Here is a 141,394-nt window from a genome sequence, read left to right on the forward strand (position 1 = left end):
TAACTAGGAAGAGTTCATCATGTCCTGGTCGCTGCCAGTGCTTGGGTGCGACAGGGAATCCTTCCGTCTTTATACCTCCCCTCCACGAGTCACCACAGGACCGCGTGTTCCCGCATTGTGGGGCTTCCGGTGACCACGCCCCGCCGACAAACCACGCCCCTCGCTTTTCCAGGCTCCCGCGAAAGGCCGCGGTGTTTTGGCCCGCGGGCGGAGCCGTAGGCACAGTCTCCTCGGGCGTCCGCGGTCGGGAAACCCGCAGTTAGGGCTCCCGGGCCGAGGTTCACGATGTCGGAGAAGGAAACGAGGGAGAGCGGAGGCTCCCCGGAGGCCAGCGGGGTGACTGCCAGTTACATACAGGAACTGATACGGCGCAAGGAGGAGATCGAGGCGCAAATCAAAGCCAATTATGACGTGCTGGAGAGCGTGAGTGTGGGCACGGGGCTTCCGGGCGGGCGTGGGAGGCGCCCGGAGGCCTTCCCAACCCGGCCCCCAGACCCGGGGCGGGGACTGAGAGACCAGGGCGGCCTCCGCTTGAGCTCTCAGCTGTGGGTCTCTCCCTCCCTGGGAGGCCCAAGGCGCAGCAGTTGTGGCCTCTGTGGGCAGCAGACAGTGAGGCAAATAACGTGAATAACTAGGAACAGTTAGAATTGATGTTCTAGCAGGTATTTGTGGAATTCTTGTTGGGTGCTGGGCGCAGTTGTTAAGCGCTTGACATTGGTTAACTCGTTTAATCCTCCCAACAACATTTTGAGGTGAGTTCTGTCATTTCCCCCATTTTAGGGATGAGGCAACAGAGGCATTACTTAAACCTGCCTCAAGTCACAGGGCCAATAAGTTTGCAGAGGCAGGGTGATAATCACCTCTATCATCAGTCCTTGTTGAACGGTTACCAGATGTCCTGTGCTTTACTAACCACTTTACCTCAGAGCTTTTTAAGCTTTAGTGTGTATTCGAATCACCTGGAGAGCTTGTTAAAATTCAGATTCTGTTGGCGGACAGATGTGTGGGAGCAGCTACGGCATTTCTAGCAAATTCCCAGCGATGCTGATGGCACTGGTCTAAGAACCCAGCTTTGAATGACAGGAAAGGCTCGTTATCCTTATTGTATAAGGAGGAAACTGAGGCCCAGAGTGGGGAAAATCCTTGCCTAGGGTCAGGTAGGTTGGAAGTGGCAGTGGTGGGGCTAGTTCTTAGCTAGCCACACCCCACTGGCTCCAAAACGGATACAGTTTTTCTTAAGCCACCTAGTATAAAACCACAGATCAATTTACCGGGGAAGAGTAAATGAATTACATTCTATGTAGGGCGGATGGAATGCATTTTAGGTGATGGGAGTAAGATGAAGTATCATATGGAGGTCAGGGTACCATTTTACTGGGCGCTGACTATGTGCCTGAAGTGGGCCGGTTTATGTATGTGTTATATCGTGGAATCCTCTCAACTACTCTGTGAAGTTGGTTTGTTACCCTGAGGTTCAGAAAGGGGAAGTCACTTGTTCAGAGTCACAAAGTGGGATTCAGATCTTATGCCTGTTGAACCCAGAATCTGTGCTTTCAAGTGTTGTGCCAGCAACTTCTCACACCTTAGTTACTTTGCTACTGCAGGCAGGATATGCTCTATCTGTATACGTCCTGTACTGTTGTTACTCCCTTGATATTTTTCTTTAAGTTGCCTCACTTTTTTTACTTAGATAGTTTTATTTTTAAAGGAAATCTTATAACTTCACAGCATATGAAAAAATGAGACTCTCTTTCCTTAAATATAAAAGTGTATGTCAAGGTGATCCCTCCAACTCTCTGTCACCTGATAAATGGATAGCTGAAATGTGGTCTATCCATACAACGGGATATTAGCCAATAAAAAGGAATGAAGTGCTGGCACATGGCTACAGAAGTGCATGAATCTTGAAAACGTTATGCTAAGTGAAAGAAGAGCATCACAAAAAACCACACATTTTATAATTCCATTTATATAAAATATCCAGAATAGGTAAATCCATAGACAGAAGATAGATTAGTAGTTGCCAGGGGCTGAGGGGAGGGGGGAATGGGAGTGACTGCTAGTGGGTCTTGGGTTTCTTTTTGGATGGTGATGGAAATGTTCTAAAATTGATTGTGGTGATGGTTTCATAACTCTGTGAATATTCTAAAAACCATTGAATTGTACACTTTAAATGAGTGGGTTGTATGGTGTGTGAATTATATCTTGATAAAGCTGTTAAAAACAAAATGGAGGGCTTCCCTGGTGGCGCAGTGGTTGAGAGTCCGCCTGCCGATGCAGCGGACGCGGGTTCGTGCCCCGGTCCGGGAGGATCCCACGTGCCGCGGAGCGGCTGGGCCTGTGAGCCATGGCCGCTGAGCCTGCGCGTCCGGAGCCTGTGCTCCGCAACGGGAGAGGCCACAACAGTGAGAGGCCCGCGTACCGCAAAAAAAAAAAAAAAAATGGAGAGGACCAAAGATAACAAGTGATCTGGAGGTGATATAAAGACCAGCACCAAATGGAGACTTTCTCCCTGATTATTGAAGGGTTGAAGATAATTAGAAAGGGAATGGGTTATTTAATGCCCCGTGTGTGAGTTGCCAGTGGTGTGAGTCTCAACTTTGGAAAGCAGTGTCTGATGTGGTATTGACTTGGAGAGGCCAGTCAACTCTTAGTCATCATGGGCAGGCATGAGGCAGATACAGATATTTAGCCCCTGGCACATTTATGCTGTATCTATAGAGAGTCCTGCGCTAAGAGAGTATACGAGACCCCCTTCCCCGTGAACAGGGAACAGTAGGTGTAACCCAGAGGCTTTCAGAGAGAAAGGGACAGACATGAATGGAATCCTTCCCCCGTGTACACTTTCAGAGAGAAAGGTACAGACACGAATGGAATCCCTCCCGCTAGCACGTGTGTACACTAGGCAGCTGGTCTCCGTGCTGATAATTACAGCCATCACCTATTACTTTCTATGTATATTAATTTCCTAGGGCCATCATAACGAATTACCACAGCTTGGTGGCTTAAAACGACAGAAATTTATTCTCTCACAGTTGTGGAGTCCAGAAGTGTGACATCAAGGTGTTGGCAGGTTTGAGTTTTTCTGGGCGCTCTGAGGGAGGATCCGTTGCATGCCTCTCTCCTAGATTCTGGTGGCTGCTGGCCATCCTTGGCTTGTAGCTGCATCACTGCAGTCCCTGCCTCTGTCTTCACGTGGCCTTCTCTCTGTGTCCCTGTGTCCCAAATCTCCCCCTCCTTTCTTTTATCAGGATACCCGTCATTGGACTTAGGGGCAACCTTAAATCTAGGATGATCTCTTCTCGCTGATCCTTCACTTAATTGTATCTGCAAAGATCCTTTTTCCAAATAAGGTCACATTCACAGGTTCTGGGGTTTAGGACTTGGACATATCTTTTGGGGGCCGCTGTTCACCACTCTGTGAATGTGCCTGGCACTGTGCTAAGCACCCTACATAGGTCAGCTCGTTAATTCTCAGAGCAGGTGGGAAGGGAGGTAAGTGCCGTTATTCCCATTTTATAATTGAAGAAGCTGAGGCCCAGAGAGGTGAACCTCTTAACCAAGGTCACCCAGATTGTATGTGGCAGAATTGAGCTTGAAATCAAAGTCTGACTGAAAATCCCTGAAACATGTCATATAACATGTTTCATTGCTTTTGTGCACCATGCTCTGACTTATGTAGGAAAAGACTTTAAAACATTAAAACAAGGGAATTCCCTGGCGGTCCAGTGGTTAGGACTCTGCGCTTTCACTGCCAAGGGCCCAGGTTCAATCTCTGATCAGGGAACTAAGATTCCACAAGCTGCGCGGCACAGCCGAAACAACAAACAAACAAACATTAAAACAAATGTATTGTTTTCCATAGGGAATACATTGCCATGGTCAAAATTCAAAATCTACAAAAGGATACATAATAGAAAGTCTCTCTCCCTCTGCTGTCCCCTAGCCTCCCCGTTCCTCTTCCCAGATGGCAACTGGGGTTCCAGTTCAGTGTTCCTTCCAGGGATGAAAAGCCTGTTTGAAGGCCCCTTTACATCTCTTTTTATTTTCAGAAGAACCAAAGTCCTGCCTCAGCTGGGTGCTCTTTGAGGTTTTTACTCCCCTCCAGCTTCCAAGGCCACCAGCCAGGTGTCAGCTGCCCATAGGAAGGAGGGTTTGGAGGAGTGGAGGAAGAGGCTGGCCTTGGGGGTGATGCTCAAAGGAGTCTTTAGTTTTATCTGCACTGCTCTAACTTCAAAAAAGGAGAATGGATTCGTGCATTACTGGTGTTATTAAAAGTCAGTTAAAAAATGGTGCCCACCACAGAGAGCAGTCATGAGAGGATGTGGGAAAGGACCTGGTCTGTGCCAAGTGATCAATATATGGCCTCTCTCGTTACTGTCACCTTTATTATGACTGCAGAGGACGGGAGTCTGGGGAAAGAGGCCCGAGGACTTCATACCTGTGAAATCTTTTTGACCTCATTTCTTCCCTCCAGCAGAAAGGCATCGGGATGAACGAGCCACTGGTGGACTGCGAGGGCTACCCCCGGGCAGACGTGGACCTGTACCAGGTCCGAACTGCAAGGCACAACATCGTCTGTGAGTGACCCTCTCTGGGGATGTTCCCCCACCTTGCAGCAGGGGATGTTTAAGGCACACAGAGGAATCGCCAGTGTTCCATATTATCTGCTTCCTTGGCTTCTGCCTTGATGGGATCATCTCACTGTCCCCATCGAGGGACTGAGAACTAAGGGGGCAGGTTAGACTCTAGGGGTCTGTCTTTATGGTTTCATTTTTCATTTTGTTTTTAGGGCCTTTGCTTCATTGCGGAAACTTTTATTGCAATAACAACAGAAACCCAAGTCAGATATTGCTTACGATCCCAATCAAATCAATTACGTCTTAGGAAATACGTTTAGCTATTAATGATAGTGACCTAACTATGGTCACTCAAACAGAAAACAGCTCAGTTCCTCAGTAAAGACATTTGGAGGTAGGCAGCGCAGGGCTGGTCATCAGAAACTCAGGCTCTGCCATCCTTAGGCAATTCATCCATCTTCAGGGTCACCATGTCCATGTTCCAGGCAGGAAGAAAGGGAAGGAAGAAGGTAGGAAGGGCACAAGCTCCTATGCCAGCTGCCACCCCTCCTGTAAAGGATCTGTCCTGCAAGTCCCACTCCCACCCCCTGCATCAATTTCTGCTTTCCTCTCATAGGCTCCTCTGCCTGCAAGAAATGTACCCCACAATGGGCATGTTGCTATCCTAAATAAACTCTCTTATTTATGTGTGTGTATATGTATTGTATGTATGTATATACGTATGTATTTATTGTCAAGGAACAGAGAGAGTAGAGATTGGGTAGTTTATTAGTCTTCTGTTTCTGCTGTAACAGATCATCACAGACTTAGTGGTTTAAAACGTCACGAATTTATTATAGTTCTGGAAATGAGACATCCAAGTGGGTCTCACTGGACTAAAATCAAGGTGTCAAGCAGGGCTGTGTTCCTTCTGGAGGCTCTAGGGAGAATCCATTTCCTTGTCTTTTCCAGCTTCTAGAAGCTGCCCACACTCCTTGACCTGCAGCCCCTTCCATCTTCAAAGCCAGCAGTCACATCTCTCCAGCTTCTGGGTTTGGCATCACATCTCTTTCTCTCCCTCTCCTGCCTCCCTCTTTCACTTATAAAGACAGTTGTGATGACGTTGGGCCCACCACCTGGATAATCTCCCCATCTCAGGGCCCTTAACTTAATCACACCTGCAAAGCCCCCTTTGCCATGTAAAGTAGCAAATTCACAGGTTCTGGGGATTTGGATGGGAACCTCTTTGGGGCCACTTTTCACGCTGCCACAGGTAGGCAACCAGCAGTCTCTACCACAAAGTCATATTAGAAGGGAATTTATCATCCACCTTTCTCCCTTAATGACTTCTGTTTTACCTGTGAATCTTGACTCTATATACAGCGTGCTTTGGTCTAAGGCCAGGTTTCTCAGTGAGAGTACAGGTAGCCCTGGGGTGAGACACAGCTGAAGATGCCAAAGTTTCCTCAAAGTCACACTATGATCGTAGGACTTCTTAGAGCGTCACTTTTCCTTGAAGATGTTGGGAAAAGAAGCATGCCATTTTAATATTAAAACAAATAGGAAGATACAGAGTAGGGAAAACCCGTGTTAAGACAGTCAGACTGGAGGGAAATTTGGGGCTTTTGGCTAAACCCTTGGACGCCCCAGGGAAGCAGTCCACTTGCTCCCCAGTTAGGAGGATTCTGGGAGAAATTTGAGAAGCCCTAGCCCACAGTGTGAGGGTGGGCACCGACTTATTTTTTTCCAAATGGTTGGCCTGATGTTACAACACCATTTAGTCTGTTCTTTCTCCGTTAATTTGAAACACTAACAATATTGCGTATTAAATCTTTAGACGTGCTTATGTCTCTTTCTGGGCTTTTTGCTCTGTTCCGTTGATCTCTCTTTTTGGGTGCTAACATCATGCCATCTTAATGACTTTAATATACGTAAGAGTCTGTTTGAGTGATTGCTTATTGGTCTTCTTTTGAAAAACTGTTCTCACAAGTTTATTTTATTTAAAAAATAGACTTTTTAAAAAAAATTATTATTTATTTTTGGCTGCATTGGGTCTTTGTTGCTGCGTGTGGCTTTCTCTAGTTGTGGTGAGCAGGGCCTACTCTTCGTTGTGGTGCGCGGGCTTCCCATTGCGGTGGCTTCTCTTGTTGCGGAGCTTGGGCTCTAGGCGTGCAGGCTACAGTAGTTGTGGCTCTCGGGCTCCAGAGCTCAGGCTCAGTAGTTGTGGTACACAGGCTTAGTTGCTCCACAGCATGTGGGATCTTCCCGGACCAGGGCTCGAATCCCTGTCCCCTGCATTAGCAGGTGGATTCTTTAAACGCTGTGCCACCAGGGAAGCCCTAAAAAATAAACTTTATTTTTTAGAACAGTTTTAGATTTACAGAAAAATTGGGAAAATAACACAGAGAGGTCCGGTATACTCTGTACCTAGTTTTCCCCATTACTAGCATCTTCCCTTAATATGTTGCATTTGTTATAATTGCAAGTTTGTTTTTTGAAATGTACTTTGGAAACATTTTGTTCAAGGAAAAAATTTTTTTTAATTCTGATTAGAATTGCAGTATATGGTGTATGAAGTCATTCATTCCTTTACCCAGCAGCAGTAGCTTGAGACTTACTGTGTGCCAGGCCTCTCTGAAGGCTCTGGGGTCCTCGTGGAGCTTATCACCTGGGGGACCTTTTCCAGTCAGAGTGACCGTGTATTATACACTGACACCATTTTAAGTCTTCCTGCCCAGGTTTATGTCTTCATTTATTCAAGTCTGGGCTCTTTCTCGTGTCTGCACCAGTGGGTTGAGTGCTAGAGGCTCGTAATGCCTGAGGGCCTTACCTGTTCTCCAAAGTGACAGGAGCAGAGGAACAAGGTCAGGTAGCCTTGCGTGCCCACAGTCCAAGGTGCCTGGAAAGTCTGAAAGTCTGTGGCCTATGGATGCTAGATGTGGATTGGCAGGCAGTGCTGGTTTGTTCAGGCCTCTGGAACTCTTCACAGGGAACTGGCTTTTTTTTCTTTTAAGGTTTTTTTTTATTTTTGATGTGGACCATTTTTTAAAAGTCTTTATTTAATTTGTTACAATATTGCTTGTTTTATGTTTTGGTTTTTTGGCCACGAGGCATGTGGGATCTTAACTCCCTGAGCAGGGATCAGACCTGCACCCCCTGCGTTGGAAGGTGAAGTCTTAACCACTGGACCACCAGGGATGTCCTAGGGAACTGGCTTGAATGAGGTGCCAAATCCAGAGCCGTAGAGGAAGTTGTCTTTAGGTTAAAAAACAAGTTAACCCAGCTCCCAGCCACTCTGGTAGCCCGGCCTGCAGAGATGACTTGCTTGGCCCACACAGTCCTTCCCAACATCCTGAGTTGACCGTCAGTACTGAAAAAAATCCGAAGGTTTCATCCCCAAACTCCTAATTTCCAGCTTTGCTCCCTGTTGCCTCTCCCAGACTGAATATCACCAGTCACGTGTTGGTAGACTTGGCATCATTTTTTCTTCTAGAGGCATTACGAGAAAAGCGAAAGCCTTCTTAGCCCAGCCTGCTTTACTCGTGTTTGCCCCTTGTGAGCGTTTGAGTTTGTGGCCATGGATTCACCTGGTCAGTTCCCTCCTTCTGCTCACCTTTCAGGTCTCAGCTGAAACGGTGCTGCCTTTGGGGAGCCTTCCCTGATCTCCTAGTCATTGAAGTCATCAGGTGTCATTGCAATCACTTGTCCCACAGCTGCTCTCCTTGCAGGACTGTAAGCTCCATGAGGGCAGCCCCTCTGTCGTGTTCACAGATAGGTCCTCAGCTTCTAGCACAACGTCTGGCATATAATAAGTGCTCGTTGAATAGTCAGTGAATGAACGTGTGGGTCTTGTGTCCTCAGCTGTCTTCTCGGCCCCTGACACGGTGCTCTCCTCCAGGCTTGCAGAACGATCACAAGGCGGTGATGAAGCAGGTGGAGGAGGCCCTGCACCAGCTGCATGCTCGCGACAAGGAGAAGCAGGCCCGGGACCTGGCCGAGGCCCACAGGGAGGCCATGAGCCATGGCCTGGGCCAGAGCCAGGACCTCAGCCCGGCTCAGGCCTTCGCCATAGTGAACAGCATCAGCCCCGGCTCCCCTGCCAGCATCGCAGTAAGCCAGGGCCTGGCCCCGTAAATCCACACCCCAAGGGTGCCTTGGGGCGGGGGTGGGGGTGGGAGGCTATGGACAGACAGACCCACGCTGTCACCAGTGCAGCAGACGCCGATGAAGGCCCGCTGCAGCCCAGCAGGAGTCAGCCCCTGCTGCCCACTCAACTAGCTGCAGAGAGACCCTGGGACACAGGGTGACCCCGGAGAGGGAAAGAGGCTCTCTTCTCAGGGCCGATTTTAGCTGGGCGTTGAGTAATGGACACGAGAATGACAACAGTAGCTGCCACTTGCTGAGCCCTTGCTTAGCACCACGTATCCTGCCAAGTGAGTTATAGCTTCCCTGGTGTCTTTAGAGAAGTTTTAACAGCTTTATTGGGATATAATTCACATACCATAACTTTAACCCTTTTAAGGTACATATATGATTCAGTAGCTTTTAGTGTATTAACAGTCAATTTTAGAATATTTTCGTTATCCCAAAAAGAAGCCCAGTGTCCATTTGCCATTACGCCTCAACCACCCCATCCCCTCAGCCCCTGGCAACCACCGGTCTGCTTTCTGTCTCTCTGAACTTGCTTATTTTGGACATGTCATATATGTGTAAATGGAATCATATAATATGTGGTCCTCTATGACTGGCTTCTTCCTTTTAGTATCATGTTCTCAAGGTCCAGCCATGTTGGAGCATGTATCTCAACTTCATTCCTTTTTTAATTTTTTAAAAAATTTTTACTTTTTATTTAAAAAATTTTTTTTATTGGAGTATAGTTGATTTACAGTGTTGTGTTAGTTTCAGGTGTACAGCAAAGTGAATCAGTTATACGTATACACACGTACATGTATCCACTCTTATTTTCTTTTTTTTAAGATTCTTTCCCCATGTAGGCCATTACAGAGTATTGAGTACAGTTCCCTGTGCTATATAGAAGTTTATTATTAGTTATCTATTTTATATATAGTAGTGTGTATGTGTCAGTCCCAATGTCCCAATTTATCCCTCCCTCATGTTCATTCCTTTTTACTGCTGAGTTTAATGTGCTGTCTGGATAGACCACGCTTTGTTTATCCATTCCTCAGTTCCCATTTTTTGGCCATTATGAAGAATGCTACCGTGAACATGATGTACAAATTTTTATGTGTACCTGCATTTTGTTGTTGTTCAGCCTTAGTCTAGTCTTTTTTTGAATTTTATTTTGTTTATTTATTATTTATACAGCAGGTTCTTCTTAGTTATCCATTTTATACTTATTAGTGGATACATGTCAATCCCAATCTCCCAATTCATCGCACCATCCCCCACCACTTTCCCCCCTTGGTGTATGTGGGCCTGCATGTAATATTTAATCCCACAGCTGTTCTCTGGGGTAGGTACTAATCTACCCCATTTCACCCATGAGGAAAAGCCTCAAAGACCTGAAGTACCTTGTGCCAGGACGCACAGTTTCTAGAAGGTGGACCTGGGTCCTGCCAGTCGTCTTTAGTGATCACAAGACTGCAGGTTACACACAAGCTCTGTTTTATTCACCACTGTGTGCACAGCATCTGGCACAGAGCTGTCGTCAGCCTGCGACGAGTATTTGTTGAAGGGATGGGTGAATTGTGATCTGTGCTCTTAGAGTGACAGGATCACTCTAGTTCTGGGTCAGTGTTGTGCCCGTGGCTGCTTGCCTGGGGGCTTTTAGGGCCAATGCATCTAAATTCTGACCCCTGAACAAAATAGGCCAGATGGGCCTGCCTCTACTTGCCCCCAAACCTGGGTCAGACCCCAGAGAGCTTTTCCCCATTTTCCTCCAGGCCTATACAACTGCCAGCTTTTCTCAGACACTGGGTAGACCTGGCCACCTTTTATTAGATCTGCCCCTGGAGGAACCCCCGGAGGAGGTGGCCCAGTTATCCACCATCCCTCCCTGCCCGAGGTATCTAAATCCCAGCCTCTTTGCATCGTGCCTGCCGTTCTCCCCTGTAGAAAACACGCTTATTAAATTGGGAACGTATGGGAGGGTAAAGAACACCAGAAGAACATTTAACCTCTAGCCTGATTTTCTGTTTTCCCTTCTCTCTTTAGGGTCTGCAAGTGGATGACAAGATAGTGGAGTTTGGCTCTGTGAACACCCAAAACTTCCAGTCGCTGCAGAACATTGGCACTGTGGTCCAGCACAGTGAGGGGGTGAGTTGGAGGTATTACGTGGCATCTGACCAGTAACCCTGGAATTGCCGGGGCCAGGAAACGTGGCCGGGGCCTCTGACAGCTGCCCTCAGAGTGCCGTTTCTCAGGCACAGTCCCCGCTCGGGGCTTTCGCATTTGCTGTTCCCTCTGCCTAGAATGCTAATCTTCTTCCCTTACCCCCTCACCTTCCTTCCTTCCCTCCCTCCTCTTGTACAAATGCCACCTTCTCAGTGAGACCTTTCCAGCCACCCTGTCTAAAATACCCCTCTCCTGCTTCCTATCCCCGTTTTCATTTAACAAGGTTTCTTAGACATCTTTTCATCTGGGCACACACCTCGCTCTTTTTCACTGCTGCATAGCACTCCATGGTATGAATGGATAGAAGTTTGTCCACCCGCTGCCTTATCAGTGGACGTCTTGTTCATTTCCAGTTTTATGCCGGTGTGAATAGTCGTGCATACTTGTTCACAACTGTGCACACCTGGAAGTAGAATTACAAGCTCTCAGCAAATGCACACTTAAGATTTTAATAGGTAATTTGAAAAAGTTTTATGTATTTGTACCCTGACCAACAGTATGTGAGTCCAGTCGTCCCTCAGTATCCACGGGGGATTGGTTTCAGGACCAGTGCAGATACCAGAGTCTGTAGATGCTCAAGTCCCGTGGTTGGCCCTCCGTATCCACGGATTGTGCAGTACTGTATTTATTGAAAAAAATTCACATGTAAGCGAAACTAAGCAGTTCAAACCCATGTTGTTCAAGGGTCAACTGTGTATCATATCATCAGCAGTACTCTATTATTGATCTTTTAATAACTTTGCCAAAATGCCATCTTGTTTTAATTTGTATTTTCCTGACTACCAGTGAGATTGAGTACCATTTCTATGAATTGTCTGTTAGTCTTTTTTCCCCACTTATTTTCTATTGGGTTATTTGTCCTTTTTAAAAATTGATTTGTAGGAACTCTTTCTATATTCTATATATTAAATCTTTGCCTGTTTATACATTGCACATGTCTCTCCTGATTAGCTCCTTTTCTTTTAACTTTCTTTATGGTAACTTTGATTACTTGAAAGTTTCTTTTTTTAATTCACTTAGATATCCATTTTGTTAAATTTATTAATATTATAGGGCTCTTTGCTGCCAAAACCATCCCTGAGGATTAAAATAAAGAAATACAGTACAGTGCATAATAGTGTAGTGCTGTTCAAACAGTAGTATATTAGAACTTGATTTGTGTGCCTTTTGATAATTTCATTCCTTAAAGATATAATAAAAGTTGAAATTCAAAACAGGCTGCAGCCTTCTAGTTTCTGGCAGAATATGCCATTAAAAAACACTTCCACGTAACCATCTCATCTTGTTTCTCAGTAATGTAACCCCAACCAAACCTTTTTTTGGCAAAGATCCATACTTTGCAGGAGAAATATGGGGCTCAAAGTACAGAGAAATTACTAAAGTTTTTGGTTCCCAAATGAAATCTTCAGTTCAACCGACAATTCTTGGTTTGTCTTGCACCCACACAGCCCCCACTTGGCCACACTGCTCATCCATGTGTAACTCATCAGAAGGCAGGCATCGGGCCAAGAAACAGTTGGCCAGTGTTGGCGCCCTGCTAGAGGTCAGGCCCTCATTTCTGCACTGACTGACACCTTCATCAAGTCTGTACTTATGTGGAAGTTTAGAATTTTGATTTTGTCAAATTCATCAGTTTTTTGCTTTACGGCTTTGGCATTTTGTGTCTTCTTAAAGAAATTCTTCTAGTACTTTTGTCTTTAGCTTTTCTTTAATCCGTCTGGAATGTATCTTTTATTTTTATTATTATTTTTTTGGCCACACCGTGCAGCTTGCAGGATCTTAGTTCCCTGGCCAGGGATCAAGCCTGGGCCCCCCTACAGTGGAAGCTTGGAGTCCTAACAACTGGACTGCCAGGGAATTCCCTATTATTGTTTTTTATAACAGTTTAATTGACGTACAATTCGCATACCTTATAGGTCATCCATTTAAAGTGCATAATCCAGTCGTTTTTAGTCTATTCATGGAGTTGTGCACCCATCACCACAATCAATTTTAGAACATTTTCATCACCTCAAAAAGCCTTGTACCTGTTAGCAGTCACTCCCTATTCCCCCCATATATACCAGCCCCTGGCAACCACTAAACTACTTTCTGCCTCTATGGACTTGCTTATTCTGGACATTTCATATAAATGGGATCATACAATATGTGATATTTTATGACTACTTTCACTTAGCATAGTGTTTTCAGGATTCATCCATGTTGTAGCATGTGTCAGGAACTCATTCCTTTTTTTAAAAAATAAATTTATTTACTTATGTATTTATTTTTGGGTTTGTGTCTTCCTTGCTGCGCGCAGGCTTTCTCTAGTTGCGGTGAGCGAGGGCTGCTCTTCGTTGCGGTGTGCGGGCTTCTCATTGCGGTGGCTTCTCTTGTTGCAGACCATGGGCTCTAGGCATGAAGGCTAAAGTAGTTGCGGCATGCGGGCTCAGTAGTTGTGGCTTGCGGGCTCTAGAACACGGGCTCAGTAGTTGTGGCTCGCGGGCTCTAGAACGCAGGCTCAGTAGTTGGGGCACACAGGCTTAGTTGCTCCGCGGCATGTGCGATCTTCCTGGACCAGGGCTCCATCCCGTGTCCCCTGCATTGGAAGGCGGATTCTTTTTTTTTTTTTTTTAATGGACCGAATTATTTAATTAGGTTCTTTGTAAGAAGTTTAGAACACTACTTTGTGAGGATAAATTCTGTTTGTAAGAGCGAACACAGAGCGGAGGTAGCCCTGGAGTTGAGGAACAGCTTTGATTCTTTGCAGAATTTGTGAGTCCACAGCTTTCTGATCAACCTTCCGCTGCTCTGTAATCTCGTATTTCTCTCTCTCTGTGTAGAAGATCTCACCTTCCTGGTGCCTGGACTTACGCAGTTTCTTCTTCTTGAAGTAAGCATCAGTGAGATGTTCTGGGATTTTCACACCACTGATTTCAATTTTGGTGGAAGTGGCAATGACAAATTTCTGGTGTGTTCTCCACAGAGGAACTCGATTGAAGGACAGAGGCCCAGTCACAAGTAGCAAGCCACTGCTCAGCTGCTTCAGGAAAATGACCCTCTTGCCTTTGTGGCGCCCAGTGAGGATAATCAGAATGGTCCCAGGAGTGATGCTAGCGCGCGGTTTTCTCACGTGCTTACTGAAGGGTTTTTTGCCGTGACTCAACAGCTTTCGAGGCACATCTTCAGTAGGATAATACCTAGGCATTTTGCGAAGTTTAACCACCCGGGTACCACCATTCTTGTCACCACCAACTGGTTTTGTGACAGTAGCAAGAAGCTTCACCTTCTTTTTCTTTTCAACCTTGGATTTAGCTGCTGAATACTTCCTCTTGTACGAGGCCTTTCTGGAATACATAGCCGATAGGGAATATCTGCCAATTCCTCTGACCAGGACAGGGTTTCGGCTGCAGTGGGGCTTCCCCTGCTTCCCCTGCTTCACCTTTTTAACCTTGCCACCAGCATCAGCCTTCTTGGCTTCAGGTTTTTTCTCCTTAGTATCTGGCTTCTCAGCCTTTTCACCCACCATCTTGCAAGATGGGAAAAAAGGGCAGGCAGATTCTTAATCGCTGCGCCACCAGGGGATCCCAGGACTTCGTTCTTTTTTATGACCGAATAATATCCCGTTGTATGGATAGACCATATTTTATTTATCCATTCATCAGTTGATGAATATTTAGGTTGTTGCCACTTTTTCGCTATTGTTATAGGGTCATACTTCTGTGAACATTCTGTGTAAGTTTGTGTGTGGTCATATGTTTTCATTTCTCTTGGGTTTATAGCTTATCTGAAATTAGTTTTTCTGAATGGTGTGAGGCAGGGCACCAAACTTAATTTTTTTCCCCAAATGGACAGTAGTTGTCCCAACACCATTTATTGAAAAGTTAGTACTTTACCCACTCATTTATATTGCCACCTCTGTTCTATAATTCTTATGTGTGCAATTCTTTATTCTGTTTCTTTGATCTGTTTGTTTGGAGCCTTTCTGGGTTCCCCGGAACAAATCCATTTGTTCCTGCTCTGCTTCCCTTTAACCCCTGGCTATAAAGGGTGTATTATTTGTCTATTGGTGAGTGAGAAATCACCCTAGAGCTTTAACAGCTCGAAGCATCAAGCATTTATTATCTTATACAGTTTGGGCGGTCAGGCAGCGTCCAGGAGCCATGTAGCTGGGTGGTTTGGGCTCAGGGTCTCTCATGAGGTTGTGGTCAGGATATAAGCGGAGGCCATAGTCATCTGAGGGCTTGACTGAGGTTAGAGAATCTGTTTCCAAGATCCCTCACTCACATGGCTGTTGGCAGGAGGCTTCAGTTCCTCATCACAAGGGCCTCTCCACAGTGCTGCTTGAATGCCCCACAGCGTGGTGGCTGACCTCCCCAAGAATGGGCGGTCCAAGTGAGAGCAGAGAGGAGTCAGCAGCACCTGCTCTGACTCAGTCTCTGAAGATTCACACTCTCACTTCCACTTTATTCGTTAGAAGCGACGAAGTCCAGCCACCACTCAAAGGGAGGGGAATTAGGCTTTAGCTTTGGAAGGAAGGAATTTCAAAGAGTTTAACCTTGTGGCATGGTACCTTTGTTACCTCTTTACTGTCCAGTCATCATTTTAGTGAGATTTCTAGAGATGATGCAGATGTAGGTTCATTCTGTTATGTTTACCCAAAGTCTCAGTTTTTCTCTCCTTCCTCCCCACCCCACCCCCAGCTTGCTAGTGTGTCATAGTTTACTCACGTCTCTTGGGTACCTTGCTGCACATACTTTTAAACTTTGTAGTTGTCTGGGCTCATTGTTAGTGGTTTGCTTTGTAAATACGTCTTTTTTTTTTTTTCCTGGTAGAGGTAATACAAACACATGGTAAAAACAGAACCAAAGAACATGGAATGAAAAACCTCCCTCTCCTCCAGGTGCATTTCCTGTCCTCCAAAGGCAGCCACTTTCCAACTGTGTGTCCTTCATACATCAGCACACAGAGCTACTGGTTGCTTTCATTAAGGTCTAATTGACCCACAGCAACATTCCCCCTGTTCAGTGTCCAGTACTGTGAATTTTGTCAACTGTATGTAGTTATGTAAATGTCACCACATGAAGATACAGAGCAGTTCTACAGCCCGAAATGATCTCATGCTTTTGTAGGTAAGCCCTCTCTGCACCCCCACCGCCCGGAAATCACTGATCTGTGCTCCATCCCTGTAGCTTTACCTTTTCCAGAATGTCATATAAGTGAAACTGCAGAGTATAAAGCCCTTTAAGTCTGGCTACTTTCACCCAGTGTCATGAATCTGCCGTTCTTCCACATGGTCACGTGCATCTGTAGTTCATCCCTTTTCACTGCTGAGTAGTGCTCCACTGTGTAATGAGCCCCAGACTCTTCATCCATTTCCCAGTGTGGGGCATTTAGGTTGTTTTCCAGTTTTTGGTGATTACTCATAATAGCCACTGGTGATTACTCATAATAGCCACTGGTTTTTAATTTGTCTTTTCCAGTTAAATATATTCTTAGGCTCTTTATAGGCCTACAGATCCTTTTTTTTTTTTTAAAAAAAACTGAGGTATAACTGACAAATAACATGATATTAGTTTCAGGTGTACAACATAGTAATTCAATATTTGCATATATTGGGAAATGATTGCCACAGTAAGGCTAGTTAACATCTGTCACCATACATAGTTACACATTTTTTTCTTGTGATGAAGACTTTGAAGATTTACTCTGTAGCCGCTGTCAGATATGCATAGAGTATTACCGTATACCAGAATGCACAGTGTGGTGACTATAGTTAATAACACTGTATAAGGCCTTCTTTACAAAAGTAGTCATTGAACGTTTTCTTTTTTTTTTGAATGTTTTCTAACAACAGAACCTTTTCTTCAAGTGAAATTTCCTGGGGAATTCCAAAATATCAAACAGATAAAAGCTGAGCTGCTGGGATAAGCTAGAGGGGGTGGGGGGACCTCACGCCCTCAGGGCCCGGGGTGCTCCTGGAACCAGAGCCCAGCTTGAGAATAAGGGGTCTGGGTTTTTATGGTCTCTGCTCTATGAATTAAAAAAAGTTTTTTAAAACCCCACAGCATTCTATTGTTAGACTTTTAGGTACTTTCCAATTTTATGGGAACCTGAAAATTAACACTCTTGTAGACAAAGCTCTGTTTCCTTAGATAATTTTCTAAAGGTGAGTTTCTGGAATGCATATACTTTCAAAGGAAAAAACCCTTAAATTAAAATAATTTTTCTTTATTATAAAAAGAATGTGTATTTCATTCAGCCATAAAAAGGATTGGTGTACCGATATGCTATAACATTAACGAACCTTCAAAGGACTTCTGGTAAGTGAAAGAAGCCGAACAGAAAGGGCCACATATTTAATTAATTAATTTATTTAAATTTATTTATTTAATTTATTTATTTTTGGCTGCGTTGGGTCTTCATTGCTACACGCGGGCTTTCTCTAGTTGTGGCGAGCAGGGGCTACTCTTCGCTGTGGTGCACAGGCTTCTCGTTGCGGTGGCTTCTCGTTGTGGAGCACGTGTGGGCTTCAGTAATGTGGCATGTGGGCTCAGTAGTTGTGGCTCACGGGGTCTAGAGCGCAGGCTCAGTAGTTGTGGCGCACGGGCTTAGTTGCTCCGCGGCATGTGGGATCTTCACTGACCAGGGATTGAACCTGTGGGATTCTTAACCACTGTGCCACCAGGGAAGTCCCAGAAAGGGCCACATATTTTAGAATTCCGAAATGTCCAGAATAGGCAAATGCACAGAAAGCAGAGACAGAAAGCAGACTGGTGGTTGCCAGGGGCTGGGGGAGGAGGGAATGGGGAGTGATTGCTAATGGGTATGGGGTTTCTTTTTGGGTGATGGAAATATGCTCTGAAATTAGTTAGTGGTGATGGTTGGACAAGTCTCTGAATATATACTTTAAAATGGTGAATTTATTGTATATGAATTATATTTCAATAATAAAAATAATGTGTTTTTATTGTGAAAAAAACTCACACAATGCGAACGTATTTCAAGTAAGAATAAAAGTCCTGGATTTCTCCCTCCCTTGTAGTACCTTCCCTGCTCTGAGTCCTGGGCAAGGTGCAGGCGCTACAACAGGGAACAAAACAGGTCAACCAAGGGTCCGTGGGAACATTTTAGTGGGGGAGATGAGCATTAATCAAATAATCACAGATGTGTAATTGTACACTCCAGTGAGTGCTATGAAGGGACAGTTCAAGGGGGCTAGGAGAGCAAATAGTGGGGTTCTGATGTAGTTTGGGGTTGAAGGAGAGTGTTCCTGAAGACGTGGCCTCTAAGTGTATTGAAGTTTATCGAGACTGGCAGGGAGAGGAGCCCACCAGCAGGGTCAAGGCCCTGAGGTGAGAGGATCAGAGAAGGCTGATTGGAACCCAGAGCAAGGAAGAGGGGGAGAGGGGAGGAGGCAGGGCCCTTCTTCAATGTTCCCAAGCAGCAGTAGAGAGCTTCTTCCAAGCTGGAGAATAACAGCTGTAAGCAGCTTCGTGCCTTGAAAAGATTTCTCCAGAGGCCAGGTAGAGAGCTGATTGGAGGGCTGACAGAGTTTTAGCAGCCAGGTCAGGAGATGATGGTGTCTTTGACGAATGGGCTGGAGGTGCAAGTGGGCAAATCAGAAAGACATCTAGGACGTGCCATAGGTAGAAACCCTCTGGATTTCTAGCTCTCCCAGGGCCATCATTTCCAGAACTGGAAGCACATCAGTGAAGCTCTCACACATTTTCTGGGTGTGGATGTGTATGTCTACAGTGATTGCTTTTTGAAAAAGAAGTCACAAAGAAGACCTGCTCTATGTACCGTTCTCGATGTTTCTCCCTTTGAAGGGATTTCCATGTTGGTACACGTGTATCGGTACACAATGTACCACGTTCCCTGGCTTGGTTTCTCTTCGTTCGTTTAACCAGACCCCCAACCTGGACATTTAAGCCATTGCCAATATTTGGCCACCACAAATAGTGGTGTCGTGAATATTCTTATCTTGTGTGAGGGTTTCTGTCAGATTTCTAGAAGTGGAATTACTGGGTTAAAGGCAATGCACATTTACCGATTTGATAGGTGTCGTCACGGTGTCCTCCCAGAAGCTTGCGTTAGTTCATGTTCTCTCCAGTAGTGTATGTGAGTGCTTATTCCTTGACCCTCCCCAACTGTGTTACTGTCAGTCTTTTATCCTGTGACAATTGAGGTGGAAAATGGTGTCTTTTTTTGTTTTTCATCATGCTTTATTTTTTCTGATTCAGAGATCCCATTGATAGATCTGCCTTAATTTTTTAAAATTACGGTAAAATGTACATAACATAGAATTTACCATTTTTAAGTGGCATTAAGTACATTCACATTGTTCGGCAGCCATCTCCACCACTGTCCCTAGAACTTTTTCATCTTCCCAAACTGAAACTCTACCCATTAAACACTAACTAGTCATTCCCATCTCCCCAAGGTTCTGGCAACCACTAATCTACTTTCTGTCTCTGTGAATGTGACTGCTCTATATACAGCCCTCTAAGTGGAATCACACTATATTTGTCCTTTTGTGACTCATGTGTTTCACTTAGCATAACGTCTTCATGGTCCATCCAGGTTGTTACATGTGTCAGAATTTCCTTTTTAAGGCTGAATGATAGGGACTTCCCTGGTGGCGCAGTGGTTGGGCATCCGCCTGCCAATGCAGGGGACATGGGTTTGAGCCCTGGTCCGGGAAGATCCCACATGCCGCAGAGCTACTGAGCCCGCGTGCTACAACTACTGAAGCCCGCACACCTAGAGCCCGTGCTTCGCAACAAGAGAAGCCAACCCAATGAGAAGCCTGCGCACTGCAACAAGGAGTAGCCCCCGCTCACCACAACTGGAGAAAGCCCGCGTGCAGCAACGAAGACCCAATGCAACCAAAAATAAATAAATTTATATTTAAAAAAAAGGCTGAATAATATTCTGCTGTGTGTATATACTACATTTTGTTTATCCTGTAATCCATTGATGGCCACTTGGGTTGCTTCTACCTTTTGGCTATAATGCTATTCACCATTTTGGTGAATAATGCTACTATGAAATGGGCATACAAATTATGTGTTCAAGTCCCTGCTTTCAGTTCTTTGGTTATATACCCATATGTTTAATTGCAGGTTGATACGGTTATTCTATCTTCAATCTCTTAAAAGATTTATTTATTTATTTATTTTGGCTGTGGTGGGTCTTTGTTGCTGTGCGCGGGCTTTCTCTAGTTGCAGCGAGCGGGGGCTACTCTTCATTGCAGCGTGCGGCCTTCTCATTGCGGTGGCTTCTGTTGCGGAGCGCGGGCTCTAGGCTCGCGGGCTTCAGTAGTTGTGGCTCGCAGGCTCTAGAGCGCAGGCTCAGTAGTTGTGGCGCGTGGTCTTAGTTGCTCTGTGGCATGTGGGATCTTCCTGGACCAGGGCTCGAACTCGTGTGCCCTGCATTGGCAGGCAGATTCTTAACCACTGCACCACCAGGGAAGCCCTATTTTCAGTTTTTTGAGGAATAGTCATGCTGTTTTCCATAGTGGCTGCACCATTTTACACTCCCACCAGCGGTGTATAAGGGTTACGATTTCTCTACATCCTCACTGACTCCTATTATTTTCTTTTTTTCTTCTTCTTTTTTTTTTTTTTTTGCGGTACGTGGGCCTCTCACTGCTGTGGCCTCTCCCGTTGCGGAGTACAGGCTCTGGACGCGCAGGCTCAGTGGCCATGGCTCACAGGCCCAGCTGCTCCGCAGCATGTGGGATCTTCCCGGACCAGGGCACGAACCCGTGTCCCCTGCATCGGCAGGTGGACTCTCAACCACTGCGCCACCAGGGAAGCCCCCCTTTGTTTTTTTTGATAATAGCCATCCTAATGGGTATAAGGTGATATCTCATTGTGGTTTTAATTTGCATTTCTCTAATGATGAGTGATGTAGGCCATCTATTCATGTGCTTATTGGCCATTTGTATATCTTTTTTGGAGAAATGTTTAAGTTCTTTGCTCATTTTTTAATTGGGTTGTTTGTTGTTGCTGTTGAATTCTTTATATATTCTGGATATTAATCCCTTATCAGATATATGATTTGCAGATATTTTCTCCCATTCTGTGGGTTGCTTTTTCACTATGTTGACAGTGTCCTTTGATGTACAGAAGTTTTAAAATTTGATGAATCTTGTTTTAACTTGTAATTTTCTTTGGTATATATTGTACCTACTTTAATTTTTTTGTTAAGGTAATACGTACGCATAGTAAAGAAGAAATAATGGTACAGAAAGATAAAAAAGTAAATGTCTTCTTCTCTTACTCCAAACTGCTAGTGCTTCTTTCTGGAAGTAACCACTGTTAACAGTTTATCTTCCAGAAAACTTTGTATGCACCAAGCAACACATATGTCTATTTATTTATTTAGATTAATTAATTAATTAATATTATTTTTGGCTGCATTGGGTCTTTGTTGCTTCGCGCCGGCTTCCTCTAGTTGCGGCGAATGGGGGCTACTCTTTGTTGCGGTGCGCGGGCTTCCCATTGCATTGGCTTCTTTTGTTGCAGAGCACGGGCTCTAGGTGTGCGGGCTTCAGTAGTTTTAGCACGCGGGCTCAGTAGCTCCGCGGCATGTGGGATGTTTCCGGACCAGGGCTCAAACCCATGTCCCCTGCATTGGCAGGAGGATTCTTAACCACTGCGCCACCAGGGAAGTCCTATGTCTATTTATTTATTTATTGAATTTTTAGAGCTTTTATTATTATTTTTATTATTTATTTTTAAATTATTATTTTTAAATTGAAGTATACTTGATTCACAACACATACGACCTTTTAGGACATATATTCAAATGGATTCATACTTTGCTGGTTTTGTTTTGTTTTTACTAAACAAACTGCTATTCACTATACTGTATTTGACCAATACCTTATTGAGGGATATTTTGGGTGTTTTCAGCTTTTGAAATTTATAAACAGTCCTGGGATAAATGCTTTGTTCATATATCATCTTGTACTTTTGCAGAATATATCTTATATGCACCTTCTAAAGATGCTTTGTTGTTGCTGGGGGCAGTTGTGTTCTTCCAGGAAGAAGGTACCAAATCTGTAGCCCCACTGCCTGCCCCCAGAGTGCCACGTCCTCCACATTCTCACCAGTTGTAGGAATTATGCCTAAAATAAGCATCCTTACTACCAGTCTGGTGGGTGGGACTTCCCTGGAGGTCCAGTGGTTAAGAGACTCCACGCCTGCACTGCAGGGGGTGTGGGTTTGATCCCTGGTGGGGCAACTAAGATCCCACATGCTGCGCGGCCAAAAAAAAAAAAAAAAAAAAAAGACAGTATCTCAGCATTCTAGTCTGAATCTCTTTGAGTACTAAGGAGGTTGAACATAAAATGAGCTCATTTTCCTTTCAGAAGCCCCTGAATGTGACAGTGATCCGCAGAGGGGAGAAATACCAGCTTAGACTCGTGCCGACACGCTGGGCGGGAAAAGGACTGCTGGGGTAAAGTATCCGTGTCCGTTCATTCACACTGCAGCGTGCACTGCATGCTTGCTAGACACAAAGCTGCGGGCAGGAGGTGGGGTCGTGGGGAAATGAAGGGAATTTCCAGACTGCCTGTAGCAACTCATGATAAGTCCTTGTGGCGGGAATGAGATTCCAGGTATGGAGGTGGAGGGAGCCCTGGTCGCTCTGGTTCTTTTATTAACTGGACGTTTGCTTTGAAAGAATGAAAGCATGTAGGTGAAAAGCTCAGGACGGCTCACTTCTGATCTTCCTGAATGGAGCCACAAACTTACACTGTTCCTTTTTTTTCCTTCCAGCTGCAACATTATTCCTTTGCAAAGATGATTGTCCCTGGGGAACAGAAACAGGAAAGCATATTCCCTTGCCCCAGACTTGGGTCTAGTGGGCATTTCCTCCTTCTCTTCTCTTCCTGAAGCTCAAGGATCTGGAAGAGGCTGGGAGCCTGAACTTCTAGGTGGTGGAAACGCTGTGGCCTCCCAGTGTGATCTCTTGGGATTAACGCATTGTTAAAAACTAGATTTGTGTTTAGCATCTTTTGCAAATTAGGCCACGGCCCTACATGGGAATCCTCTAGATTGTGAGCAGGTGGGCGGGAGTTATTCTGGTAGGTGCTGATGTGACTTTATGCTTCTAGAAATTTTGTTTTTTTTTCCCCCAAATAAACAGTTTTACAGTGTTGATATGAGCATGTTATCACCCCAGCTGAATTTCCTATGAACTTCTCAAACCAAAGCTCAGGTGGGAGTTAGATCAGCCTCAGGAAAGTTGGGCAGAACAAACTAACAATTGTACCGAAGTCAAGATTTGACCAGCAACATCTCTGGGACGTCATCCTTTAGTGAATGGGGGTCCCAGACGCTCAGGCTGCACCTGCGTTTGCACTGCGGCATTGCTGCTCTGGATACAGGATAATTGAGTCTCCTGGGCCTGCCCTCGGATCAGCACTTTTGTAGACTGCTAAGGTGTGTTGACATTGCTGATGGGAACCAGCAGTGTGTGCAGAGCTGTCTTCTTGCAAATGCTGATTCCTCCTTCCTTCCTTCCTTTTATTTTCTCTCTTTAACATGGCAAAGTGAGTTTCAGTGATTCCTAGTGCCTCCGTGCTTTACTTTTTTTCTCTCTTCACCGTATCACAGTGTTTTATTTCCACAGTTCTTGCAGACCACTTTCTGTTTCAGAGGGCATCTGGCACATTCTCCTGAGGCATGCTTGGGTTCTTCAGGCCTGGATTTGCTTGGCTTAGATGCAGATATCAGCTCGCCCTGACGGGAGTCAGTACTGGGTGTCCTTCCAGCCATGGGTGCTCGTGCTCGGCTGGAAAGCCTTCCTGTTGAGTGTCTGCCCCCAAACACCATGTACTCTAGCCGAATGTCCACGTGGATTTCCCCCTTTGTAGCCACAGACGTGCTGTGTTTACCAGTGTTTAAATTGTTTTTCTAATTCCACGTGTTTTCCAGTCTTTTATAAGCCCTAGACTATAATAAACACAGCTTGCCCCATCCAGGAATCCCTTTTATTTTTTTGAGATGCATGCAAATGCAGCAACCAGCATTGGGGTATGAGGGTGGGGTGGGGATGGAGAGACTCATTCACATCCTCCTAAAATGATAGCAGCAGAGAGTCTTCTGCATCAGTGCCTTTGGCTGGTTTCCTGCAAGCCCCCCCCCCCCCCCCCCCCCGCTTCAGAAACCTCAGGATGGCCACGCAGGTGGGCTGTCTTTTGTGAGGTTCTAGTGGAGAGACACTTGGAGGTGGAATCATCCTAACAGATTTAACAAACTGGTTTGGCAGAAACGTTATGTGATAAGATAACGTAACCTATGAAACATTTAATCCCAGCTGGCTAAAATTTTCTGTACAACATCTAGTGCCCGGGCGAGGAGGTGGGGAGGACAGCTGTGTGCTGCACCAATGAGACCGGGAAATTCAGTTTGCTTTTGACAAAGAGAATTTTATCAAACCGTTCGTACTTCTTCACATAACTTTGTCAAGTCTTCAGAAAGTCAAAGTTGCTAGGATTGGCCGCTGCAGCTTCTCATGGGATGGCACCAAGGGAAAACATGGGAGAGAGTGGGAGGGGAGGAGAGAGGTGAGAGGAAAGCCAATTTCACCTCCCAAGTCGCGGCGGCAGGGGGCGAGCTCGACCAGCTCCCCGCTCCCGCTCCCGCCGCTTTCTGGGCACGTGACCGCTGTCCAGCCTTCGTGCTTTACGGCCCGTCGCCTGCAGGCGGCAGCGATTACCATGGAGACGGGGCTTGGGTGGCGACCGTAACTAGGGAGCCCTTGGAGGAGAAAGCGGCGGCAGCTGGAGGCCGGGAGGTGGACAAGGGGTTCACGCGGCGGGAAGACCCCGGCCTTTGAGGACCAGGGTGGGCGCGCTCTGTGAGTCAGGGGCGGGGGCCCCGGCAAGGAGGGGCCTGGTGCCTCTTGGGGGGCGCTCACCCCACCTGGGCTCGCCCTAGGGCAGCTCCAGGCAGACCTGAGCTGGAGGAAGGGTCTACGCCTGGGCTTTGTGCCCCCACGGACGCACACACCTGCTCCCCGCACCCCCCATGAGGAATTTGGCAAAGTTTGGCAGTCGGAAGAGGCTCTGTACTAAGGGCCCTAGACTTGAAATCTTAGCAATTTTTCAGATGGCGGAACTGAACATTGAGAGGTCTGCTTCTTACTCGCTGTATGATCTTGAATAAGTCACTTCACCTCTCAGAGCTTCAGACTCTTAAGTTTGCTGTAAGAAATAAACGAGAGAACATGCTAGGCTTTTTAACTTTCTAGACTGCTACCATTTCTCAAGCAGTCTGTGATGCAACTGGAGCATTTTACATATGTCATTTCATCTAATCTTCACAACACCCCCAGAATTTAGGGTTATCATTTTAATTTTGCCTGTGAGCAGATTTAGACTCCGAGGGGTAAAGTGACTTGCCCAAGGTCACAGAGCACCTGAGTGGTGGAACTGGGATTCAATGCCAGGAGAGGCTGACTGGAAAGCCAACACTTTTAACCGCTAAGGTACCTACTTCTTCCCCATTCGTATTATTAGAACTGTTGCTAATGCCTGGGTTATCATTTTGCTGCCTGTGGGAATATGAATATATATACACTGAGTTAGAGGGCTCTAAAATTATCCTCAGAAAGATGAGGCCCGGGATCAATATTTTTAAAGATTTGAGACAGGCTTTCCCAGGAGTATGGCATTCTTTTTATTCCCATGGAAAGGAACAGAGCTGGTATTGCACATTTCATTGATGGGTTTGTGGACCAGGAAATCAAAATGGAAAACAGAGGGCCCTGCTGACTTTTATGCTCAAAATTTCTCTAGAGACATCTCCAAAGAGAAGAATGTCAGATGCAGAGGAAAACCCACTGGAAGAAACAGAAGAATATGGAGAAATAGAAATGGAAGAAGGAGGAGAAGAAGAAGAAGAAGAAGAAGAAGAAGAAGAAGAAAAATATCCAAATGATGAAGGGCTAGAAAATATGCAACAGGAATTAAAAGAAGATAACACATTAGCGTGGAGAGGGTCTCAGGAGGAGGGGGAAGCGGAGAGAGAGGGAGCGGAGGGGAAAGAAGAGGGGGAAGAATTTGGGAAGGAGGAGGCAGCAGGAGCACATGAAGAAACCACAGTGAAGCCCCAAGAAATCACCAAGTCCATGATCAGTTTGGAGAGACTTACACCAACTGATTCCCAATCAATCTTGTCAGGAACACTCCCAGTAAGTAGGAATTTTCATTCATTCAATCATTCGTTTGTTCATTCATTCATTCCTAATCATTAATTGAATGCTTGTTACCCACTTACCTGCCAGGCTCTGTGGATATAAAACCAAGTAAGACACAATCCATTCTCTTAAGGAGCTCTAGGGTATGTAGGGAGGCAAACATTATAAAACTAAGTGCAGTGATTGAGAGGTACCTAGGAGATATGTATCTATATAAAGGCCACTTGACCCAGCTTGGAGGATGATCAGGGAAAGCTTCCTGGAGGAGGTGTGTACCAGGGCTGACTTAAAGGACAGGGGTTAGCTGGAGTGTGCTTGTCTAAACAGCCTGTAGAAATCACCTCTGGTCCAAGGAGAAGTGACTCTCTGTGGCTCTGTGGTGCTTTTGGAGGCCACCAGTGCCACTTAGAAGAATAATTCTGCTGTTGTGGGTCTGCTAGTAGGCCAAGGATAAACCTGACACACCCACGATTCATGTTATTTGAGTACAGAATGTCCCAGGCTCTTTTTAAAAAGTGCTTCATAATTCCGATGTGAGGCTAACACTAAGACTGGCTGATTAGGAAGAGAAAGGAAACTAAATGAGGGCACGTAGCAGCGTGTACTGTATTTGGAATCACAATCTCCTTTCTATTTCTTTTTTAAGAAAACCTATAGTGGTAGAGAGTCAAAGCATTCATTACAATCAGAGCTTTTGGAAACATTCGAACTTCCAAGCATGGCCTCGCAATTAGAGTTTCTTGATTTGGATCTAACCACTTCTGCGGAACAACAGCTTAGTTCCCCCGAAAAGCAGCCTTCGGGCGAGCTTGCAGAGAGAACCGACCAGAGGCCCCAAGATGAATTGGGACAAGAAAGGAGACACTTGGAACCAGAAAGGGGAGACTTGGAGCCAGAAAAGAGAGAAGGGAGAAAAGAAACAAGAGTATTATACGTAAATGAGAAAAAAGAAAAAGAATTCCAGCCCAAAGCAAGGATCCCTAAGGGGTCACTGGTCTCCACTGCCACCGAGGACATTTTGTTCCAAAAGGATGACGGTGCCAACGTGTATCCCTTGGTAAGTGCAACATGCTTTTAAATTTCCCCCAGTGTTTTGAGAGTATTGTGAAATAGGGGAATTTTATGCATATGGAAAAAAATACCACCAGAAAGCTCCTTTTTAAGCTAATCACAGACCTGTGTCTTTGTAAAGTTCAGTTTGGAGCTGTGGCTGGACATGTGTGACAGTATGTGGACAGGAACGCTGCATCTGGGTTCAGCAGCGTTGCTCTGCAGGCAGGAAATTCCACACGTGGTTTGTCCGTTGTATAGGACGCTGTTTTCTTGGGGGAGACTCAGAATCGACCTCTCCCCTTTCCCCTCTCTTCTCGCTCCGTCTATCTCTCTCCCTCCCTTTCCCTCTCTCTCTCCCACATCATGATACTCCTCCTCCATACCACCAATTCCTTGCCTTTCCCTCCTCTTCTCGCCTCTTCTGCTGTAACTGGCTTGATCCCTTTACCAGCTCCTAAAACCACCACAGGTTCCTAAAACTATCCATCCCAAGATAGATAAGTAAGTCAAAGGTCTGGAAAAAGTGAAAGCCACCGGGAAAAGCACCAGGCGGTCCAAAGGAGTCTGCCTTTGCTGCCGCTGACAGTGTTCCAGGGAGGCGCCATCTGCGAGGGTAAAAATATTATCATTTGCCAAGAGAAGGAAGAGGAGGGTTTTTTTTTTTCCCTTCTCCTTCTTTCTTCCTCCATCTGCTACTTTCTGAAAATTGTTTCCTAGGATTCATCTTTTTTTCTCCCCCCACCGTAGATTCATGCCTTTGGAAGATTTGTAAGTGATGGACTGTGTGTACTTAATGCAGTTCCTAACACAGAGCGAGCACTTGACAAGTGTTAACAACTAGGTGATGGTGGTGACGGTTGTGCTGGTGGTGGTGACGGAAGGATGCCGAGGGGGAAGTGCAGAGAACTGACAGCCTCCTTTCTGTAGATTTGGCTGACTTTGAGCAATGGAGTTAAAGGTTCAAGCTTGCAGTTGCTCAGTCAGAAAGAAAGAATAATTGAGTTTATTTATTTGGCCACACTGAGCGGCATGTTGGATCTTAGTTCCCCAATCTGAAATTGAACCCTTGCCCTCTGCAGTGGAAGCTCAGAGTCCTAATCACTGGACTGCCAGGGAAGTCCCAAGAATAATTGAGTTTTAGAGCCCATGAAGACATTTGTCTTGTTTAGCCAACTAACCAGAAATCAGGTAACATCACTAATTAGAGCAAGCGATCTTTTTATCCAGGCCCCAGCTACCTGGACTTGACAAAAGCCACTGCACAGGTCTGGGCCCCCGTTAGCCTTGGACTCACCGCAGAACCAAACTTTCCTAGGCCTCTCTTTGCAGGTTTGCTTAGCTCTTTGGGTGCGCCGTCTTTCTTTTTCCTTTCCTTTCACCTTTATTGTTTCTTCTTTTTGTTAAAATGAATTAGTGCTCTTTATAAAAAAAAAATATACAAAGGCAAAGATTCCTCTTCTCGAACACACTCCCATCCCAATCCCATTTTCCTGAGGTGACTACTGTTGCAGTTTGGTATAACTGTATCTCTCCAGACCTTTGTTGGTACATATGTAAACATGTATCTGTGCGCACACACGCACACGATTTGTGTTTTTAGTTGTTCGTTTTTGCAGTGAGATATTCTGCATTTGTGCATAAATGTTTTTGCACTTAACATGTCTTAGAGGATTTTTTGTATCAGTACGTGTATATCCACTTCCTCATTTTAAATTCGGCTGTTTCCTTATTGATGGCCATTCATGCTGTTTCTAATTTCTTGCTCTCACCAAAGGTGCTTCAGTGAGTGTGTGCCCCTCCATCTCTGTGCTCGCAGCATCCTCCTTTTCCTTTGGGCTCCCCCAGCTTATCCCAAAGGCCTGTAATAACTCGCAGTGCTCATGGTAAATAGACCTAACCGTGAATACCACCTCCAGCCAAGTAACAAGGTATCATGTGTTTATGAGAAGGAATCATATAACTATCAAAGACAGTGAAATCTGATTTTGACAATAAAGTTTTGTTTTCCAGATGACCATGTTTTAGAAGAAGATTGATGTAAGAGGTGGCTGTCTCCATCATCATTCGCCATGAGTGCTAAAAGTAGTGGAAAATGCGATGAGTGTTAGTACTGTGTGATTTCGGTTAACGTGAGGGCTGCTCAAGCAGGGAAGTTCTGTTACTACTGAGTGAGGTCAGCCTAGTTTTGACCTTGAAAGAGGTTTACCTGGAGACAGGAGTCTAGTTAAGAGTGTTTTCTTTTTATAACTAATCTGTTAAATCTCAAAATAAATTTCCAGGACGACTATAAGGCCTTTTAGAATTAGCAGGTTTCCAAAAGAACCATCTCACTTGAAGAAATTGGCTCTTAAGAACCAGCCAGATATGAAATAGTTCCGTTCCTAGAAGTTACAGCTTGAGGCAATTATGATTCCGTGATTCTACCACTCACACCCACACAATAAAAGACCTAAATATAAATATAAATTACAGCGAATGAGCAGATGGAATCAGGAGAGAATGGGGAATGAAGGGTGTAGGAGAGAGAAATCGGCCACGTTGCCCACTCTGTCTTGGGAGAAATATACGGTACATCAATTTAACCTTAAGTATCATTAAAGATCAGAAAGGAAACTCACCAGATTTCATTTCTTTATTTTTTTTTCTTTCGGCCGTGAGGCATGCAGGATCTTAGTTCCCCGACCAGGGATGGAACCCGCGCCCCCTGCAGTGGCAGCTCGGGGTCTTAACCATTGGACCGCCAGGGAAATCTCATCACCAGATTTCATTTCTATGCTCCCATATAACCCACTGATTTTTGGTAACTAATCACTTAGCCATCACTTTAAATACTCTACCACATCAGCCTTGGTTAATTTTTTAAATAGACTTTATTATTTGGGGGCAGTTTTGGGTTTATAGAAAAATGGAATGAAAAACACAGAGAATTCCCACATACTCCCTTGTGCCTCCTTCCCCCCTCGTCTCCTCTATTATTACCATCTTGCATTAGTGCAGTACATTTGTCGCAATTGATGAGCCAATATGGATGAATTAGAATTACCTAAAGTCCATAGTTTATACCTTAGGGTTCACTCTGTGATGTACATTCTCTGGGCTTTGACAAATGCATAATGACATGTATCTACCATTGTTGTTTGATACAGAGTAGTTTCACTGCCCTAAAAATGTCCTGTGCCCTACCTGTTCATCTCTCCCTCCCCCTTATCCCCCCCCCCCCACAAGCCCCTGACAACCATTGATTTTTATTGTCTCCATAGTTTTGCCTTTTCCACAGTGTCATGTAGTTGGAATCATACAGTTTGTGGCCTTTTCAGGCTGGTTTCTTTCACTTAGCAACATGCATTTAAGGTTCCTCCACATCTTTTCATGGCCTGCAACCTCATTTCTTTTTATTGCTGAATAATATTCCATTGTATGAATGTACCACAGTTTATCCATAATTTTTGTAAGAGACGTTGAATACAAAAATATACATAAACAAACTACTATTGAATTGGAAGCAGTAGTTGGATTTATAGTACCTATTATTTTTCATTTCATGAAATTTTTATTTTGGACTTGTTCCTGGCAGTGTGGAATTTTTAATCCTCCTGAGGGAATTTTGTCTCTTTTATACTTTATCTTTCCAGGGAAAATCGTGTATAAGGAACAAATACCCAGGCTGAATAATTGCCTTTCTTACGAAGTTACTTAGTGACTTTATTATAACTTGTCCATTCTACGTACTCTCGTTCAGTAAATTGAATTTCACGACATTAAGTGCTCACTGTGTGTCTGGTACTGAGCTGGGTCTAGGTCCTGGGGAGAAGATGAATAGGAAGTTGTTTCTATTTACTGTTGAAGACTTTCTTTTTTTAAAGGAAACGTCTTTATTGAAATATAACGTATAAACAGAAAGAGCACACGCAAGTGTAGAACTCATTGAATTCTTACACAGCAAACACGCCTGTGTAAGCACCACGTAGCTTTTCTTTTCAAATCGAGGTAGAATTCCCATCCATAAAATCCACCCTCTTAACTTTTTCTTAAAAGATTGTGGTAAAAGGCACATAACATAAAATTTACCACCTTAACCATTTTTATGTGTAAAAGCTCAATGGTATTAAACACATTCACATGGTTGTGCAGCCACCATCATCACCCGTCCCCATAACCCTCTTCATCTTGTGAAACACACACTGTACCCACAAACACCAGCTCCCCAACCCCACCCCGGTCCCTGGCTAACTGCCCTTCTACTTTCTGTCTCTATGAATTTGACTACTCTAGGGACCTCATATAAGTGGAACCATTCAGTTCATATTTGTCTTTTTGTGACTGGTGTATTTTACTTATATAATATCCTCAAGGTTCGTCCATGTCGGAGCATGTGTCAGAATCTCCATCCCTTTGGAGGCTGAATAATACTCACCTTTTGTTTATCCATTCATCTGTTGATGGACACTGGCTTCTTTTCCACCTTTTGGTTACTGTGGAATATGCTGCTATGGACGCGGGTGTACACATATCTCTTTGAGACCCTGTTTCCTGTTCTTTGGGGTAGATACCCAGAAGTGTAATTGCTGGAGTATATGGTAATTGTATTTTCAGTTTTTTGAGGAACCTCCATACTGTTTTCCACAGCAGCTGCACCATTTCACACTCCCACCAGTAACGCACAAGGGTCCCAGTTTCTCCACATCCTTGTAAAGTTTACCCTTTAAAATTAAAAAAAGTTTTTAAAATTTATTTTTGTTGAAATATAGTTGATTTACAATGTTGTGTTAGTTTCAGGGGTACAGCAAAGTGATTCATATGTATACGTATATATATATATATATATTCTTTCTCAGATTCTTTTCCCTTATAGGTTATTACAAGATATTGAGTATAGTTCCCTGTGCTATACACAACAAGTAGGTCCTTGTTGGTTATCTATTTTATACATAGTAGTGTGTATCTGTTAATCCCCAACTCCTAATTTATCCCTCCCACCCCCCCTTCCCCCTTTTGTAACCATAAGTTTGTTTTCTATGTCTGAAAATTTCCCTTTTCCAGTATACAGTTGATTGGTTTGTAGCCTGTTCTCAGAACATTTCCGTCGCCCCAGAAAGAAACCCCTACGCAGTAAGCAGTCGCTCCCCATTCCCCCTCCCCTCACCCCCTGGCAACCACTCGTCTGCTTTCTGTCTCTACGGATCTGCCTATTCTGGACATTTTATGTAGATGGAGTCACACAGTGTGTGGTCCTTTGCATCTGGCTCCTTTCACGTAGCATCCCATTTTCAGGCGTCATCCACGGTGTAGCGTGCTCTTGAGGACTTCTCAAGGTGATGTCTCTTCATTGGCTGATGATATGAATCCTTCTCCTCCAGGACTCAGGCCGGGAGTACCCAGCATCACAGCTCTGGGTTCGTGCACCGTAGCGTCTTCCCGGTTTTACCTTTGTCTTCCAGGCCATGACCTGGTCGTTCGGATGGAACAGTTCCCTTCCTGTTTACTACATTCAAGATGAAAACCAGAGAGTTCTTCTGTATGCCAGTGCTAACACTGCGGTCATCTACAATGTCTTCAAGAATAACCAGCACCATCTTCAGGTTTGCAGGTTTTCTTACTTCAAGTGAAAGAGGTTGTTTTTAACCTGAATACAGCACTTTGGTTGTTATTGTTGTTGCTTTTTAATTAATTAATTAATTAATTAATTTTTGGCTGCGTTGGGTCTTTGTTGCTGTGTGCAGGCTTTCTCTAGTTACAGCGAGCAGGGGCTACTTTTTGTTGTGGTGCGCAGGCTTCTCATTGCGGTGGCTTCTCTTGTTGCGGAGCATGGGCTCTAGTTGCGCGGGCTTCAGTAGTTGTGGCACGTGGGCTCAGTAGTTGTGGCTCGCGGGCTCTAGAGCGCAGGCTCAGCAGTTGTGGTGCACGGGCTTAGTTGCTCCGTGGCATGTGGGATCTTCCCGGACCAGGGCTCGAGCCAGTGTCCCCTGCATTGGCAGGTGGATTCTTAACCACTGTGGCACCAGGGAAGTCCAGCACTTTGGTTTTTATATCAGGGGTCAACTTCATTCCATCTCATACACATTTTCCCTCTTCTCTTCTGAACCATAGCAAATTTTTTTTTAGGAACACATTTTATTGTTCGTTTTCTCTCTGATTCTAATCAGAATAGCAGTTGACTTTAATTTTATAGTAGCTAGAATCTAAAGCATCTATTTTTTTACATTTCTGTAAAAACGTGGTCAGGAGAGACCATGTTGTCTCCACAGGACTATGGTGAGATGCAAAGGGATTCGGACCTAATTAACACTCAGACTCCTTTCCAGGGCTCAAAGGGCTTTGATCCTCCTACTCCTGCTGAGAAGTGAGTGTTAATATTCCCATTTCACAGGAGAGGAAACTGAGGCTCAGAGGGATTTAGCTGACTTGCCCAAGGCTGTGCTAGCAGATGCTGAAGCCAGGTCTTACATCCAGGTCTCCTGACTTCAAAGCATTAAGTGGGTCAGTCTTTCCTCCTGTCTCCTCCCTCCAGCACCTGGCTTTATTTACACCCTGCTCTGTGCCTCCCCGAATGCCCCACATGCCTGCCTTCCCCTCAGTGCTCTGCCTCCTCTGTTCCGGATGTTTTTGACCCCTTTTTCATCATTTACCTGTCCAAATGTCACGTTTTCCTGGTGTCCGACTTTCCACTAGTTAACCCGGTAAACAGTTCCATGTTACCCTTTTCAGTTGACATATAAGGACCTTCCTTAGTCAATGCCTAGATCAGAAACTTCACAAAGTATTTTCCAAGAGCTCAGCCAGTATTTAGCATCGTGCCAGGGATCCAAGACACGTGGGTGTAACTTAAGGAATTTGCTTTCTAGAAGTCCTGAAATACACACACAGTCAGCAAGCAGCCCTTCTCAGAGCTTAGTTGAATGTGTAGCACTGAGCACAGAGGTAGCGGCAGGGGGAGAAAGCACAGTGTGGTGGGCAGGCTCAGAGTCAGGGGGGCGGGCGGGGCAGAGGGGCTGAGAAGTAGGAAGGCGTCCAGCCTCCGCAGAGTTGGGTGGCTGGGAGTGGCCTTGGCCATTTGTTCGTTCGTTCATTCATCCCACGTGTATTTATCATAACCACTATGTTTCAGGTGATGGGTCTGTAGTCATGAACAACATAGATCTAGTCCCCCCTCATGGAGAGACAGTCGTTAAACAAGTGAACACAGAAGCATATACCTAAAGATTTTAACAGTTGCTCGAAAGGAAACGTGAAAATGCTCTAAGAGGGAAGCATCAGGGTGAGAGGAGATTCCTCTGGATTGGGTGGGCAGGGAATAAAAAAGTGCTGTTTGTGCCAAGACCTGAAGGCTGAGCATGAGCTAGCCTGGGGCCGTTTTGCCGGGGAACAGCATCCCAGACAGACAGAGCTCCGAGTTTTCAGGCCTCGTGCATGAGGCCCAGACAGAGGCCAGAGTGAGCGAGGGGTGACACGGAAGGAGGGAAACAGGGGTTGTTTCCCGGCTGCCATCTTGTTTGTGTTTCCAGAAGATTCCTCTGTTGTGTGGGGAAGATCGTAGGAGGATACGAGTGAAAGCAGAGGCCCGTGAGGAGGCTTTGGTTCCAGAGCTGCTCAGTGACCTGAGTGAGCAGTTTTGGGGGAGATGAGGCTGGTAGGGAGGTTCGAGGGGGCTGGAGGTGGGGGGACCTGGACATGTATTCTCAACGTGGGCTCAGAGTCGGGTATACGCCTCGACCCCTAGGAAGCCACTGTTCTTGCAGGGAGTGCAGCTTACCCTGAGAGTGTTTTGAGGGGAAGTTTGAAAACCTCTGGCTGTAGAGAAACATCAGGGAAGGCGGGTGGGAGTAGGATTTTCAGCCAGCGGCATCTGGAAAGGGAGCTCAGGTGTGCCTCTGGGGCCCCGCCTTTCCTGCTGGTGCCAGGGCTGGGCCCCCCCCAACCCCTGTCTCAGAGCGACTTCTCTCCACGTCTGCAGGGCCACCCCAACGTCATCTCCTGCCTCTGCATCAGTGAAGACAGGCGCTGGGTCGCCACGGCTGACAAAGGGCCCGAATGCCTGATAATCATATGGGACTGCTTCACGGGGTAGGCATGTCGTAGCCACTTCCCCCCGCGTTTTTGTACAGCGTCTGCCACCGTGACCCGCCAAAAAAGGAGTCATGCCGGTCCAGGGATACAGAAGCTGGTGCTGGGAGGCAGGGCGAGGGGCGAGGTTCTCAGGGGAGGCTGTCTTACTGCCTCAAGGCCTGTTGGGATGACATTACTTTGGTGAATTTCCCATGGGTGATTCTTGGCTCTCTAAGCCCAGAAACTTGGTTTGTCGGTGGCCCCCAGGCAGACAGGGTTGAGGGAGGCTAACTCACACTCACCCAGCTGGGAGACCCGGAGAAATTATGTGACTTTCACCATCTGCCCAAAAAAAAAAAAAAAAAGACTAATCGTACTTACTGTCTTCATTTCCCTGGGCTCTGTAAGAAATTACCTCAATCTGGGTGGCTTAAAATCACAGAAATTTATTTTCTCACTGTTCATGAGGCCAAATGTCTGAAATTGGGGAGTCTGCAGGGAGCTCCTGGGGCCCTGAGAGAGAATCTGTCCCATGCTCCCCTCCTCCTTTGGGTGGTTGCTGGCATCCTTGGTGGTCCTTGACCTGTAGACACGTCACTCCAGCCTCTGCTTCCATCTTCATGTGGCGTTTCCCCCTCTGTGTCTCTCTGTAAGGTCTTCTCTTTTATAAGGACTCCAGTCATTGGGTTTAGGGTCCACCCTAACCAGTATGACCTCATCTTAACTAATTACATCCGCAGAGACTCTTCTTTCTGTATAAGCTCGCTTCTGAGGTTCTGGGTGGAATGAATTTCGAGGGGGCGCTATTTGATCTACTTTACTTACCCTACCGGATTGTTAGGAAGATCAGAGCACAGCACCTGGCCCAGGATAGATGCTCACAGAATTGTGTCCTTTCGTAATTCCTGGTACTAGAGGCAGAGAGTAGTGCTAGATTCACTGACAAGATTGTAAGGCCTTGGTTGGGTGTGTAGGGGGGTGGGATGGGGTGAGGTGGGGGGTGGACGAGTCCAGGTGGAGAAGAAGTTTAGGAAGAAGTTATGTTGAATGTTCTGTGACACAGGAACTGCTCTCTCCCAGGTGACCGGTGGCCTCCATAGGGCCATATTACCTAATCATTTCCCCTGGCCCCTCTGACACCATGTCCCCTGGTCCTCATCCTGCTTGCTGTCTGTTCCCTCTCAGACTCTTTTCAGCCTCATCCTCCTCTGGCCATTCCTTAGCTGTGGCCTCAGGGCGTGAGGATGCTGTTGGTGATGTTCTCCAGCCAGGCAGGAGCAGAGCCAGGGTTTGAAACTGCGCCATCTTACTCTCAACAGCCGTCTCAGTGTTTCCTGTCTGCTGATGGGGAAGCTGCTGGAGGACAGTCCACCTGCATGTCCCGTGGGCATCTCCTGCTAAAATGTCCAAAAGTCCTGCGCCTCCACCTCCAAATAACTTCTGAACCCACATCCACCGCCTCTGCCCACCCTCTCCTGCTTGGGCCATTGCAGTAGCCTCCTGACCGATCTCCCCCACTGCAGTTTCGCTCTTCAAACCAGCCTCCGTGACACTGAACCACTTTTAAATGTATATACAATTCACTGGCATTAATTACATTCACAGTGTTGTGCAGCCATCACCACTATCTCCAGAACACTCACAGCACCCAATCAGAAAATCTGAACTAATGAATTCCTCATTCTCCCCTCCCCTCAACCTCTAATCTACTTTCTAGCTGTAAAGATTTGCCTATTCTGGACATCTCATGTCCGTGGAATCATACAATATGTGGCTTTTGTGTCTGGCTTCTTTTACTTATAATATTTTCAAAACTCTTCCATGTTGTAGCATGAATCAGTACTCCATTCCTTTTTTTAGCTGTTTAAGATTCCATTGCATGGATATAACACATTTTGTTTATCCATTCATCTGTTGATTTTTTTTTTTTTTTTGGCGGTACGCGGGCCTCTCACTGTTGTGGCCTCTCCCGTTGCGGAGCATAGACTCCGGACGCGCAGGCTCAGCGGCCATGGCTCATGGGCCCAGCCGCTCCGCGGCACGCGGGATCCTCACGGACCGGGGCACGAACCCGCATCCCCTGCATTGGCAGGCGGACTCCCAACCACTGCGCCACCAGGGAAGCCCCCTGATGTTGTTTTAAATGCACATGTGTAAGTGGACTTCCCTGGTGGTCCAGTAGTTAAGACTCCGTGTTTCCACTGCAGGGGCCACGGGTTCGATCCCTGGTCAGGGAACTAAGATCCTGCTCTGCCTCGAAGCCAAAAAAAAAATACACATGTATGGCCATCATCATATATCATCATATGGTTTTTCTCTACAACATTTTGAGCGTGATCTTTTCCCATGCGCAAAATCCTAACGGGCTCCCCTGCTGCCCGTTGTCAGCTCAGCCCTTGTTAAAGGGAGTACACGCTCACATCCTAGCCATGCGAACACTTCCCCCACGAAATCAAATTCCCTTCTGCTTGCCTAGCGGTCATCTCTAGCGATTACATGCTTTTCAGCTGCAAGAAATGGCACATCCACCTGACACACACGAGGGAAAGTCATCTCCTGCATCAGGAAGTCCTGAGGCAGGAAGGATGGGCCCCTCTGGTGCCTCTCTTCTCTCAAGCCTTTGCTGACAGCTCCCCTGCCCCAGGCAGAGCTGGCCTCCATTCAAACAGTGTTTATCCTTTGCTTTTTTCTTGTTTATAGAGCTGTCTCCCCCACTAGACCGGAGGTGACTCTGGCAGTCATTTTTTAAAATTACAAAGTGAAGTGTGTCTGTGGTTAACAATTAAAATGATATGTCGATATGAGTTTTATGATATTGCAAATGATGACTCTGGGAACCCAGAAAGGATTCTCTGGTTTTAGAATTAATATTCACCTTATTAAATTGATAAACGGTACTTCTTCCTTGAGATATTAGTTCAACTTAAATCTTACTCCGTAAATCTAGCGTGTTTTTGCAATTGCCTATAACGGGGCTTTGATTAATGTTTGGTCTCACAAATTTTATTAACTCCTTTTAAACATTTTAAACTGCATTTAGAAATTGATATATTCAGTTTCATCTTTAAGTTCTTTAGTAGTCTGATTAACAAATAAATCCTTCACCAGTACTTAAGTAATTCTTGTAAATCTAATAAATTAGACATAAATATGGCAAGTCCTAAGTTCTCTTAAGTGTTCAAGTATTGTTTATAAACCTAATACAATTTGAATTTAAAATCACAAGTCTAAATCAACTACAGACTTTCAATTAGAATCACAAATTAATCTGTTAGAGACTCTAATATGTTAAATTCTCTTAAACATGACCCATTCTTAAAAAAAGGAACAAATTCTCTTATCACAAATATGTTAAGAGTACAGGTCCAACTGACTTATCTTCTCTGCATTTAATTCTACATATCCCTGGCTATGAGATACACCTTCCCACGAAGAACGTCATTATGTCATTCCCAACAACTTTAGGACTCCCTTCCCAAGGCAATTTTTGGGGCCACGTCTCAGTGGGATAAAATATCTCAAGTGACAGAGAACCAGACAGGTCCTCAGCTAGGGCACAGACTTGGTTCCAGCCAATTGGGACACCGATGTGACATACTGAGGCCTGTGTGACATGCTGAGGCCTGTGTATATTTGCTGTAACAAGGTCTCCATAATGAAAAACCAACGGGGGGTCTGCATAGCCCGCGTTCCGGGATTAAGTCTTCCTACCACCCACTCTTCCAGTGGGAGTCAGGGACCCCCACCACATCACAGCTTACTTCCATCATTGCTTCAGCTGTTTCTTGCATTTCTTTGGCTCTCTCAGGTATTCAGATATCATCTAATTAAATTCTGCGTGTGTTAAGGCTTTGTCTGCATCTTACAGTTCTAAAGTCTTGCCAGTGACACAATACAGACGTGTAAGAAAAAAAAAAAGTAAGTCCCCCTTCACCCAATCCTATATCCAGAGTCACCATGTAGTTTGGAGTTCATTCCTCCAGACTTTTTTCTACACACACACACACACACACACACACACAGAGTCTCTCTCTCTCTCTCTCTCTCTCTCTCTCTCTCTCTCTCTCTTTCCTCTCTGTCTCTCAGGATGATGCTACGTCTACTGTTTTGCTATTTGCTTTTTTCCACAAAACTTTGGTCACTTTCCCAAATCTACCTCATTCATTTTGAAGGTGGCATGCTTTTTCATTGTATGGTTTACCATGATATTTTTTAAACAAATCCCGTATTAATGGATATTTATGTTGTTTCCAGATTTTTGCTATTAAAGCAGTGCCACAATAAACATGAACTGGCATTTATCTCTGTTTACTTTTGCTATTATTTCTCTAGGGAAAAAAAAGTTGTAGAAGTGGAATTGGCGAGTCTTAGGGTCTGTGCATTGAGGATTTTGACAGATGCAGGGAAGGTGCTGTCGAGAAAGCCTGTGCTTGTTTACACTCCCCCTTCTGGAGGAGGACGCCGGCTTTCCTGAGAGCTAGGATGGTGTCCTAGACGTCTTGTTTCATGTTCTCATCCTTCACGCCTGGCACAGAATCAGCGCTCGATAATGAAGGAGAGACTAGAGCTCCAGGAGAGAACAAATAGCATGTTTACGTGCTGCCCTGAGTTAGTTTTTGTTTTAAATTTGAGGTAAAATTCACATAACATAAAAGTAACCATTTTAAAGTGAACAACTCAGTGGCATTTAGTATATGCACAGTGTGGTGCAACCACCGCCTCTTATCTGGTTGCAGAACATTTTCTTCACCGCAGAAGGAAACCCTGAAACCATCAGCCTTCACATCCCTCTCCCCTACCCTCTGGAAAACACGCACCTGCTTTCCGCCTCTATGGATTTGCCTATCTTGGAGGTTTGATATAAATGGACTCATACAATCTGTAGCCTTTGGTGTCTGGCTTCTTTCACTCAGCACCATGGTTTCAAGGTTCATCCGTGTTGTCGCCTGTGTCAGTGCTTCACTCCTTTTTTATGGCGGAGCAACTTTCCATCATGTGGGTGGACCACGTTTGTTTCTCCGTAGCTGTTCTGTTCCTGACCTGGGTGTCCCCCGTCCTGTCTTGCAGCATTCCTGTGCACACGATATTCGACAGCTGCCCAGAAGGTGGCGGCATCAGGGCCATGGCCATCACCCACGATGCCAAGTACCTGGCGACCATCTCAGACGCTGAGATCCAGGTACAGGGCTTGTCACGGCAGCTTCAGCGGCTGGCCCGCCCGTCACAAGTGTCCCCGCAAGCAGCTGTGCTCAGGCTGTGTGGCGTCTGTGGTTCTCTGGGTGGAGGGGGGTGACCGGTCAGGGGCTCCTGCTCAGGCCATGTGGCGTCTGTGGTTCTCTGGGTGGAGGGGGGGTGACCGGTCAGGGGCTCCCTGCCTGCGGCTTAGCTCACTGTGCTTTGCTTAGTTAGCGGAGGTCACTGGCTTACCACAAGAGGTGTAGGTTCCTCCAGTACCCTTCAGGAATCTTCTCACTCTCCTCTGTCTGCCATCACTTACAGAAAGTTTGCATCTGGAGGTGGACTTTAGCGGTGGAAACACCGGCCTGCACTCTTAACCTTCCCAAAGAGTATGGTTTTCAGGTGAGTTCATTTCGAGCCTGTGAAGATCCACCTAAAGGTACACTGAAGCCAGTTCAAAACTACTTTTTGTTTTACTGGAGCTTTGTTATGGTGCCCAAGAGCTTTTAAAAAACTCCTGTCCATGATCTCATTTTATTTTTTTTTATTTTATTTATTTATTTTTTTAATTTTTATTTATTAATTTATTTATCTATGGCGGTGTTGGGTCTTCGTTTCTGTGCGAGGGCTTTCTCCAGTTGCGGCGAGCGGGGGCCACTCTTCATCGCGGTGCGCGGGCCTCTCACTATCGTGGCCTCTCCCGTTGCGGAGCACAGGCTCCAGACGCGCAGGCTCAGTAACTGTGGCTCACGGGGCCAGCTGCTCCGCGGCATGTGGGATCTTCCCAGACCAGGGCTCGAACCCGTGGCTCCTACATTGGCAGGCGGACTCTCAACCACTGCGCCACCAGGGAAGCCCCTCATTTTATTTTTGATGATAATAGCTAATTTTTTTTTTTTTTCGGTACGCGGGCCTCTCACTGTTGTGGCCTCTCCTGCTGCGGAGCACAGGCTCCAGACGCGCAGGCTCAGCGGCCATGGCTCACGGGCGCAGCCGCTCTGCGGCATGTGGGATCTTCCCGGACTGGGGCACGAACCCGCATCCCCTGCATCGGCAGGCGGACTCCCAACCACTGCACCACCAGGGAAGCTCTGCTAATTTTTTTGATCACCTCTTATGTGCCAGATTGTGCTAAGTTCTTTGCATACAATATCTCATGTAACCCATGCAAACATGCTGAGAAGATGTTACTGTGGGATTCATATTACTACGATTAACTATCAAATAACTGGTCTAAAGTCACCCAGCTAGCAGCCTTTCTTATTCTAGAAGCATGTTCTGAACTGCTCTTATTATAGGGGAGTTATTATTCTTGATTTGTGTGAGGTGACTTGCCGAGGGCACCCAGAGCATTGACTGTGCTGCTCTGCATTGTCTCATTCATGCTCGCAGCCGTCATTCACCTGCATTTATTGAGTACCTACTGTGTACCAGACACTGTGGTAAGGATGTACATGGCTTGTGTGAACCAGAACCCAAGCAGGGGGTCTGGGTGACTGGACTCAGCAAGGCACACATCATTATCAGCTTTATGTCTCTCCTGCTCTCCCTCCGCCAACATTCCTTCTGCTCCCTCAAAAAAATTTCCTTCCTTGTTTTTTTTTTTTTTTTTTTTTGGCCACACCACATGGCTTGTGGAACCTTAGTTCCCCGACCAGGGATCAAACCTGCACCCTTGACAGTGAAAGCGCGGAGTCCTAACCACTGAACCGCCAGGGAAGTGCCCCCCACAATTTCCTTACTTCTCAAAGCTACCAGCCATACCTGGGTATTTAGGATGGGTTTTTCTATTGCTACCAAAAATGCATTGGGGATTTTGATAGAGATTGCATTGAATCTATAGATTGCTTTGGGTAGTCGTGTCATCTTAACAGGATTGTCTTCCAGTCCAGGAGCATGGATGTCTTTCTGTTTATTTTATTTGTTTCTTTTTTAATAGATTTATTTTACTTATTTATTTATTTATGGCTGTGTTGGGTCTTTGTTGCTGCATGCGGGCTTTCTCTAGTTGTGGCAAGCGGGGGCGACTCTTTGTTGCGGTGCGCGGGCTTCTCATTGTGGTGGCTTCTCATGTTGCGGAGCACAGGCTCCAGGCACACGGGCTTCAGTAGGTGTGGCGCACGGGCTTAGTTGCTCCGTGGCATGTGGGGTCTTCCCGGACCAGGGCTTGAACCCGTGTCCCCTGCATTGGCAGGCGGATTCTTTGTTTTTTTTTTTACATCTTTATTGGAGTATAATTGCTTTACAATGGTGTGTTAGTTTCTGCTTTATATCAAAGTGAATCAGTTATACATATACATATGTTCCCATATCTCTTCCCTCTTGCGTCTCCCTCCCTCCCACCCTCCCTATCCCACCCCTCCAGGCGGTCACAAAGCACCGAGCTGATCTCCCGGCAGGTGGATTCTTGACAACTGCGCCACCAGGGAAGCCCCTGTCTTTCTGTTTATTTACGTCTTCTTTAATTTCTTTCAGCAGCAGCAGCATTTTGTAGTTTTCAGCGTACAAATCTTTCACCTCCTCGGCTAAATTTATTCCTAAGTATTTTTTTTGATGCTATTATTAAGTGGAATTGTTTTCTTAATTTTCTTCTCAGAATGTTCATTGTTAGTGTATAGAACTTCAACTGATTTCTATACTGCAACTTTGCTAAATACACATGGCTGTTGAAATTTCGGGAATTCCCTGGCGGTCCAGTGGTTGGGACTCCGCATTTACACTGCAGGGAGCTCAGGTTCAATCCCTGGTTGGGGAACTAAGATCCCCACAAGCCGCGTGGCGTGACCCAAACAAACAAAAATGGAAATTGATTAAAGTTAAAGTACAAATTCGTTTCCTCGGCTTCACTAGCCACATTTCAGCCACTCATTATCCACATGCGGCTGGTGGCTACATTGCTGGCAGCACAGGTGTTAGAACACCTCCACCCCAACGGGAAGTGCTGCCGGACAGCACCACACAAGCCCCCCCAGCTCTGGGTGAGCCCCACCCTCAGCCTCCTCTGGACCTGGACCCCAGTGGGCTGAATGCAGCTGGGGAGAAGCACCCAACCCAGCGGATTCATCCTGCTTGCAATTCAGTCACGAATTTCAAGACGGCTCTGGGCCTGGCTTGGCCGCTCTGGTCGGCTGTGACACTTTTCACTTCCAGAGACGACAGTTTCACACCTGCTCGTCCCACCTCCCCACTCCCTGCTTCCCATGCTCAGCGGGTGACCGCCCCCAACCCCGTGTTGCATTGAGAAAATGGAAGCCATCAGATACAAACACGGGCCTGTTCTCCCTCCCCAGCCAGCAACACACCTTCAACCCCGCCATCTTCTCTTTTCCCCTCTGACTGCGGCGAAGGGCCAGCGCACTAGATTTCCCCCCCCACACCGCTGGCTGCCTCAGGGCCCTTCTCCTGCAGCTGTCAACTCTCCCTCTACTGAGAATAAACACGCTTCAGGACCACCGGTCCTGAGAGAACTCCTCCGACCCCACGTCTCCTTCCAGCTACGCCCTCTGCCCCTCTTCCCAGGGAAACTTCTCAGAAGCACTGTCCACACTTGCTTTCTCTACTTCCTTGTCTCATTTACTTTTTTTTTTTGCAAGAAATAGTTGACTTCTTTACACTTTATTGCTAAATAAGGCATACATGCAAAATGTGTACATTTTAAGGAAGAAAATAAAATGTACCTGTGTGCTCACCACTGGATCATGAAATAGAATGTTACCGAAACCCTAGAAACCCCTGTGTTCCCCTCCCCGATCTCATCCCAAGCTTTGCTCCCGAGTTAACCATTATCCCAAATTTTGTGTTATACCTGCCTGTGCTTTTCTTTATACTTTTCCCCAGTGATGTATGTATCCTTCAATACTGTCTTCTTTCATTTTACCTGTTCTTGACCTTTCTATGTTTGGAATCAGACTAATTGCTTCATCTGCTCAGCATTGTTTCTGAGATTCACTGATGTCGATTCTTGAGCTGTAATTCCTATTCACTTTCACTGCTGTACAGTTTTTTGTTCTTTTTTTTTTTTTTTTTTTGCGGTACGCGGGCCTCTCACTGTTGTGGCCTCTCCCGTTGCGGAGCACAGGCTCCGGACGCGCAGGCTCAGCGGCCATGGCTCACGGGCCCAGCCGCTTCGCGGCATGTGGGATCCTCCTGGACCGGGGCACGAACCCGTGTCCCCTGCATCGGCAGGCGGACTCTCAACCACTGCGCCACCAGGGAAGCCCAGTTTTTTGTTCTTTGAGTGTCACACAACTTATTTATCCATCCTCTGTTGATGGACATTTCTGTTCTTTTCATCTGTCCTCCACCCACCCACAGCTCTATCAGAACTATGCTTATCACGGTCACTGGTGTTCCCAAATCAAACGGACATTGTTGAACCCTCATCACACCCTTCCCAGTGGGGTCACAAGACGCTTCTCCTGCTGTCTCCCCGGCCGTTCTTTCTCAGGTTCCTTTGTGGCTTCTTCTTTCATTTTACACCTTCTAAATCTTGGCGTTCCTCAGGGTTTGGTTCTGGGAGTTCTTCTTCTGCCTCTTCCTCTTCTTGCCATGCTTGCTTCTTGGGTATCTCATCCCAATGGCTGTAAGTACCATTTATTTCCAAGGTCGATGCTGGACTCCTTCCTCTCCTCCCTGTCTGCACTGCCACCATCTAGTCCAGACCACAGTCACCTCTGCCTGCATGACCTCTGCATCCTCCCAGCTAATCTCTACTGCACCCTGCTGCACCCTTGCCAATCTCCCCACAGCAGTCAGAGTGATTTTTTTTTTTTTTTTGCGGTACGCGGGCCTCTCACTGTTGTGGCCTCTCCCGTTGCGGAGCATAGGCTCCGGACGCTCAGGCTCAGCGGCCATGGCTCACGGGCCCAGCCGCTCCGCGGCATGTGGGATCTTCCCGGACCGGGGCACGAACCCGTGTCCCCTGCATCAGCAGGCGGACTCTCAACCACTGCGCCACCAGGGAAGCCCCAGAGTAATATTTTTTAAATAAGCAAAACGGATTATATCATATCACTCCCTGACTCAGAATCCTTCAATGCCTTCCCTTGTCCTTAGAATAAAACCCAGACTCCTCACTATGGCCTTCAAGGTATGATCTCTTCCCTCTATCCATCTCCCAACATCGACTCTCCTGTTTATTAACGTTACTTTGCATATTTTAATGAATTTTATGAAATAGACTCTTTGTGGAGGGCTCTAGCTTCTTTCACCCAACATAATTTTTTTTTAAAGATGTATTGTTCATTTTTAAAATTTTTATTAATTTTATTTTTGGCTGCGTTAGGTCTCTGTTGCTGTGCATGGGCTTTCTCTAGCTGAGGAGAGCGGGGGCCACTCTTCGTTGCAGTGCACGGCCTTCTCATTGCGGTGGCTTCTCTTGTTGTGGAGCACGGGCTCTAGGTACGTGGGCTTCAGTAGTTGTGGCTCACGGACTCTAGAGTGAAGTCTCAGTAGTTGTGGCACACGGGCTTAGTTGCTCTGCGGCATGTGGGGTCTTCCCGGACCAAGGCTCGAACCTGTGTCCCCTGCATTGGCAGGCGATCCTTAACCGCTGCGCCACCAGGGAAGCCCTATTTATTGATTTTTATTATTATTTTTGGGCTGCCGTGGGTCTTCATTGCTGCGTGCGGGCTTTCTCTAGTTGCAGCGAGTGGGTGCTAGTCTTTGTTGTGGTGCGCGGGCTTCTCATCGTGGTGGCTTCTCTTGTTGCGGAGTACAGGCTCTAGGCGCACAGGCTTCAGTAGTTGTGGCACGTGGGCTCAGTAGTTGTGTCTTGTGGGCTCTAGAGTGCAGGCTCAGTAGTTGTGGCGCACACGCTTAGTTGCTCCACGGCATGTGTGATCTTCCTGGACCAGGGCTCGAACCTGCACTAGCAGGCGGATTCTTTTCTTTTTAAATAAATTTATTTATTTTTTATTTTTATTTTATTTTTGGCTGCATTGGGTCTTCGTTGCTGTGCATGGGCTTTCTCTAGTTGTGGCGAGCGGGGGCTACTCTGCATTGTGGTGCATGGGCTTCTCATCGCAGTGGCTTCTCTTGTTGCAGAGCATGGGCTCTAGGCGCGCGGGCTTCAGTAGTTGTGGCATGCGGGCTCAGTAGCTGTGGCTCGTGGGCTCTAGAGCACAGTCTCAGTAGTTGTGGCGCACGGGCTTAGTTGCTTCACGGCATGTGGGATCTTCCCGGACCAGGACTTGAACCCGTGTCCCCTGCATTGGCAGGCGGATTCTTAACCACTGTGCTACCAGGGAGGTCCTTTGTTTTTTATTCTTTATTTTTATTTATTTTTCTCCCACCCTATGCTTTATTCACTTTTTTTAATACATCTTTATTGGAGTATAATTGCTTTACAATGTTGTGTTAGTATCCCCCATCCCCTCCCTGTTGAGCCTCCCTCCCACCCTCCCTATCCCACCCCTCTAGGTCGTCGCAAAGCACTGAGCTGATCTCCCTGTGCTGTGCAGCAGCTTCCCACTAGCTATCTATTTTACATTTGGTAGTGTATATATGCCGATGCTACTCTCTCACTACGTCCCAGCTTCCCCTTCCCCCTCTGTGTTGTCAAGTCCATTGTGTACATCTACATCTTTACTCCTGCCCTGCCACTAGGTCCATCAGTACCATTTTTCTAGATTCCATATATGTGCGTTAGCATATGGTATTTGTTTTTTTCTTTCTAACTTACTTCACTCTGTATGACAGACTCTATGTCCATCCACCTCACTAAAAATAACTCAATTTCCATTTTGTGTTTTTTAAACCATTTTTTTTTCAGATCTAGAAGTTCCACTTGATTTTTTTAAAAAAATAGAGTTATCTGATTGCTGATCATCAGGGAAAGGCAAATTAAACCCCCAGTGAGATATCACCTCACACCTATCAGAATGACCACAATATAACAAATATTGGAGAGAATGTGGAGAAAAGGGAACCCTCGTGCACTGTTGGTGGGAATGTAACTTGGTGCAGCCACTGTGGAAAACAATATGGCGGTTTCCCAAAAAACTAAAAATAGAACTTCCATATGACCTAGCAATTCCACTCCTGGATATATATCTGAAAAAAAACAAAAACACTAATTCAAAAAGATACATACACCCCAGTGTTCGTAGCAGCATTATTTACAATTACCAAGATATGGAAGCAACCTAAGTGTCCATCAACAGATGAATAGATAAAGAAGATGTGGTACATATATATAATGGAATACTACTCAGCCATAAAAAACCTGGATCTCCTGGGGGTCTCTTTCTGTAGATTACTTTTCTGCCTTGTTTTTCAGTCATTTGGACATGTCTCTTGCCTATGCCTGGTTGTTTTTCATTGAATGCTAGATGTTGTGCTTTAAAAAGCATAGGAATAATTTGAGGCTCAGGTTGATAATAACTTACTCCAAGGAAGACTTACTTTCGCTTCTTAGAGGCCTTTGGCAAAGTGGTCGCCTCGGTCTAATCGGAGATTGAGGTGATTTGAGGCTGATTTTCAGCCTTTGTGAGGCCTGATCCATGCACTTGCTTTCACCAGTTCTTCACCCCACCCAGGCCTTTGTGTTGTCCTGAAATTGATCACCTGACATTGGCATTGGTAGTTTACATTCCTGAAATGAGGCAGCAGTCAACAGGCAAGGAATAGGACATGGGGTGGGAGAGGCAGGAATGGAACTTAAAAAGCATTTCTCAGAAAGCAAATACCATATGCTAACATATATATATGGATTAAAAAAAATGGTTCTGAAGAACCTAGGGGCAGGACAGGAATAAAGACGCAGATGTAGAGAATGGACTTGAGGACACGGGGAGTGGGAAGGGTAAGCTGGGACGAAGTGAGAGAGTGGCATGGACATATATACACTACCAAATGTAAAATAGATAGCTAGTGGGAAGTAGCTTCATCGCACAGGGAGATCAGCTTGGTGCTTTGTGACCACCTAGAGGGGTGAGATAGGGAGGGTGGGAGGGAGACGCAAGAGGGAGGGGATATGGGGATATATGTATGCATATCGTTGATTCACTTTGTTGTACAGCAGAAACTAACAGAACATTGTAAAGCAATTATACTCCAATAAAGATGAAAAAAAAAATCAAAGAAAAAAAAATATTTCTTGGGACTTACCTGGCAGTCCAGTGGTTAAGACTTCACCTTCCAATGCAGGGAGGGCGGGTTTGGTACCTGGTTGGGGAGCTAAGATCCCACATGCCTCAGTGCCAACAAACCAGAATGTAAAACAGAGCAATATTGTAAGAAATTCAATAAAGACTTTAAAAATGGTCCACATCCAAAAAAATCTTTAAAAAACAAACGAAGCATTTCTCCAACCCATCTCTCATCTGTCTCCTGCAGCCCTCCATGTCAGGCTGCAGCTGCCCGCCTCCCATGCATATATCATTTCAAGACTTATGCCTTGTCTCCCCAGGGATTTCTCACTTGTTACTTAGTTTCTGCATTTCAGGTTTCCTTCACTTCTATAGTGTCTGCAGGGTTGATTTTTGGGGAGGGAGCCAGGCAACCCATGCTACACACCATCTTGGCAGGAATCAGAACCCCCTTCCAATATTTTGCATTCATTCCAAGTTCCCTTGTGGCCCTGTTAAATTTAGAAATGAATACACAGCAGTCTTTGTCCAAAAGGACACAGAATAAAGGTTATTGGTGAATATACTAGTTTACTTTTGCTTGCTCCAATTTATAGATGATGAATTATAATAAATAAGACTAAATAAGAAAGGAAACACGTTTGAGACCATTAATTTTAACACTCAGTATTTAAATTATATTCCTATTGCTTAAAAAATGCCATGTCTTTTTTTTTTCTTGTTTTTTTGTTTTGTTTGTTTGTTTTTGTTATTTTGACCATGCCACGAGGCATGTGGGATCTTTTAGTTCCCTGACCAGGGACTGAACCTGTGCTCCCTGCAGTGGAAGTGTGGAGTCTTAACCACTGGACCACCAGGGCAATCCCCCATGTCTTTTCTGTTTTATATTCCTACTCAGTTATTTAATTAAAGATATTATTTAGGGCTTCCCTGATGGCGCAGTGGTTGAGAGTCTGCCTGTCGATGCAGGGGACATGGGTTCGTGCCCCGGTCTGGGAAGATCCCACGTGCCGCGGAGTGGCTGGGCCCGTGAGCCATGGCCACTGAGCCTGCGCGTCTGGAGCCTGTGCTCCGCAACAGGAGAGGCCACAACAGTGAGAGGCCCTCGTACTGCAAAAAAAAAAAAATAAAATAAAATAATTTAACTTTAACATTCAGCTTAACCAGAGAGAAACAGAAAATGTATTATAATGTAACATATTTTCATACTTTATATTTCAGAGCTACCTTACTTTTAATCCAACAAATAATAAAGAATTGGTGAGCAATAGTAAAACACAAGCAATATATTATATGTGGGTAAGTAGAAATATTTTCATTTGTTTTAAATGTATAAACAAGTATGTGTTTATTCTTTAAGTACAGATCTTTTGGTAATGTAACAATATAGTATCTACTTAGAAAGCAATAAACATATATTAAAATGTTTTGATTTAATTATAGCATTTATTTTAGTCCCATTGGAAATTAGCATATTAAATCAGAAGCAGATAATTTAAATTTCATTTAAGTTTTTAAAGTAATGTGGCAAATATTTATGTGAATATATTTAAGGTCTAAAATATATTCAAGATCAAGGGTTTTTCAAGATCTTGGACTTTATTCCCTTTCAAAAAGGAATTAACAAACAGATTGGTCATATGTATACTGACACAGGGAAAAATCATGAGATTAAAAAAATATCAAAAGTTAAACATAAAATTACCATATGACCCACCAGTTTCTAGGTATATACCCCAAAGAATTGAAAACAGGTGTTCAAACAAATACTTATGCACAAATGTTCATAGCAGCAGCATTATTCACAATAATCAAAAGGTAGAAACAAATCAAATGCCCATCAACTAATGAATGGATAAACCAAATGTGGTCTATCCATATATGGAATATTATTGAGCCATTAAAAGCAATGAAGTACAGACGCCTGCCACACCGTGGATGAACCTTTAGAACATTATGCTGAACGAAAGAAGCCAGACACAAAAAGCCACATACTCTATAATTCCATTGATATGAACTGTCCAGAATAGGTAAATTCATAGAGACAGAAATCAGAATGGTGGTTGTCAGGGGCTGGGGGGGATGGGAGGTGACTGCTTAATGGATAGAGGCCCTCCTTTGGGCTGACGAAAGTGTCCTGGAACTAGAGGGAATGATGGTTGCACAGTATTGTTAATGTACTAAATGGCACTAAATTTTACACTTTAAAAGGGTTAATGGTTAATTTTATATTAAGTGAATTTTCCTCAATAAAAAAAATGCTCAACAAAAACGCTTTGAATTGCTGATTTTCAGTGATATTCATTCCTTCAGGTATTAATTATAGCTTCAAAGCCTTATAAATGTAGAATTCAGATTTGCATTAACTACCACTTAATCACAATCATTTTTTTTCAGAATGTTTCTAGATGTCCCTAGAGACAGCAGGTTATCCTACCTGTAGAAATTGCAAAGCTCTGACGCTGTTCAGATGCATTTGTTTTGATTTTTGCTGTTATGTAGCTCTTCTTTTGGAAACCAAGTCTTTTTTTAGTAGTGATTTTTTTTTCTGTGCTTATCAGTATGAAGAGGGAGATATACTTGTTCACAGTGCCCCACTTTTAACAGAAAAAGTGAGTATGCCTGTTGTGCTTTTTTTTACGTCTGACTGTGGAGAATAAATATGTGTGTGTCAGCTTAGTCATTTTGGGCTTCTCTTTGTATGTATCTTTATATTGCAAAATAATTTGAAATTTTTACTTAGGTCCTTTACCATACTGAATGGCCAGTTAAAAATAATGGACGGATTGTTCAAAATAATATGGATAAAAATAAATGGCAGGGACTTCCCTGGTGGTCCAGTGGCTAAGACTCTGCACTCCCAATTCAAGGGACCTGGGTTCGATCCCTGGTCAGGGAACTAGATCCTGCATGCTGCAACTGAGTTTGCATGCTGCAGTTGAAGATCCTACACGCGGCAGCAAAGATCCCTCGGGCCACAACTAAAAACCAGCACAGCCAAATAAATATTTTAAAAATAGATAGATAAATAAATAAATAAATAAATGGCAAAGAAAGTTTACTACCATGAGAAAATACCCAAGAAAGTGATGATTTTTATAATGTATGTGTGCACATGACAAAAGATGAAAGTTAATTTGGGGTGAAATAAGTAAAGTAGTTGAACATGAGTGGATCCCTTTAAGCTGCTCAGTTTTCAGAGCAATAAAAATGATACTGGGTGCACTTCCCTGGCGGTCCAGTGGTTAAGACTCGGTGCTCCCAATGCAGGCAGCGTGGGTTCCAACCCTGGTGGGGGAACTAAGATCCTGAAAGACGCAGGGCCAAAAATAAGTCAATGGTTGGATAGATAGATAGGACCTTTTTTTTTTTTTTTTTTGCGGTACGTGGGCCTCTCACCACGGGGGCCTCCCCCGTTGCGGAGCACAGGCTCTGGACACGCAGGCCCAGCGGCCATGGCTCACGGGCCCAGCAGCTCTGCGGCATGTGGGATCCTCCCGGACCGGGGCATGAACCCGTGTCCCCTGCATCGGCAGGCGGACTCTCAACCACTGTGCCACCAGGGAAGCCCGATAGGACCATTTTTAAAAGATGATGTTGGGTATTTAGATGTTTCAGAGCCAGTAGAAAGGTGGTGAGCCACGTGTTGGGGGGAACGTTTTATCGTTCCTGCTTTCCTTGAGTGATTGCACCTGAGGTGGACCTTGAGTCCTGTCTCCTGCAGCAGTTTCTGCTTTTGATACTCACATAACCTGCTCTCACTGTGCAGCTGACAATGATTTTTCTGCTTCCCTTCTTCACCTTTGGTTTGACCAATAAAACTTTATTTTTCAAGAGGGCATGCCAAAAGACGATGGACACAAGGCAAGATTATCCTGTCTGCAAACTTTGCTTTTCATACATCAAAGTATCAAAAAAAAAGTACAGTCAGTTCTCATTATTTGCAGCAGTTATGTTCTGTAAGGTCTCTGTAGACCTGAATTAGCGGATGCTGAATCATTGCTCCTAGGAGAGATACAGGAATAGGCTCCTGCCAGCCTAGGGTCACAGTACTTTCACCGACTGACAGATACATGACCTTGTTTTATGTATGTTTCTGTTTAAAGACACCATATTTAATATATAATGTTGGTTCCTTAATGTTGGACTCACTAGATAGAACTCCTGTCTGAATGAGGCTTATCTAACACAGGTGTATTCTCTGTAAGGCACGTCACAGCCTTCTTGGGCTTAGGAGCACTAGACAGCATTTCAGTACCATAGTCAGGAGCCAATTTAAATACCAAAATCACCAACAAAAAGCACCAAAAAGGGCTTCCCTGGTGGCGCAGTAGTTGGTAGTCCGCCTGCCGATACAGGGGACACGGGTTCGTGCCCCGGTCCGGGAAGATCCCACATGCCGGCTGGGCACGTGAGCCATGGCCGCTGAGCCTGCGCGTCCTGAGCCTGTGCTCCGCAGTGGGAGAGGCCGCAACAGTGAGAGGCCCGTGTACCACAAAAAAAAAAAAAAAAGCACCAAAAAAATTTAGAACATCACATTAAACAGGCTAGGAAAAGGACACTTGTCTCTCGTTTGAGAGCTGAAACAAGAAGGCACAGAGTTGCCTTGTTTGACCTCAGCTGGGAATGTCACGTTTTTCACCACTTGGCACATGCACACATCTGCAAATGATTGTGAAAGTGCCACGAGGATTAACTTGGGGGCTACAAATAAATATCAGAAAGTAAGTAAATTCACAAATACCGAATCCACAAAGAATGAGGATCGGCTGCAGTTTGAAATGATAAAAATGCCTCGTGTTGAAACAGGGCTGTTCTTAGAAAGAATATGATGTCCTTGCTTGACCAATTGTGCTTCTACTGACCCTCTTGTGTTCAAATCAAAGAGGTCCACCTTAGGATCTTCTCTGCCTAAGTAGAGAGTCAGGCAGCAGACTTACTGTATCATATGACAGATCGCCGAGTTTCCTTCATGTATTCATTCAGTAAACATTCACTGAGGGTTCACTCACTGCTCTGGGTTCCTTCTATACTTCGTCTCTAAGACACTCTCTAAGAAAGATGGCCTAGTGCCTTATCCTACGTAGCACACATTTAATAAGAAGTCTTGGGGCATTTCTATGTACAGCACTTAAATTTCCACTGATGGGAAAATAATTTATGATCAAAAATAAACTGAGAGAATTGTTTTATAATGTTTTACAGCTGGAGCATGCTTTGTCCACGACAAACATTAGTTTCTTTATCAGTCTCTGAAACCTCAGTAAGAGAAGTTGAACAGATATAAACGATGATTAATCACTCCTTCATTTGCTTTAAGCAAACAGTTTAATTAAGCCAGTATATAACCCTTCACTTGCTCTTAGCAAACCTTCAGAGGTTCAGAATTGCCTGATCGTGGCAATCCATGGGGGAGGGTTTTTTTAAATGATTTTTTCTTTTTTACTTTATTTTTTTCCAACTATATTTAGGTAAAACATTATAAAACGTCGTGTTGATAAATGTTTTGTTTTATATTTACTACCAAAGGTAACTCATAACCTGTCTCTTGAAATGCAGACATTCAACAAGCTCGTGGGAAAATTTAGCCAGTCAGTCTTTCATTTGAATTTAACCCAAATACTGTCGGCGACAATGGAAGGGAAGCTGGTTGTCTGGGACATTTACCGCCCACCGCCGTCTGCCTCCACCTCTTTGGGCTTTCCCCACATCACACCTTGTAAACTGGTTCATTTGCAGAAGGAGGGTATCACTGTGCTTACTACAGTTGACAGGTACTTAATTAATTAAAAAGTAGCTATAGATGATTATAAAATTATTTTAAAACGCTTTTGGAGGTATACACGTATGTTGTATATGCATGGATTGTTTCTGGGGAGAGCCAATTAACTGGAAACACTGGCTGCCTCTGAGGAAAAGAACTGAGAGCTAGGATCAAGGATGGGGGTGGATTTACTGCTTTTTATAGTCTCATTTGTACTGATTGGTTTGCTTTTTTTAAAAAAAAGTAATGGGCATGTATTATTTTTTTTTATAGTAATTTAATATTTTATTTATTTATTTTATTTTTGGCTGCGTTGGGTCTTTGCTGCTGCGCGCAGGCTTTCTCTAGTTGCAGCGAGCGGGGGCTACTCTTCATTGCGGTGCACAGGCTTCTCATTGCGGTGGCTTCTCTTGTTACAGAGCATGGGCTCTAGAGCACACGGCCTTCAGTAGTCGTGGCACGCGGGCTTCAGTAGTTGTGGCTCGTGAGCTGTAGAGCGCAGGCTCAGTAGTTGTGGTGCACGGGCTTAGTTGCTCTGCGGCATGTGGGATCTTCCCGGACCAGGGCTCGAACCCGTGTCCCCTGTACTGGCAGGTGGCTTCTTAACCGCTGCACCACCAGGGAAGTCCCAGGCATGTATTACTTTTAACAATCCTTTTGTGTTGGTGAAACAAAAAGTAACTAATTTTTTTTCTTCTGCCCTAATTATACTTATTTTGCCCATACTTTAAACTTAAGAAAAGGACATAAATAGCTATATATTTTTTTCTGATTACAGAATAACATTTACCCCTCATGAAAAGATGAACCACAACATAACTTTATAAAGTTCCCTAACTCTTTGATTTTGAGAGGCTGCGGGAGCACATAGATGATCTAAGCCTTATGCCTTAGCCTCAGACATAAAGGGGTTCACATTGCCAGATGCATCCCTTCCTTGCCAAGTGACCTTGGACAAGGGACTTAAATGTGCTGAGCCTCCAATCTTCCATCTGTAAAGTAGGCATAACAATACTGTCCCTCCAGAGTGACTCTGTGAGGATGGCTTGCGGAATCTTAGTTCCCTGACCAGGGATTGAACCCTGGCCCCGGCAGTGAAAGCTCTGAGTCCTAACCACTGGACCGCCAGGGAATTCCCAAGCCTTGTAAAACTCTTAGCATGTCATCTGGTACAGGGGAGCTCTAGGTAAAACAGCCATTATCAGTGTGCTGGAGACGATTGCCTCGTGACAAGAACCCTGCCCACATGGTTGGAGTCACTGTGCCATCTGCTTCCCAGAAGCCCATTGCTTTCTTGACCCTTTCTTTTAATACAGAGGAACAGTGAGGTCCTGGCGTGGCTTTACAAAGACAAATGCAAATCGTCATCTTCACTCACTTGATGAGAAAAGACAGTAGTAGCATTGCAGTTGATGATGCAATCAACTTTTAATTGTTGGGGGTTAGGACCCAGGGAAGACCAGGCCTGGGTTTCCTTTTCTCCATGTTAAATAAAACCCAGCCAGGACCCCAGGCCCTTGCTGGAAAAGGTCTCAGAAAACACTTGGCTTGTTTTGCCATTTCTGTCCAGCAGAGGGCTGTGAATGACATTCTCGCCAATTACTCGGCCCACCTGCCTTGCTTATTAATCAGAAACCTCATTTAATCACTTTGTGTATATAAGAGAAAATTCATCCCACACCTCCCCCCGCCCCCCATGATTAGAATTATGTCAGAGGCTTTAAAAAAAAACAGGCTCATTTGGGATGGCTCTGAGGACTGGAAATAAAAGCTGTTTTGTCACGCAGCACTGCCTTTGGCTGTGGTGACTGGACAGGGTTTTACAATCGATTGCTCTCACAGCAGTGTCCTCCTGTATCTTGTTGCCAGCCTGCGTGATTTCAGAGGAATGGTTGATGGACTCTGTTGTCATCTGTAGTCTTACGGCAGAGGATGTAAATCACTGCCCACTGCCATTGCATGGGGCTGATCTTGCGGGGCAGGGAAGAGGAGAGCAGAGAGCATGGACTTTGCATAAGATACACCTGGATCCCTGCATAGCCTAGCCACGTGGCCCTGATAGGGTTGCCAGGTTTATGTACGTCCCAAATGTTGCATGGGGCAACTGCATTTGGGACCATGCAATATATGGGACATACTTATTCTAAAAATTTACTCATTGTTCATCTGAAATTCAAATTTAACTGGGTATCCTGCATTTTTATTTGCTAAATCTGGCAATCTGAGGCCTTGAGCCTTAAGTTTCCTAGATGTGAACTGGGATGACAGTAAAATCAGCCACATAGGGCAATATTTTTTTTTTTAATAAATTTATTTATTTGTTTTTATTTTTGGCTGTGTTGGGTCTTCGCTGCTGCGTGTGGGCTTTCTCTAGCTGCGGCGAGTGGGGGCTACTCTTCATTGTGGTGCGCGGACCTCTCACTGCAGCGGCTTCTCTTGTTGTGGAGCACAGGCTCCAGGCACGCGGGCTTCAGTAGTTGTGGCTTGCGGCCTCTCTAGAGCGCAGGTTCAGTAGTTGTGGCACATGGGCTTAGTTTCTCAGCAGCATGTGGGATCTTCCCAGAAGAGGGCTTGAACCCGTGTCCCCTGCGTTGGCAGGTGGATTCTTAACCACTGCACCACCAGGGAAGCCCAGGGCAGTATTAAGTGAAAGTTTTTACAATGCCCGGAGTCCAGGGGCTGACATATAATTAGGTGTTCAATAGATGGTACTCATTACCATTATTTAACAAACTGACGTTATTCTCCATTTCAGCTATGTTATCACAGGTGACATTCGGGGTAACATCAAGTTCTACGATCACACCCTGTCCATTGTGAACTGGTACAGCCACTTCAAACTGAGCTCCATAAGGAGCCTGTCCTTCTCAAAGACCCCGGCAACTCCTCCGACTGAAAATACAAACTATCCTCCAAACTACACTTTAAAAGGTGACCTTTTTATTGTAAGGTGAGTTGTTAATGAATCTCATCATTTGCATGGTCAAAAAGTGATGTCTCCTTTTAGTTTGTGTACAGTGGGATCTTCTTCCTATTCCTGGGATGTGAACTCGAGGGTACTGGCCTCCCTAGTCAGTCCTTTACCTGCCTTGCAGACGGATCTCCTTGGCTGGTCACAATCACTATTTAATCGATTTTTTAAGTGAAACATCATTCTCCTGTTAAGAATGTCTAGTGGTGGGAAGCTGGAAAGGGCTCTAATCTCTGTTGCCTCTGGAGTCCTTCGCTATAGGTTGGTCTCCTTTCTCGAAGCTGAGTTTGTCCTAGCGCTACAGTTAAAGGGATTTGATAGTTAATAGCCATAACATTTCAAGACAGAATTATCTGTGAGTCTGCTTAATTACCCTTGTGGTATTTGCAGGCACATCTGTATGTGTGCACCAAACTCCATATTTGCATACACAAATGAATATTTGCATGTGCAGATTAGCTAATTGTACAACTGACTGTCCATCTGCATACTTAATGACTCAATTTACATGTAGAAATGTGGGCTTTTTCACTTGCAAATGGAGGCTGTTGGGTATTGGTGGTATATTTTTGGAGATGTTGGGTTAATAATGTCACTAAATTACAGACGACAGAGGCGTTTCATGTGCAATTAGCAGCAGAATAGCTGGCGTGCCCCATTCCCTGCAAACACTGATGCTGTTGGGTCTCTCCTTGGCAAACAGGAATTTTATCATTGGAACGTCGGATGCGTCAGTGTACCACTTAACAGCAGATGGGACCAAACTTGAGAAGTTATTTGTAGAGCCCAAGGATGCCATTTGTGCCATCTCCTGCCACCCGTACCAACCCCTCATTGCCATCGGGAGTTTCTGTGGGATGATCAAAGTGTGGGATTATGAACAGAAAAAATACCTCTTCAGCAGGATCTTTGAGAAGGGGCTTGGAGTCCAGAGTCTGACCTACAACCCTGAAGGTATTTTCATTTTGTCAGCCTGTCTTAGGTTTTAAACTGAAAACAGATCCAAATAGCTAATCCCTTGGCTGTCACAGCTCCAGGAAGGTTACCTTGACCCTCTCCCCGCACCAGGCCAGATGGGACGCCTTCTCCCCCTGGACGCTGCAGAGCTCTGTACCGCCTGGTCTCATCCCACAATGCCATGCTTTCCAGTTTACTTCTCCTTCTCAGGACCTTGTCTGTCGTGTTCGTTGGGGTCTCCTTGGCACGTAGAACAAGGTCTGGCGTGGAGTCGATATTTCTTGAGTGAATGAAGTCCTTTTCGATCATTGTTCTCTGGCTTGTGATTTCAGGAGCTCTCCTCGGAGCTGGCTTCACAGAAGGGACCGTTTACATTCTTGATGCAATGTCCTTAGAAAGTGAAACCCCAGAGCCTTTCAAATATTCCAGAACCAGTGTGACTCACGTCAGCTTCTCCCATGACTCCCAGTATATGGCGACCGCTGTGAGTATTTTCACTGAGTGCTGTCCAGGGGCTCAGCAACCTTAGTTAAAGCCACAAGGGGGAGGGGCTGGGAGTTAGCGGGGATGGGGAGTAGCTGCTAGAGGGTACAGGTTTCTTTTGGAGGTGATGAAAGTGTTCTAAAACTGTGATGATGGATGCACAGCTCTGTGAATATACTAAAGCCCATTGAACTGTACACTTCCAGTGGGTGAATTGTGTGGGAGGTGAATTATATCTCAATAAAGCTGTTATAAAAGGAGAAAGGGGTGGGGGAAGTGGGGGGACTTCTGCCTGAAAACAAGACCAGGGCCTCAGAACTTCCAGACTTGGATTCTGCTACTCTGACAGCTCATTTTGGTTTGTTAGTTTTTCGGAACCCTTTCTCTGCATCCAGGGTTTTATCTTTCCCTTTGATTTTTGACGAGATGACATTCTCATTTAAGCGGAGTCTTCCACCGAGCATTTCGGATTCTGGTCCTTCCCTCTGTGAATAGGGCTCTTAATCTCAGTAAAGATTTTTCTGGGACCCCCCCAACCTCTCCCTTCATGCCAGTTCTCTTGGGGGATGGGGTGGGGTGCGGGGAAGCAGCCGGCTTCACTTGAACCTCTGTCCCTTACACGCTTCCCAGCAGCACACTGACTCAGGCGCCCCAGGTCCCTTCAGGCTGCTCCCGCCCTCTCCCCGACCCCTGTCACTCTCAGCCATCATGTATATATTTTTTAATCGTACCTTTTAAAATTTTGTGTAGCCGGATAAAGAGAAGGGAGGACAGAGGCAGAAAGAGTCAGGGTTTCAGTTTCCAACAGAGAATGAGGTGGGGACCAGCAAGGAGAGTAAGACCATAGTGTCAGACAAATACCGTCTCTCCCTGCCCCCACCTTCCTACTTTGAACCTTGATTTTCTCATCTGCAAAACGGGCATTATTTTACTACTTGCTCCAATAGACAAAGGTTTTCCTTTTGCATAAAATTTCTAAAAGCAAAGTTAGTATGAAAAACATAATGATGATTCTTAAGTTAACAAAATCTAAAAAGGAGCAACTTCTGCTCTTTCGCTCATACTCAGGATGTAAGTTTCACTGTGGCCGTTTACGTGGTGAGAGTCAAAAATGGACGAAGGGTCTGGGAGTATTTGGCAAGACTTCGTTCTCATCGCAAGAGCATTCGAAGTGTCCTGTTCGGGGTTCATCTGGACAGCAACGAGCCGAGACTGCTGAGCCTCGGGAGAGACAGACTCTTGGTGAGCTGTTTCATTTTCCTTTGCCTGGTCACCAGGAACATGTCTCGTTCTCGTTACCTCCCTGGCTTCTGGCACAGAACCAGACCCACAGTACTTGTGTTTGTTTGAGAAAATGCATGTATGACAAAGTAGCGAAAACCTTTCTGAGTTGGCACTTGGCCTTCACACGGCTCTGACACCACACAGGGACCTGTGTCCTGAGTAAGGAGGCTCCTGGGAAGTGGCACGTTGACGGCGGGGTGGGGGTACTCCCCACAGCACCGACAGCTCAGCCACCCTCGCCTCTCAGTGTATGTTTCGAAGCCAACACTTACACTTTCTGTGTGTCTAGGGGACAGGGCCAGGCTTTTACCTCAATGTGACAACTCAGAGAATATCAGAGGGAAAGGTAGAGACAGCGGCAAATGCAATATTACATGATCGAGCCAAAAGATTCAAAATCAATCGATCTATCTGTGCATCCATCTTAACTTCCTTCCTTCCCTCCCCCCGTTACTTCCTTTATTCTATCCATCCTTCCTTCTGTCCATCCATGCTGGTCTGGCCACCAAAGCCTACATATGTGTGAAATTCAGCAGGCTGCTAATTTATGACTGTCAAGTGCTGAGATTTAGATACGAATTAGTTCCTACCCTCAAAAAGTTCCCAAGATAATGATAAGTGAAGCAGTACAACATAACTGTAAGAGTTCAGGTTTTGGAGTTAGTTGGACCTAGATTTGAATTCTCATCCTCCCACTTCTTAGCTGTGTGACCTTGGGGAAACCACTGAACCTCTCTGAACATCTGTTTTCTCATCTGCAAAATGGGCATAACAGTACTGCTTTGCTGGGGAGTCGTGAGTATTAAATGGCATCATCTTGCTCATAATGGATACTCCGTATTGGTAGCTTATTAGAAGTTTGGGCAAGTCTTCTCCTAGAAGGCCTGATGCTGTCTCTCCGCAGAAAAGGACTGTTGACTGACTTCGTTCACCTCAGTCCTCATGCGTATTCATCTGGGCTTCTCTGTAGATCGAGTATAATCTACTCAAGAGCTACAAAGACCACCTGGAAGTCCTGGACATTCAGCGAACCGACCAGGGCAGCTACCCCACCTGTATGGTCTGGTACCCGCCACTTACCAAGGAGCTCTTCCTGCTCATTTGCAACAGTGGCTACAAAGTGAAGCTTTTCAATTCAACCACAAAAATGTGCAGGTAAGCACGGGAGCTTCCCGCTAATGGCACGTAAATCAGTTTCTCAGCGCCTGGCTTATTTCAAGTCCCACCTTAAGGACCTGCAAGCAGCTTGGCCACCATCACAACCCTCCTCCCTTTGCAGAGGAGGAAACTGAGGCACAGATAAGGGGGGAAGTTCTCACCAAAGGTCACATGGTTAGGAAGTGCCAGAGTCAGGATTCAAACCCAGAGCCCTTGTTTCTGAGCTCAGCACTGCACAGGGATAAGGTACCCAGAGCTCAGTGCCTGAGGCTCAGGGAAGGAACTGGACCCCGAGGCTCCGGAGAAGTTGCTGATGTGTGATAAAACCTTCTGTTCTTCTCTCGTGGATAAAAACCGATAGTTTCAGAATGGACTTGAGGACATGGGGGGGGGGAAGGGTGAGCTGCGACAAAGTGAGAAAGTGGCGTGGACATATATACACTACCAAATGTAAAATAGATAGCTAGTGGGAAGCAGCCGCATAGCACAGGGAGATCAGCTTGGTGTTTTGCGAACACCTAGAGGGGTGGGGTAGGGAGGGTGGGAGGGAGACACAAGAGGAAGGAGATATGGGGACAGTATGTATGCGTATAGCTGATTCACTTTGTTATAGAGCAGAAACTAACACACCATTGTAAAGCAATTATACTTCAATAAAGATGTTAAAAAACGACAAGATAGTTTCACCTGAATACTACCAGTTGTTTAATTTTTCTTATTCTTCGTTCTTAAAGGAGTTTTAAGTTCAACTAATAGCATTCTTTGTTCTCTCAGCAACTATTTACTGGGCCCCTACCTGAGCCAGGTGCTGTTCTAGGTGCTGAAGATGGAGATGAAAACAAAACAATGTTTCTGTCACCATGAAATTTGCATTTTATTGGGGAAGTGGAGTTCATGTTAGAAGCTGGGCTGGAGACCCATGTTTGAGGTCAGCACACCTGGTGGTTTAAAGCCATGAGATGAGAGAAGATTCCAGAGGGGAACAGTAGATGGAGAAGCGGTCAAAGGACCAAGCCCAGGGCATCCAAAACTTAGCATCCTAGAGCAGTGGTTCCTCCATCCCGAAGTAGGTCTGCATCTATGGCTGGCCTCTTGTGCTGCTAGGCCTGTGGGTCCAGGCTTTGCCTCTCATGATCAGCACTGATTATGGTGCACGATCCTACTGTCGGGGCCCTGCATTTGTCATCCCGTTTCATCTGCAATAACCCTGCAAAGGATTGTGTCACTGGGGATCAGAGAGGTGATAAAACTTGCCTCAGGTCAAGCTGCTGGTCAGGGCAGGACTTGACCCTTGAACCAAGCTGTGACTTTGTCGTCTCCTGGGCATCACTGGGCCCTGCTGCAACCCTGGCTTTGGAATCCTAGCTAGTCAGCCCTGGCAGGCAGCCTCTTTCTGCCTGTGGTTTGGCTGCCTCGTGGGTATGGCTGGGAAGAGCAGAGTCAGGAGAAACTGGAGGTGAGAATGCTTTAGTGACCCCACCGAGGAGGCGGAAGTCGAAAAACACCACCAGCAGCTGGCCCCATGCTTGAGGAGGACCTTTTTTTGGAAATGTATCTCAGATAAGATAGGTCCTCAAAAGGCCAGGATCTTTTTTTTTTTTTTCCCCAATAACCCTTTTTAGAAGGGCCCAAGGAAAAATGACTGAAAAATGCCGTTTCATGTGGCAGGGACAGGAGAGAAATCCAGCACAATTTTTTTTTTTAACTATTAAAACACTGGGAAGGAGACATTTGAAAGAAATATGTAAAAAGGAGTTTTAGGAAGATTTCAGAGTCTTTGTACATCATCTTTAATGGACACAAACTTTTTGGACAAAGAATATCCCACAGATGTGCCCAGTTCTGAGAACCTCTGCGTTGGCTGAGCAGGTGTCTGGGGGATGCAGGATGGAGTGGCCCAGGCTTGGAGTTGCTGCTAACAGTTAGTAACAGCCACAGAGCCAAGCGGTGAGGAGCTTCTGCCACTGAAGATCAAGGGGAAATTAGCGTAAAGCAAATTTCTTTCCTTTTTTTTTTTTTTTTTTTGCGGTATGCGGGCCTCTCACTGCTGTGGCCCCTCCTGTTGCGGAGCACAGGCTCTGGACGTGCAGGCTCAGCAGCCATGGCTCACGGGCCCAGCCGCTCCGCGGCATGTGGGATCTTCCCAGACCAGGGCACGAACCTGTGTCCCCTGCATCGGCAGGCGGACTCTCAACCACTGCGCCACCAGGGAAGCCCCTTTTTTGTTTGTTTGTTTAAATGTTTCCATCCATTGCATTTTTTGTTGCTATTATTTTTTTCTTCCAGTTTTATTGAGATGTAATTGACATACAGCACTCTATAAGTTGAAGGTGTACAGCATAATGATTTGACTTACATACATCGTGAAGTGATATCACAGTATGTTTAGTGAACATCCACCAGCTCCTATGGGTACAAAATTAAAGAAATAGAAAAACTTTTTTTTGTATAACTTTTTATAACAGTTCTGTTTTTAAAAAATTATTATTTGTTTATCTTAATTTTTGGCTGCGTCGGGTCTTAGTTGCGGCACGCGGGCTCCTCTCTAGTTCTGGTGCGTGGTTTTAGTTGCCCATGCGGCATGTGAGATGTTAGTCCCCCGACCAGGGCTCGAACCCGCGTCCCTTGCCTTGCAAGATGGGTTCTCAACCACTGGACCACCGGGGAGGTCCCTAGAGAAACATTTTTTTCTGTGAGATGAGAACTCTTAGGATTTACTCTCTTCACAGTTTTCATGTGTGACACAGAGCAGGGTTCCCTCTATTTACCATATGGTACATCACATCCCTAGGACTTATTTATCCTGTAACTGGAAGTTTGTGCCTTTTGCCTGCCTTCATCCGGTTCCCCCTTCCCCCAACCCCTCCCTTCTGGTAACCACAAATCTGATCTCTTTTTCTATGAGTTTCTTTGTTTCTGAAGTATAATTGACCTATGACACTATATTAGTTCTCGTTACACAACATAGTGATTCTGTATATTTATGCATACTTCCATTCATTTCCACGTGATCACTACAATATGTCACTGTACAAAGATATTACATAGTTATTGACTATATTCTCCACGCTGTACGTTTCATACCTGCGACTCATTTATTTTGTAACTGAAAGTTTGTACCACTTAATCTCCCTCACCTATTTCTTTCCTCCCCCCATGCCTCCTCCCCTCAGGCAGCCACCAGTTTGTTCTCTGTATCTGTAATTCTGTTTCTATTTTGTTACATTTGTTCATTCGTTTTGTTTTTTAGTTTCCACATATAAGTGAAATCATACAGTATTTGTCTTTCTCTGTCTGACTTATTTCACTTAGCATAATACCCTCTAGGTCCATCCATGCTGTCACAAATGACAGGATTTTTATTCCATTGTGTATCTTCTTTATTCATTCATCTTTTGATGGACATGTAGGTTTCTTCCATATATTAGCTATTGTAAGTAAAGCTGCAATGAACATAGGGATGTGTATATCTTTTCGAATTAGTGCTTTCATTTAGAGCCATGAAGTTAGGAGTTTCTGCCGTTGAAGATAAATTGGAAATTAGTATAAAGCATCTTTCTTAAAAAAATAGTTTATTGAGGTGAAATTCACATAACATAAAACCAACCATTTTAAAGTGAACAAATCACTGGTATTTAGTCCATTCACAATGTTGTGCAACTACCCCCTCTATCTAGTTAAACATTTTCATAGTTCCAAAGTAAAAACACCTTTGCATAAAGCATCTTTTAAGTTGTAGGAACAATAAAGCCCTGTAACCACAACTTAATTGGGAAGGAATTGCCTTTTGATGATACATCTAAAATGATTAAAAAATGCATTTAAAAGCATTTGGAAGAACGTGAAGAGGCAGTTCACAGACAAAGGCCAATAAAACCTATGAGCAGATGCTCACCAGTACATCAAAGATGCAAATGAAAACAAGACATCATTTTTCACAAATCAGATTAGCAAAGATAAAAATGATGGATAGCGCCCGGCGTTGGCAAGGGTGTAAGGGAACCAACCGGCTGTTGGCGGACGGGGTTGGGGGGTGTGGGGACAGCAGTTTGTTACCCTCTATTAAATTATAGCCTGTCTTCTGACTTCTAGGAATGTAGCCCACAGAAGTACTCACACAGGATGCCAAGACATAAGTAAAAGGATGTCTTGTTTGAAAATATTTTTAAAAATGGAAACAATCCAAATGTCCATTAATAGGGAATTAGTTAAATGATGGCTCGTCAGTACACTGAAACATGATGCTGCTTTTAGAAAAGGAAAAAGAAAAAAGAGATGATAGCTCTCTGCATAGTAACACGGAAATATCTCCAAGGCATAATATGAGATACAGCAAATTGCCAAATATGCATGAATATATTTTCATCTAAAATTATATTTATGTGACTTATATATTTTCATCTGAAATTATAATTATATGGGCTAGAATATATATAAAAGAAATCCTCGAGTCGCATACACCAAACTATTACCCATGATTATCTTGGGATAAAGGGGCAGCCATGTAGAGTTATGGGTAGATTTTCTACTTCATGTCTCAGTACTTGAAAATTTTCACAAGGAATATGTAAAATGTTTTCAATCAGAAGAAAAAGATACTAATTTTATGAAATTGTTAGAAATTTTGACAGTACTAGGTAGCAGTTATATAGCTCCTACTATGTGCCAGGAACCGTTCTGAGTGCTTTCTATATATTAACTTATTTAGTGCTCACTACAGTCTTATGGGGTAAATACTGTCATTATCCCTATTTTACCAGTGAGGGACCTGAGGCCCAGAGGGGTTGACTAGCTTGACTTTTTTTTCTTTTGCTTATGTATAATTTAAATTAAGGTATAATTCATATACCATAACATTTACCATTTTCAGTGGTTTTTTACTATATTCACAAAGTTGTGTAACCATCATCACTATTTAATTCAAGAACATTTTCATTACCCCCCAAAAGATACCCCAAACCCATTAGCAGTCACTCCCCATTCACGTCCTTTCCCCACTGATCCCCCACTGCTCCACCCCTGGCAATACCAGTCTACTTTCTGTCTGTATGGATTTGTCTGTTCTGGACATTTCATGTAAATGGAATCATATAATATGTGACTTTTGGTGTCTTGCGTCTTAGCATCATGTTTTCAAGGTTCATCCATGGTGTAGCCTGTGTCAGTTCTTCATTCCTTTTAATGGCTGAATAGTATTCCATTGTATCCACAGACCACATTTTGTCTATTCATCCATCAGTTGTCAGTTGGGTTGTCTCTACTTTTTGGCTATTATGAACATTTGTGTATCAGTTTCTGTGTAGACATCTGTTTCATTCCTCTTGGATGTAGACCTAGAGGTAGAATTGCTGGATCATATGGTAACTATATTTAACCATTTGAGGAACTGCCAGACTGTTTTCCAAAGTAGCTGCACCACTTTACATTCCTGCCAGCAATATATGAAGGTTCCAGTTTCTCCACAACTTGCCCCTAATTTTTAAGGTTTAGAGCTGGGATTCAAACCAGAGCCTGTGCTCTTAACCATCCTCTTCCCTGCCTCTACCCACTCAATGATATTGGAGGAAAGTCCTTAAACATTTCTACTCAAACGACTAGAGAAGGGTGACCTATAATTAGCCGATGCCTTGTCTACCAGCTGGTCGTTTTAGTGTTTTTACCATTTCACCTAATCCTCTGTGCACGTAAACCTGTTGCTGGGTCGTCCAGCCTGATACTCTCCTGCGTCCTGCAGCCCAGTGGTCACGGTCAAGTCCGCCTTCAGAGTTCACCTCTGCTCACCTCTTCGGTTTTACCTCCCTCCACCACCAGCCTTCTTTTTCCTTTACGGTTTCTGCAGTTTTCAAGCAATAGTCCACGTCCCATACCTTTGACCTCCTGTGCCCACTGCCTGTTTTTCCGTTACCTCCGTATTTTCTCTGCCTTTCCAATTCACCTTCCCAAACTCAGCTCAGATGTCTCCTCATAGATGTCCCATCACTCCTTCCTCAGTGCAGGCTCTGTGCCAGGAATTTGCCTGTCATCTCACTTCTCCCCTCATGGTGCTTCCATGTCTGTTGTTCCTGCCAGACTGTGAGGTTAGCAACAAAATCTCACTCATTTCTGAGTCCCGACCTCCCGTCACGGTGCCTGGCACAGAGAGGTGCTCAGGAGAGACATACAAGGAGCGTCTCCTCTTCCCACCAGACACGGGCTGGGTGCAGGGGACACGGGGAGAAAACACATCCAAACGATGAGGGGCTTAAAATATAATAAGATGAAATAGCTACCGTCCTTATCCTGGGGCAGACCCAAGTTTTGTGGGGTGTGAAGTGTATTTGGCTTTGTGGGTCCTCTTTTTAAAAAAATATATATATATAATTAAGAATAAAAAGTGGGGACTTCCCTGGTGGCGCAGTGGTTAAGAATCCACCTGCCAACACAGGGGACAAGGGTTTGATCCCTGGTCCGGGAAGATCCCACATGCCGTGGAGCAATTAAGCCCGTGTGCCACAACTACTAAGCCTGCGCTGTAGAGCCGCGAGCCACAACTGCTGAGCCCACAGGCCACAGCTACTGAAGCCCGCACGCCTAGAGCCTGTGCTCTGCAACAAGAGAAGCCACCGCAGTGAGAAGCCCATGCACCGCAGCGAAGAGGAGCCCCCGCTCGCGGCAACTAGAGAAAGACTGCGTGTGGCAGCAAAGACCCAACACAGCCAAAATAAATAAATTAATTAATTAATTAAAATAAGCTACAAGGATATACTGTAAAAAATATATATTAAAAAAAAAAGAATAAAAAGTGGCTAGTGCCCCTCCCAGGCCTCAGGAGGTATGTGTGCAAGGAAGATGCTCAAGTCTGGCCAGCTTCAGGGAAAATCCACCTCTGGGCTTGAGGTCCTGTCCGGGAGCCTCCCCTGAGATCAGATTCCTAATTAGCGTAAGAGTGTCTGAATTCAGAAGTCGGACTGCTGTGAGGGTGCGATTCATTACAGTTTGATGCGCAGATGGATTTTTGGGGATCCGCGCATTGCCTGTAGACCTGCTGTCAGCTGTCTGGACACCAGGCTGAGGTCTTGGACCCGCTGTGGGGATGGGGGTGTTTCCTCGCACCCTGCTGACATTCCTCCCGTCCTTGCAGCATTTTTCCCATCCCTTGTTCGCATGCACGTTCTCGAGGCATAATGTTCCCTTCACTCAGCTGTCAAGGAGGAAAGTCAGAGCTGTGGCTGTGAAGAGCATCCTTCACAAGCAGAGTTTCCCCAGAGAGTTTGCCGTTTGGAGCTGTTGCCCCTTATTTACGGCCGCTGTTAGCAGTTGAGGGAGAGGTTCTTACAATGAGCTTAGCAGCAAGACAGGAAATTCAGAATTTAAAAAGTATAGGGCAACGTGAAAGGGAGTGAGTCATAAAACCTGCGTTGGGATTTGTGGAATTTAGAAAGCGTTCCTTTTTTCTCTTGCAGAAAGACACTCCTCGGGCCAGTTTACGGATCTCCCATTGAGCAGATACAAATCCTCCCAGTGAAAACCCCTCTGGAACTTCAGAAGCGCTACATGGTGTTTATTAACAGGGACAAGGTACCAGCCCTTTGCTCTCTGCCCCGTAAGGTGACCGTGTACTTGGAGCCGGAGGCAGTCTCAGGTATTGCAAGACTCAAGAACGCCGGCTTTCACAGCCAAGCCCGCGACTCCCATCCTGCTTCACAGTGAAAATGGCCATGAATGAGCGGGAATGACTCTCAGAAGAGTCACCTCATTTTCTCTACTCCCAAAAGTACAAGACACATGGTCCACCAAGGGGTTTTTCTTTTCTGATTTCTTTACAAGGAAAAATCTTATAAAGACATACAAGTTAGTTACACTTAGTTGTATATTTGATGACTAATCTATATGGGAAGGCGTAAAATCATAAGATGCCAGAATTGTCCTGGAAAAGCCTGGACATGTGACCATGAAGATAGGAGGGAAGCTTTCTTTCTGTGTCCCTGGTGGAACCTGCGTCTCTTCTCCCAAGGGACCACCGTGCAGGGCACAGTGTATGCGAAGCCCCAGCCATGTGAAATGCAGCTCTCACACGCTGAGATGTCTGGTTCTAGATACACAGGTCCTTCCCTTAAACAGATCTGGAGGTTACAGGTGACCCTGCCAGGCCCGGCCTGGGGCCCGGTTATCTGAGTCTGAATATCTAGTTACATCTTCCTTTCTAGGTTGGACTTCAGATCTTACCAGTTGATGGCAACCCACATAAGACATCTGCTCTTATATGCCACCCCAGCGGGGCGGCTGGAATGGACGTTTCCTATGACGGCCGCTACACCTTCACAGCAGGAGGGCAGGACCGGTCGGTGGTGCAGTGGGAAATCAATTTAAGGTACGTGATGCGGCGAGAAGCTTGGCCCCATAAGAAGGGTGTCAAGTGGAGACCCCTTCTTTTCACTCAGGAACAGCAGGCAGGTATTAAACCCCTACAACATGCCAGGCACTGTGCTAGACCTGCGGGTACAAAGACAGCCAAGACTCAGGCATTGCCTTTGGCGTGCTCCCTGCGACACCCGCTCATATTAATGTGCAGACAAAAGGTTACTGTTCTGTCCCAGGGACCCATGGTATTTGCAGGTGAGGCCATGTGATTCCACCTCGCTCACCCGGGCCCCATGAGTTACTTCTCACCCTGTCGCCGCCTGCAAATTCACACCAGTTAGAGAGATCTAGCCTGAATCTCCAAAGAGTGTGTTACAGAAATAGTAAGAGTATCGTTTGAAATGTGTATTTTCAGTCTACTCTTCTCACCCCCCTGCCCTGAGCTGAGAATCTCTGCCTAGGGCGAGGCTGGAGAATTGCATGGTTGAGCATCAGAGAGACACGGACTTTGAAGTCAAAGAGACAAGGGTTCAAATCTGAAGCCTACTCTCTGCTAGCTGTGGGCCCGAGGGCAGGTTTCTTAGCAGCTCTGATCTTTGGATTCCTTGTCTGTGAAATGAGGGTACATGGGGGTAAAAATAGGGACTTTTACAGGATCCTTGTAAGGATCAGGTAGGCTGATGTATGTAAAGCCCACAGCACAGAGATAAGGACTCAGCAAATTAATCATTTCCTTTTGTCTCTTCTTCCTCATAAAGGCATTTGCTTATGAGCTCAGGATCTTTGTTACTAAAAAAGGGGGCACCCACTGTGGTGATCCTCTCATCTCCCCAAATTCAGCGAGCAGCCCCAGCGCAGAGCCAGTTCCTTGCCTGACCACCTTCTCCAAGCCCCTGCCTCTCAGCCAGGGTCCCACTGAGGAGCTGGGTAAAAGCAGCTCGGAGACACCAAGCTTCCTAAAAGAACGAACCTGATTCATGGCTCCCAGTAAAAGCATGCCCCTTACTGTCTGCCACGTGCACATCTTTCTTCTGTGCAGACATCGAAGCTTCGCCCCTTAACCTGAATAGGAGCAAGAACAGCCAGGTTAATCCGCTTTGGAACCGCGGGGGTTTCAGTTTGCATTTGCAGCTCTGACCTTCACCTCTGCCTTCACCTAAGAGGGCAGATCTTGGGAATTTAGAAGCTGGAGGTGAGCTCTCCCCTTGAAAAGAACCTCCTGATCACATCCCCAGAATGAGCTGCTTAATTCTTGGACACTAGCCTGTTACCTGGACTGATGGGGCAAGCAACACCCTGGTGAGAGAACAGAGTCTTCCTTTTTTCGTTTTTGTCCTCTTCTCAATCATCTTGGGATCTGCACTAGTAGAGATTTAAAAAAAAAAAAAAAAAGCACCCACTTTCCAGTAGCTTTCCTGTGCATGGCCAGAGTCCAGGCTTCTGAGAATTTCAGTTTAATCTGTTTCAGGGACAAAAGATCATTATAAACTAATTAGCACTTCATTGCTGCTTCTGGTGTTTTAATATGTTCAGTGCTTCACTAATGGGAAGAAATATAAAAACCCTAAACAAGTAAACAAACAAAATTCCCTACCAGATCTACTGATGGTGAGTCGTAGGGTGAAATGAAGATGATAAGTCCTCTCACGTTCACATTATTTTAACCAGTGCACTCCTAGGCCCCCAAACTATCATTGCAGCATCTCAAACTTCCCCTGGGAGACCCCTTCCCTCATCTTTCCCCCTGTCTTGTCTGGCAGGCCACCCGCTTTCTCTCCTTGTCTGGCATCTGTTTTAAAATCCCCCATTTTTGTGCTCAACCTCACACCCCCCTGTAATCCTGCTGCCTTGCTCAGACAAGAGCAGAAAGACCTGGATTCAAATCCCACCTCCCCTACTACTTGCTGTATGACCTGAGGCAAGTCCCTTCCCTTCCCTGAGTCTCAGTTTCTCCGTCTGTTAAATGGGGATATTATCACCATGTTCAGCGCTGTTTTGAGGGTGGTGATTTCTACCATTGCTATTCCCCCTCCTCCCTACCCCCCCCGGTCCCCTCCCCCTCCCCTCCTCCCCCTCCTCCCCCTCCTCCCCTCCTCCCCCTCCTCCCCCTCCTCCCCCTCCTCCCCCTCCCCCTCCTCTCCCCCTCCCCTCCTCCCCTCCCCTCCTCCCCTCCCCTCCTCCCCTCCCCTCCTCCCCTCCCCTCCTCCCCCTCCCCTCCTCCCCTCCCCCCCTCCCCTCCTCCCCTCCCCCTCTCCCCTCCTCCCCTTCCCCCTCTCCCCTCCTCCCCCTCCCCCTCTCCCCTCCTCCCCCACCCCCTCCCCTCCCCTCCCCTCCCCTCCCTCCTCCCCTCCTCCTCCCCTCCCCCTCCCGTCCCCCTCCCCTCCCCTCCCCCTCCCCTCCCCTCCCCCTCCTCCTCCTCCCCCTCCCCCTCCTCCCCTCCCCCTCCCCCTCCCCTCCCCCTCCTCTCCCCTCCCCCTCCCCCTCCTCTCCCCCTCCCCTCCTCTCCCACTCCCTCCCCCCTCCCCCTCCTCTCCCCCTCCCTCCCCCCCCCCCTTTTTTTTTGCAGTATGCGGGCCTCTGACTGTTGTGGCCTCTCCCATTGCGGAGCACAGGCTCCGGACGCGCAGGCTCAGTGGCCACGGCTCACGGGCCCAGCCGCTCCGCGGCACGTGGGATCTTCCGGGACCGGGGCATGAACCCGTGTCCCCTGCATCGGCAGGTGGACTCTCAACCACTGTGCCACCAGGGAAGCCCCCCCCGCTTTTTTTGTTGTTGTTGTTGCTAACATGAAAGCCTTTGTTTTTAATTTGGTTGATACACATTTGACAAAATATTTTAGAATAAAATAATCCATGAACAGGCACAAGGTATTTACAGTAACAACTGTGAAAAACATAAAACTGATGTATTCTTAAACAGTAAAGTCTATTTATAAATTTTTTTGTCGTGAATCCGGAAGACTTTCAGTTCTGCTCATTACCCTGGTCTGAAGCCCCGACAGATGGTGTGTAAGGCCCAGGAGTAGGAGGTGCAACTCTAACACATTTGGCAAGTAAGGACCATCTGTTGGTTTGAGCTCACGGGGAAGTGAAGGGCCAGATCTTGGGGTTAGGTGCCCTTTCTCCTCCCCCTGCTTTCCCTCCTCCCCCTCCCCCTCCCCCCCTGGGGAGCATTTACTGGGCTCTTGCTATATGCTGGTTGCTGTGCTCACTGTTTCTTGGGCTTTAGCTCATTCCCCACAGCACTGAGTATATTTCTGGGCACACACACAGTAGGTTTTCAATAAATGTACCTCCATCTTGTGCCTCAATGACCTCTTTTTTTGTGGCAAGCATTAGAACCCAACTTAGGCAGAAAGGGGAAGTTACGAGCGGGTCCTGGGGTCTCGGGTCACCGTACTGCGGGGAGAGCAGACCAGCCCGCCCTCAGCGTTTGCTCTCAGCTTGCCTCTGCTGTTGCTGTCACTCTCTGCAGAGCTGAATTTCGTCACTCAGTGGGAACTCGGCCACTGACAGTCCCCAGATTTCACACCAGAGAGAGGGAGTCTCTTGCCCCAGCTCTGGTGGGACAAGCCCAGCTCTGTCCCTCTATCTCAGGTCAGCTGAGCTGACAGTGGCCAGGAAGCAGGGGACATGGTGTAGTCCTGACTGCTGGAGGACCGTTCCCAGAGAATCCAGAGCTCTGTGAGTCTGTCCCCTGGGGCCTTCCAGGTGGTGACAGGCTCCTCCATGTCACTTGGGCCTTTACCTGGCCCTGCTTCAGAATCAAATGGCCAATAGTGGCCTCACTGCCCTCAGAGCCTGTTGGGATTGGGCCTGGGCCTGGCCTGGAGGCCACAGAGCGGGAGCCCTCTCAGCTGGACACCTGCCTCGATGGGTAATATCAGAGCCAAGAGCCAGGTGAAGACTGAGCCCTACTGGAGACGGTCCTCAGGCCCGCCTGGACCCCAGGCCCACCTGGAGAGTACACCAGCTCCATGGACCTCACGCAGCCTGCTTGGGTGGGGCTTGTGCGGGGCTGTGACAAGAGGACCGAGGACTGTTCTGTGGCTGACTCTTGCAGGAGAGCTGTAGGTGCACCTCAACACCCAGTTCAACAGTAATCATAGTCCTGAGCCAGGCCCTGGGCTTTCCATGTATTGTCTGATGTGTCCCCACAGCCATCCTGTGACGTAGGCACTGTTGGTATCCCTGTTGTACAGATCTGGAAACTAGCTCCAAGGGGTTCAGTGATCTGCCCAAGCTACGGAGTAATGTGCTGGGGCTGGGATTCGCATCAACCCCACACCTCAACAAAGATTCATCACAGGAGAAAAATAAAGGGCTTCATGTGGAATCCTTTCTGTGCACTCACTTTAATTCTCACAACAATCCCCTGAGGCAGACCCTGTAATTATTTCCATTTTACAGAATAGGAAGCTGAGGCCCTGAGTGGTTAAGTCACTTGCCCATGATCACCCTGCTTGCAAGTGGCAGAGCCAGGGCTCACAGGCATGTCCCTTTGACTCCAGCTTCTGTATACATAACCACTTCCCCGCCATGGTCTGCACAAAGTGTGTCTTAATAACCCTACAAAGCGGCTAATGGTCTGATTAGCAAAAATCCAGTTAGTGGATTATTAAGATGATTTCATATTATTATTAGCATTTTGTATGAGGTAAAGTCAGCCTCATACAAAAAGTAGGTTTTCTTACCACTTAAAGGGCCTATTTTTGGAAAAATCTGACCCTGTGTTAGAGAGCAGAGGGCTATTTTTATCTGACTGGCGTGGGTCCCTTGCGGCCTCCAGAGTTTTTATGGAAGCAATTAGCGACGGCCATCCACCTGTGCCACGTCCCATTCTTCTGGCTCTGGTCACATGCAGATCTAAAGTTACAGGAGGGCCACTGGGGAGACTGTGGACTCACCACCCTCCCTCCCTCCCTCCCCCCAGAGATTTCAGACAAATTGCCAGGCATCTGCCCTGTCATCCACGAGAGAATATCATCGTCATTAAGGCGGGTGCCCTGTACCACCGGGTTCCACACTTGAAATTGAATTTTCCATTTGCAGCTTCATTTTGGAGGGAATTTACTTAACAAGTTTACAGAGACCCTAATCGTATCCTCGCTGTAATACCCTCCGGAGGTCCGCAGCTGGGCAGCCTTGCGGTGCATTGTGTTCCTGACTGACTGCTGGCTAATAACGATGTTTCTCTCATTGTTCTAGTGCCCTGGAGGCAGCAGTTTCTCTTGGGGGCGAAGACCTGACCCCATTCTATGGTCTGGTGTCTGGTGGCAGGGAAGGAAAATTCTACAGGGTAACTATCCTCAGAGTAAACACTTCCTGGTAACATCTAGTTAAGTCTGTAAAACAGATGTGCCCGGGGTTAACCTTCTTGCTTTTTGCCAAAGCTGTTTTCCCCACTGAGCTTAAAATGTACTTTCTAGAAAATGTCCTTGAAGTCTAAATGGCTGCTTCAGACTTAAGCCAAAAATGCATGTTGTGTTTCCACTTCATTTCCACATAGGAGCTGGAAGACTATTTTTACTATTCTCAGCTCCGTAGTCAAGGTATTGATACAATGGAGACCAGAAAGGTGTCGGAACACATCTGCCTGTCGGAGCTTCCTTTTGTCATGAGAGCAATTGGCTTTTACCCATCGGAAGAGAAGGTAGGTAGAATGAAAACAAGAACAGCCGTGCGATGTGTTATTTATAAAAACGACCTCAGGGAGCAATCATTATAGGTCAAAGTAAAAATTTAACACTATTCTTACGTAAATGGATCAGAAAGGAGGTCCTGGGCATAGCAGATGCACTGCTTAGAAACAGACTTGCCATAAAGATATTCTTGTAAGGCGGATTCCTTACCAGAGTTTGATGTTGGTAAGAGCATGGGCTTTGGAATTAGACAGAAGGCCCCTAGCTACATGAGGACCAGCCTCATCCAGTTCAAAGAGTTGATGCCCGCACAGCACTTGGCACAGAGTAGGCTACGTAGGAAGAGCTCAGTAAATGCTCGCTGTTGTGATCCTTTCCCTGTAGTTGCCATTCACCTGGCCTGTGTGAATGGGCTGCTCCTGCGAGGTGGGTGCTCATCCTGGGCTGCGGATGGAGCTCAGGAGATGCAGCTGCTCCTCAGAGCCTCGTAGCACACCCCATCTGTAAGGGGCTCCCAACAGGGACCAGAGGAAATGGTCCTCGTGGAAACTGGGGCTTAAAATGCAACTGATTGGGTTCTCTTACTGGAAATGCTAACACATTCTTATCGTAGAAAGTTTGGAAAAGATACACAAGTGGAATGAAGAAAATAATTACCTATAATCCCAGTACACAGAGACAACAGTTATTGGTATCTTCCTGGATTGATTTATATATAATGTGTATATATATATATATATATATATATATATATATATATATATATACATATATACACATAATTTTAAAAAAACTAATGGGTACCATATTGAATATATATTTTTATCCTATATTTTCACTTGATATTATGTAATACGCATTTCCCATTTCATTAACAATTCTCTGAAAACTTGATTTATAAAGGATATAGCTTAATTTTAAAACTTTGTCTGATTTAGAAAATAGACCTGTAAAGAAGAAAATAGAAATGCCTCAGAGGTAATCATTATTAACATTCTGGTGGACTTCCTTCTATTGTTTTATGTTTAGATATAGATAAACAAAGGATTGTCATTATATGGTGTATATAGGTATATATGTCAACGTTTTGCAGAGTACGTGTGTATGTATATGTATACGTGTATAGCAACATTCTCAGTAACTGTTGTTTTGTGAGCATGTGGTGAAAATTCCTCGATAATATGCTTTTTACCCCTGGCTTTATTAAGATATAATTGACATATAACATTGTGTGCATTTAAGATATTCAATATAGTGATTTTATATACGTATAAATTAAAAAATTATTACCACGGTGTGGTTAGTTAACACATCCATCCCCTTGCATAGTTACAATTTTTTGTGTGTGATGAGAACTTTAAAAATCTACTATGTTTGCAACTTTCAAATATACTGTACTGTATTGTTAACTAGAGCCCCCATGCTGTACCTTACATCCCCAGGACATGTGTATCTTATAATTGGGAGTTTGTACCCTTTGACCACTTTTCACCCATTTCTCCCACTCCCCACGCCCTGCCCCTGGCAACCACCAATCTGTTTCTGTTTCTGTGAGTTTGTTTGTTTTTGTTTTTGTTTTTGTTTGCAGTACGCAGGCCTCTCACTGTTGTGGCCTCTCCCGTTGCGGAGCATAGGCTCCAGACGCGCAGGCTCAGCGGCCATGGCTCACAGGCCCAGCCACTCCACGGCATGTGGGATCTTCCTGGACCGGGGCACGAACCTGTGTCCCCTGCATTGGCAGGCAGACTCTCAACCACTGCGCCACCAGGGAAGCCCTCTTGTTTTCTTGATAAAAGCCATTCTGACAGGTGTGAGGTGATAGCTCATTGTGGTTTTGACTTGCATTTCCCTTATGGTTAGTGATGTGAGCACCTTTTCATGTACTTATTGATCATTTGAATATCTTCTTTAGAAAAATGTCTATTCAGGTCTTCTGCCCATTTTTTAAGTGGGTTATTTGGCTTTTTGCTATTGGTTGTGAGTCCCTTATGTATTTTAGATATCAACCCCTTATCAGATATGTGTGGTTTGCAAATATTTCCTCCCATTCTGTAGGTTGCTTTTTCATTTTGTCGATCGTTTCTTTTGCTGTGCAGAAGCTTTTTTTTTTTTTGCGGTACACAGGCCTCTCACTGCTGCGGCCTCTCCCACTGCGGAACACAGACCCCAGATGCACAGGCTCAGCGGCCATGGCCCACGGGCCCAGCCACTCCACGGCATGTGGGATCCTCCCGGACCGGGGCACAAACCCGCGTCCCCTGCATCGGCAGGCAGACTCTCAACCACTGCGCCACCAGGGAAGCCCTGTGCAGAAGCTTTTTGGTTTGCTATAGACAACATGCTTTCGAAAGGCTGTATACTCAGTTGATCCATTCCCCAGCTGACAGACACATAGGTTGTCTGAAGTATTTTGGCTGTCAGAGACATGGCTGTGATGCACATCTCTGTGTATGGTTTTTGCATACTTCTCTGATTATTTTCCTGGGTCAGAGTCCTAGAAGTAGAATTACTGGGTCAGAGAATATGAACTTTAAGGCCCATTGCCAAATAGTTTTCCAGAAATGTAGCATTTTGCAGCTCACCATCAAACATATATAACTCCTGAAACCCAGCTAAGACTCAATGTTCACATTAGGTGTCCGAGCACATTTTAGTGATGTGAGCTGTGGTCCCAGTCATTTCCCTTGGCTTCAGTGGCCTACCCAGAATCACCTTTTTTTGGGTGCTCCAAGTATGACTGGAAGGTGACTTTTATTCTCCAAGTAGCATCTGGAGAAATGAGTTTTCAGAGCCCATAAACCCAGCTGAGTCTTGAATGAGTACCTTAAAAACATCAGGGGGACTTCCCTGGTGGCGCAGTGGTTAAGAAGCCACCTGCCAGTGCAGGGAACACGGGTTCAAGCCCTGGTCCGGGAAGATCCCACATGCCGCAGAGCAACTAAGCCCGTGCACCACAACTACTGAGCCTGTGCTCTACAGCCCACAAGCCAAAACTGCTGAGACCCTGTACCACAACTACTGAAGGCCACGCGCTCTAGAGCCCGTGCTCTGCAACAAGAGAAGCCACAGCAATGAGAAGCCCGCGCACCACAACGATGAGTAACCCCCGCTCGCTGCAACTAGAGAAAGCCTGCGTGCAGCAGCAAAGACGCAATGCAGCCAAAAAAAGAAAAAAGTCAGGGATTCTTTAAGCTCCTCAAAAGGTCTTTTGACCAGTGTTCATTTTGTAAAAGTATATGGTCAGAAACAGAAGCAACTACCCGTAAAGTTTGTGCGACCCACGTAAAAGTGTTCCCTAGAGCTGTGTTTCTAAAGCATGTTCCTTAGAACATTGTTTCCCAAACTGGCAACCTGCAACAGAATTACCTGGAGCATTTATTAAAAAATCAGATTCCTGGGCCCCATCCCAGACCTAGCCAATCAGAATCTCAGTGTATGGGGCCTGGGAGTCTGCATTTTCCACTTTGCCCCTTACCTGGTAGTCCAGCCGGGAAGAGGCCCTCCTCCACAGTGCCGCAAAGACTCAGTTGCTACCTGCAGTGTCTAAGGATCATATTCATATGAAACTCACCAAAATGCCATCATGGGGGCTTCCCTGGTGGCGCAGTGGTTGAGAGTCCACCTGCCGATGCAGGGGACACGGGTTCGTGCCCCGGTCCGGGAAGATCCCATGTGCCGTGGAGCGGCTGGGCCCATGAGCCATGGCCGCTGAGCCTGCGCGTCCGGAGCCTGTGCTCCGCAATGGGAGAGGCCACAACGGTGAGAGGCCCGCGTACCGCAAAAAAAAAAAAAAAAAAAAGCCATCATGAGCCAGATGTCTCACATTTCCTGTAAGCACTCAGGAGCCTCTCTCTGATGGCTGCAGATCCAAGCCTTCCTACTAGGGAAGCAGCACTGGGTAGCAGCTGGGAGCACAGACTCCTGGGTCAGGTGGCTCTGGGTTTGACTCCTGACTATAACCACTCGCCAGCTGTGAGACTTGGTCAAGTTTCTGAACCTCTCTAAGCCTCAGTTTCCTCATCTGTAGAATGGGGCTAATAGTAGTACCCAGCCCCTGGAATTATTGTGACGATTAAATGAGTATCTGATTAGTACAGTACAGGGCACATGTTAAATGTTTGAAAAAACACCATCCAGTGTTATTACCTCCACCATCCATCCTGTCCTCGTCTCTGGATGTGGGATTGTAAAAGGCCTTTAGATGAAGGTCTCTGTGACCCTGTGGATCTTTGTTTATAATACCCTCTCTAAAATCAGTTTTTTATTTTCTTGATTTGTCTGGTAAAGAGACTTTATGTAAATGGCTGAAAGTCATCATGCTGATGGCAGCGTTCTCACTCAGGATTCTTGATTTTAAACCCTGGGCCCATGTAAATGTGTCCTCTGCAGTCCTGCTTTGTCGATAAGGGAATTCTGGGTGTTTATCCTTTGTGACTGTCACCCACCTGCCACATGAGCCGCTAAAGGAGGAGGGTGGCACAGAGTGGCTGTGGTTTTTCTGCTTCCTCTAGAAGTAAGAAGTGTAATTACCAAAGGCTCACTCCGTTGTCCTATCATTGGCCAAAAATAATAAAGCTTAACAACCTATCGAAATCTTGCTGATGAGTAAAAAGTACCCAGAGGGACTTCCCTGGTGGTCCAGTGGTTAGGTCTCGCTGCTTTCACTGCCAAGGGCCCCGGTTCAATCCCTGGTTGGGGAACTAAGATCCCACAAGCCACGCAGCGTGGCAAAAAAAAAAAAAAAAAAGTGCCCAGAAAAAAAGGTTAGTCTGCAACAAATGTTATAAAGTGACATGGAATATTATTTTACCCACATTAAAATGGTCATTGCAAGGTTGTCACTGACTGTTGTGTCACTGACTGTTGTGTCCCCCCCCCCACCAGCTGCTAAAAAGGGGTTTCAGTGCCCCACTCAGTGTCTTCATAAGTCCCCTGGAGTCCAGGGTTTTTAATCCACTTAAAAAATAAATTTACTCTTTGGAGATGTTTTCTGAAGGCCCCCGATCCAGATGTGGCCACATCTGAGTGCAAACACTGTTCGCTGATGAATTAGTTTATATCTGAAGCTCCGAGGGGAGAACTTTTTGATCTCTAGTTTCCATCAGATTTATAGCGATTTTAATAAAAATGTTTTCGGGGCTTTGAAACTTTTAAACCCAGGCTTCGTCATGGTTAATGAAACATTTCCTCTTAAGATGCAGCTGTTCCCCCTCCCCCGAGAAGTGGCATGAAGAAGTATGTGCCGCTGATAAGAGTATTTTCACACTTGGTTACTTGAAAGACTTAGAAACACAGACTCAAGCCAGCCCCCCAAGGCTCTACATTATTTATATCTTTTCTTACGTCATTTTAACTGCCTTGAGGATTTGAATCTAGTCAGTGTGGTAGATTGAAGCCAAATTATACAAGAATGTAACCCTCCCCAAAGAATCCCTAACCATTCCCATCTTCTGCAGAACACAGCCAAAGAGGTGAGGTGGGCTGCTCTTACAAATCTTCATTTTTTTTAAAAAAGAAAGATCTTCAATGTTTATAATGTTATAAACCCTAAGTTTGGGTTCCTAAGTTAGGGCTCTTCACAGTTTGTATAGCTGATTTCACATATGAGAAAGTGTCATCTTCCAGCTCTACAGATATATTTTCCCCCCCGGGACTTTGGAATATCGTGTTGGGGCCTGTGCGTCACGTGTGTCCCCTGGTCACTTGTGGCTATGTTTCTGTTTAGCTTGCAGAGCGTTATAGATTCTTGATGGGTTTTTGCAATGAATTAACAGCAGTTCGACCACTTAGTTCTATAAATTGAGGCCAATCCTGGCAGAGAGGTGTGTGCCCAGCAAGAGCTCACATCGTGGAGGCTCAGCAGATCTTGGTCGGACGAGTACACGAATGAACGATATGCTCACCAGTCATGTTTGACTGCAGAAACAATAAGGAAGACAGAATCCCTGACATTATTGTTTGATCTCAGAGTAATGAATAGTAGCCCTAACTATTTGGTATACTCAGCAGCTTTAGCCTTGTTTAGGAGGGTTTGGAGAGGAAATAATCACTTAACTTTTTAAACGTGCTTACCTTTGGACCCAGCAATTCTGCTTTTAGGAGTATATCCTGCAGGAAAACTCAGGCAAGTGTAACAGTGATGTACTGCGGGATAGTTTGTAATAGTGAAAAATTAAAATGACCTTAAGGTCCATTAATAGGAGATGGGGTGAATCAAGTAAGGCACACCTACACTCAGTAGTTATTAAACAGTGAAATTGACCTATGATTCTTTTTTTTCTGTCCTCTTCTTTTTTTTATTTTTTAATTTTATTTATTTGGCTGCCTCGGGTCTTAGCTGCAGCGCACGGGCTCTTTGTTGCCGTGCGCGGGCTTCTCTCTAGCTGTGGCACGCGGGCTCCAGAGCGCGTGGGCTCAGTAGTTGCGGCGCATGGACTTAGCTGTCCCGTAGCATGTGGAATCTTAGTTCCCCGACCGGGGATCGAACCCACGTCCCCCGTATTGGAAGGCGGACTCTTAACCACTGGACCACCAGGGAAGTCCCTGACGTATGATTCTTGACTCAGAAAGAATGTGCTGGTTTTGTTGTTAAAGGACAGAAGGAAAGTTGCAAAAGAGTATGTAAAGCATGACCTCATTTCATTAACAATAATATATAGATCTCATATATGCCTAGCAAAACTGAAAGAACTTCTTCCAAACCTTTAACGACACTGACCTCTGAGGCACGGGATCCGTGAGAACTTTTACTCTCTACTTTCTACATATCACCCCCGTCAGCTGGGGCCTCTGGTACCAGCTGGAACCCAGCCCTGGCTCCCACCCATAGTCTGAGCTCGGGGCTGCCCTGGGGGCTCGCGCTCTCCTGGCCTCGGGGCTCCCCCGTGTGCGTGTGCACACTCCAGGTCATTCCAGACATGACGCTCAGCATCTTCCTCCTTTTCCACAAACACAGAAAGCCCACCCACACAAGACAGCTTCCCTGGAACACTGGGAATCACCAGAAGGATTCACGCATAACCGCCTTCCGCAGCAGCTTACCTAAAACTCATTAGACCTTCTCCCCCGTGCCGATGACCACCCCCAGGGGGGCTTCCTTGCTGGTCTTGACCCCCCACCGAGCTCTGCTCCCCCTCTTCCTTCCCTGAGGAGCACCCTCTCCCGTCCCTCTGCTGGCCGTGCCAGGTCAGCTCTTAGCTTCTATTTCCAAATCTGCAGTATAAGCCCATCTCTAGGGTTTACAAATGAAAAAACTTCCCATTTAGTTGCATCCACTCTCCTTAGAAGACCATCGTGGCTGTAAATTGCCGGGGAGAGGGGAGGCTCATACATGCATTTCTGTAGAATTTAATTTTTCTTAACTACAAGCAGTAGCTTGTATTGCTTTTGTATTCAGAACAAAACCCAGAAAGATAAACGAACAAATCCTCCCCAAGCCTTGTGTGCTAATCTTTGTGGCTAAACGGCAGTCCCAGCTGGGATGGAGGGAGCGTAGCCAGGTGGCACAGCCGCCCACCGTAGGAGGAGGAGAAATTTGAGCCAACGGTCATGGGCACAGTTTCCGCTCTGATGAAGACCCCAGGGGAATTGGGAAATTTGCACTTTGAAGAAAGGTCCTCAGTGGGTTGGATTTGTTCTGAAGCATAAATATCACGAGGTGTTTCCATCCTGAAAGTGAGAGAAATGGCCCACTGCTGTTGGGAGGCCTTCCTGGTCCACTGAGAACCCTACTCCAGGGAGCACTGCTGTTGTCACACTTACAGCATCTAAAGAAAGAAATACTAAAATGCTGCGCGGCCACTAAAAAAGAATGCAGCTGATGATATCAATAACACCAACAGCGGCAACAGCAGACCAGCCCTTCTCGCTTGAGCGCTCGCTGAGAGCCAAGGACCGTGCCAGCCCCCCTGGCGTTTAGTCCTCACGGCAAGAAGATGCTTTTATCATCTCCATTTTACCAACCAGGACAGTGAGGCTTAGGGGGATGAGGAAGCGTGCACGGCCACTCGGGGCCGCGGTCTGTACCCCAGCTGGCTGGTCTTAGTGCAAACAAAAGTCAGGACATCAAACACTGGCTATTGCTGAGGGATGGGGAATGGTAGAGCACTTTATTTCTATTCTTTACATCTCCAGTGTTTGCATTTTTTATAACAAGCACATATTCATCTTTACTGGTTTTATGATGGTAAAAGAATAGATCATAGTCATGGTGAAAATTACATTTTTAAAAACTGATGGCATTTGCTTTGTTACGTGCCTTTGCCATCGCTTCACCTCTGTATTATATTTCTTTTTTTTTTTTTGGCCTCACCGTGAAGCATGTGGGATCTTAGTTCCCCGACCAAGGATCAAACCTGCAGCCCCTGCATTGGGGGTGCGGAGTCTTAACCGCCGGACTGCCAAGGAAGTCCCTATTTTTCTTCCTTTTGTTATTATTATTATTATTTTTGGCCATGCCTCATGGCTTGCGGGATCTCCCCTGACCAAGGCAGTGAAAACGCAGAATCCTAGCCACTAGACCACCGGGGAACTCCCTATTTTTTTTCCTTTTAATCAACTTTATTGAGATATATCACATATCATACAATTTACCTATTTAAAGTGAGTCAATGGCTTTTAGTATGTTCACAGGGTTGTGCAACCATCACCACTATCGAATCCTAGAACATGTTTATCACCCTAAAAAGAAACCCTGTACCCATTAGCCGTCACTTCCCATCCCCCCTCCTCAGCCCCTGGCATCCACTAGTCTACTTCCCATCTCCGGATTTGCCTCTTCTGGACATTTCATATAGATGGAATCATGTGATGTGCGACCGTTTGTGTCTGTCTTCTTTCACTGTTTTCAAGGTGCATCCATGTTGTAGCATAATCAGTACTTCACTCCTTTTTCTAGAGGAGTAAAGAAAAGAGAAGCCACTGCGGTGGCTTCTCTTGTTGCGGAGCTCGGGCTCTAGGCGCATGGGCTTCAGTAGTTGTGGCTTGCGGGCTCCAGAGCGCAGGCTCAGTAGTTGTGGCACACGGGCTTAGCTGTTCTGCGGCATGTGGGATCTTCCTGGACCAGGGCTCGAACCCATGTCCCCTGCATTGGCAGGCGGCTTCTTAACCACTGCACCACAAGGGAATTCTGTCATTCAGATTTTAAAACCTTTAAAAACATTCACCTGGGGTGGGGAAGAATCCCCGGAAGTGCTTGCAGCCTGGGCCCCGTGAGGGGCTGGGCAGAGGTCACCATAAAAGGCGCTGGGAATGGCGGTGTTGTCATCTCTGAGTCTCCCCCCGGCCGGCAGACAGCAGGGAGAGAGCGCTGTGGCCCAGCACCAATGACCGGCCTTCTCCTGGGTCGGTGTCCAGTGGGCAGGACCTGACGGGAGGCAGCTGTTGTGCAGATAGTTACTGGAGAGGGGGGCAGTTGTGAGTGACAGAGTGATGCGCCAACAGCAGAGGCATCTGCAGCCCTGGAAGCTGCTGCCCAGACCCTCCTTCCCTGCCCCAGGTCAGTGCGAAACGCCGCCGCGATGGGCCACACGGAGGGGGTGTGAGGCGAAGAGGATGCTGTGAGGAAAGACTGTCTCCTCATTTGCCAGGGACGGTCTAGAGAGCACTAGGTGTGTCTAAGGAGGAGGGAGAGTCCTTCCAGCCCGCGAGTCTATGAAACTATCACAGAAGAAACTGACGCGCACCAGGAGCCCCTTTATAAAGACGAGGAATGGCGCCAGTTCAAGTGTATCATGTTCCTCTCCGTTTAACAGGGAGGTTATAAAACTTAATTATAAGACACAATTCTAAGGCCATCGGTGGCTTCCTGTGGCTGACAACAGGATCGCAAACCCAAAGGCCTATGGGGAGAATGACAGCGGCAGGAGTAAAGCAGTCCTGGGCCAGGGGACCCCGGCCCTCCAAGGACAGGCCACCCTTACGTCTCGGGGCCTGGGCAATGGTACCAGCAGAGGTCCAGGGGCCGACTCTGTAAATGTTTAAAAGTTATAAATCAGGAATTCCCTGGTGGTCCAGTGGTTAGGGCTCTGCGCTTTCACTGCCGAGGGCCCAGGTTCAATCCCTGGTTGGGGACCTAGGATCCTACAAGTTGCATGGCGCGCGGCCAAAAAAAAAAGTTATAACTCAAATGACAAGCTGTTGAATAGATACTCGGCCTCAACAGTTCTACCTTTTTTTAAAATTTTTAATTAATTAATTAATTAATTTATTTTTGGCTGCGTTGGGTCTCGTTGTTGCGCACAGGCTTTCTCTAGTTGTGGCGAGCGGGGGCTACTCTTCGTTGCGGTTCACGGGCTTCTCGCTGCGGTGGCTTCTCTTGTTGCAGAGCACAGGCTCTATGCGTGCGCGGGCTTCAGTAGTTGTGGCTCGCGGGCTCAGTAGTTGTGGCTCGCGGGCTCTAGAGCACAGGCTCGGTAGTTGTGGCGCCCAGGCTTAGTTGCTTCGCGGCACGTGGGATCTTCCCGGACCAGGGCTCGAACCCGTGTCCCCTGCCTTGGCAGGAGGATTCCTAACCACTGCGCCACCAGGGAAGCCCCCCTTTTTTGAGTTTTAAGAGAACTTCTTCCATGGCCTCATTGTGCCCACGGTGTTTCATTCATTCAGTAAACGTTTCTCTGGGCCCCCACGATGTGCCGGGCTCTGAGCAAAGCTGCTGTGGAAATAGAGATGAACGCTATTGCTACAGCTTAATGGAGGAGACAGATGTGGGCCTGAAGAATTAGAATATGCCTCACAGCTGCCACCCACCATTGCTCCGTGATGAAAATCACAAGCCGGATGCTGATTCTTTTCGGCATGAGCGTCACCTCCGCTAGCTGCTGTGGTGTAAGAGCTGGTTCTCAAAGCTGTGGCCCCCAGACCAGCAGTCTGTGTTTTTTCTTTTTTTTTTTTTTTTGCATTACGTGGGCCTCTCACTGCTGTGGCCTCTCCCGTTGCAGAGCACAGGCTCCGGATGCGCAGGCTCAGCGGCCATGGCTCACGGGCCCAGCCGCTCCACGGCATGTGGGATCTTCCCGGACCGGGGCACGAACCCGCGTCCCCTGCATCGGCAGGCGGACTCCCAACCACTGCGCCACCAGGGAAGCCCCAGCAGTCTGTGTTTTAAGGGGCCCTCCTGCTCATGTTGATACCTGATAAAGTTTGAGATCCCATGCCTTAAAGCCATACTTCTCAACCTTGGCCACACCTTCATATCCCCTGGGGAGCTTTTAAAAACTATGACTGCTTATACTCCACCCCAGAACAATTAAATCAGGGTCTCTGGGAATGCGGCCGAGGCCTTAGAATGTTTAAAGCTCCCTGGGTGAATCAAACGAACCACTGCCTTAGTGGATGACAGGCCGGCGTGAGAATGCCAATAATAGGCCGGGCTGAGCCAGCCAGCGCGCTCTGGGCGACCGCGGGGCCTGGGAAGGCTCTGGGCATTCCATTCGGGCTCCGAGGTTCCTCTCCCAAGCACGAACCTCGTTTAGACACGTAGCAGCACCTGCCTCTTCAACTAACCCAGAGTAGGCTCGGGAAAGAGACGTCATGATGCTGAAGCTGCCAGCTCTCTGCCTGTTGAGCAGTGATCTTCGGCCAGTCATTTGGGGAAAGAGAGTAAGAGGTGAGTCACCTACAGAGTGGTTTGTGCCAGGAACGTTCCCTGAGATCTTTGGAACGCTCCGGGTGTGAGTAACTCCAGGCACGTTTGGATTCCTTCTTTGTCCTCTTCGGGTTAGTCTCCTATTTCTCAATTGAGTTTGAATCGTATATCGTGTTTGTAAAGTACACGTGTCATTTACGTTATAATTTATGTATTTATAAATTATAATTTATGTTATAATTACATGCATTGTAATTAGCAAGGGCATAGGAAGTTTAGGAATCACAAGAACAATTACTGCCGGTTGAGTGCTGACCGTTTTAGGCACTGTGTCAGCACTTTAGATACATTGTCACGGTAAGCCTCAGATCAGCCCGCTGCAAACGGTTTACCATGTTACTCCCTTTTTCAAGACAGGAAACTGAGGATAAGGAATGTTAAGTTACTAACCCAAAGTCATATAGAAAATGGCAGAACCAGGTTTTGAACCTAGGTCTGCCATCAAAGATCATAGTGTTAGCCCCAGTCTCCTTTGGCTCATAGTAAGTGGTAGCACATGCATATACTAATAGTATTAAAATCATATAGTAGAATCTGTAAATAATATATGCTACTGGATAGTTTTATTTATACACAAAATTGTACATAATTTAACATGCAGTTGTACATAATATAAACTCAACAAATGCTGTATATGAAAATGTTACCAATTAGAGCTACTTGCATAGTACCAATTATGGTTCGTTTGTATCCATAACCAATGATGTTATATCTAAAGACCATTCCTGGAATGTTGCATTGAAGATATATGGCTTCTTTGAAAATATTAGGTGATTACTAAGATACACTGTAAAAAGGGGAAAAGCAGGATACAAAAGCAGGATACAAAAAAGGATATATACACGTACCAGTTTTGCAAAAAAAAAATAGACACATGTGTTTTATATGCATGGGAAAAAGTGGAAGGAAGGTACCGCAGATCTTTCACAGAAATGATGGCTGGACTGCAAGAGGTTTGTATTTTCTTCTTGATACTTGGGGCAAGACCAAGACACTAGGATGTTCCATACAGGCTAATATTTGGCATTGCTTCAAACTGGTGCTCTTTCCATTTTTGTTCTACGTTTATTTAGTGGACAGGGAGAAATTGGCTATCTATTGATAAATATTGTGTACAAATATAGATTCTCTTCCTGATTCATTCCTACAGACCAAAGAAGTTCAGGTTCTGGGGGAAAAAAATTATTTCCCACTTTTCTGTGGCTCTTATTCTCTCTCTCTCTCTCTCTCTCTCTCTCTCTCTGTAAAATTCAAAACGCTGCAATTTGGAGGGACACATATTAGTTTCAAATGTAGACACTAAAATAAATTACTCATTTCTAGCCCTTTGTCAGGCACCGTTCAGGTTTCTGAATTTTAGCCGGCTGCAGTGTGCGTGGTACAAAAATACTGCACAGAGAAGGCTGATGGGAGTGGGGAGTGGTTTCATTTGTTTCTGTGTTCTATTTCTCGCCTCCTTGCATTTTGCCAGTTACGCAAGGAGCCCTGTATGGAGACCTGCATTAACTGGCGCCACATTTCCATTTGAATCCACAGACATGTCAGCACTCTGCTCATTCTAGGAAATTTGGAAAATATGCAAAGAGTGACTTTCCAAATCAGAAAGCAGCCCTCACAGAATGAGTTGGGAATTGTTCCCTTTTCTTATGTTTTTGGGAGAGTTTGTGGGGGATTGGTATTCTTTAAATATTTGGTAGAATTCACCAATGAAGCCATTTGGTCCTTGGTTTTTCTTTGCGGAAGCTGTAAAGTTACTAATTCAATCTATTTACTTGTTATAGGTCTGTTTAGATTTTCTCTGTCTTCTTGAGTCAGTTTTGGTCATTTGTATCTTTCTAGGAATTTGTCCATTTCACCTAAGTTATCTGATTTGTTGGCATATAATTGCTCATACTCTTTTTAATCTCTGTAAGATTGGTACTGGTATTCCCTCTTTCATTCCTGATTTTAATAATTTGAGTCTTTTCTCTTCTTTTTCTTGGTTAGTCTCGCTTAAGCCTTGCCAACTGTGTTGATATTTTCAATGAATGATGGCTTCTTAGGTCTTCATTTTAAAAATTATATCACATAAGTTGTATGTATGTTACATAGAATCTTTTGAGTATATAAAACATTGCAGGATAAAGATGGAAAAGAAAGAAAGGAAAAAAGAATCATGGTGCAGTTAGTTGCCTTAAGAAACTTACCACAGCCTTAGGTCCTGTATTTGAGTTTCACACTGAATTATTTGCTTGTTCATCTAAACTAATTTCTAAATTCTTCAGGATTCCATCTTTTTTTTTTTTTTTTTTTTTTTTTTGCATTACGCGGGCCTCTCACTGTTGTGGCCTCTCCCGCTGCGGAGCACAGGCTCTGGACACAGAGGCTCAGTGGTCATGGCTCACGGGCCCAGCCGCTCCGTGGCATGTGGGATCCTCCCGGACCGGGGCACAAACCCGTGTCCCCTGCATTGGCAGGCGGACTCTCAACCACTGCACCACCAGGGAAGCCCAGGATTCCATCTTTTAAATGAAACTAATATCTTCTTCACAAAGCAAGGATGTAGTAGATACACTGTGAGATACTTAGGTGAAAAGTGAAGAAATGAAACACTGTTCATGCCAATGCTAATAGTATTGACCAGTTGGACAGTGGATCAAAGCTGCTGTAAAATTTAGTACCACAAAGTGGGTGGCTTCACACAACAGGAATTTATTCTCTCATGGAAGTCTGAAATCAAGGTGTCAGCAGGGTCATGCTCTCTATGAAACATGTAGAGGATAATGTGTGTCCTTGCCTCTTCTATCTTCTGCAGTTACCATCAATCCTTGATGTTCCTTGGCTTAAGCTGTATCCCTCCAACCACTGCCTCGGCCATCACATGTCCATCTTGGCCCTGAATGTCTCTTTCCTCTCTTTATGAGGATACCGGTCATGTTGTATGAAAGGCCCACCCTCCTCCAGTACAACCTCATCTTAACTAATGACATCTGCCCTGAGGGACTGAGGGACTGGGGGTTAGGACTTCAACCTATCTTTCTTTGGAGGGGGGATACAGTCAACTCATAACATACATGTTCTAAGCTAACGGTGAACATTTGTCTGTTACTCTCCAATTCTTAGAAGTCTATCAAAGTGTCTTTTCTGCTTACCATGGTCTTTTTTTTTTTCCCCCTAAACCTCTTTCCTAGATTGAAGATATGTTTAATGAAATCAGATTTAGTGAGTATGTGGACACTGGAAAACTAATTGACAAAATCAACCTACCGGATTTCTTCAAAATTTACCTTAATCACAGGCCACCCTTCGGTAACACCATGAGTGGCATCCAGCGGAGCTTTGACATTCTTGGTTTTACCAATTCAAAGGGAAAGAAAGCTATTCGAAGAGAGGATTTTCTGAAACTGCTTCAAACCAAAGGTAAATACCTAAATAGGTATATCTCGTAACACCCTTGAGCCATTCCCACTGGAGAGAACTGAGCTGGGAGACAGAACGCCCCCCCGGGCATCTCTAATTTGACTGGACTTCAGCCGCGAGGATGCCGCTTACTGACCCACGTGGCTGGCAAACACGGGGTAAAGGGAAGGATGCCGGGAACCAGAAGGATGCAGTTTATGTTTCAACTTCCTGGAGCTGCAAGATTCAGGGCCTTCACTCGTAAAGCAGGAATACAAGTGCCAGCCATCAACCTCACAGAGCTACTACGAGACTGGGTTGCATTTGTGAAATAAAACCACACCAAAGTAAAACTTTTCATTTTTACCTATTCTTTTCCTCATTGTACTTTTTTTAAAAATACATTTATTTATTTATTTTTGGCTGCGTTGGGTCTTTGTTGCTGCGCTCGGGCTTTCTCTAGTTGCGGCAAGCGGGGGCTACTCTTCGTTGTGGTGCGCGGGCTTCTCTCTTCGTTGCAGTGCGTGGGCTTCTCATCGCAGAGCACGGGCTCTAGGCGTGTGGGCTTCTGTAGTTGTGGCACGTGGGCTCAGTAGTTGTGGCTTATGGCCTCTAGAGCGCAGGCTCAGTAGTTGTGGCGCACAGGCTTAGTTGCTCCACAGCATGTGGGATCTTCCCGGATCAGGGCTCAAACCCATGTCCCCTGCATTGGCGGGCGGATTCTTAGCCACTGCGCCACCAGGGAAGTCCTTCCTCATCGTTTTATGTGAGGAAGTCAAGTAGCCCTTTTCTCTGGGCGATCATTTCATCTTAGCCAAACTGCTGCTTCTAATGTGAGGGAATTTGAAATGAAGCTAAGCACAGTCTTTATCAGAGTGCTGTCTTCTTTCTCTGCACAAGCCCCAACACAGCCCCCTGGGTTGGAGTCCCATTTTTAGCACCATATAAGGAAGTCTATGTGACAGTAACATGGGACTCCCTAGAATGTTTTTGTGTCTCCAGGAAACAGTGGAATCATTCTCTTGAAGACCCCAGAATGATGATGCTAAACTCTGAACAGCCTCCTTTTCCCTTTGTGATGCCCAGGTGAGCACATGACGGAAGAGGAGATGTCTGACTGCTTCGCTACACTGTTCGGACTGAATCCTGAGGGCTGGAAATCCGAGCCCGCAGCCTCTTCTGTCAAAGGTACTACAGTGGGCTCTGTCTGGACACGTAGCTGAGCTGCACTAATTTGTTGGCGACTTAAGTGCATTTAAGTCTTCTAACTGGTACAAGCCACTCTCCTTCATACCATGCACACAACAAAGCAAGTCTGTTGGGAACGCAACATGAATAAGTTATAAAAAGACCAGGGAGTGGTGGTCATGTCTAAGAGACAAAAGCTTTTGTTCTTGTGCTCTGTCCTTCCTTCGTGTCTCCCAGCCTTGTTTCTTCCCTTTATTCCCCCGATTCAGTCCTCATCTTTCCAGCTTGGGTAGGCGGATCTTGGCCACTAGTAGAGGATACAGTTCGGAAGCTCTTTCAGAAGAGGTATCGTCATGAGAGCCTTGGATAAGGAGAGGGCAGGGACTCGGCAGGCAGGCACGAGCCCGACTTCAAGCTGCCAGAGCTTGAACATCTTTAAAGATCATCCTGGGACTCCCCTGGCAGTCCAGTGGTTAGGACTCCGCGCTTCCGCTGCAGGGGGCGTGGGTTCGATCCCTGGTCGGGGAACTAAGATCCCGCATGCTGTGCAGTGTGGCCAAAAAAAAAAAAATCCTCCTCTCCTTTCCTGTCTGAGGATTTCCCACCTCCTTCTTTTAGCTCACTGACGCCCTTGTGCTGGAACGTGTCCATGGACAACCCCGAGTGCTGCCCTGCTGCCCCCATGGGGTCGGGAGCAAAGACTCCTCACCAGGCTTCCTTCTCCCTCTCCTTCTGTTGTCTGTTCCCAATTTCAAATTGAACAGAGTTCCTAACACAGATAGTTCTAGACTCCAGGAGCTGATTGGTCATTTCCAACCTGCAAGCTCCTCTATGCCATTCCTTGTGTACCTGGGATCTCAGAATGTAACTTTCCCAATTGTTTTATATACACACACATGTATACAGTGTTCCTAAGTGTCTCAAAACAGTAAAATCAATGATGCCTTGTAGTTGAGGCTTTCCAGTGAAGTGTGCAGAGTTTTGGGTAACAGTGCTCCAAACCCAAACCACAAAGGAGGGATTTTAACCAGTTTCCACCCAAAGGTTTTCACGGAATCAGGGCCAAATCCCAGCACAAAGCTCCTCTCACTTTTGTTTAGTATCATTTCCTCATATTTTTGGAAAATGCTTCTGAGTTAGAAACCTAATTGTTATGAAGGCATTTGCTTTCTTTTCTTGTTTGGTTAGGTTCAGAAATTTGCTTTGAAGAAGAACTTCCAGACGAAATCACTGCAGAAATATTCACGACTCAAATTCTTGGCCTAACCATTTCCCAAGATTCTGGACAAGATCCTACGGTCAGTGAAGTTGAAAGGAGTGCCTGAAGCACAAAGGACTTTGTGTGTGTGTGTTTTTTCCACAAGGCACTGCTTTTCCCACATTTCCCTACCCCTACTCTAATCTTCAGAACGTTTAGACATTAAAAGCAAATTTCTGTTAAGCAATGGAATTCACAAAGTTGGACATTCCACTGTTTCTGAAATAGAAAAGTGGGTGGAGGCAAGAAAAACGATGGCAGCTGGATGGAAAGGGTGTCTGGAGACCCCGGCCGCCATTCTCATGCCTAATCCACAGCAGTGCTGCCTGGAGGGGGTTTGGACAGGATGAGGTGGCGTGGTCCCCGGGGGCAGAAGGGGCCTCAGCCAGCAGCAGGCCCTCCTCGTGGCAAGTGTGGCCTTATTTCTATCCCCTCAAGTGGCACCTGGACCCTTAGCCTAATGTGGCCTGATATGGGTCATCCCAGCCTGCTATTGGGCGGGGGCGTTGGGTGCTCTGGGCTCCCGAGAGCCCCGGCTTGTGGCTTCTTATGAGCAAAACCCCTGAGCAGTTGTGTGCGACCGTTATGAAGAGCATCCCCGGCCATGCTTAACGCTGGTGGCACCTGCCAGAGAGAATGCAGAACAGAGCAGCCCCGGAGCCCTGTGTGTACCGCAGCTGGACCAGAAACGGCCGGCCGGCCGGCCTCCCCGGGGCAGAGCTCAGCAGACGGGAGCCGCCCCCTCACACAGCGCACGCGCCGCATAGGCCAGCGTGGTTGATTCGCAGCCTTGGACTCCGCTGGGCTGCAGAACTCGTAGCAGGCGAAAGCAGTTCCCCGGCGCGGCTCGGGGTGTTGAGGGAACGTGACTCAGGCTTCAGCAGCATTCTGACCTTGAAGATAGGGTACCCTCGTCATATAAACAGATGGAAGTTGTGGTCTGATTTTAAGAGTTTTGTCCTCAGTTATGAGGTCTCACTCAGGCAAATGGGCCAAAGGTTATTCTCCACACGTGCTTAGTCCAACACACCCACCGGCCAGTACCAGCTCCTTCCCCGGAGAAACCAGCCTTTGAGATGATGTTTCTGACCCCCGGAGCAGGGGTCTGTGTGAGAGAAACAGAACGGCTGCAGCACCCTCCTCCAGGCACAGAGCCCCCTGCGTGGCGGCCGTTTGGAAACCTGGCTCTGTGGGTCCTTGGGACAGCCTGGAACACAGAACAGAGCCGTATCCCCCACCGCGGCTGCCGGCGCCCGCCCGTCACACTGTATACCTCCAGGGCTTTGCAACCTGGTTTACATTTGGTTCTTTTTGAAAAACACGAAAAGGAAAACAAGCTTTGTGAATCAGCTTTGCAGCTGCTGAGGGCTTAGGAGAGACAGACTAGCAAGCCAGTTAAAAAGTTCCCGGGGACATGTTAGGGAGCAGAAAACTCTCAAGTGACTTGTTCTCTTCAGAAAATAACTCAGAATGGGATGCACTCTGGACACCCACCAGGGGCTTCTTTCATCAGGTCCGGCGCCCTCTTTTAGGTTCTTGTTGACGACATATATTGGAGTCATCGTCTGGAGCAGAACCGGCCCGTGAGCAGTTGGACCCGTGGCGGCGGGGCTGGTGAGCGGGAACCGCCGTCAGGCCCAGGCTGAGCCGCTCGCTCTGCGCTGAGTCGATAGGGGAAGGGTGAGGGTCAGGGTGGCCGTCCATCCGGGAAGGCGCAAATAGCAGGGGACCGCAGCATCCGTGTCGGCGGCGTTCCCACCCTGCTCCCAGCCCAGCCAGGCCGCGGGCGCCCCTTCTCACCCTTTCTGCTGCTGCTTTTCTTGGGGGAGCTCTCAGCTTGTCCGACCAGGGTGAAGAGCAGCTCATGTGCACCTTCCATCCCCGGCGAGGCGTCTTCACCTGCTGGCCACGCAAGTGGTGGCGAGGCCGGGCCCCAGCACCCGGGTCCAGGGCAGGAAGAGGAGGGCTGCCTTCCTGCCCAGAGAGCAGAGAGCTCAGACTCTCCCAGCCATGTGGGTAGCAGAGCAGCAACACCAGAAATGGAGGGAGCAGAGACCCAAGACGGACGGTCTCGCTGGGCTTGTACATCGGACGCAGGGGTGAGACGCTGGACCCCAAAAAGCACCATGTGATGTTCTTTTGAAAAAATAATACTGTTTCAGATGGGGCCTCTGGCTACCGACCTCTGCATCCTGGCCTGTTGCTTCCAGAGTTCAGAAGCCCGTGGAAAAGCCATGATCGTCCAGGAACCACCCAAAGCTTCCCCCACCCCCCACTCTCTCCTCCAGACCCCCAGGCCCCTCCTGGGCAGGATGAGTGTCTTGTTTGCACAGCACCAGGCCAAGGGCCGGGCCGGCCTGGGCTTGCATCCTGCCTCTGCCATTTAGTAGCACCCTGTGTGCCCTTGGGTGTGGCTAATCTCTTAAACCTCAGTTTCCCCCTGGAACAACTCCTGGGGTCGTGGTGAGGATTAAAAGAGATATTGCAAATAAAAGTGTTCCTGGCATAACGTAGTGCTCAAAGTAGGACAGCAGCTATTATCACTGCAGGCAGAAACTGTGCCTGAGACTGGGGAAGACGTTTGATGAGAATTAATCTCTCCCGACTCCAGGGTTTTAGCATCTGTTAACACTTGCTCAAATAGGGGTCTCTGCAAGCTTTGACAAAGGACCCTTGATAAATATTTGTGGAACGACTGAATGAAAGAACGTGAAGCTTCAGTGCTCTTTTAATAGCTGACTTAGCTTTTGAATCAAAGTGAATCCGGCCCCCACAGGCCATCTGCATCAGGGTCAGCAGACTCTCTGGAAAGGGCCAGAGGGTAAACAGTGGGGATCTGTGGGCCGAGTGGGCTGGTGGATGCCTCACCTCGGCCGCTGGAGCACAAACGCAGCCACACAGACTCTGGGCCAGGAAAGAACGAACGTGGCCCCCTTCCAATCAAACTTAATTTGCGGACACTGAAACTAATTTGGATTTCATGAGAATTTCCACATACCGTGAAATCTTCTTCTTCTGAGATTTTTTTTCAACCACTCAAAAATGTGAAAGCCATTCTTAGCTTGCGGACCACACGGACACAGCAGCCCGGATCTGTCCCGCAGGTTGGAGTTTGCTCCACCTTCTAGGCCAGGATGACTCTTTCCAACGGAGTTTTACAAATACGACGTATGTGTAAAACACCTGACTAGTACTCTTCAAAAAAGCCCAGGTCATGACAAACAAGAAAAGGCTGAGAAACTGTCCCAGGTCGGAGGAGACTAAGGCGACACGATGACTAAATGTGAAGCAGGATCCTGGGTTTCTGGAACGGAAAAAGGACACTAGGAAGAACCCGGTGAAACCCAGAGGAAGTCTGTGGTTCAATTGACAGCATTGGGCCAAACTTAATTTCTTAGTTTCGATCAATGTATCTTGGTTGCCTAAAAGTGCACACGAGGGAAGCTGGGCAAAGGGTCTGTGTTAACTCTCCACACTACCTTTGCAAATCTAAAATATTTCAAAATCAAAACTATATTTAAAAATGAGGGAATTCCCTGGCAGTCCAGTGGTTAAGACTCCGTGCTTTCACTGCCGGGGCCCGGATTCGATCCCTGGTCGGGAAACTAGGATCCCACGTGCCTCGCAGCGCGGCCAAAAAAAAAAAAAAAAAAAAAAAATCCTGTACCACCTTTCTGCCTCAGCCACCCCTGAGTTGTTTCCACGAGCTGCCCTGTGCCCCACAGCTCTCAAGCCAATGCTCTTGAAGCCAATCCGGGCCCCTGCTCGTGGGTTGCCTCACGTGCCAGCTGTCCTCTGGGAACCCGCTGTGCTTCGCGACAGTGTAGACAAAAAGGGGCTTTTTTTTTTTTTTTTTCCAGAAAGATCTGTGTCCTAAAGGCATGGCTGCCCTAGACCCTGGGGTTTTTGGCCTGACCACGTTCTTGAGAGATCTGGATGACAGAGGTTCCCCTGCAGGCAGTGGCTCAAAACTGACTATAATAAATAGACACAGGACACTGGGACTCAACAGTAAGTTGCCACCCTATTCATATGTCATATAACATCCTCTGCTAGCTTAGCTTAAAGGAATATCACACACACACACACACACACACAGGCACAGGCACACAACCCGAGCTGATGCAACATTCTTCCAGGGCAGTGTGATGCTGAGTGTAGGGCCCAAGCTCGTGGGACAGTAAACCCGTCGCGGGGTTCTTTACCGTGTTTCCTGAGCTGCTGATGCCCGAGGCAGGCCTCTCACCCCCGCCGATAACCATGGGTATTTATCAGTGCCCAGGTGAGAGGCATCAGGCCCCGAAAATCACTCTCCACTGTTGGCAACCCTGCCTTTTTCTCCATAGTTTGAAATCACCAGCTGTGAGTGGGGAAGTTCAATACCAAGGTCGCCCCCATGGAAGGGAACGAGCCATTGTGTTCGGCCCTGCACCCCCTCTTGTTCTCTCCTTATTTGTTGATGGGAAGTCACAAAACACTTCAATGTAAACATGGTATTTATTTTTTTAGATCTTAGTCGTTAAAGCAAGTGGGTTTTTTTCCTTTGGGCGGGGGCGAGTTTAGTTCTAACAACCACTACAAGCTCTTTGCCAGCACTTCAGACAACACACAGCGTGTGCTGTGAAGGGTAGTCCCCACAGCGTGTCTGTCCTGGCGGAGGGAGTAGTGGGCGGTATTGTGGACCCTGGTTCTGATGCAGAGAGAGCATCAGGTGTAGGTGCTGTCTAAAGTGCTGGCCGCCACCCAGCTTCTCCTCCGTGTGCATCTGATTGCTTCGGAGATGGACTTCATCCATCCATTCATTCATGAATTCAGCAAAGAGTGAGTGTACGCCAGCACTGCGGTAGGGCTGGGGGTACAGGGGTGGACAAGACGGGCATGGCCCTTGTCTTCGGGGATCTCTGATTAAACAAACACATAACTATGCCATTGCAAGCTGCGGTCATAGAGGAAGAGCCAGGGGCCTATGAGGTAGAATATCATGAGGGAAATGTGCTTTAGTTGTGATCAGGGCCGGTCTCTCCGAAGATGAGGCTTGTAAGTTAAGAGACAGTCATGGAAAGAGTGGGGAGAACCTTCCAGACCGAGGGGGCAGTGCCACCAAGGCCAGAGCATTCAGTGAACCAGAGGTTTGTGTGGTCAGACCCTAGAGAGGGACGTAGGCTCAAGGTGGGGTCCTCAGGAGTCTAGAACGACCTCTGGCATTCCTTCAGCACTGCCATCGCATGGTGCTTCCTCTCGAGTCCGAACAGGAATGTTTTCACATGGGCGATGGGCAGGAGGAATGGAGGGAGGCCAAGTCTTCAAGAAGATGATCTGGCCTTTCTCATTCCTTCACTTTCAAAGAGTCTTGATATAGGACTTCCCTGGTGGTGCAGTGGTTAAGAATCCACCTGCCAATGCAGGGGACACGGGTTCGAGCCCCAGTCCGGGAAGACCCCCACATGCCGCAGAGCAACTAAGCCCGTGCGCCACAACTCCTGAAGCTCGCACGCCTAGAGCCCATGCTCTGCAACAAGAGAAGCCACCGCAGTGAGAAGCCCCGCACCACAGCAAAGAGTAGCCCCTGCTCGCCTCAAGTAGAGAAAGCCCGTATGCAGCAACAAAGACCCAATGCAGCCAAAAATAGATACATAAATAAAATTAAAAAAAAATTTAATTACAAAACCTTGGAGAAGCTTTTAAAAACAAAACAAAACAAAGAGTCTTGATATGGGGTATGCTGCCGCTCAGAGGATCCCAGGAAAGACCATAAATAAGTCTTGTGAGGAACCAGCCCTGAAGCTGGTGTGTTCTCTCACGTGACACTGGACAAAGGTGGGAAAGCTCCCAGTGGGTTTCAGCCCCGTAAACCTTAAACCCTGAGTCGGCATCAATACAGCCTTCTTAGTTTTCCAGGGATTTCGACATTTTAAAAAGATGTAACCACAATTTTCTCCGTGATCTTGTTGTCCCTTTGTGCACAACCATGTTTAACTACACAGTCCCCTGAGTCGCTGGTGGTATCCCAAAGGCAGCCAGGTGTACAGCGAAGCTTCACCAGAGCTAGCCGCTTACCCCTCCCTCAGTGTGCTGTCCGTCACCTCTGCCTTTCACGAGGGTAGATGAGAGAATAGCAGTAACTTGTGCCAGATCCTCTAACAGTGACCTCAGTTGAACTCTGTGTGCCCTGGTGCTAAGGCCTAAGATAAAATGTGGCGGGAAGCATGTTTCTTTCCCTTTAGAAGGTTATATTGTAGCGAGGGAAACAGACCTGTCAATAATAATACAGTATTTTGTGATATGACATAGGGGCGTCCAGAGCAGATGGGGCAGGAAGGAGGAGGCGATCAGGGCGGGTGGAGGAGACATTACATAAATGAGGCGCTCTAAGCCCATCTGAGCAGTGCCGGAGAGCAGTGGCAGGAGAGCAGCCCAGAGAAGTCAGTGATCACATTATAGCTGGCCTTGTGTGCTGAATCAGGGAGGTTAGGCTTGATATGAAAGGGAAGGGGGAGAAGTGGATCAAACTTGGATCTCAGAGGCGTAGGGCTGGGTGATGGGCAAGAGGGATTGGCTGGGGAAAGGGCCCACGGCGAGGGGATTGTTATAGTAGTTTGGGGAGAAGTGAAAGATTGCAACAAGAGAAAAGACATTCAGGAAGGATAAATAAGTATACAGACTGAGAGGCAGCTTAAATAGGGTATCAGCCATGATCTTTGGTTTGGAGCAATAGAAATTGGCTCTGGTTAGCTTCAGGGGAAAAGGGACCTTATGTGAAGACTATCAGGTAACTCATAGGCTCAATGGAGCGACTGAAGAAGCAAGCTCTGAAAATGACCAGGAACCAACGGCAGCCAGGATGCCAATGGCGCTGCCACCACTGGGAGCTCAGCGCCTCCGATACTTAGGCTCTCCAAGGGCCACTTCTGCTGGAAGTCATTTCTCCGCTGCCCCTGCACACCCTCAGACATCAAAGTCAAAATCAAAACCACAATGAGATACTGCTTCACCGCCACAAGACTAATATGAAAAAGACAGACGATAACAAGTGTGGGTGAGGATGTGGAGAAACTGGAACCCTTGTACGTTGCTGGTGGGAATGTAAGATGGTGCAGCTGCTTTGGAAAACAGTCTGGCAGTTTTTCAACATGTTAAGTACAGAGTTACCATATGACCCAGCAATTCCCCTGCTGGGTATGTAGCCAAGAGAAATGAAAATATACATCTGCACAAAAACCTGTATACTTATCATCATAGCAACGTTATTCATAATAGCCAAAAAGTGGAAACAACCCAATGTCCATCAATGAATGAATGGATGAACAAAATGTGGTAAATCCATGTAATGGAATATCATTCAGCCATAAAAAGAATGAAGTATTAACACATGGGATGAACCTTGAAAATATGCTAAATAAAAGAAGCTAGGGGGCTTCCCTGGTGGCGCAGTGGTTGAAAGTCTGCCTGCCGATGCAGGGGACATGGGTTCGTGCCCCGGTCCAGGAAGATCCCACATGCCGCGGAGCGGCTGGGCCCGTGAGCCATGGCCGCTGAGCCTGCGCGTCCGGAGCCTGTGCTCTGCAACGGGAGGGGCCACAGCAGTGAGAGGCCTGCGTACCGCCAAAAAAAAAAAAAAAAGCTAGGCACAAAAGGACACATATTATATGATTCCATCTATGTAAAATGTCCAGAATAGGCAAATTCATCGAAACAGGAAATAGACTCTTGGTTGCCTAAGGCTGGGGGGATAAAGAATGACAGCAAATGGGTAGAGGGTTTCTTTTTCAGATGACAAGAATGTTCTAACATTGATTGTGGTGATGGTTTCACAGCTCTGCGACTATACTAAAAAACACCTTGGGCTTCCCTGGTGGCACAGCGGTTGAGAGTCCGCCTGCCGATGCAGGGGACACGGGTTCGTGCCCCAGTCCGGGAAGATCCCACATGCCACGGAGCGGCTGGGCCCGTGAGCCATGGCCGCTGAGCCTGCGCGTCCGGAGCCTGTGCTCTGCAACAGGAGAGGCCACAACAGCGAGGGGCCCGCGTACCGCAAAACACACACACACACACACACACACACACACACACAAAAACACCTTAAAAGGGTGAATTTTGGGACTTACCTGGCTGTCCAGTGTTTGGGACTTCGCCTTCCAACGCAGGAAGTGTGGGTTCAGTCCCTGGTTGGGGAGCTGGGATCCCACATACCTTGGGGCCAAAAAAAAAAGGCCAAGACATAAAACAGAAGCAATATTCTGGCGGGTTCAGTGGAGACATTAGAAATGGTCCACATCAAAAAAAGAAAAAAACCAACCAAAAAAAGGGTGAATTTTATGGTATGTTAATTATATCTCAATAAAGCTATTATTTAAAAATAATCGACTGGCAACCCAATTAAAGAAATGGGCAGAAGACCTGAATAGGCGTTTTCTAAAGAAGACGTACAGGTGGCCAACAGGCACATGAAAAGATGCTCAACATCGCTAATCATCAGGGAAATGCAAATCAAAACCACAAAGAGACATCACCTCACATCTGTCAGAATGGCTGTCATCAAAAAGACCACAAATAACAAATGTTGGCGAAGATGCAGAGAAAAAGGAACCAGTCACTATATTATATTCCTCAAACATATTATATTGTAAATCAACTATACCTCAATAAAAAAGAAAATCAACCTACTAGACCATCCACCTGGGTAAGGTTGGGACCCATGCCCAGGACCTAACCCCCTGGGAAAAAGAGGGACAAGCCACCTCTAGCTTCTGTAGTGGGGGGCAGCCTCCATCCACAAAGGCTCACCCAGAACTAGGAAGGGTATTCAGATGCTGGGCGGCCAAAATGACTGCACACGTGGGAGCGAGAGAAGACATTCGGGCAGCCTCCTGGATTTCTGACCTAAGAGCTCACCAAGCACATTGGTAGATGCATTCCAACTCTGCTCCAGGTCACTGGGTCATGACCGGACTTCTGTGTTTAATCATTCATTGTTGGAAGAGCCTGCGTTACACCGTCTCACCTCTGAACACATCTGTCTCTTGAAGCACTTTATATCTACTATCTCTTTGTTTCTATATGGCCTCAAGTGGCCCAACTTTAGGCAAGCCAGTGGCTGCATGCATGGATATACAACTTGCTAGTCTATTAGTATTTGAGCTGGTGACCATTTTTAGAGCTGTAATTACAGGCAAGAAAAAGTAGGCAGAGAAGCAAATTGGAGTATTTGATTTATCAAAGAAAATTTTTTTAATGGCTCCCCAGTCTATCTGAAATTCATCATCAGGCCCACATTGTGGGGGAGACGTTCCCTACGATAATTCGGGATCCCGTTGGGCTCCACCAGTGGCGTGCTGGTATATATTTACCCGTCCTCTCTGGGTGGGGGAGGGACAGGAGGGTCCTGAGAGCACTCCCACAGGGCTGATTTACAACTCTCCACATCCTGATGACTGTGGAGTGGGGAGCACCGGTCCAGAGACACAGTCAGGAGAGCGGGGCTCTGGCCAGAACTCTGCTAACTGGCTGTGTGACCGGATGGTAGCGTCCCTTTTTTTTTTTTTTAATATTTTATTTATTTATTTATTTATTTATGTATGTATGTAGGCTGCACTGGGTCTTAGTTGCAGCACGTGGTTCTTCATTGCGGCATGTGGCATCTTTGTTGCGGCGTGCAGACTTCTTAGTTGTGGCACGCATGCGGGATCTAGTTCCCTGAACAAGGATCGAACCTGGGCCCCCTGCATTGGGAGCACAGAGTCTTACCCACTGGGCCACCAGGGAAGTCCCAGGAGCATCCTTTTCTGTGAAAGGAGGGAGGCTTCAGCCTCCGCAGCTCATGCCTTCTGTTCCTGTCTCCGAGTAAGGGACTGTATTTCATTCTGTGGTTGGAGTGTTCCCTTCATAGTTTTCCCTCTTGGCTGGGCCTTGCTAAGGACCTGCTCCCCAAACACCAAAGCACCTCTGTTTATGAAAACAGCGCTCGGTCACAAGTTGCTAGGCAAGGACCAAGGTGCCCAGAAGCGCCAGGGCCGGGCCTGCATTTTCCTCACAATCACCCATCTCCATCTCTGTTCCAGAGTTATCCTTCCCCTCCCCACACCTCCCACCCCATGGTGAATGAGCCTTCATCCTGGAGGAGGAGTGACGTAAGGGTTGAATTTACCAGCCTAGGAAGAGTAGTGTGACTTCAAACCCCAGTGTGGGGCATACTGATGCAAAGATCGTCCAGGTCTGTTATTTAACAAATGCTTTCTGGTATCTAGCAGTTACTGTGTGCCAAGTGCTGTTCTAAATTCTTGACAAATACTGTTTTGTTTTTTGTTATTGTTGTTGTCGGTGGTGGTTTTTTTTTCGGTACGCGGGCCCCTCACTGTCGTGGCTTCTCCCGCTGCGGAGCACAGGCTCCGGACACGCAGGCTCAGCGGCCACGGCTCACGGGCCCAGCCCCTCCGCGGCAGGTGGGATCTTTCCGGACCGGGGCACGAACCCGTGTCCCCTGCATTGGCAGGCAGACTCTCAACCACTGCGCCACCAGGGAAGCCCTGTTGTTGTTGTTTTTAATTGAAGTATAGTTGATTGACAATGTCGCGTTAGTTTCAGATGTACAGCAAAGTGATTCAGTTATACATATATATGTATTCTTTTTCAGATTCTTTTCCCTTATAGGTTATTACAAAATATTGAGTATAGTTCCCTGTGCTATACAGTAGGTACTTGTTGGTTATCTATTTTATATATAGTAGTGTGTATATGTTAATTCCAAACTCCTAATGTATCCCTCCCCCCACTTTCCCTGACAAATACTGTTTTTAATTCACATAACTCTGTGAGGCAGGTCTTATTTTCATCCCCATTTTACAGATGAGGCACAGTTAGGTCAAGACACAAGCCATGACTAAGTAACTCACCTCTGGAACCCCACGATCACTCCTTTAACGTGTCTAAGATTATCACAAACATTCAGAGAGAGCTTGACTTCCAGTCTCTGGTAACTAGTTATTCAGACCAACGCTCAAGCTGAAAGCAACTAAAAATGCTAGAACATATGCTAGAAAACATATTTTAAAAAATCCTAAAAGCCACCACATGCTGACAAGATAGCAAGGAATAAGGAAAAAGAGAACCCTGACAGCTAATCCAGCAAGGAAGCCACTCGAACCCTGTAGATATTTGCCAAGTCTGGCATATTTGAACTTCAGTGTGAATGGTTTTCTTGAGGCAAGAGGTCGGAAATCAAAGTCCAGGGTCCACACTGGGTGGGAGATGAGACCTTGCCCAGTGGTGTGCTGGTAAATGCTATCACCAGCCCTTGGTGGGGTTGGGAAAGGGTCCCGATGTATTATAGCATTTGCCAATTTCCATAGCGTAAATGTTCCGCCGTGGCTGATTTAGAACTATTGATAGGAGGTCACTGAACAGAGTTGGGAAGCGCAGGCTTGGCAGTCAGCTGCAGCACATCACTGACCCCACCCTGGGTACAATAAGCAAATCAGTCTCACTCACTTAGGCAACCTATATTGGCATCACCTGGGGGTCCAGGGACCCACGAGCCCTGAACTTGGATGTTGGTCATCCTGCACTAGCAGTGCCCTCAGGAGTCCGGCAGAGCAAATGTAAAGCAACTCGAGAGGAAGGTAACTTCACTCTAGGCCTCAGATTATCCCTATAAATAAATTTTAAAATACAATGTCCAGCAAGGTCAAGGAGAACCAGACAGATCACAAAGAAATAGGACACCATGAGTAAGAACCAGCAGAAACAGACTCTCAGATACTTCAAATATCAGAATGATCAGACACAGACTATAAAACAAGTGTGCTTTGTTGAAAGAAAGAAGTGTAAAACTATCCACAGGGGACAGGAAACTATAAAAAGTGCCGTACTACATTTATAAAGAACATTTGTAGAGAGCCTTATAGTTTAATCGGAGATCAAACACACAAACACCTTCGGGGCCATGTGGTAACACAAATGAGTACAGTGACTGGGTGACACATTGGTGACCTAGTGAGCTCTATCTGAGGGGCACAGGGCTTCTCGGCTCCAGCTGACTGTTGCCGTGTGGCACGTGGGGCCCAGTTGGCAGGTCTTCTGCTATCTCTAGAGAAGCTGGATATTTGGATTTCTTTGTATGGTGGCAAAATACACATAATGTAAAACTGGCCACTGTAACAATTTTAAAGTGTGCGATTCGGCGACAGAAAGCACATTCACAATGTTGTGCAACCATCACCACTACCTACTTTCAGAACTTTTTTATCACCCCAAAAGGAAAACCTGTACCCATTTGAAGTCACTCCCCATTCCCCCCCCCCACAGGGAGCGGCTATTAAGATGTCATCGATATCATCGTACGTCTGTCTGGCTTTCTGTCTCTAGGGATTTGCCTAGTCTAGATAACTCATATAAGTGGAATCATACAATATGTGTCTTTTTGTGACTGGCTTCTTTTACTTAGGATGTTTTCAAAGTTCATCCATGCCGTGGCGTGTATCAGTACTTTATTCCTTTTTGATGGCTGAATAATATTCTATTGTATAGATATGCCCATTTGTCCATTCATCATTCAGTACTTGGAGTTTTAAATATATGTTCCCATTTTTAATTCAAATATATGCTTTAAAAAGTTCTGTGTAACCTTAAGCATGTATCTGCTGGCCAGGTAAGTCAGAGGGCCAATGGTATGAGACTGCTGTCTTATGACCCACTGTTACATGTTTTCCCATATAATCCTCACATCAGGAACTTGGGGTTTGGGATGGTAAAAGGACATGCATAGGAAAAGGCCTGCAGTGCAGCTTCCACTCCGTATCGCCAGAAGCTTTTCTCCCCCAAACCAAAACCTCAGGGGAAAGGGCTTGGTTTTAGAATGAGCGGAAGACAAACATCTAGCTCATGGCTGTGTCCTTGAACTTCCCTGGGACTCAGTTTCCCTCCATGTAAAATGACTGATGTTGGGTTAGTTGATCTCCAAGGCACTGGGCTTGCTAACGGGGTCATTCTTTTTCCCCAGCATCCACCTGGGCACGAATTGGCTCTGGTCAAGATAATTTAGCTGCAGCTGAACATAAGGTTGAGGCCCCTGGCTTATCCTGGTAATTGCAGATTCGTGCGGAGCTGTCGTAAGGCACCACGGGGAAGAAACCAGCCCAGAAGTCCTCCTTGTCGCTGGCCAGTCCATTTTACCTGCCAGGGTCATTTGTGAGGTGGCAGCACCTGGGCTGAGCCTGGGACTTACATCAGGAGTGACTTAAACTCAACTCGTGGTTCTCGAACAGAAACCCCAGCGTGGGCTCCCTGACCTTATTTATGGCGAGGGCAACTTATCACTAGGAGGAAAGATCTAAGAGCCCCTGTTGAAATGCTGATAAATAATCATCGAGCTTTTACTGCGCCGAAAGCTCTTTCATAAGCAAGGTCGGATGTCTCTAGTGGTCACCCCAGGCACCTTTCCTCCCACCCTCGTTTGCCAAAAGGACGAAGGATAGGGAAGCGACGTCCTAGCTCGCGTATTTAAACCGGGCAGAGGGTCAGCAGAGGTCCGCGTTTCTCAACTCTTTCCAAGAGCGCCTCGCGTCCCGAATCGGCGCCTTCAACTCGCAGAAGTCGCGAGCCCCACAGGAAACTTCCATTACTGCAGACGCTGCCACACACCCGGGGCAGCGGATGGGCTGCCGCGCTGGCTCCCCAGGAATGCGCTCCCTCCACGGCCGGCCGCCCCGCCGGCCCGCCCTCTCCCGGGGAGCCCCCGGCACCTGCGGCCTCCGAGTAAGTGTCCGCGCGCACGTCCGCCGGCCCGCCTCCCCTCCGCGTGCCCGGAGCCGGGGGTCGCTGGGTACCCCTCGCCGCCTCCCCGGGGATCGGGGGGTCGCGGGCGCCTCCCCCGGGTGGGCGGAGAGGCTCGCGGCGCTGCCCCGCGGCGGCAGCGGCGCCCGGAGGCCGCACTACCGGCGGCCGCGGCGGCGCTGCTCCCCCTGCTCGGTGCAGCTGCCGCCCGGCGCTTGCGCACTGGGCCCTGGGCGCGCGGCGGCACTAGGCTTTGTGTGTGTGTGTGTGTATGTGTGCGAGTGTGTGTGTGTCTGTGTGTGTGTGTGTGTGTGTGTCTGTGTGTGTGTCTCTGTGTGAGTGAGCGGGCGGGCGGGCGCGAGTGTGGCCGCCGCGGAGCGCGAGCAGGACCCGGCGGGCGCGCTCCCCCAGCCTCTCTCTCCCCGCCAGAACCATGTCGGGCAGGTCGGTTCGAGCCGAGACCAGGAGCCGGGCCAAAGATGATATCAAGAGGGTCATGGCGGCTATCGAGAAAGTGCGCAAATGGTAAGCGGAGGCGCCGGCTTGTTCTCTCGTTCGGTTGCAGGCTCGCGCCGCGGCCGCCCCGAACCCCGAGACCAGATACAAAAAGCCGGCGGGGCGCAGCGCCCCGGGCCGCCCGCGGGCCCAGGAGTTGGAGAGGGCGGGCGGCGCGCGAGCCGGGTCACCTGCGCGCGGCGGGGGCCGCGGCCGCTGCCCAGGTGCGCTCGCGCCTGTCGCCCACCTGGCGCGGCGGCGGCAGCCTGGAGGCGGCGGGCGCCCCGGGCCGGGCGGTGGAGCGGCGGGCAGTCCCCGGCGCGGCGCTCGGCTCCCGGGAGGGGGGCTCGGGGCCGGCCCCAGAAGCCATTTCGTTTTGTGCAAGTCACATGAAAGCGGCTTCCCGCGCGCCGGGGCCGCGATGCAGGCGGCAGAGGGGAGAGCGCGAGCTCCATTGTGCAGGCACCGAGCGGGCCGCCGCCGCCGTCTCCGTCTCCTACCCGCGCGCCCCGGGCGGCGCAGCGCCGGCCCCCGCGCCCTTGCCCGCGCCGGGCCTCCCTGTCTCCCTCCCTCCCTCCCTCCTCCCCGGCCGGCTGGCTGGCTGGCTCGCTCGCTCCCCGCCTCCCAGGCCCGGCGCCCTCGAGTCTGCGGAGTTTGCAGAGCGCGAGCCGTTTAAATTTAGCGCTTTGGGCTGCCTGGAGCGAGGGCTCTTGGCGAGGAAGAAAGATGGGGGCGAGCGCGAGGAGGAAACGCCGGCGGCGGCCGCGGGGCCCGGGGCTCCGGGCTCCCCCCTCCCGCCCCGCTGTGCCCGGACCCGGGCGCGGGGGTCTGGGCAAGCGAATGTTGGGGGCCAGACCCCGGTCCTGGGCCGCGTCTGTCTGTCCGAACCCGGCAGCTTGCGTTTGTTTTGCGGAGACAGCCGTTGTTTTTGTTCTCTGCGCGGGGGGCGAGGGGGACTCGGTGTCGGCCGTGCGGTTTCTCCAGCTCACGTGAGATTCCGTCCGGCGTGGCCTGGTTGTAATTAATACGACTGAACGTTTCCCCGGCCTCGTCCGGGTCTGTCTCGGAATCAGCCCGAGGGCCAGGCCCGAGGCGCGAGCCGATCGCCAGGTTGGGGCGGACTTGTTGAAAACTCCCAGCTCCCGGATTTCAACTTTATTATTTTTTTCCCACGGCCTCACCAGGGTCAGGGAGGGAGAGGAGCCGCAGCGCCGTTCGAGTGTCAGCGCCCGCGGGCTCATCCTGACCCTTTATTTAAAGCCTGCAAACCCCCGCAGGCCCCGTGGCAGGCTCTGTTTATGTTTAGGGGTGTCATTTCTTGAGTAACGCCTCGCCTCGGTCCCTCAAAACCACTGGGGGCTAGCCTCCAGTCTAGCCGTGTCACAAGTTAGCTGTCCTTTCTGAGTCAAACCCAACAAAAAAGGCAAGAGGAAAATCAATAAAGTCCACGTGCTCTCGGGCCTCCTATGGAAAGGGCTGTCTGCAGATGGCCGGATGCCCGGCCGAGGGCTGGGTTTGGCTCTAGTGGGACAAAGAATTTTCAGAACCGTGAGAAGGGAAGGCCTTCCAAAGTTGAGATCCAAGTCTTCCCTGCCGTGGGAGCTCCCCTGGTGCGCAGGGCGCCCCGTGCCCGGACTGGAGCCATTTAAAAATGGCAGAAACAGCTGCAGGCCAAAACGGCACACGGGAAAACAAGCCCACCACCCCCTCTCCTGCGGGATTCCCAGAGGGAAGGCTGGAGTGGTCCCCTGCCTGAACGCCTGTGCAAAGAAAGAGCTGTTGTCTGGGCCTGAGTCCCTTCTGTCAGCAGCCTGGAGGTGAGAAAGGGGTGGGGGCCAGCTGCCTTTCCGTGCTGCGGGAGGCTTGGCGGGGCCTTGCGCTCCAGGTTCCCGGCCTGGCGGAGGCTCCTGCACCCTGACAGCTGCTCTGCTGGGAGGGCAGATGGAGCTGTGTGGGGTTTTCCACCCTGCCGGCCCCAGAGCAGCCGGCCTGGTGGCCCTCAGTGTTGCTTAGCCCGCTGCCGGCGAGGCCTGTGTTTGGGGGGACGAGAGGAGAACGTGTCTCCCTTCCTTTTTTGTGTCTTGGGAAACTACGAGTCAAGTCCCCTAGAAGACCTCAGGCTTTGGGATCTCATGGCTGGGCTTCCAGTGTGACCTTGGGCTAAGCACATAACTTCTCTAACCACGACAAGAGGTTCCTGTGCTACCTTCTCCCCTTCTGGAATAGCATCATGTCTCGAAAAGCACTTATCCTGCACACAGGAGCAGTCATTAAATGCGGTCCTTACTGTGGGGTAGAAACTTGCATTTTGCTGATTTTTTTTTTCTTTCTTTTTCTTTTTCTCCTGCCCATTCTAAGTAAAAAAAAAGCCTTCGCCTTGTTTCCTGGGTTTCCCCAGCCCCGAGAAGCCAAATCTCACCCTCGCTGTGCCTTCAGAATGCGTCTTCCAGTCAGCCCTTGTGGTCTGGGGTTGTTTATTAACTGTGTGGCCACCAACCGTGCATTTCACCACTGGCTGGGACACTGGGTTGCCAGATTTAGCAAATAAAATTATGGGACACCCAGTTAAATTTGAATTTCAGATAAACAAAGAAATAATATTTTTAAATACTTCCTTTTTTTTTTAGTGTAAGTATGTCCCATGCACTAATTGAGACATACTTACACTGAAAAAATTATTCGTCATTTATCTGAAATTCCAATTTAACTCTGCATCCTGTTTTGTTTTGTTTTGTTGATTTAAATCCAGAATGGAGGTGCCTGGCCTACCACTTAGCCTGTAAGCCTAGGGTGGTATTTCTCCTCAGTCCCAGGGACCCCTAAAAATTCCCCCTTCTGCCAGCCCTACCCTTCCCCTGCCCTGGAAAAAGCCAGCAGCCAGCCGTGGCCACCCTGTCGGTAGCTGCCGGCCGTTTCTCCTCTCCTTTCTGTGTCCCAGCAAGGCAGGTTGGTGGCGTGAGAGGCACCTAGAACAAGAAGGAAGAACGAAATGGTGGGCTCCTTTTGGGGAAGCTGGGGCAGGGTTAGGAGGCCCCGTGTGGGCGGAGAAAAGCAGGGCAGGGGGAGTCCCTGGGCGGGAGGCAAAGCCTTGAGCCTCGAAGTAGGCTTAGGCCTGGGACCCCTGGATCCGTGGTCTGAAGGGTCCCTCGGTGGCTTGTGAAGACAGAGAGGCCTGTTCCCCGAGACTTCCCGCCTGTCTCTGGGGGCGGGGGGAGGTTTGACTGTGCCTAAACCCTCACCTTGGTGCTTCCAGGGGCACCCTTCTACCAGGCACAGGGCAGGTCAAGCGGGCCTGGGCCTAGTTAGGATGAGGCCAGCTGTAGCCAGGCCTCCTGCAGCATCAAGGACTAGCCCTGAGAAGTGGATCGGAAGTGAGGGGTTCGGAGCCCTCTTTGAGGGAGTCAGGTCACCCTGGCTGGCTAGCCCTTCCCTGGACCTGACCTTGGGGGAACATTAGAAATTGCCCTCGGTCTAGAGAATCTGGGGAGAAGGGTGCGCACAGTTTACACAGGAGCCTGTGCTGGGGAGGAGCGTTTGGGGCTCTATTCCTACAGCTGGGACCTCATTTGCTTCTTTTGTCCAGGAGCCCAAGCCTGGTGGGGAAGAGAGAGGCACTTAAGCCTGGCCTGGTTACCAGGGGCCAGCAAGGCAGGAGGGCTCAGGCCGTGCCCAGGGCAGCTTCGTGGCAAGGTTGGGCTGCGGCCTGGTGGTTGTGGTGAATCCGAGCCCAGTGCCTGCAGGTGGCGAGACCTGGGGGATCCGAGGGAGCCCCAGGGCCCCATCTGGAGAGAGTCAGTGCTCCTCGGGGCATGTGGGCCCCTCGTGGCCAGGACGTGTTTTTGAGAGTGGCCAGGAATCTGCATTTTAATGTGGGGTCTGGCTTCTTTTTTTTTTTTTTTAAGTCTGGTAATTGATTCAAATTTTTAAAAGTACCGTGCGGGCCAGACAAAACACGCCCGTTGGCTACTTGCTTGCCACTGCGGATGTAATCAAGTACAGCTTAATACCTTCCTTTGGGCTTGGGGGGCTGTGTGTTCTAGGGTGATGGATTTGGAGGTGGTAGTGGGAACTCTCAGCTGCTCTCTGGAGTCCCTGTGTCATTTCCCGAGGCGCTGCCAGGCCGCTGGCTTGATGACACACCCGGCGCTCCCTGGATGTGTCTCCGAAGTACCGGCTACTCACTCAGTGACTCGCCCCTGAGCTCTGGGGCCTGTGTCTCCCTGGGTGGCTGCTGGCCGGATACCAGGCTGAGGTCGGGTTCTCAATGTTCTTCCCTCTGTCCCATGGCCCCTCAATGCCCACACCTAGAAATGCAACTGGAGAACGGTTTCTAATCCCTGGGGTGAGTTGGGAACTCGGACCGAGGGAGGCACCAGAACCTAGCTGTGTTCAGGTCCGAACCTGCAGGGCCTGTAACCTCTCTGGGAAGCTACCTGCCACTTGATACATTCCTCTTGGCTCAGGTGTGGGCTGCGAAGCCCAGATCTGGCATACTTTCTGCCCTGAGAGGTGTCCTGTGTATTGCAAGTCAATTACTTTTTTTTTTTTTTTAACACAATCAAGCCTTGGATTTGCTGACCTACTGGGGCCCGGGCCAAAGAAGCCAGTTGAGGGGCTTGTGAGTAATGAGTGCCTTTGGCCATTTGCATGGGATTTGGGCGATTTGTCCAGCTTCTGTCACCGATGTGCTCTGTGGAGTCATTTCTTAGTAGTTTTTCATGGGAGACAGAATAGCAGGGGTCAGAGCCCGTGTCCAGTCCTGGTTCTGCCGTTGACTAGCTGTGTGACCGTGAGCTACTGGTATAACTTCTCTGGGCCTCCCATTTCCCCATCTATAAAGTGGGGTGACAGTAGTCTCCCTCTCACAGGTCTGTTGGCAATTGTCGGGAGAGAGGGCATGTAAGTAAAGTGCTTGGCACGGAAGCCCTCAGCGCACAATGGCCATTAGGATTGTTGCTTTGTCACCAAGGTTGTTTCTTGGAATGTCTCTGTCCCTTCCAGGCACCTGCTGATTATTCAGCATGAAGGTGGGGAAAGACTTGGGGTCGTGAATCGTCCATCCTGCCTCTGAGAGGCTGGGGACAGGTGGGTGGTGACTTAGGTGCCTGACTTTGTTTAATTCTCTCAGGGCTAAACGGGGCAGGGATGGGGCAGGGGAGGTTACTCCAAAAAGCAGTGCGGCATGGAGCTTTGAACACCGGCTCTGGGGAGAATGACTCCACCTCCCCCTGCCTCAGTTTCTTTATCTGTCAGACAGGAAAGGTGGCAGTTACTGCCACGAGAGGTTATGGGGTGATTAGAGTGTGTACAGCGCTTAGCACACAGAAGGCACTAGAAATGGGCACAGTAGAATAAGGAAAAGCCAGGCCCTCGCTTCCGCCAGCCGGGGGCTGTGGGACCCGCGCAGGCACAGTTTGGGGTATGGAAGTGTCCGTGGTTTGGCTCAGCTGGTTTTGAGTGTGCTTGGGCACCCGGAACCCCCAGTGGTGAAGGGGTGCCAGGTGGCGGTAACGTGTCCCACCAGCTTGGGAGGGCTACTTGCCCATGGAGGAGAGGACCCAAGGCCAAGGTCTTGGTGGGGAGGCTGGACGAGGCGCCCACAGCCACACGTAATTCTCGGCTCCGGTGGACCCCGTGTCGCTAACATTGCCGAGGGCTCCCGGCCGCTATGCCACCTACGGCAGGTGTACGTCTGACTGTCCCATCAGTCGTGGACTCCAGAGCCCAGCTCCCTGGTTGAAACCCCAGCTTTCCTTCTGAGGGGGGCTCTCCCTTAGCCGTGGTGTCCTCAGGCACGCGGCCTCTGGCTGTCACTCCTAGTGCTAGGGGCAGGAGGTGACAGGACCTGACTCGTAGGCTGCCAGAGGTCGAGGACCGAAGTTGGGAGGCTGGGGTGATATAGCTAGAGAAGGACGATGCTCGAAGCAGAGAGATAGGAGGAGAGAGTGGTAATTACCATCATCACCCTTAGTGGAAAGCAGTCACCCCTTTCCTTCTCATGGCTTGTGATTTGCTTCTCACCATCAACCTGCCTTTGGCAGCTGGGGGCCCCTGGGCACTGTGCCCCAGGAGTTTAGGATGCGGCTGGGGGTGGATCGGGGGCAGCTGTGCAGACGTTAGGAGCTGAGACCCTGGAACTGAAGCCTGTCTCCGAACCGACGTATAGGGTCTCGGGGCAGGCAACCTCCCGGCCGTGGCTGCCCGCAGACGGGGCTGTGCTTCCCTGTCGCAGCCCCTCGGTTTCAGCATCTGGGGACTGCCCTTGGGGCCGAGGCCACTGGGCATCCAGGTTCCCCCCTGCTCTCCATTCCCCGGGGCTGATCTAACTGGCGTTTGCCCGGAAGAGCCTGGGGTGGTTACGCATGCTGTCAGCTCCTGCTTCCCTTCCCACGACCTCGGAGGCAGGGTGCAGGGTGAAGGGGGCAGGGTGAGCCCCTGGGTGCCCTTGGGGAAGACCCTCCCACCCTCACGGAGGAAATGCCCTGTTGGTCTGAAGCCCTCTCTGCTGCCCAGAGGGTCTCGGGTGGCCCAGTTCGCCGGCTCTGGGGGGTGAAGGCTGGAGGAACCGGGGCTGATTCCCTCCATCCAGAGGAATCATCCCAGTGGCAGCCCCGCCCTCCCCTCCGGTCTCACGAGGCACTCTTCCAGGCACAGGAAGCAGTCGACATGCGACATGCTTTGTCTCACTCGCGGCAGCCTGGAGAGATTGACGACCCCATGTGGTCTAGCAGATGGGGAAACTGAGGCTCAGGCTGGCGAAGTGACTTGCCCAGGGGCCCCCAGCCAGCGAGCGGCAGAGCTAGGATTCAAGCCCTCGTCTGTGTGATCCGGAGATGTTCTCTCAGCCCTGCCTGGAGCTGTCACCGCGTCACAGCTGCTCCAAGGGAGTGCGGCCTGTGCCCCCTGCCGGCGTGAGCAAGGGCCTGCCCCCGAAGCCCCCTGGTAATGGGTTCTTCCTCATCCTCTGCAGGGAGAAGAAGTGGGTGACTGTGGGTGACACATCCCTGCGAATCTACAAGTGGGTCCCTGTGACGGAGCCAAAGGTTGACGATGTGAGTATGTGGGGCCGGTCCCCTGGGGTGGGGCTGTCCATCCACACTCCCTCCCATCACAGGGAGAGGGGGCTGTCCACTGCCACCCACCATGCGGGGACCCTGGGGCCAAGGCCACTTGGGCAGCAGAAGGACCCAGCTTAGGGCTGGAGAGGCTGCTGAACCTGTGTCTACCCCTCCCCCCATCATCCAGCCCCAGAGTTTGGCCCTCAGAGAGGTGGGGAATGTCCCCTGTAAGTCACCTCTTCAGGGCTGACAGCCCCATGGTTTGCCAGTGGGCACACTGCTTAGTGCAGAGTTATCCTCTCCCTGAGGCCCTGGGCACCATGGCTTTGCGGTGGGCTTGGCGGTACCTGCAGACAGGTACCTCCCCCATCGTTGTGGTGTCATTCCTGGCACCTGACCATCTGCCAGGCACTACTTTGTGGAGTGAGCTCTTTATCCACTCTGGACAAGGGAAGACACAGGCTCAGAGAGGCAAAGCCGTTTCCCCAGAGTCACACAGCAAATGTCAGGTCTTTTGACTCCAAAGCATATACTCTCCACTCTTGGAGAGCCTTCTGGTGGTTGGAGCTGCTGGTGAAGGGTGACCCCAGTGTGAAAGTCTGGTGCGGAGAAGCAGGGGCCATTGACAGGGGAGGGTTCCAGGAGGGGCGGCGACTATGACCGCTAGAGGAAGGCCTCGTGGCTGCGCTTGATCTCAGGGAGGCGTTGATGACAGACCTGCCCCGCATCACGGATAGTTTTTCAGCTTGGTGGGTCCCAGGCCAGTTACCCTCAAAGACCCACAGGTCAGCTGCTCTCATTTCCAGTCAAAATCCAGAATGGTCCCACTGACAGGCCTTTGCATGGGCTGTTCGTCCTGCCTGAGTGCCTTCCCTACTATGCAAGGATGGCTCAGCTCACACTGACCACATGCCTCCAGTCGTGACAGTGGGCATGATTGGTAGGTTTCTAGGGGCCATAAAGCGGGGCAGAGACTTCCCTGGCGGTCCAGTGGTTAAGATTCCACAGTACCACTGCAGAGGGCACGGGTTCAATCCCTGGTCGGGGAACTAAGATCCTGCCTGCCGTGTGGCATGGCCAAGAATAAAAAAAGAACCGCGGGATAAAGCCTCCCTCCACAGTCTCCAGTGACCTGCCCCACGAGTCGTGGGTCTCCTGGCAGGGCTGAGGCTCCATTCTTGACCCTTTGATCACATGCAGCCCCTGGGTGGGTCGGTGCTGGGCTGAGAACGTGGGGGCTCGTCATCCCCTCTGGTCCTCGCCTGGGCTGGTTCGTGGAGCCACCAGGGCTGCTTTCCCCAGAGGCACCGACATAGACTGTCCTGGCCTTTGGTGCCGGCCGTTCCGGAGGGAGAGCAGAGTGCAGCCAGCCTCCTCGAAGGCAGCTCCTGGCTCTTGCCCACGTCTGCGCCTTGCACATCATTAGGTGTTGTATAAACGCTGGTTGCGTTTGAGAAGATGTGGTCCCTGCTCTCAAGGAATTTATAATCTTGTTGGGGGAAGATAATTATAGAATAGCATGAAACAGACATCAGGGAAGTGCCAAGTGGATTGTGACGAAGGAGAGAATGTAATATATGGGCTGTCGGGAAGGACAGGGCAGCCTGGGGCTGGGCAAAGACCTCAAGATTTGGATTTGGACAGACTACCCCCAATTAACTTGTGATGCCAGACGGGTGACCCCACCTTGCTGGGTTAGTTCCCTCTTTTGTGCTGTAGAACAGTGACATCCAGCTCCTGGGGTTTCTGCAACAGAGCAAAGGCAGTATATCATATGGGAAGAATTTAGCTCAGCACAGCTGTGCAGACAGTGCTCGGATGCTAATTCGCTGTCATCTCTGAGCCAAGATGTACAATACTCCTCCCCCCTTTCTCTAGGGTGGTGGGTCCTGCGCCTGGCTGAGCCTTAGATCCCCTGGGAGTCTCAACAAAATGCAGGTTCCCGGGCCTCACCCTGGATAGCTGGATCCGAATCTCTGATGGTTGTGGCCGGTAATCTTCAGTGGGAAGAGATAGCTTTCCATGTTTTTGTTTTTGGTTGGTTTATTTTTGGCCGCACGGCATGTGGGATCTTAGTTCCCTGACCAGGGATCAAACCCACGTCCCCTGCACTGGAAGCGTGGAGCCTTAACTACCTGACTGCCAACAGAAGTCCCTCTTTTCTTGTTTTCAAACACCCAGTAATGACGTGGTTACATCATTTTTTTTTCTTCAGAACTCTTGAAAATCGTCTTCTCTTAAATAGGTAAAACACGTTACAAAATTCAATTGTTACTTTAAAACTCTTTTTTAAAACTAAAACGATTCACGTGCCATAAAATTCACTCTTTTAAAGTGTGCCAGTCAGTGTTGGTATATTTACAGTTGCGCAACCATCACCGCTATAATTCCAGAACATTTTCATTACCCCGAACACAAAACGCATACCCTCCCCAAGATCCTGGAAACCACCAGTCTACTTTCTGTTTCTATAGGTTTGCATATTCTTCAAATGTTACTTTTTTTTTACAGTCTTATCTTTTTATACATCTGCTTCCCATCCTGGCTGAACACCTCCAACCCCATCCAGCTCTTTTCCTTGGAGACAACCAGTATTTGTTTATCCTTCCAGAGAGCTCGTGCACGCAAAAATACAAACACACGCTCATTTATGCTCTTCCTTTACCACCAGTGGCAGCATCCTGTTCACATGTTCTGCACGTTTCTTTAATACATCTTGGAGATACTGAAATATTTTAATATGTGAATATTTCTGCGGATCCTTCCATATTAGTACAGGAAGAGCTTGTACTTGGACTCTGTGATTGTCACATCCCACTGCGTTGAATGAATGTACTGTAATGTGTTTAACAAGTCTTTTACCAATGGACACAGTTAGGTTGTTTCCACACAATTCCATTCCATCCGTAAAAAATGGAACCAGGTACAAAAGCATCCCCTTGACCTTTCCCTCCTCCCCTGGGCTTTCCCTCCTCACCTGGTCCCCAGTGTCGGGCCGGAAGTCAGCTGACTGTCTTTGAGGAAGGCAGTCCCAGGGGCCTGAAGATGGTGGAAATGTGTGAGCTGTCTTTTCCATCCCTTACCTGGCATCCCTGTACTGTACCTGCTTCGGGCAGGGTGACCATGGCCTTTTCCCCAGAGGAAATTCCCGCCAGCCAGCGTGTTTGCATACCTGCGGGGCTGGCCCCAGAAGCAAGGCAGCCTTACCCCCAGCCTCCCAGCGCAGCCCCAGAAGCCTCCCCTCCACAGGGCTCCTTGATTCCAAAGCAGGTGAGGCTCCTCCTGGGACGTGTTCAAATGCGGGCCAGTGGAGCCCTCCAGAGCCCTGGGGGCTCCAGGATGAGTCAGCGGAATAAAATATTCATCTCGCTCCCCAGGGTCTCACTCGCGCGTGCACACACACACACACAATTTGATGACTCGGTTTCTGCATCATTTTTCTCCTCCAGAAAAACAAGAACAAGAAAAAGGGCAAAGATGAGAAGTGTGGCTCAGAGGTGACCACCCCGGAGAACAGCTCCTCCCCGGGAATGATGGACATGCACGGTGAGCTCCCCGCAGCCAGCCAGCCAGCCGGGCCCCTCTCCTGCCCGCAGCACTTGGTTGTGTTTTTGTTTTACCAGCAGGTTTGTTCACATTCCAGTCGAGGGGTAGGAGGGCTGGGCAGGACCGGGAGGCTTCTGTGCCAAGGAGGAGGCTCAGCAGAGGAGAAGAAGCTGCTTTTCCCAGAGCAGCAAAGCCAAGAGTCATAAAATGAGCCAGAGACATTAAATAAGACCTCCTTCTCACCCAGTGACACAAATGTCACAGGACGTGTTCTGTTAGCCCCATGTGCCCAGGAAGTTTTTTGGGGGAATCTTATCTTTTTCCCTCCTGGGCCTGACATATCATATCAATGATTCTTATTTCCTATTTCGCTTGGGCTACTGGGAAGCTCTAACTGGATTTCTGACTTCATGTGAATCAGTCTGGGACCCTAGGACCTTCCCTTCTACATCAACTGCCTAACTTCCTTTGCTGTCTTGTTTCAAAAGTTGTAACCAGTGTCCCACTGATCAGATCCAGGCTGTTGACATGCTTTAGCCAGTCTGCAGTTGTTTTGATGCTGCTGGTGGGGTTTTTTTTACCTTTTTATCTGAGAGGAAAGGCACAGATCGTAAGTGTGTGGCTCCATGAGATGTTCACAAACTGCACACACCTTTGTCACCAGCCCAAATCAGGACAGAATGTTCCCGGCAATCCCCGTGTTGTCCCCTCCCGGTCATTCCCCAACCCACCATGGAAAACCACTACCTGACTTCTAACCTCAGAGAGTTGAACCAGAAGTTTCTAAAAAATTGAGTTTCTGATATTTATAAATCAGAAAATTTGCATTTCTCCCATCCTTTGAGAAATCAGATCTGCCAGCCCTTGGGCGTGTTCTTCCTCGAGGCCGCAGCCCGCTGCAACAGGAGCAGCTGCCCCTGTGGGGAGAGCGTGGCCTCTCCAGACCCACCAGGCTCACCTCCTGTTCTGTCCCCAGCCTGGCCCTGCCGGTCTAGGAGCTCCCAGCACTTGCCTTTCTCTGTCTTGATCCCAGCTTCAGTGTCTTTGTACTTCTGACCACCCAAGCCTTTTTGCGCAACAAGGTGATGTTAGATAAATAAACAAGTAAGTCAAGAGGGAATATTGGTTGGATCTAGTTTGTAACCCTCCAGATCCGGGCTGTCTTACTCTGGGGGAAGGGAGGCCAGCAAACTTCCCCATTTGCCCAAACTGACTAGTCTGGAAAACAGTCACAAGCTCCAAGGGCAAGGAGTCTTGCTTGTTGCTGAACTGGCTTCAGAGAAGCACAGGGGGGGTGTTCGCTGACAGTTAACGTGTCAAGAAAGTGTCTTACACACACACACACACACACACACACACACACACACACACACACCAACAACTGGCCGTATAGTTTTAGTCGGGATGCATTTCATTTTCAGAAATAGGTATTTGAGTTGGGACGCACCCTGTCCCTCTGTCACTGGTTAGCATCCCCACTCTCTGGGGACTGAGGAGGCCCCTGGCCTGGCTCAGTTTCAGTTAATTCATAGAATTACAGGTGAGAACCTTTTCGAGCAGAGGGCAGGATCCCACCTGGATTCTAATGTGACTCTCCTAGGATCTACCCATCATGGTGTGATCCTGGGCTAGGTATTGAACACGTAGCCTTGGGGTGGTAATGCCTACTTCCCAAGGTCGTTATGAATATTGAATAAGATAATCCCTGAAAGGCCTTGGCGTACCAGTAGCTCACATTTAAGAAGCCGTCGCAGTGTGCCAAGCATCTTGCTCAGCCCATTTTGGGCATTACCTCATTTAATCCTGGTGATGAGCCACCTTTGTACAGACGGCGAAGGTAAGGCTCGAGGAGGCGAAGTAACTTGTGCAGAGTTAGGAAGTTCATAAAGGCCAGTGCTGGCATCTGCAGTCCTTTTGGAGGAGGCAGAATTCCAGTTCACGGCCACTAGCCCAGAAAAATCTAGAATACTGAGCAACCCAGGTCCCTGACTCAGGAACCATGCTCATCTCCCATTTTAGTACATGTGCAGCCGAGAAAGACCGAGTCCGCCTGCAGGGAGTGAAAGCTCAGGGAAAGCTATGGGCCCGGTTAGAGTTATCTGGAAGGCTACAGGCGGGAGGATGGCCACAGGAGGACATGAAGGGACAGGGCATCCGTCTCCAGGATCCACCTGAGGTCAGCCCAAGCATCAGGGTCACGCCGTTAACAGGTTACCGGGCAAGGCTCAGGGCAGCTGACTTGTTAAACATTAGCGCTTACTGTCCTTAATGAGCACGACCTAACGCTGGGACCCAGAGGTTGAGCCTCCGCCTTCCGTGCTTCCAACACACACAGCCATGTATCTCGGCATAGGAAGGAGGCTGAGATTTTCTCGAAAGGTAAATCGAGGGAGTTTATATCTTTTTTTTTTTAAGTCCCAGAATTCACGAGAGGATGCTTTTGTGTAATGAGCGCCCCAGAGTACACTTAAAATAAGATGCAATTTACCAAGTCAGGGCTGCAGGGCTGCCTGGCGCTTCCTCACCAGGTTGAGGTAGAGGAAAGACTCGGGGTTTGGGGCTGGGCAGACCAGCCCGACCCAGGGGCTCTGCTGCTGGGACTCAGTTTCCCTATCCGGGAGGTTGTTGAGATTAAACGAGGTGACTGTAAATGCCCTGGCCTGGTGCCTGGCATGTAGTAGGTGCCCTGGATGTGTCGGCGTGCTTCTCGTTTTCTCTCCTCTCCTTCCTTCCCTGTCTGTTTCTTTCTTTCTCTCTCTCTCATTTTTACAAAAATGGCCTTGATCCCAGGCGCACAGCATGGCCCAGGAAAGCAGGGTAACACCACATGGGTATCTGTAGTTTAAAATGACTCTTTGCTCGCTTCTCGGCCTTTCGGCTAAGATCGAGTGTAGTATCTGTTCTTATCAGTTTAATATCTGATACGTCCTCTATCCAAGGACAATATATTGAATGGATTTTTGGAGCAGGCGGTTGGAATAGGAGCTTGCTGTGTGTGGATGTGTGTCCCCTCCACACATCGACCTGGTATTGCAGTACCCCCAGGAATGGTGCACCCCCTTGGGGAATAACTCAGTATCAAAAGGCAAACTGTGGGGCCTTCCCTGGCGGTCCAGTGGTTAGGACTCAGCACTTTCACTGCTGAGGGCCTGGGTTTGATCCCTGGTTAGAGAACTAAGATCCCACAAGCCTCACGGTACGGCCAAAAAACTAATAAAATAAAATGACTCTTTGTGCCCAAGAAAGGGTGTCCAGGGCAAGGGGGGGGATGTGCCCCAGGATCCCCAGCTTGGCCCCCCAGCTCAACCCCTAATGCCCTTGCCCAGCTAACTTTCTTCCTCTTTTCCTTTTTATTATGAAAAAATGTCATAATAGAGAATAGTAGAGAGAATAGTATGATGAAACCCATGTGCCTACCCACCTAGGTTTTCATAACGTTATGCCACATTTGCCTCATCTATTTTTTTGAATGTGTTAAATTTTTTAATTGAACTACAATTTACAAGTAAAAAAATGCACAGCTCTCGAGTGTAAAATTCAGGGAATTCTGACAATTGTGTGCAGCCCATGCTAGAAGATTTTAAAGTGCGTTTCCCCACATCACGATACTTAAGTCTGTACCTAAACACTTCAGCACGCATCACTGATAAATGACATTTCTATCTACCCACTGTACCATTATCACTCCTAAAAAAATTAATTCTTTACTTTTAAACTCCAGACTGTATTCAGATTCCCCGTTTGTCCCAAAATGTCTCTCAGAGCTGGCACCTTCAAAACAGGGTACAGATAAATTCCATACGTCATGCCTAGTTGTGAGGTCTCTTAAATTTCTTTAATCTGTAATACGACAGTAATCTTCTCTGCTTCTCCTTTTATTTTTTTTTCTTTAGTTGCGTTGACTTGTTGGAAAGCCTGGGCCGGTTGTCCTGTAGAATATCCACTTTCTGTTGTGAACTTGTTGCCCTTTCTCTGCCTTTTATTTTGTATCAAGTGGAATTGGTCCACAGCTGGATCAGATCTGATGAAACGGTTTGACAGTGCTGCCTTGTGGGACCACTTTGGCCTTTGCAGTGCTTCAGAGCCAGGCCCACGAGATGTCTGGTTTCTTCACCCAGAACGAGACCTCACGTGACCCCCAAAGATTTTGTTTTATTTATTTATTTTTGGCCACACTGCGTGGCATGTAGGATCTTAGTTCCCCGACCAGGGATCAAACCCGAACCCGTGTTGCCTGCAGTGGGAGCTCGCATTCTTAACCACTGGACTGCCAGGGAAGTCCCCCTTTTTTTTTTTTTTTTTTTTGGCCCAAAGATTTTCAATGTGCCGGGCCACCGTCTGCAGTCGGCTGCCGCTAACACAGGAGTCCCCTCAGTGAGTCGGGGGGGGGGAGCTCAGATGAGCCTCCACCCCGCGCAGGACGTGTGGGGCGGCCCTGGGTGGGCAGCTCAGCGGCCTCAGGAGGAAGAGGTGTCTCCTCCCCCGGGAGAGCGTCCTGTAGGGCTGCGGGCAGCAAGGCCGGGGGGACTGAGCCCCCCCAACGCCTTGAGTCAGCAGCCGCGGCATTTCACGCTGTGGTTCTGTTCCCCCCCCACCCTGTGCAGATGATAACAGCAACCAGAGCTCCATTGCAGACGCCTCCCCCATCAAACAGGAGAACAGCAGCAACTCCAGCCCCGCCCCCGAGCCCACCTCGGCCGCACCCGGTGACGGCACCGATGCCAAGGCGGATGAGGCCCAGGCCGACGGGAAGGAGCTCCCCGGGGCCGAAGGTATGTGCCCTCAGGGGCTGGGCTCAGAGGGGGCCTCTCTCCGGCCAGCCTTCAGCCAGGCAGTTGGAAGGGTCTTTAAGGAGGTCCTGCCAAGTGCCGGCCCCCAGAAGGTGATGGTAGAAGAAAGGTAATGCCTGGAGCTCATATTCTTGAGGAGCAATTAAAAAGAATCATACAATGTAATATTTGGAAAATAAGTGCTTTGGAGAATTATAAAGTAAGAAAGGGGAGTGGGTTAGGGTTGCATTTTAAATAGGATGGTCAGGGAAGACCTCACTTAGAAGCTGACATGAGAGCAAATGAGGCTCAGGTTAGGGGAGGGAGCAAGCTCAGGTTAGGGGAGGGAGAAGAACATTGGGGGTGGTGCAAAGGCCCTGTAGCAGGAGCGTGCTCAGCGTGGCTGGGGAAGAAGGCATGAGGGTCTCAACAAGCGAGATGAGGTCAGAGAGGAGGCGGGACCTCGAGTGTCGGGGCTCATAGGCCACTTCACAGACCCGGGTCTTTATGCTGAGTGAGACAGGAGCCCTTGGGAGTTTGAATGCCGTGATATGAAGAATCACCTTGGTTGCCGTGATTGAATCAGACGATGGGGAGGCCAGGGCGGAGGCAGGGAGACCAGCGAGGGGGCTACTGTAGTTGTCCAGATGGGAGAGGATGGTGGCTGATGAGGTGGTAAGAAGGGGTCTGATTGCGGAGGACGTGTGTATACGTGTATATGTGTATTTATAGGCTGGTTTATTTTGAGGTTTCTGGCTTCTCTTTATTTGTTTAATCTTGAGTCTTCTGTTTATTTATTTATTTTAATGTTTGTTTATTTGGCTGCACTGTGTCTTGGTGCGGGCGCGCAAACTCTTATTCATGGCACGTGGGATCTAGTTCCTCAACCAGGGATCGAACCCGGGCCCCGTACGTTGGGAGCACAGAGTCTTAGCCACTGGACCACCGGGGAAGTCCCTCTGGATTCTCTTTAAGTGAAAAATTTTCCAGTATACAGAAAAATTGAACGAATAGTATAATACTCTCCTGTATACCCACCAGCCAAACTCGTCAGTTGTTAACGTTCAATGTTTTGGGGTTTTTGGTTTTTGTTGGAGGGGGGTTGTGGTTTGGTTTGGTTTTTTGTGTTTTTTTCTTTGCTTAAAAGTATTTTTTTCTGAGGCCATTTGACATTGAGTTGTAGACCTTATGACGTTTTGTCTCTAAACACTTCAGCATGCATCTTTTAAAAATAAGGACATTCTCTTACGTAGTCACGATGACCATTATTGCACCTAAGAAATTGAACAGTAGTCCCTGATTGTCTAATATCAAGGTGTGTTTCGGGGGCAGAGGTGAGAGTGTGTTCGATGGGCGGTGTGTGGGCTGTGAGAGAGGGGACTGGAGAGTGACGCTCGGCACCTGGAGGGACGGCCTTGCCCCCACCTGTGATGGGAGAGGTGGAAGGGCTGGGCCAGTGGGGTGTGGAGTGTGGAGGGGCAGGGCCAGGGCCATCTGGAGTGCCTGCAGATGCCCGAGTGCGGAGTTGGGGGTTCCAGGGAGAGGTCCGGGCTGATATGCTCTTACCTGGTGGGGCAAGGCAGCTGGCCTGGAGTCCGGGCTTCCAGATGCTTGCATCTCCTTGGGAGAAGGCCGTCCTGTGTTGCGGAGTTCATTCACATCCCCTTCCGTTCTGTTCCACACACTTCACCCACGTCAGCCCCATGCAAAACTCCATGCCAGTCCTGGGTGACAGTCAGCTGAGTCCCACTCCTGACTCCCAAGAACTCGCGGGCAAGACAAGCACTGAAGCTGAGAATTACAGTCTACAGAGGTCGCAGACAGACTAGATCGAGCATGTGGTGTGCGGGTGTGACCATGGAGCCCAGTGGTGTTTTTATTTTTAATTGGAACTCGAGGCCGAAATTTTTTTTTTTATTGGAGTAAAATTGCTTTACAATGTTGTGTTAGTTTCTGCTGTACAGTGAAGTGAGTCAGCTATATGTATACCTGTATCCCCTCCTTGGACCTCCTTCCCCCCCATCTAGGTCATCACAGAGCACTGAGCTGAGCTCCCTGTGCTTTACAGCAGGTTGTCGATGCCAAAATCGAAAAGTTGAGCGATTTCACTTAAAATAAGATCGATTTCCAGCCTCTCTTGAAAAGTGGGAAGATCTGGCAATACTGGACCTGCACTTCCATTGAGCAGCAACCAACTAGAGCAGAGATGTGTCTGCCTCTCCAGAGAGGGCCAGGAGGACCTACATTCACCAGTTAACCACACTCCCCACCACACCCTATTGTCTCCCTGACGCTGAGGCCAAAGGCAGTTGCCATGTATTACACCGTGAGATCACTGTTGTTTTCTGTTTTTGTTTGTTTGTTTTTTTTGTCTCTGTGGCTTGTGGGATCTTAGTTCCCCGGCCAGGGATTGAACCCGGGCACTTGGCAGAGAAAGCGCAGAGTCCTAACCACTGGACCGCCAGGGAATTCCCTGTTTTTCTCATTGTTGATTTAAAAGGAAAGTTAATATGTTTCTTGAACCTTTTTCTCTAGTAAGAGTGGAAAAGTAAAAGGCTGAGAGGCTGGGGGAATGCACATTTCTTTGAGGAAGAAGAGAATATTCCTTTAGATTTTCTTTACAAAGCTTATTTGTGTTGGAATTAAATATTTGTCTCATTCATGGCACTGCCTGGCCCCTAAGGGGGCTTTTGAGCTCACAGTGAGATGCAGTAAGGAAAGGGAGCCTGGAAGGCTTCCCAGAGGAGGTGCTGTCTGACTTAGTCTTAAAGGATGAGCAGAGATAGGAGGGAACTGAGCAACCCAGACAGAAGGGACTGCAGGGCAGTGCCTGGGAACGTGCGGGGGAAGATGCCCATGTGCCAGGAGCACCTCTGTGAAGGGGGTGCAGGTAACCCTACACAGGGGAAACAACCATGAATTAGGATGCAGATTGAAGTGCGCCCCCAGCTCTCCAGGGTCTCGTCCCCTTCCTCAGGGCGGACCACTGCTGAGTCTGTTTTGTAGCCTTCCAGAGACAGTCTGCACCTAGAAGCATCTGTATAAGATGATAACCTTTCTCTTTAGAACGCTTTCGCTTAGCCATCACCATGGAGATAATTCCACGTTAGGACACACGGGTTTGTCTTATTTTCTTTACCAGCCTATCATTGAATGACGTGAATGTGCCATGATTTATTTAAATAGTCCCCGCGTTGGTGGTCATTTGGGTTGTTTCTGTCTTTTTCCTACACCGACAGTGCTGGAGGGAGTCTTGTGTGCACGCCTCTTTGCTTCTTTGCTCAGGTGTGAGTGGGTGTGCAGGACGCGGCCCTGGAAGGGGGCTGTGGAGACGAAGGGCACGCCCTCTGTAGGCCCTGCGGGGTCTTCCTCCAGCGAGCCGGTGGGCGGAACGGCAGAGCAGGGCCTTTCAGCCTGGGCACTGTGGGCATGTGAGGCCGGATGAGTCTTTGCTGTGGGGAGTCCTGTGCGTGGCGGGGTATTAAGAAGCACCCCTGTCACTAGATGCCAGTGGCATGCCCCACCCCCAGTCGTGACACCAAAAATGTTTCTAGATGGGGCCAAATGTCCCCTGGGGGAGCAGGGGACAGAATCGTCCCCAGTTGAGAACTCTGTCCCAGGGACTTTGGCGCCGCCTTCTCCCGTGTACAGCACGTGGGCATCCCCTCTCGTTCCCATGGGGCCCCCCCGCCCAGGCCTGGCGGGGGGAGGTGCTGGGACAGGGCCGTGGACACAGGACAGCTCGTCACATCTGAGCCGACCCTTGCTGGCCGAGTGGCCTCAGGCCAGCAGCATCACCTGCGTGCCTTCCTGCTTCGTTGTTCATAAGATGAGACCAATAAAAGTTGCCTCTCCTCAGGAGGCTGGAAAGGAGGCGGGGCTCGCGGGGGTGGGGCAGCGGGAGGGCGGAGCGATCCTGGGGGAGCTGGGGGCGGGGCCTGCGGGGCCCGGTGCGGACCACTCCTGGCTTCTTGCTTGCTGGGTTTGTTTGCTTGTTTGTTTTTGCATTGGGAGTCTTAACCACTGGACCGCCAGGAAGTCCCAGTGGCTTCTTACTTTCTGGCCATAGCCTCGTTTCTCCCGTGTTTGGGGTGTGCGGCTGCTTTGCCCTAAAGGGTCCGGTAGAGCTCGGCAGCGGGATTACGTCTGGGGTCGGTGCTTCCATAACCTCTCCCTACCATCCGCAGCCCCACGCCCCATCACAGGTCCAGGTGGGAGCCACACCGGGGTCCCTCCTGGCCGGGCCAGGCCTCTGGGCCGGCACAGTTGCCCAGCTTTGACCAGGAGGGACCGCGCTGGCGGCCAGGCCTGCCTGCCCACAGCCCGGGGCTGCCGAGCTCCTGCGGGAAGGACAAGAGGCGGACCCTCGGGCCTTCCCAGGTTGGGGCCTACTGCCTGCGGGACAGGGCGGGTTGGTCGCCAGCTGTTGACCTTGCTTTGAACTTGTTTACTGCTGAGTGAGTTCAGGGAATGACATAATGTCCAAACTCCCTGGACTAAATTTAGGCCCTCGGAAAATAATTTCCCCTGAGCTGGTTCCAGTGCTGTTGGGTTAAGAGAATCAGGCCGCTGCAGCGAGGCCTGGAACGCTCCGCCAGCTCTAAGACCAGTTCCCACTGCGCTCTTGGGCCGGTCAAGGGATTAGTGTGACTTTCTGGGTGACCGGCCACCTTCATGATTTCTAAGCCTGCAACGGGGCCCTTACCTTCCTCTCCACTCTGCAAAGCCCACCGGGTAGGGCAGGAAAGGATCTGTAGTCACAGAGAAGGAGGACGATAACAGCTGCAAAGGTTTGTTAAAGCAAACATATATTATGAACTAGAATATAAGGTTAACATGGATATTTTCTTTTTTTTAAATTGAGATGAAATTCCCGTAGCATAAAAGGAAGCATTTTAAATTGAGCAGTTCAGTACCGTTTAGCACATTCATAATGTTGTGCAGTCATCACCTCTGTCTAGTTCCAAACTGTTCTCATCACTCTAAAAGGAAACCCTGTATCTTTTGGCTGTCACTCCCCATTCCCCCCAGTCCCTAGCAACCACCAGCCTGGTTTCTGTCTCTATGGACAGAGACAGAAACATTATCTGGACATTTCATATATATAAAGAGAGTCATGGAATATGTGACTTTTGGCGGACTTCTTTCAATCAGCATCATGTTTTCAAGGTTCGTCCACATTGTAGCCTGTGTCAGTGCTTCATTCCTTTTTATGGCTGAATAATATTCCATTGTGTGGATGGACCACATTTTGTTTATCCGTTCATCCGTTAATTGACATTTGGGCTGTTTCCACCTTTTGGCCGTCGTGAATAGTGTCGCTGTATTTGTGTACAGGTGTCAGTTTGAGGACCTGTTTTCAGTTCTTGTGGGTCTGTCCTACAAATGGAATTGCTGAGTCGTACAGGAATTCTATTTTTAAATTTTTGAGGAACTGCTGTTACATGGATTTTAAAGGTAAAACTAAAAATATCAAAGATATGGCAGGTTTATGGGGAGTTTGTTTCTCTGCGCTAGATAATCCCTCATTTACTCCCACCTGGGATTATTTTGCTGCTTGGATCCTTCTGTCTTTCCCTTTAATCCTCACAGCGGCTCAACGGGGCGGCTACTGTCAACCTTGGCTTGACGGAGCGTGAGGGATCTGAGACCCAGGAACAAGGGGCAGAGACAGTATTAGAACCCAGGCCGGTTTCTAGACCCTGTGTCCCCCTCCCCAGACACCAGCTTGTAGGTGTAGCCCAGGGGCCTCAGTGAGGTGGACCCCTGACCCTCCCCGTGGTGGCAGGAGAACCCAGCTCAGACCCTGGCGGGGTGTCGGGTTTCCTGGCACTGCCCTGAGCGATCAGGACTGCTGGTTTAGGGGAAGTGAGAGCGTGTGTTAACCGAAGCTCCCCTGGGCTCCCCTGGGATGGATGGGCTGAGGGTCAGCCTCCTTGGGAGGAGGGCTGCAGCTCCTTCCCGCCCTGTCCCCAGCCCTGGAGTGCTGCCTGCTTTCCCCCATTTCCCCATGTTGCTTGCCTGCTTTAGAACTTAAGCCTGGAATTTTTTTTCCCCTTTGTTATGCCTCTGCCTCAGAAACCCCAGAAAGTAAGGCGTTCTTGAGTATTTTAGTGCACGCTTTACACATTAGGGTGACATATGTTGTTGGTGTCTCGAATGCAAGCAGAGCTGAGCCCTGGGCGTGATGTGGCTGCTCCCTCCCTGCGCTCTGTGCCCAAAATAAGCTTCAGGTACGACGGCCGTTCCCCCTTCTTCCAAAGCCGCATCACCTCACACAACCCGCTAGGGCCTGCACCTTCCTTCTGCTGAAGGAACATGGTGGGGGGAGCAGGGAGACCGATGCATGAGAAACAGCTCAAATGACTGGCAAAACGGGACTCATTAAATAAGCGATTGCTTGATAGAATGCTGTGCGGCCATCTTGGAGGCTCTTGTATTTACAGAGTTTTTGAGGACATGTATTTTGGAGAAAGTCTTCCAAAATACTATGAGGTCCCTAGTTGGGGAGAGTGTAGAACTGTAGGCATGTAGGGAGAAAACATCTGGAAAGATGGATCCTCTAAATCCTCTAAAATGTTAGTGGTGTGGTAGCTGTGGATGGCAAGATAGTTGGTGATTTAATTTTTTTCTGTATTTTCTGTTTCTTGCAATGACAATCAGAAAAGTATCCATATTATTAAGAGAAGTGTTTACAAAGGGGCAAGTTACCTCTGTGGATTCCCCAGCTGGAGAAGGCAGGCTCTCTAAAGGAAGAGGGAGGAGTCAGCAGCCATGATGGTTGGAGCGTGCTGTGTCCACCAGAGGGCGCCAGGTGCACGCAGCACAAAGCATCCTGTAGCATCCTTTAGGTGGCCTCTCAGGGCACTTGGTAGGTAATAGGTGTGCAAGGGGAAGGGTCAGAGGCCGCAGGGCTAGAGTGGGGCCTGGCTGCTTAAAATGAGATCCCTAAGAATAAGCAAGGCACTTCCCAAGCCCCCCAGCCTCCTTGCCGTCCTGACAGACCGCCTGGCCACAAAACTACCCAATTCCAGGTATTTTTAGTAGTTGGTCCATCTGGCTCCGCATCTCCCGTGTCTGAAAACAGCTTCTGTCGTCTTGCTTTTTCCCTCAGATGCTTCTGACGAGCAGAATTCACAGTCTTCAATGGAAAACTCGATGAACAGTTCAGAGCAAGTAGAACGGCAGCCATCTGGAGATGTGGGTCTGGCCGCAGAGACATCCACAATCTCTCAGGTACCTCGGTCGAGGTCTCAGAGGGGCAGCCAGGTCGGCCAGGAGCCCGCTGGGGTGTCGGGGGTACGTCAAAAGGCGTTTTGCTGTTCTGTTGCGTTGTTTGCTCTTTGGACGATTGGAACTGTCTGGTACTCATTGAGCAGGATGTGTGAGCATCCTTCTGTGTCGGAGCTGGTCACTGGGGCCCATGGAGAAGGAGGAGACACACGGGTCTGGCCCTTGGGGTGGGTCCTTTATCCCAGCCTCAGCCTCACCACTTTGTTTATTCGGGTCCACAAAAGCACTGCCCGGTCTCAGTGACCCAAAGTCAACTTCCCTTAGAGCTGGGAAGATAAGACTTCAAAGTCCGAAATGCCCGATGAATCATCCTTTGGAATTTCGCGGCTGACAGCACTCCCCCTGCTCGGACCCCTTTCTGGGTCATCACTGTTTGCCACAATCTGGTCTGAATCAGACAGTGCAGACTCAGGTGGCTTTGTGGACGGGAGGAAATGTCCCGGGTTCGAATCCCAGATCCTTCACTTGGCACACATGAGCCTCAGCATCTCCAGCTGCTAAAATGGGATCACGGAACTGTCTTGGGGCCAGGGTGCGGGCGAGAGCAGAGAATGTGGCTAACACACTTAACACGGAGCTGCGCGCACGAGGTGCACCGTGTTGCCTCGGCCTCCATGGCGATTTTTTTACCACGAGCCCTCTGTGCTTATCTAAGAGGTCTGAGGACTCAGGTATCAAAACTTCAACTAATAAGACTGTTTCCACTTTGCTGAGTATTTTCATACCTGGGGAGAAATTGACAAGTAGCAGAAAGAAGTCTATACTTCTGTCTGTCTGTACTCTGGGGAGCCTTCAAGCAGGCCTTCCGCAGAGGAAAGTGCCTCTCAGATTTTCACGTCTCCAGCCCTTGGATCTGCAGCCCCCGTTCAGCCTATAGAACACCCTTCCAAAGGCCCAAAGGCCCAGAGGTGGTGTCGATGAAAGATGTCTTTGCAGTGGCAGAAAATCAGCCACAACCTAAGTGTATTGGAAGGATTCAATAAATCTGGGGTCATGGATAAAACAGCCTGCTATGCAGCTGTTAAAAAGAGTATGTTGACCCAGGTACAGATAGAGAACAAAGAAATATTCTCACAATGTGAAATGGAAAACACAAGGCAGAGCCTCGAGCATAGCACGAGCCCATTTGATTAAAACTACGATACAAGTCAAAGCCTCCTGTAGATAGATCTGGTAAAACCAAGAAGCAGCTGGGGTCTCCCGGCCTCTTGAACTCAGTGGAGGAAAGATAGCTTGAAACCTTGATCCACACCCTGGGGGCATGTAATGCTCTCCACTGACATCTGAAAAGTCCAGGGGTCTTCCATTCTAACACGCCTCCCCCACGCACTCCCATTTCCAGGGACCCAGACCTGAAATGGGATCTCTTCTGCCGTTTTCATGCTCACATAGACATGCCACCTGTCTCCAGAGCTGCGAGGTTTGTGAGCAAGGCGAAGGGTGCGCTGCACTAAAGCAAACAGCTTGGCATTGGCGTGCAGCCATTCCTGTTTAAAAGAGAACAGAGCCTCCCCGTCCCCTTTCTCAGCCCCTCCCTCCTGCCCTCTCCCTTACGCAGGACAGTTGTCTTGTCTCCAGGGTCCACTCCCAAACTCACATACTGTCCCCCACCGCGCCCCCCATGCAAGTGCTCTGCAGACACTTCACCCGAATGGGATCCACCTTCCCCGGAAGGCAAGAGCTTTCAGCACTTTAATAAGGAAAAGGGAGGGGTGCCTCCCTGCTGTACCTGCTCTCAGGGTTTTCCTCAAGAAACTCATACACATCCTACATCAAGGCCCAGGGCTCTCTGTTTCACATTTATTGGGTACCCACTGTGTGTCGGGCAGTAAGCTGGGTACGAGGTAGCCCGGGTGAGCCAGCAGACATGGTCCCCCAGCCCTCGCGGGGCTCACGATGGGGTTGGCGGGTGTGGGGGGGGCGAGACACAGCTGGGAGACAGCAGACACAGGTGGGCCACAGTTCATGCCGCAGGAGGACGGGAGTGGGTCAGTGAGGAGATGCTTAATAGGAGCAGAGTGCCCTCCTGGATGGCGTAAGCGGGGGGCAGTGGAGGGCTGAGAAGTTAGGGAGGCGAGGGCAGGCTTTCTAGGCAGAGGGGACCGAGGGTGCACAGACCCGGAGACAGGAGCCGTCCTGAGGAGCGGAAGGGGAGGCTGGACGAGGAGGGCGGGACGGAGGGGAGAGTGGGAGGCCGCCTCTGCCTGGCGAGGAGCTGGGCTTCTGTTCTGAGGCCAGTGGGACAGCAGTCTATGTAGAATCCCTACTTTGAGAAGCTCTCTTGGGCTCTGCTCAAGGCCGGGTAGGGCGGCCGTGGAGCGGCTGCTGCACCAGTCAGATGAGGGTTGGAGGCTCATGTGTGGACAGGGTGGCAGGCAGAGGGCAGAGGGGGTGGGCCGAGGGTCTCTGGAGTTGGAGTTGGGCATGCGGGCATGGAGAGGAGGGAGGGCTCCAGGGTCCACTGTATCCCAGGCAGACAGTGGTGCTGTCGCCAGCTGTGGGAGCACCGGTTAGGACGGGCAAAGTCAGGAGCTGGCTTCGGGTGGTGGGTCAGGTTGGAGCTGCCTGGGATGGTGGCGTGAGAAGGTCGAGGGAGAGGCAGACGAGTGAGCGTTGAACTTTTTTTTTTTTTTTGCGGTACACGGGCCTCTCACTGTTGTGGCCTCTCCCGTTGCGGAGCACAGGCTCCGGACGCGCAGACTCAGCGGCCATGGCTCACGGGCCCAGCCGCTCCGTGGCGTGTGGGATCCTCCGGGACCGGGGCACGAAGCCGCGTCCCCTGCATCGGCAGGCGGACTCTCAACCACTGCGCCGCCAGGGAAGCCCTGAACTTTCTGTTTTTTGAGTCCCGGGACTTCTTGGGAATTTGGTGGCAACGATGGACCCTTCCCCCAGAATAACAGACTTGTGGGCATTGCACAGTGCTGAGTGTCTGCCCCGGGCCGGGCACCTGTGCTGAGCCCTGGATGAGCAGTTGTTAACACGGCCAGATCGGTCTAGCCTTCGAGCTTGCAGAGCTAAACCTGAAACTGCGGATAGAATTACCCTGCAGTTAATGAGAGATTGGAAGACATGAGTGACATGGGCTTGGTGGACACAGGAGCAGCTTGGGTGTGAGGCTCCCCGTGGGTCCACGAACCTTTTTAAGTCCACGAAAGGGTCACAGGGTCAGAACCGCGGACACCCGCCCTTGGGTCCTTCCTGGGCTGATCTGCAACCTCCCGGCTGACCTGAGTCGCTTTCCTGGGGTCTCAACCTGTGTTTCTCTTTTCTTCTTCTGCCCCCAAGGACCTGGAAGGAGTGCCACCCTCCAAAAAGATGAAACTGGAGGCGTCGCAACAAAACTCCGAGGAGATGTAGACACCGAGTTCAGTCCTCTGATCCACTTCTCACGGGAGATGCATCAGCAGGCCTAATTCTAGAACAACCTCACCCGAGCGGATCCCTGTTGGGTGCGAAGGGAACTACTAACTTTTCAAGTTTACCAAGTGCAAATCCAAGAAAACCTAGAATGGCGTAACTTCTCAGACACTGAAGAACTTCTTGCTGTGAAGCAAAACACTCGAATCTTGAAGTGACTGTCCTGGGGAAGGCGGGGTCGACAGCTCAGGAGCGTCTGCACACTGTCTCTGAAGCCAAGATTACATTTGTGTTGCTGCTGTATTTTTTTTTTTTTTCCATTTCTCTATTTAAGGATGTAAGCTATCTGAGGGTGGTACCGATCAGGAATTCGCTTTTTCATCGGGGCTTTTCACTGTTCAACTGATTTCTTCCACTTTCTTTTTTTGTGCCTTGTGCCCTTGAGGTGACCTCTGGCATGTTTTCCTGGTTGTTTTGCATCTCCCCTTGCAAGTGCCCTCTTGGTTCAGTTCAGGCAGCCATTGCCCCAGTCCTCACATCTCTCTCCTCCCTGCCCCAGGACTTCAGCTGGAGCGGACCAGGCAGGGACAAGGAGAGCCCGAGGCTGCAGAAGAGCAGGACCTCCCCGGCAGCCTGACTTCCCGGTCCAGGGGGCTGAGGGACACACCCTGAGCCCCAGTGGGGGACAGCACCAGCCTCCAGGGTCCGAGGAGTCTCCGATGTCTGGGCACCATCCCTAAGGGCTTCCGCAGAGCCCTTCGGTTGTCCTGGCACCTCCCCCTCTGCCGCCACCACACCGCGTCCTCCCGCACCTCCGAGGACGACGGACTGGCTTCTGCCGCTGACTGCAGGGTTGTCTCCTTAAGACGATAAAGGGGCGGAGGAGGCTGGGAGCAGACGGGAGGAATAGCTGGTGCTGAACTTTCTCTCATAGGACGTTGCTTGGATTTCAAATCCACAGTCACCTGCTGCCCTCTGCTCGCCGCCCTCCCCCCCAGCTCCACCCGTCCCCACCTGCAGAGGAGGCGAGGTTGCAGTCGGCCAAAATCCAAAATCCGCTTGCTTCTACATACCGTTCCGACTCCCAGAGCCAACAGTTGGATCGTGTCTCATTCCCGGATGCGCCGACGCTCCCAGACGCTGCCATGGGGGAGCGGGCCTTGAGGGTTGGACCTCGAAGGCCAGAAACGAGGCACGGAGGACCTGGAGAGCTTTGCGCTCCTCCAGAAAGGGGCAGCCGGGTCCCTCCCCCGCCTCCATCCCCTGCCTGCACTGGGACAGCTTCATCTCACTAAAATGGAGATGCCCCCCCCCCCCCTTGGACAAACTGCCTAATTGTTGGGTTCTGAGGCCTGGTTTGCTCTTAATTCCTACACGGACTCCTCAGACCTTAACCCTTTCCCTGAGCTTTCTTTACTGCACTGGAGTTCCAACTCCCTTTGAGTTGTATGGCGGGGAGGGAGGGTTCGGGGGTTTGTTGGTGGTTTTATTCTTTTTTTCTGTTTGTTTGTTTGTTTTTGTTTTGGCTAATTGGTGCATATTCAGGTACCACCTTGTTCCCATGTGGATCTCTCTCCTGACCACCGTGGAGAGCGTCTGCCAGATTCCATTTCTAAGAGTGTCTGAGGGTGAGGCTCTTACTTGTGTTTTAAGGGAGCCAATCTATTTCCTGCACTTCAAGAAGAATCAAAATGTTCCTGAATTTCAAATACCTCATGCAAAAATGTCTCCTGAAACAAGGGAAGAAAAAAAAAAAACGAACTTTGAAAATCTTAATGTTGAAGTTAGCGATGCCGAAAGGTTTCTGTCTTAAAAAAAAAAAAAAATCCTTATCAATTTTGCCCCTCAGGCAGGCAGTTCTGCGGAGAACTGTGTCCTGCGTTACCTCTCAGCGTATCTCAAGGCGGCTTTACCTCCAGACCCTATAGAGTTAGAGTTAACTTTTTCCTTTGCAGCAAAACTCCATTTGGATGAAAGATGAATTCGGATATTTATTTCCTCTTCTTTTTTGGGAAACGAGAGGTTACAAGCAAGACAGCTGAAGGAGAATCACACACGCATCCGTGGAAACAGCAGGGTCCTCTCGACAGGCAAGGGGAGTGGACACGGTTAAGGATGAACGAAGAGGACACCCAGGATACGAGGCTGTCATTAGTTTTTCTCTGAAGTGCCTGAAGGTAGGAATGGGCCGGGGGTCGGGACCGACGGGGCCCCTCCACGGCCATGCCAGGCAGAGCGCCAGCGGCCCTGCACTCCATCCACGCCGGCCGGGAAGGCCTTCCACGCGGGATGATGAGACTGCAAAAATCCAGACGTGCTTCCTTCCCCGACGCGGCTCGCTCCTCAGCCGCCGTTCCCCACCCCTCGCCCCCAGTCCCACCACAGAATCTAAGACCTTTCAGCCGGCGAGCCAGAGGCGGGGGTCCTAAGCGAATGCCTTCCGCGGACACCAGGCCCCGCGGCCTAAAGGGCTCCCGGGGCAAACTTACTCCCCGAAAAACTTGAAGTTGGGGATGCTGCAGCTACACATTCCACAAAGTGCTGGCACTTAGCCCCATAACCCGAAGGCGGTAGACCGACTCAAAGGGTGGTGACCTCCCATTACCAACGATGTCATGGTTTGGAATGTTCATTATCAGCCAAGGACCTGCTTAGAGGTATAAAGACCTTTTTTCACTGTTACCTAATTTTTTTTTTCCTTAAGATTTTTTTTTTTGGTGTGTTGTACAGCAGTATAATTTTTCACTTATTTATTCCATCAGTAGATATGGTTTGTACAATGTACAATGGTTCCATTTCAGAAAATAAAAACTCAAATCATGAACACGATGCGATTTTTGTAGCATCATGATACAGAGTAAATAAAATCCAGTGGATGGTGAGAAGGTCCCCCACCGGCTGGCGTCTCCTGCACGGCCACGTGGCCCTGACTTTGTACACGACTTGCACGCAGGCACTGTGGCCTCCGCCTCCTGTGGTCGGTCGTGATAGCTGCCATCATTAAGCACCAGCTGGATGCTGTGGGCGGGTGTTGTTTGCCATCTTATGCAGACAGCCTCTTGCCGAGTCAGCGCCCCGGTGTAAATTACAGCCACGCTTGGCCCCCCAGCCTGGATCCTGGCCCAGGACACAAGTTTGCTGTGTCCCTGACTTTGGGAGGCTCTGGCCCATGGCAGGGACTCTGAGGTGTCAGTTCACAAGCAGCTTTGTCTTGACTTGTCTTAACTCGTGGTCAGGCTGGAGGCAGAGCTGCCCCAGGGCCCTTCTCCCGCACCCCACCGCCCACCCCCAGCAACTCAGGCCCTTTCTCCCACTCAGCTCAGACTCCCTCCCCCGGTGGACTTTTTCCTTTCTTCTCTGTGCAGTCTCTCCTCTTCCAACTCTCGCACCTGAAACCGGGCCCTGGGGGTGGGACGATTGTTCTAGTGGAGGCCTGTGCTAAGTCACCCACGTTGACCGTTGACCGACCTGCAGGCAAGTGTTCTCTCCTTTTTGTTTTGTCTGACTCTCTTCCCCACCCCATTCCTTTTTAACATGTTCCAGTGTTTTTACCGGGATTGGTTGCTCAGCAAAATAAACTGATACAGAAAGTTCAGCCTGACAAAACACAAATTATAGGGGCCTTGTTTGCTTAACAACAAAAAAAAGTGCCTTAGCGGGCACACTTTTACTCTCTCCGGTACTCCTCTGCTCTGTTCCCTGGGTCTCGGTCTCTGGATGAAGGTCCCTTCCTTCCAGACTTGTCTCTCTGGATCTCCCCCCTTCGCTCGGCCACTCTTGTCTCTACCCCCGTGGGTCTCTGTCTCAGGCATTCTGCTTTACCTTCTCTGTCTCAGCTCCCTGTCTGTCTCTGTGGAGGTGTCTGACTTCTCATCTCCCTCAAGGAGCAGTTGTGCCCAAGGGCGGGAAATTTAGGCTTTACAGGCCTTCGTTGAGCGCCATCTGTGTACTGGGCCCTGGGCAGCAGTGCCTCAAACTTGACCCTTTCTCTCTAGGCAGTTAAGCTGGTGCATTAGGATGCCCAGCACAGTTTGGAATTGGGGGGGAGGTGCATTTTGATGGCAGGGATCAGGGAGGCTCCTGGGATGGTGAGGAAATCCAGGCATGGAGCTAAGAAGCTCATTTTTCCTTGTGGACGCTAAGGAGTGGTTGGAGGTTTCTGAGCCAGGGCTCTGCTGGACTGGGGGCAGTGTTGCTAGTGAATGGCATGGATTGGAAAAAGCCAGGCTGGAGATGGGGGCAGGGCAGCTATGGAACTGGACAGTAGGTCAAGCAGGAGGTCAGGAGTTGGCAAGAGGGCCCGTGTGCCCACAGGTGATGTGAAGGCAGTCAGCACTGCAGCCAGGTAGGGTGGGGACAGGTTGGGGAGGAGGCAGGCAGAGAAAGCTCTAGTCCAGGTCCAAGACTGGACCAAGATAAGTGTCATAGAAGTCCATGGTTGGGCTGAGGAGGGATTGTAATCCCTAAAGACCAAGTCTACCCCCCCACCTGTCTGGTGAGGGTTGCATATTTTCCTCCAGAGGCTCATAGTAGACACTGGTTGTCTTTGCCAGTTGCATTCCCTTCTTCCAGTAGGGGTCCCCCTCACCCACTCTCAGTCCCAAGTCTGGCCAAGTGACCCAGGCCCCTCCCCCTGGCAACAGCAATTGGGTCAAGGATGATCACATGACCTAAAGTGGCCCAATGAGAGTCAGCCCTGGGATTTTTGTGGGAACTGTTGGGAAAGAGTTCTGCTAGAGTGTTGGCTGGAGTTGTTAAATGGAGCCGCTGGGGCCACCTTCGCTCCAAGGTGGGGAGAAGCCTGCCTGAGAATGAAGCCAACACAGGAGAGTGTTGAAAGATGGTGAGTGTGAGCCTCCTGAGAGCAGCATTTGAGCCCTGGGACCCAGCCAGCCCTGAAGCCAGCCCTCCTCCTGAACTTTTCTATTTTGTGAGCCAATAAATGCCCATGATAGTTTAGGTCAGTTTTCACTGGGCCTTTCCCCACCTGAGCCCCCATCCCTCCACCCAAGGGCTTGGAGAGTCTCCTGGACAAATCCAGAAAGAGGGATGGTTGCTAAGATGGTAGCTCTGACTCCTGACTGGGTGTCATTTTCTTGGAGGGAGTGTCTCTTTCCTCCAAACTTTGCCCTTTCAATGCTCCCATATGAGAAGAACTCGGAAGTTTCACAGCTTCTGACAAACAAGGAAATAAGCAGAGACTAACATGGACCTGTTTTGGACTTCTGAAGCAGCCCCTTCTAGAATCCTCAGAACTCCAGCACTTCAGAGCTGTGTGACCTCAGGTAAGTATCTTAACCTATCTGGGCCCCAGCTTCCTCATCTGTAAAATGGAAAGAATAATTGTGCCTGCTCAGGTTGCTGTGAGGATTAATACATGTAAATTAATAAGTACATGTAAAGTGCTCGGGACAAGCCCTGGCACATAGTAAATCTCAGTGTTAGCTGCTGTTGTTATTACCATTGTAGTTATTATCCTCAGGCACATCTAGACTCCAGAAACCCAGCTGCTAGAAAATGAAGCACAGGGACAGGCATAATCGCCCACTCCCAGCTGCTTTGGGCTTGCGCTCTGAGTTACACTTTGCTCCCTGAAGACTCACCTCTCCCCCAAATGATTGACACTGGAGTTATCCACCAAGCTCGCCCCATGTGATCCAGAGCCTGAGTGGTGCCTTGTGGGATGACTAGAAGCCCACCAGGAAACAGGCAGAAGGGAAGACATTCCTGGTCGAGGGAAGGGCTTGAGCAAAGGGCTGGAGATTTGACAACACATCCCCGCTGCAGGCACTGGCTGCTCTGTAAGACACGCCCAAGCAGGGAGCTTCAGGCCCGGGTCTCAGAGGAACAGCTCACTGGGGACTCATTTTTCCAGCCTCTCTCCTTTACCATTGCTCTCCCTCCACAGGCTTTGGTGGGGAAAGGCCTCTGGGAGGCAAGGACCAGAATGTGGGGCCAGGCCTGTGGATCCTGTCTCCCTCTGGGGTACCCCTGGGTACACTGGTGCCCGTGGATGCACTGGATGACTTGGAGTCAGTGGCTTGATCTCTTTAGACTTGGCCAGAGATAACAATCTGCTTTGCATCAAAGAATCTCAAGAGACTCTTAAATCCCGCTTTTCTCCCTCAGGGCTCTCTCAGTCATGAGCTCATTTGACCTCCTTGTCACCCTGGATAGTAGTTTAGAGCAGGGATCAGCCTCCCCATTATACAGATAAGAAAACTGAGGCCAGGGAAGTGACTGAACAAAGGTCCTGCAGGGACTCAGTGAAGAAGGCTTTGGAACCCAGCCTGTCTTCCACTAGACCAGGGGTCAGCAGATCCGGCCTGCCAGCTGTTTTTGTAAATAAAGTTTTATTGGCACACAGCCATGCTCATTCACTTACATATTGTCCCCAACTGCTTTCATGATACAACAGCAGAATTGAGTAGTTGCTACAGAGACTGGCTTGCAGAGTCGAAACTATTTACCACCTGGCCCTTTGCAGAAAAAGTCTGCCAACCCCTGCACTTGACCACAGTTTCCTGTTGAAACACTGTGTGGCTGAAAGAATATGATAATAATAATGATATTAATGATAATAACTAATAATTACCTACTATGTGCCAGGCACCAAGCAAGACTTTCCTGAATTTTTTATTGATATGAAAGGGCATAGCTCAATGAATTTTCACTGAGTACACCTGCAAAACCAGCACCTGGATCAAGAAACAATATTACTAACCCCCTGGATGGCCCCTCCTACCGCTTCTAGTCACTACCCCTTGAAGGGTAATCACTACCCCGACGTCTCTCTTCACAGATGTTTTCTAAACTTTAACATTTTCTGAACTTTCTATTCATGGAATCGTACAGAATGTGCTTTTTTTTTTTTTTTTTTTTTTTTGCGGTACGCGGGCCTCTCACCCCTGCGGCCTCTCCCATTGCAGAGCACAGCACAGGCTCCGGACGCGCAGGCTCAGCGGCCATGGGTCACGGGTTCAGCCGCTCCGCGGCGTGTGGGATCCTCCGGGACCGGGGCACGAACCCGTGTCCTCTGCATCGGCAGGCGGACTCTCAACCACTGCGCCACCAGGGAAGCCCCAGAATGTGCTCTTTTGTGTCTGGCTTCTTCCACTCAACAAGGTGTTTGTGAGATTCGTCCATATTGTTGCATGTCATTGGAGTCATGACACTCCTGCTGATGGGCATTTGGCCTGTTTCCAGTCTCCATGGAGTATTATGAATATGCAAGATATTGGACCTCATTTCACCTCGGCTTCAACATGAGAGGGGGACCAATTAGCCTCATTGTGCAGATGTGAAGACTGACGTTAGAGACCATGGTGCCCGTGAGGTGACACAGCAGGTAGGAAAAGCCCTCGGCACAGGAGTCCCTGCCGTCCTGGCTCTCTGCCTTCCTCGTTAGATTCTGGCTTGGAATCCCACTGTGACTACAAACTGTTAGATCCCATTTATAAGAAATTTCTAGAAAAAGCAAAACTATGGAAACAGAAGGTAGAGGCTGAGTTGTTTGGGGTTGGGAGCAAAAGACTGACCACAAAGAGGCAGGAGGGAATGATTTGGGGCAACTGAATTGTGAGAATAATTACACAACTGTATCAACTTATTAAAGCTCGTTGAATTGTACACTTAAAATTGGTGAAGTTTATGGGATGTAAATTACACCTCAATAAAGCTCAAAAAAGAAAAAATCCCAAACCCACAGGCATCTATTTCTTCACCCCCCGTACTCACCCTCATGCCTGGATTTTCCCTAGAGGTGTGAGAATGGCTGTGCAAACTGTCCAGAGCTGTTGAGCCGTGGAACTCTTGTCACTCCCCACCAGTCTGGCCTCTCCCTGCAAAGGCACGGGGGTCTCCCTCGCAGAGGTTTCATCTGAAGCAGTGGGGATCCTGTTTGGCTTTGCTATATCCGACCTGCGCCCGGCGGGGGTCAGAGAGCCACGCGCAGCGGATGCACCGGCCCCAAACTGTTTCTCCAAGTAGTCCCCAGAGATGGCCGCTGCCTTTCAGTTTCTGCACTTGTTTATTTTCAAAGGGACGTTGCCAGACCGCTAGGCCCCCCCTGCCCTTTCATGGTTTGTTTTATGCAAGAGATTTCAGGAAGAAAGAGAGGAGGTAAAGTGACCTGAGACCAATTATTCTGCCGGCAGAGAACGGCAGCAGGCCCCAGCTGATAGGTTTGAGGGTTGTGTGGGGTCAGAATGCTCCCTTGTTGCCCCCAGAACAGGAATCCTGATAGTGTTAATAATCATTGCAAGGAATTCCCGGTGGTCCAGTGGTTAGGGCTCCACACTTCCACTGCAGGGGCACGGGTTCCATCCTTGGTTGGGGAACTAAGATCCCACATGCTGCACAGCCATAAAAAGAAAAAGAAAAAAAGAAAGAAAAGAAAAGAAGAAAAAAGAAATCACTGCAAATATTCAACAATGGACACTGGAAGAGTTGGACGTGCATGTGCAAAAGGAGTGACTCTCAGCCCATTCCTTACATCTTATTGCAAAATTTACTCCAAAAGGCTCATAGACCAAAATGTCACTCTAAAAATTCTAGAGGAAAACA

The 141,394-nt window shown here is 48.3% G+C and overlaps 4 protein-coding genes across 8 annotated transcripts; 3 read left to right on the top strand and 1 right to left on the bottom strand.

The window, feature by feature from the left end:
• Window positions 1-223: 223 nt before the first annotated feature.
• On the top strand, window positions 224-23,932 carry PSMD9 (proteasome 26S subunit, non-ATPase 9). 2 transcript variants are annotated; one of them, XM_079942432.1, is made up of 6 exons: window positions 224-423; window positions 4,478-4,580; window positions 8,458-8,669; window positions 10,734-10,835; window positions 22,276-22,364; window positions 22,685-23,932. In XM_079942432.1, exons 1-6 carry the CDS (start codon window positions 286-288, stop codon window positions 22,710-22,712), a joined length of 672 nt encoding a protein of 223 aa, XP_079798558.1. In that variant the 5' UTR covers window positions 224-285; the 3' UTR covers window positions 22,713-23,932. The 2 variants fall into 2 exon arrangements, with proteins under 2 accessions (XP_079798558.1, XP_079798559.1); XM_079942433.1 differs by having other exon boundaries at window positions 225-423; window positions 4,481-4,580.
• Window positions 13,532-14,461, bottom strand: LOC307197091 (large ribosomal subunit protein eL6-like). The gene has a single exon (XM_079942687.1). It carries the CDS (start codon window positions 14,419-14,421, stop codon window positions 13,567-13,569), a length of 855 nt encoding a protein of 284 aa, XP_079798813.1. The 5' UTR covers window positions 14,422-14,461; the 3' UTR covers window positions 13,532-13,566.
• Window positions 23,933-24,672: 740 nt separating the features above from the next.
• On the top strand, window positions 24,673-93,190 carry CFAP251 (cilia and flagella associated protein 251). 3 transcript variants are annotated; one of them, XM_079943173.1, is made up of 22 exons: window positions 24,673-24,770; window positions 25,711-26,105; window positions 26,758-27,168; window positions 32,603-32,743; window positions 35,116-35,225; window positions 40,275-40,386; window positions 40,707-40,787; window positions 49,697-49,774; window positions 51,037-51,087; window positions 54,035-54,249; window positions 56,995-57,189; window positions 57,914-58,164; window positions 58,500-58,651; window positions 59,719-59,892; window positions 60,905-61,089; window positions 68,535-68,649; window positions 69,279-69,442; window positions 74,640-74,730; window positions 74,941-75,084; window positions 89,888-90,116; window positions 91,182-91,283; window positions 92,472-93,190. In XM_079943173.1, the coding sequence occupies exons 2-22, from the start codon at window positions 25,731-25,733 to the stop codon at window positions 92,606-92,608; spliced, it is 3,513 nt and encodes a 1,170-aa protein (XP_079799299.1). In that variant the 5' UTR covers window positions 24,673-24,770; window positions 25,711-25,730; the 3' UTR covers window positions 92,609-93,190. The 3 variants fall into 3 exon arrangements, with proteins under 3 accessions (XP_079799299.1, XP_079799300.1, XP_079799301.1); XM_079943174.1 differs by lacking the exons at window positions 24,673-24,770; window positions 91,182-91,283; window positions 92,472-93,190 and adding an exon at window positions 91,098-91,151 and having other exon boundaries at window positions 26,042-26,105; XM_079943175.1 differs by lacking the exons at window positions 24,673-24,770; window positions 89,888-90,116; window positions 91,182-91,283; window positions 92,472-93,190 and adding an exon at window positions 76,662-76,925 and having other exon boundaries at window positions 26,042-26,105.
• Window positions 93,191-105,667: 12,477 nt separating this feature from the next.
• On the top strand, window positions 105,668-135,815 carry BCL7A (BAF chromatin remodeling complex subunit BCL7A). 2 transcript variants are annotated; one of them, XM_079942881.1, is made up of 7 exons: window positions 105,668-106,290; window positions 106,738-106,833; window positions 113,774-113,855; window positions 117,311-117,407; window positions 122,012-122,179; window positions 129,291-129,412; window positions 132,758-135,815. In XM_079942881.1, exons 2-7 carry the CDS (start codon window positions 106,742-106,744, stop codon window positions 132,827-132,829), a joined length of 633 nt encoding a protein of 210 aa, XP_079799007.1. In that variant the 5' UTR covers window positions 105,668-106,290; window positions 106,738-106,741; the 3' UTR covers window positions 132,830-135,815. The 2 variants fall into 2 exon arrangements, with proteins under 2 accessions (XP_079799007.1, XP_079799006.1); XM_079942880.1 differs by lacking the exons at window positions 105,668-106,290; window positions 106,738-106,833 and having other exon boundaries at window positions 113,572-113,855.
• The last annotated feature ends 5,579 nt before the right edge of the window (window positions 135,816-141,394 follow it).

Source organism: Stenella coeruleoalba, assembly GCF_951394435.1.
Source record: "Stenella coeruleoalba genome assembly, chromosome: 14".
Classification (NCBI taxonomy): Eukaryota; Metazoa; Chordata; class Mammalia; order Artiodactyla; family Delphinidae; genus Stenella; species Stenella coeruleoalba.

What these genes read in the sequence shown, in the direction of transcription:
- PSMD9 (XM_079942432.1), top strand. Translation starts at nt 286, where the DNA reads ATGTCGGAGAAGGAAACGAGGGAGAGCGGAGGCTCCCCGGAGGCCAGC. An exon ending in GCTCCCCTGCCAGCATCGCA is followed by an intron (nt 8,670 to 10,733) that starts GTAAGCCAGGGC and finishes TTCTCTCTTTAG; the next exon opens with GGTCTGCAAGTGGATGACAA. An exon ending in GCGGGAAAAGGACTGCTGGG is followed by an intron (nt 22,365 to 22,684) that starts GTAAAGTATCCG and finishes TTTTCCTTCCAG; the next exon opens with CTGCAACATTATTCCTTTGC.
- LOC307197091 (XM_079942687.1), bottom strand. Translation starts at nt 14,421, where the DNA reads ATGGTGGGTGAAAAGGCTGAGAAGCCAGATACTAAGGAGAAAAAACCT.
- CFAP251 (XM_079943173.1), top strand. Translation starts at nt 25,731, where the DNA reads ATGTCAGATGCAGAGGAAAACCCACTGGAAGAAACAGAAGAATATGGA. An exon ending in ATATGGGACTGCTTCACGGG is followed by an intron (nt 35,226 to 40,274) that starts GTAGGCATGTCG and finishes CCTGTCTTGCAG; the next exon opens with CATTCCTGTGCACACGATAT. An exon ending in CCAAAGAGTATGGTTTTCAG is followed by an intron (nt 40,788 to 49,696) that starts GTGAGTTCATTT and finishes TTTATATTTCAG; the next exon opens with AGCTACCTTACTTTTAATCC.
- BCL7A (XM_079942880.1), top strand. Translation starts at nt 113,637, where the DNA reads ATGTTCTCTCAGCCCTGCCTGGAGCTGTCACCGCGTCACAGCTGCTCC. An exon ending in CGGAGCCAAAGGTTGACGAT is followed by an intron (nt 113,856 to 117,310) that starts GTGAGTATGTGG and finishes TTTCTCCTCCAG; the next exon opens with AAAAACAAGAACAAGAAAAA. An exon ending in AGACATCCACAATCTCTCAG is followed by an intron (nt 129,413 to 132,757) that starts GTACCTCGGTCG and finishes TCTGCCCCCAAG; the next exon opens with GACCTGGAAGGAGTGCCACC.